This window comes from Acinonyx jubatus, chromosome C1, assembly GCF_027475565.1.
Source record: "Acinonyx jubatus isolate Ajub_Pintada_27869175 chromosome C1, VMU_Ajub_asm_v1.0, whole genome shotgun sequence".
NCBI classification, from domain to species: Eukaryota; Metazoa; Chordata; class Mammalia; order Carnivora; family Felidae; genus Acinonyx; species Acinonyx jubatus.
In genome coordinates this window covers 45,081,219-45,224,910 of record NC_069381.1, presented here as the reverse complement: position 1 = coordinate 45,224,910, position 143,692 = coordinate 45,081,219, and the positions used below count along the sequence as shown (strand labels likewise).

The 143,692-nt window shown below is 45.2% G+C and overlaps 1 protein-coding gene, 2 long non-coding RNA genes, 1 other non-coding gene and 1 pseudogene across 5 annotated transcripts in view; all 5 read left to right on the top strand.

The window, feature by feature from the left end:
- The window catches only part of LOC128313876 (uncharacterized), a 33,772-nt gene extending 13,288 nt beyond the window's left edge, over window positions 1-20,484 (top strand). Inside the window, exons 2-3 of the long non-coding RNA XR_008294912.1 lie at window positions 4,171-4,275; window positions 18,752-20,484. This is a non-coding gene — a long non-coding RNA (uncharacterized LOC128313876). The remainder of the gene's footprint in view (window positions 1-4,170; window positions 4,276-18,751) is intronic.
- Window positions 20,485-31,215: 10,731 nt separating this feature from the next.
- On the top strand, window positions 31,216-31,385 carry LOC113599704 (uncharacterized; annotated as a pseudogene).
- A 3,623-nt stretch (window positions 31,386-35,008) lies between these two features.
- Window positions 35,009-121,254, top strand: PLPP3 (phospholipid phosphatase 3). 2 transcript variants are annotated; one of them, XM_027059083.2, is made up of 6 exons: window positions 35,011-35,681; window positions 79,265-79,422; window positions 94,681-94,961; window positions 95,401-95,458; window positions 106,361-106,537; window positions 119,315-121,254. In XM_027059083.2, exons 1-6 carry the CDS (start codon window positions 35,543-35,545, stop codon window positions 119,438-119,440), a joined length of 939 nt encoding a protein of 312 aa, XP_026914884.1. In that variant the 5' UTR covers window positions 35,011-35,542; the 3' UTR covers window positions 119,441-121,254. The 2 variants fall into 2 exon arrangements, with proteins under 2 accessions (XP_026914886.1, XP_026914884.1); XM_027059085.2 differs by lacking the exon at window positions 106,361-106,537 and having other exon boundaries at window positions 35,009-35,681.
- LOC128313874 (uncharacterized) lies at window positions 43,060-48,727 on the top strand. Its single transcript, XR_008294907.1, has 2 exons — window positions 43,060-47,506; window positions 47,537-48,727. It is a non-coding gene; the product is annotated as an uncharacterized LOC128313874 (long non-coding RNA).
- On the top strand, window positions 112,937-113,009 carry TRNAK-CUU (transfer RNA lysine (anticodon CUU)). Its single transcript has one exon. It is a non-coding gene; the product is annotated as a tRNA-Lys (tRNA).
- Window positions 121,255-143,692: the final 22,438 nt, after the last annotated feature.

The following is a 143,692-nucleotide window of genomic DNA, read 5'->3' as shown; positions in this document are numbered from 1 at the left end:
AGCCTCAAGAATTTTCTAGTGCCTACCATGCTACATACAAAAGAAGTAACCCGTGAACAATGCCCTGAAGCTCACCTTCTCAAGAAGACTTGTACTAATGAGACAATTTGTTTTTTCCATGTTTATTTATTTATTTTGAGAGAGAGAGAGTGGGGGAGGGCAGAATGAGAGGGAGAAAGAGAATCACAAGCAGGCTTCGTGCTGTCAGTGCAGAGCCTATCTCGGGGCTCAATCCCACAAACTGTGAGATCATGACCTGAGCTGAAATCAAGAGGCAAATGCTTAACCAGCCGAGCCCCTCAGGTGCCCCACCATGAAACAATTTAAAAGTAAGTCATTATTTTTTGACTTATTCCTTTTTAACCCATGAATTAAAATGGCACCTCTTATTTTTTTCCGCCAAACTCTCTTTAGTTGCATAGGAAAGAAATCACTGGACTTTTGTTACTTTTCATTGCCTGTGACATAAATACTCTCAGAAACATGGGGTTGTAAAAAAACAGTCTGATTATACACTCTTCCTGCCCTTTTCTTTACTCCCTCACTCAAAAATCTAATGTATCTTTATGATGCCTAGAGAGAAAACGCTGAATCAAGTGGTGATAGCTTAAAATAACCTGGGGGGCACGTGGGTGGCTCAGTCAAAGGTCCAACTCTTGATTTTGGCTCACGTCATGATCTCACGGTTTGTGGGTTTGAGTCTGGTGTGGGTCTCTGTGCTGACAGCATGGAGCCTGCTTGGGATTCTCTGTCTCCCTCTCTCTCTCTGCCCCTCCCTTTCCTCTCACACAAAAATCAATAAATACACATTAAAAAAAAAATAACCTGAAGGCAAGGAAGATTTTTTTAGAGAGATAATGAATCAAAACTGTCTTTGATAAGTCCCATATTTCTAAGTACCAGCACTGACTATGTTTCTTGAATCCAAAACTTGGCCTCAGCCCTGAATTCGTGCTGCAAAGACTTTCCGCATTAGTTGTAAAGACACCTGTCTGTGGTTAACTCTCACCAGTTGTTCCATACTTTGCCTCTTTTGCCTCTGTAACCACTTTGTTGGTTAAGTCTGCTCTGCATTTTTTAATGTTTATTTATTTTTGAGAGAGACAGAGACAGGCTCCAGGCTCTGAGCTGTCAGCACAGAGCCTGACGCGGGGCTCGAACTCACGCGCTGTGAGATTATAGACCTGAGCGGAAGTCGGCTGCTCAACTGACTGAGCCACCCAGGCACCCCAAGTCTGCTCTGCATTTTTATATTTACCTGTTTTTCTACGACTGCTACATCCCAAGTCTGACAGTCTTAACAACATCCTGCTCCTCCCCCATCAGGGCAAAATTTATTCTACAAAATATGGATGCACCCTAGCAAACTCTAGGCTTTCCCCTTAAAAAAGGTTGCCTTGTTAACGAATAAACTGGGAACTCTGGCAAGTTTCTCATCACACCAAGTAACCCCCAGCTTTGTCACCCACCAGAGTTTAGCAACATTGAAAAGGAATTGTTTTTTCCTCCTCTTCAGGAAAGAGGGTGTCATAAACACTTATTCTTGAACTTCTTTTAAAGAGTCACAAGCCTCTTGAGAGGTACAGATGAGGAAATGTTTGGATTGGTAGTAGAAGGAATGAACAGCTTTTATAAATTGGAGAAATGAATTCTTAGTTTGGTTAAAAGTACATTCTACACCTTATTTCCTGTTCAATAAATGGAACATTTTCATGGAAATAAGCCAAAGGTTTTATGAATAGCTCCTTACTTTTTCTCATCTGTTAGGAACATTTTTCAAACGTACATTAAAAAATAAATCCCTACAAGAATTTTATGTTCTCACTCATTTGCTGCTGGGAGCTTTATGTCATAGCTTCGTGTCATTAAGTCTTAGCTGAATTTGTATCTGATAGAATCCTTAGCATAGAGTCAAGCATCAGATAAAAACAGCTTGATCTTATTATATTCCAAATATTTCTCAGCATTAAGCCAAGAATTTTCAGATTTCGGGTGTTAACTATTTTGAATCACTTTACTATTTCTGCCCTGATATGTGTGAGTTTCTAAATGAAAATCTTCTGAATATTCATTACAAATCTGAGATTTCATGAAGTTGTGATTTTTGGATAATTCATTTAGTCTTTTTTTTTTAAATTTTTTTTAACGTTTATTTATTTTTGAGACAGAGAGAGACAGAGCGTGAACAGGGGAGGAGCAGAGAGAGGGAGACACAGAATCCGAAGCAGGCTCCAGGCTCTGAGCTGTCAGCACAGAGCCCGACGTGGGGCTCGAACTCACGGACCGTGAGATCATGACCTGAGCCGAAGTCTGACGCTTAACTGACTGAGCCACCCAGGCGCCCCTCATTTAGTCTTTAAATTGTCATCACATGGGGTGCCTGGGTGGCTCAGGTGGTTAAGCGGCCAACTTTGGATCAGGTCATGATCTCACAGTCCGTGAGTTCGGGCCCCGCGTCGGGCTCTGTGCTGACAGCTCAGAGCCTGGAGCCTGTTTCAGATTCTGTGTCTCCCTCTCTCTGCTCCTCCCCCGTTCACGCTCTGTCTCTCTCTGTCTCGAAAAATAAATAAATTTAAAATAAAATAAAATAAAATAAAAAATTGTCATCACATTTTTACCTATAAGAAAAAAAGAAGCCAAGGTGACTTGTACTAAGAAATCACACCCATTCGCGTCCTCAAAAGTTTTGTCAGGAACAATTAAGTTTCCCGCAGGAAGAGGATATGCATACGTAAAAAAAAAAAAAAAAAAAAAAAAAAAAAAAAACACGAGCAAATTCTGTTTCCTTTTGTGTAGCAACATAAAAATAATACTGTCTACTCTTGTCACATACTTCATCTCTCTAATATCAGCTACAGAATTGGAAAGTCATGGTTTGGAGAAGCAGGGGGAATTGCAGAGATGGTATCTCTCCATTATTTGTGAATAACTCGCAAAGATGCAATTTCATATGAACTTCATTTAAAAATACTTCATGACTTCAGTGTGAGGTTTACATCAGGAAAATATACAACTGAGCCAAGTGAGTCTAACAATAATTTTATAGAAGTCAAAAGGTTTATTTTATGTGCTGAATGGTAATAGAAACCAGTTTGCATTCTACTGTTTCCATTTTCATATTTTTTTTCGAATTGTCATCACTTTCTCATTCCTGTATATTGTTGTCTGCTGTTTACTGTGAAGGGACTGCATTATACAACCTATTTGAAATCTTTTTAACTGTGTTGTTATGGTGATAGACCTCCTGACAGGCTCATAACTACATAATGTGACTCTCTGAAGGTTTTCCCAGTAAACAAATCATAAAAGAAAGAAATGTGGAAAGAAGTCGGTTCAAGAACCGATTTTTATCGATAGTATAGTAAATGAATAGTGAATACCCTAAAGATATTTGGTAAACGTATACAATCTGTTTGTACAGATTTCTCTCTCTCTCTCTCTCTCTCTCTCTCTCACACACACACACACACACACACACACACACACACGCACAGATGTTCATGTGCACACAGCTTATCTGCAGGAAAATACTTGAGGTATATTAAACGAAGCATGCTTAACTTATTTTATTTAAAATAAAATCACCTCACCGAGAGAAGGAAAAGTGAGAAGTCCCACATAGGAAACAGGGGAGAGAAAAATAACTACATTAATTCTCCCATGATTTTAGAATTGAAAAAGATTAAGAACAACATATTCTGGTTTCTGTGTGCATGGATTCATTTAGTCATTCAAAAGACATTTATTAAGTGCTTTTTTGATGCCAGGGCTTTGACTAGGCCTTGGGTATGCAAAGATAATACGTACTGCTTCTGTCTTCAGAAATGAATGATCAGAAGGCATAATAATATGTAAAATGATAGAGATAAGCACAGGTGCTACGGAAGCCCCAGAAAGAAATTGATATGTTTTGTTCTGTACTTTCTTAGATTTAATTAATGTATCAGATCGCTTTCTCTAAACTACTAGTCTGGCTTCCAAACAATCACGTCCTTTGTAAGTGGTTTTCCAACGAAATACTAAAATGTTACTTAAATCTGAAAGGATATTTTAGAATTTAACTCGTTTTTGTAACTCAGGGGTATGACTTGGCTCTTTAATCTGCAGTCAAGACAGATGATACTACTTTACGTTTAACCCCCAATTTTTCCTCCCCCACCTCCCGTGTAGGAGAGGCATATACTTCCCCACCACATTGATGAGGGGCTTGGCCATGTGACTTGCTTTGACCAATGGAATGTGAGCAGATGTGACATACACCCCATCCTTGAACAGGTACTAACATGCTTGCATGGTTTGCTCTGTCCTCTTAAGCTTCTGATCTCTGCCAAAAGAATACCCTTTCTCGGATAGTCCTGAGCCGAAAAAAAAAAAAAAACATATAGAGCCCATCAAAGCTGTAGGCGATGCTCAGAGGCCTGTGAGCATGAAATAAATCTATATTAATGTAAGCCACTGGAGTGTTAGGGTCGCCTGGTACTATAGCAAAAAAGAATTAACTTTTTGATCATAGCGTGCTTGTGAGAAAAACCATAAGCAATATAAACAAAAGGGGGGACTTTGAAGTGACTTTCAAAACAAAGAAGCAAATGTTACACATCGATTGTCAAATATGTGCCATGTGTCACTCTTAACACAATGTCTGCCTTTTTGTACCAAAATGCGTGCAAAGGATGCAAATACTTGCCATACGATAGCCTACAGGTATGCCTGCGTGCCTCTGTGTTTGTATTAATAATTAATAATAATGTATCTGTCATGATTCCCCTTTTATTATAAAATTGAAAAGAAATCATTTTCACAATAAAATCCATTGCCACCAATCTAATTCAGTAAAGAAAATGACATGATGAAGACGAGTTTTGTCCTAATGAAATAGGACTTTAGGCTTATGAAATGCTTCAGTTTTCACTCTCCACTAATGGCCACGGGAAGCAAAATAAAGGAAAGAAACTGCGTTGTAGGATTGTAACTGTGTTTTGTGTAACTATACACCCAGATGCATATGGTAATAGAAATAATAATACCAAACATTAGTATTTTCTCATTTATTGGAGGGTTCTAGTTTGACCACTGAGAAAGATTTCTTGTTCAATACTGTGCATTAGTAGTAGCTCTCAAAATTTTAAAGTCCTCTGTGACTAACACTCATCTTGTTTATATTTCTGCTCTGCAGTATTTGCATATTATAGTTATTTGACTATCTGAAAGCAACCTCCCTGTTCCAAAATTCATTCTAATGTTGAAGATTTGTATGTGTGAATGGAGAGAATGTACACGTATAAAACATAACGACACTATGCCATTTCCAGCGTGACTTTTTTTATAAACTCTAAAATCATGCAAAAAAGCATATTTTTATAAATTGAGAAATGTTTTATAAGCACCAGCGGGATATAAACTTTCTTCGCAAAAACACGTGTTGGCTCGTTCCAGAGCTATCTACTATTATTCATCGAAATGAAAGTTATTTTTACAGTTGATTTTTAGAGCAGTTTTTCATTGTACCCTGCAGATATATTAATGTGTTTTTATCATTTGACATATTATTATAAATAAATCATTTTATCTTAAACCTATGGTGTTTCTCCCATGCTTATATTAAGAGGAAGTGGGGGACTAGTGTGAATCAAAAGAAGTATCTGTAATAGTCCCTCCAGGAGTCCCTGTAGATTTTTGCCAGCTTGAGACTGATTTTTTTAGGGGGGGGGAAGAAATACAATAATCTAAAATATAAACAAAAATGTTTCCCCAAAGTTCTTTGAATCGAAAGAGAAAATATGTTGGGGATGCACCATATAAATTTACTAGAATCCCTTTGCCTATTCCATGTGAACCCACAGCCAAAAAAATGAAGCTTATGGTTGCACAGCTGGAGACTTATTACTTCTTCATTTAATAAAAATAAAACCACGGGTGATTGTGTACCAGTTGGTCTGAATTTGTGCATGTAGCAAATAGGTAATGAATTACTTCCTCCATTGTCTCTAGGTGCTGAATAGATGCATTTATCATGAACCTGTCATATACTGAATGTAGGAGACTGGATATTAAGGCTGAAAATAATATTTTGAAAGGGCGTTTTGCCTATTCATTCCTTGATTTGTTCCTTTGTCCTTCTCTTCATTTATTTATTCATTCACTTAACAGTAAATATTTATTGAGCGCTTCCTGTGAAGTAGGCGCTGTGCGAAGTTCTGGGAATACAGCGGTAAATAAATAAACACAGGAGGAGCTCAAAAGACAATTCCAGATCCTTCTCAGATTCACTCATCCTTTTATTCACGTTTATTTCCAACACATAGTAGAACGAATAGAGTCAAACAAACATGGATTTAATTTGCACTTAACAGCAGGGTGATCTCGGGCAAGTTGTTTAAATTCTCAGAGCCTCAGCTTTCATACCTGCTGTTTACCTTGAAGAATGACAGAGTGGATTACAAACATAACAGATAAAACTGCTTGACATTTTATTTTCTCCTACCCCACGCCAAAGCTCACCTGTTCCCCACATGTTAGGCCCTAGGGATACAAGATGGATAGGACGCATTTCCTAAGCACTGTGCTTAGTTGGAGCTAATACAGAGAACTATCAAATGTGGTCCTCGTCTCCTGGAAAATTAAATAACAATGAGCACCATTTAATATATACCAACCATTGTCCTAAGTACTATTAGATGGATAAACTCACTCTTCTTCATACCAACCTATGAGATAGGAATTATGCACATCCTGTCTTTTTTTTTTTTTAACTTTATTTCTTCTGGGAGAGAGAGACAGGAGGACAAGGACAGGGAGAAAGAGATAGAGAGAGAGAGAGAGAGAGAGAGAGAGAGAGAGAGAGAAGAATCCCAAGCAGGCTTTGTGCTGTCAGTGCAAAGCCCCACGAAGGGCTCGAACTCACCAACCGTGAGATCATGACCTGAGCCAAAACCAAGAGTCAGACACTTAACCTTAATCGACTGAGCCCAGGGCCCCTACATCCTGTTTTCTGTGAGGAAGCAAGGGAAAATTAGGCCACTTGGCCATAGTAACACAACTAGTGAGTAGCAAGGTGGAATTCAATCCCAAGCAGCCTGTCTCTGGAATCTGTGTTCTTAGCCACTGCCTCTTTTTTCCTTTTTAATTTATTTTTTTATTCTTTAGTTTACATCCAAGTTAGTTAGCATATAGTGCTATAATGATTTCAGGAGTAGATTCCAGTGATTCATCCCCTACATGTAACACCCAGTGCTATCCCAACAAGTGTCCTCCCTAATGCCCCTTAACCATTTAGCCCATGGCCCAACCCACAACCCCTCCAGCAACCCTCAGGTTGTTCTCTGTATTTAAGAGTCTCTTATGTTTTCTCCCCCTCCCTGTTTTTATATTATTTTTGGTTCCCTTCCCTTAAGTTCAGCTGTTTTGTATCTTAAAGTCCTCTTATGAGTGAAGTCATATGATAGTTGTCTTTCTCTGACCAATTTTGCTTAGCATAATACCTTCTAGTTCCAACCACTTAGTTGCAAATGGCAAGATTCCATTCTTTTTGATTGCTGAATAATACTCCATTGTATATATATACCACATCTTCTTTATCCATTCATCCGTCGATGGACATTTGGGCTCTTTCCAAAGGGTTGTAGGGTAGTTCTATTTTTTAATTTTTTGAGGAACCTCCATCCTGTTTTCCAGAGTCTTAGCCACTCCTTCTTGAAGGGAGGTTACTAATACAAAACAATATTTGGTAAACATCTTATGAGTGGTCTAAGCCGTAAGTGAATGAGGGGAGAGAAATCCGGGCAAAGGGTCAAGATCTTTAAAAATTGATAACACTTTAGTAGAGAGAACAGTGGATAATGATAAGAGATATTATTGGGGTTTCAAGAAGATTTTATTTTATCTCTCTAGAAAAATGATTCTTCCATACGTGTAACACAAATCTATTATGCTGGGTATGAGCCATTCTATGTAGTGGAAATGAAAACCATATTTAAAAAATAATTATAACTTTGCATTGCTTCTGATTTATAAAAGTAATATGTGCTAACATAGAAAACTAGCAAAATGGTAAAATATAAAGAAAAACACTTTAAAAATCACTCCTGGTTTCACCAACTGAAAAGATAATTGCTTTAATTTTAGGAACATTCCCTTGGATTCTCTTTTCTGTGCATATTGTATTAAATGTATTTTTACATAAAAATGGGCAATACACTTATATGCAGTTTCAGACCTGTTCTTTTCACTGAATATTTTATCCTGAGCAACAAATACTATTTTTTTATGGATGTCCCAACAGTGCCTACCCTCCTTGCCTGTTTTACCATCTCTGTAACACCTACCTCCCTTGACGCGCTGCAATGTCAAATGTTACTTCTTTATTTTGTTCACCTGTTGTTCCTCCCCTCCCCACCCCCTACACACATTCAAGAAAGTAATCTCCATGAGAGCAAAAATATGTTTATTCTGTTCTCTACTGTGTCACCAGTGCCTAAAGGAGGCTTGGCACACAGTGGGTATGCTATTTATTGAATAAATAATGTCCAAGAGGAAGGGATAATAGCGCCATCACAGGAGAGAATTCCTGGATTTAAAACTCAGTCAGATAATGTGACTATGAAAACACATATTCATGCAGTATACATAGTCAATTATTCTTACCTCTTATGTCATTTCTGGTTATTTGGGGTTACACACACAGGTACAATGAATTAGATGGTTCTGGCTTGCATGCAATTTTTTTTCACGTAAGGAGTTCTTCTCAGAATTCTTCTTTTTTTTCCAGAGTTTTCTCTTACATCATCTTTTTTATCCTGTCTTTGCATTGTGCCTCGTGCGTTCCTGATAATCCTAGTTCCCACCTCCTTCTAATTTGGGGTTTGTTTTCAGTGACCATCTGCAATATGTCACGGATATGTATTTTCTCTTTGAATTTGATTTCACTTTGATTGATGGTCTGTCTGTTGGTGCGTTCGGTTAGGCAGGTCTTGTAATGCATGCATAGACCTTCCATTAAAATTAGCCAGTTGCCTGAATTTCCTAGGCGTCTGATGGTCAGACACGGGCCTGCCTATATGAACTCCCATCTTCCTATCTAATTAAAACCGAATCATCATATATGTTTATATTCAGTATTTCTCTGATTTTTATATTTATATATTTTATATTTATATTTATATATATAATATATAAATAAATATATATAATATATAAATAAATATATATATATAATATATAAATAAATATATATTTATATATGTATATAAATATATATTTATATATATTTATATATTTATATATTATATTTATATTTCTCTGATTTTTATCAGTAATGTTTGTTTTCTCTCATTTTTATGCATGTACACAACAAGTACATATAACACTACCACCTTAAACTCAACTCAATGCTAGAAAAATTATTTAGATGAGATAATGTATATGAAAGTGCTTGGTAAGCTTTCAAGCTCTTTACAAACACTATCCCGATGCAAACACCATTCACTCACAGCATCTCTGACCTTATAGCATGTCACATATTCACACCATTCTCTGTGCAAAAATCTTTCCTATGCTCGAAGGCCACTAGCAAATCCTCATTCCAATTTCTAGGCTGAATCGCCCAGTTTATTTATAATTTCTTCCTATAATCTTTCCTCAAACGCTTCATGGTCTTTGTGCTTTGTGACTTCTCTATCGTTTCTTCTATCGACTTCTCTATCATTTACTCTATCTTTGTTAGCATGACCATCTGACAAGTGAACCTCACTGTGAAACGCAGCTCTGTGAAAATATTTAATAAATTGTGTCCTATCATACATACACTAACTTAAATAACTTGCTACTCACTTAAACACCCTCTGCAGAGGGAAGTTAGGAAAGCACTTACATTTATGGAGTACCAAATCCCCTGCTCATGTCTAGCGTGACCTTGCTATCCAGCTTCTCTAAGCCCTGGTTCCCTCATCTATAAGGTAGGGGCTCACCATCAACCCCTCCAGCACTGGTTTTCAAAGGTTGGGGTGCTGGAGCACATTTGAAAATGTGCAAGTGTTTTCAGTCCTCACAAGGGCTGGAGGGAGGCAGGTGGGGGACGGGGACATAAATATCCCCAAATGCCAGGGAGTAGTCCCCCATAACTAGAAATTGCCCTGCCACAAAACGTCTGTAGGGCTGCCCCTGAGGACCAGATAAAGCAACTCCTTACAAACGTCCCTCTGAGATGGACACTGGATGGCAGGACAGTGAAGCGTTCTGATTAAGGGTGGGGGAGGTCAGCATTCAAAATCCATGAGATTCTTCTGCCCTGTTGAAATAATTTTAACATCATTTCCTGTGTAAGTGTGCCCAAAGCAAATCTGAACTTCTCCTGCTATGTACAAAGCATCTTAAAATCTCAGATCAGCCTACCACCCAGGTTAGAGGACTTCTATTAATGACTTTAAAAACAGCTGGTTCAGGGGCGCCTGGGTGGCTCAGTCGGTTGAGTGTCCCTCTTCGGCTCAGGTCATGATCTCACAGCTCGTGAGTTCGAGCCCCGCGGCAGGCTCTGTGCTGACAGCTCAGAGCCTGGAGCCTGCTTCAGCTTCTGTGTCTCCCTCTCTCTCTGCCCCTAACCCACTAGCATTCGTCTCTGTCTCTCTCAAAAATAAATAAGCATTAAAAAAAAACAAAAACGAAAACAAAAATCAGCTAGTTCATTTCCATCGTTGTCTGGATTTCTAAAGCGTTACTTGACTTGAGTCAAATCAGTAAGCCATATTGTGAAGTGTAAGTAATATGAGATACTTCTTTGGACGTTTCTACCTCTTAGTCCAGCTCGTTAGGCATAGATGGGCAGGCCAGCTCTGTATGAGCTCTGACAAAGTTCACACAGGCCAAAGGTGAAAGCACGTCACCTCCAGCCCTGCCTCCCATCCCGGCACATCCCTACTAGGGGTCCACATGCACCCGGACAGATGCAACCTAGAAGCGCAGGGGGTGAAACTACGATCTCATAGATCACAGCCAATGGATAAAATCTTCCTCCTTTCTACCCCCTTCCCTGCCAAGTGGGAAGTCCTGACAAACAGCATGTCCGAATTCTTAAGAGCCTAGTCTTTGAATCCAGCAATCAATAGCACTTTGCAGCAACTGGTATATACCATCGGCACTTGGGCTTTCTCACCTTCCCTGCTTGGCTCTCTTAGCCCTTCACACTCCTTCCCTGGGATTGTACTCCTTAATAAAATAAGAGCACACACACCCTCTGCTTCAGGCTCTGCCTTGGGGAGATCCAGACTAAGACATAAGGGGAGAATTGAACCCATCATCTGGTTAATTCAGACCAAACTCTTGCAGAGATCAATTTGGATTAATTTACAAGTCAGGATGTTAAATACAGGAGAATGGTAATGCCAACTGACAAGTTAAAATGAGCTGTCCACATTGGGCAACCGTCATACCACATTCCTCTTAAAAGCTCGCTTTCAAATTCTCGGGTGTCTGCTTCGTAGACGCTCTAGCCTCAAACTTCTATCCCCATCACTATCGCCTTCATCTGACAACCTCCCTTCGCATTTAATTGGGAAAATAGACACCATCAGATGGGCACTCTTGGGTCATCTTATCACTAGGTCAATAAGCCCATCTGCACCTGCCCTCCTCTCCTTTCCTCCTATTCCATCTGGTGGAGTGTCTCTTCTCCTATGGCCAGCCAATTCCTCAGTATGGATCTGATTGCCCCTGGCCTTCTCAGGGCCTTGATTCCTCACTCCCCTCCTTCTTGTGGCCATAACCCCTCTTCCTCTATTCCCGTCTGCGTTCACTGTACTTTTCCCACCTTTAAAAGACCTCCCTTTACTGCATCCAGGCCTCCAGCTATTTCTACACTTCTGTACTTGCTTTCCCAGTCAAACTTCGCTGAAGCAAAACAAAGGCTGTCTCAATTTTCTTACCTTCTTTTTTTTTTTTTAACATTTGTTCATTTTTTTGAGAGAGAGAAAGAGAGAGAACAAGTAGGGGAGGGGCAGAGAGAGAGGGAGACAGAGGATGTGAAGCGGGCTCTGTGCTGACAGCAGTGAACCGGAGGCGGGTCTCGAACTCACAAACTTCGAGATCATGACCTGAGCTGAGGGGATGCTCAACTGACTGAGCCACCCAGGTGCCCTGCCACTCTCTTACCTTCTATTCTCTCCTCGACAAACTGTAGTGAGGCTTCCACTTGCACAGGCAGTGACCTTATAGAAGTTACTAAGGGCTCTGTTGCTCAGTCTAACGATCGTATTTTTTTGTGGCTTCATTAAACCCAACCTCAAGCAGCAATCAACACAACCAAGCATTCTCTTCTTTAACTATTCCTTCTCTGGCTTCCTTTTAATGCCCACAACGTGCTGCTGTTTCTTGATTATACATTTGTGTGCTGCTCTTCCTCTTTCTGGCAGTGAATGTCACCGGACCTTAAGACTTTATCTAGTCCTGTCCCCTCCTCATTACAATACTGGGACATTCTCATATAGACCTGTGATTCCAAATTATGTCATTAGCAGATGACTCAGAAACGTACGTCATCAACCAGTCCTTCCCACTGAATTTTATTTCCCACTTAGTGCTTACTATCTTATCTTAGAATTTCAAATGAACCTCTGGCAGCATTTACTGCCCACGGGTCCCATCCTGTTTAGCATAAAGTAGGGAATCCTTTTTTTTTTTAATAATAAAAAAATATTTTTAATCTAGTTTACATGGTCCCATCCTGTTTAGCATAAAGTAGGGAATCCTTTTTTTTTTTAAATAATAAAAAAATATTTTTAATCTAGTCTACATACCTTGCATGTTCTGGCTCCTATCTCTCCAGTTTATTTTCTTTTCCTCTTTGTACTTCTAATTTATTAGCTTTCTTTCAGTTCCTACTCTTAGGAAATGCTTTCCCTGCCACAGTACCTTAGGATATGCTTTTGCTCTGCCTAGAAAGCCCTTTCTCTAGTCAATGTCTGTTCAGTCTCCAGGTACATGTGCCTCAACATACCCATGATACGATGTGTAAGACAGCATGTCCAAGGAGGTCACAAGAGTTTGAATTAAAGCCATGGATTTTGGGATTAGAAGTCAGAACCTGGGGCGCCTGGGTGGCTCAGTCAGTCGAGCATCCCTCTCTTGGTTTTGACTCAGGTCATAAGCTCATAGTTCGTGGGTTCAAGCCCAACATTGGGATCTGTGCTGGCAGCGTGGAGCCTGCTTGGGATTCTTTCTCTCTCTCCCTCTCTCTCTGTCTCTCTCTGCCCTTCCCCTGCTCGCACTCTGTCTCTCTCTTTCAAAAATAAATAAACGTTAAAAAAATTACAAAAATAAAAATATCTAGCAAATACATATTATTTGCTCTTTGACTTAGCAGCCCCACTTCTCAGGCTCCCTCCTAAAGGTGAAGTGACAATGAAACACTGAAAACAAGTCACAAGTCTCAATGGGGGATTCGATGAACAAGCTATAACACCTTCATATAATAGAGTATGAAGCAGATGTACAAAAAGGAATAAAATTGTCTATATATTACAATAGAGTTATCTTTAGAATATATTAAGTGTAAACAGCGAGGAGGAGACAGCATACGTAGAACGTTATCATTTATCCAGGAAAGGGAGGAGAAGATTCAAATATATAAGCTAGTTTGCTTGTATTTAAAAAAAGTCAAACCACAGATCCTTTGACTTACCAGATCCTTTGAGTTACCAGTAAGGGGAGGACTGTAATGCAGACCTGCCGAAGTCAGAATCAGCCTGATGAGGAGCTCTGGAGCAAAGACTAAGAGTCCTGGTTGGGTCTTGGTGGCCATACACCGATTCCATCTGTTTGAGCTGCATTAATACACTGTCATAGACGAGGGGGCTTAAACAGACATTTATTTTCTCATAGTTCCAGAGGCTGAGGAGTCCAAGATCAAAGTTAGATGGGGTTCATTTCCTTGTAAGAACTCCTTCCTGGCTTGCAAATAGCTGCCTTCTCTCTGTGTCCTCATGTGGGCTTTCCTCCATGTTCATGAGGACAAAGAGAGAGGTCTCTCTCTTCCTCTTCTATAAGGCCACTAATCACATGACCAGGGCCCCATGGTCATGACCTGATCTAACCCTAATTAACGTCAAAGTCCCCATCTCCAAATACCGCCTGTCTTAGGCTGTTCTGGCTGCTATAACAAAATGCCACAGACATATCACAGCACCATCACCTTAGGGGTTAGGTCTTCAATATATAAATTAGTGAGAGGGGGACACAAACACTCAGTCCGTAACATATCTCCATTGTGCTTAGTCATTGGCTTGGGTTGCCTAAGAAGAGTAAGGTTTCAGTTAAACCAAAGTGTATCCTGAAGGCACTGAAATGGAAGCTGTCAAATGACTTCAATCTTTGCAACTGTAGCTGTTCTCTCTTGAAGGGAGAGCTAAGCGGTACATCTCTGTGGCCACTGCTGTCCACTTCCGCCCTGGGAGTATCTCCCGCAGGGTTCTTTGCGGCGGGGGTGGGGGTGGGGTTGAGATACTTGATTATGCAATGTACTTGTGCCCTTCGGTTCTGTTTACGTTTGACCCCCGGTGTAACACTTTCATCTTAGGATGGATTGTTACTGAGACTGTCCAACTTTATAACCCGGTGGGTCTATCAGGGCTCCGAGGTCATTATGGGCAGTTCTGAATGCCTGGTCACTTAGTACCCTATGGTCATCGTTCTAATCTATCAGGACCCAGCAGCATACCAGGAGCAGTATTCCAGAAAGCGTATAATTCTTCGCTGTGGATCAGGGTCTTTGCCCTAGAAGCCCGAGGGCCTGCATGGTGACCCCTTCACTAGAGCTTGTCACAGACTCTATGCTACAATGTCCCCACCGCTGACAGTTCCAGCACCATAGCATCTGCCAAATTACATGGCCCAAGTGGAATAGCTGTTTGTACCACTGCCTGGATCAGCTGCAGAGTCCGTCCCTATTCTAGACCCCGTGCAAAGCTGACAAATTTTCACGATGGACGCCGGTAGAAGGGCAGTATTTCTAGATGCGGCATTTATTGCCTTCAGAACCCAAAGAAGCCTACCAGACCTTGTGCTTTCCTGTTTATGGAAACATGCAAGATGCCTCAATTTGTCTTTTGCTTTGGAGGAGACCTTCTGGGATCCTCCTGACCACTGGGGTTTTAAGAACTTCACTGAAATGGCAGGTCCCTGAATTACCCGAGGATGTATGGTCCACCTGCTGGAGTACATGCACGTACTTTATCAAGGCTTCCAGCGTGCTAGCCAATTCTTGCTCACCCTGTCAAATCAGAGTGATGTCGTCACTGTAATGAATGAATGTGATGTTTTGTGGGACATCTGGAAAGTTCAGATCTCTTCGGACTGTGTTAATGTCAGATAGCAGAAGAGTTAACATAGCACAATGGCAAAACCGTGAACGTGTATAGTTCTCCACTTCATAGGGACCGATTCTGGTCCTTTTTCTTGATCAGGATAGAAAAGAATTCATCTTTCATATTAATGGCCAGATACCATGTACCTAAGGCCATAATTGATCTGCTGTAGTTAAGATACCATGGTTAGCATATTAGCTGCAATTGGGGATGTTACTTGGTTGGGCCTGCAGTGGCCTACTGTTGTTCTCCAGAATCTAGCATTTGGTTTCTGCAGAGGCAAGACTGGCTGGTCACATGGGGACAAGGTGGTGGCCACCATCACTGCATCCTTGAGATATGTAAGGCTGATACCAATCCATTCCATCCTCCCTGGGATACAATGCTGTTTCTACCTTGATTAGGGATGAGGATGGGGCAGTTTCAGAGGTTTTTACTTGACCTACTATCGTATTTCTTATCTCCACAAGCCAAGCGTTACTTCAAATGCCAAGTAATTCGGTCTCCATGATATATTCAAGAATTGGGGAAATAACCACAGGGTCAGTGCACAGACATAGTATATTGATTTTAAGCTATCATGTGGCCATGGATCCACTTAATTCCTGGTTCACTTTTGCATCCACTTGGCAGAAGGTTATAATGACACCTGGTTTCTAGGTATCTGTATTAGTCAAGGTTTTTCAGGGAAACAAAATCAAAAGTGTGTGTGTGTGTGTGTGTGTTGCGTAAAGAAAGAGATTTTAAGGAACTGGTTCATGTGATTATAGGGACAGGCATATCTGCAAGGAAGGCTGGCAGTGTGGAGACCCAGGGAAGAGTTGATATGATAGCTTAAGTCCAGAGGCAGTCTGGATGCAGAATTCCTTTTCCCTAAAGAGGACCTCGGTCTTCATTCTTTTTTTTTTTTTTTTTAACGTTTATTTATTTTTGAGACAGAGAGAGACAGAGCATGCACGGGGGAGGGTCAGAGAGAGAGGGAGACACAGAATCTGAAACAGGTTCCAGGCTCTGAGCGGTCAGCACAGAGCCGGACGCGGGGCTCGAACTCACGGACTGTGAGATCATGACCTGAGCCGAAGTCGGACGCTCAACCGACTGAGCCACCCAGGTGCCTCATTCTTAACCCCTTCGACCGATTGGATGATTCCCACTCGGAATGATGGCGAGTAATCTGCTTTACTCAAAGTCTATTAATTTTAAGTGTTAGCCACACCTGAAAAATACCTACACTGCAACATCTAGTCTGATATTATGACAAACATCTGGGCATCAGAGCCTAGCCAAGTTGACACATAAAATTAACCATCGTGCTATCAATATCAAATAGCAGAACCTGTTCCAATAATTTTCCAAAGGTATTGGTATTTCTCTCTCCCCAGTGTATAGTCATCCAAGCAAACAGCCGTTCATCCTTTGGGAAAGAACAAAGAGAATTTGAGTATTTTGCTGTGGTACTTCAGGGTCCTTCTTCCTGGAGACAAACGACTTCGTTATTCACTCGTGTCCTAATTATCAATTGATTACCTCTCAGCTCCAAATTTACACGTCAGTGCATACTCTATGATAATGGATGAAATGTTTTTAAGGATTTATCCTTTGCAGTGAGCAAAATGCTAAACTTTCTCGGTGGCGGGTGCTAGAAGAATACAAGAAGAAGGAAGGAGCTTTTTCCACTCATTCTGGCTGCTGTGCTGTCAGTCAGTGACACGGTCAGTGGTGCCGATCCAGCCTTGCTCCCAGAATACACAGCCCAGCCTAGCCTGATAATCTTCCCATGGCCCTCTCAATACAGATACCGTGCCCTCCAAGGCTCTTGCCTGCACCAGCACCTCCTTCTGCTGGCCTCTACCTCTCCCCCAGAGGGAGAGGACGCCAGGTTTGGTATCCCTGACAATGGTGTGACCTTCCTGACATAGACACTGTGCTCTCCAGGCATCCCATTTGTGCCGGCCACTGTGGCCAACCTTCCCCCACAGTGATTCTCTCCCTGCTTGCCCGGAAACTAACCAGCTCTGGCCTAGGAAAGCCAGCAGACTTCCCTGTCATTTAATGGGTTGCAACCATACCTTTGCCATCAAGATCTGAACCCCAGCCTTCAGAGAACTCCCTCCATAGAAGTCTGTCCTTCCTGGGTATTTTTCCCTCAGCCCTAGAGTACCCTTACATCTTATACTTACTCTTTGATCATAGCCTAATTATTCTTACTCTTGAACCTGCCCTTTTAAAATCATGGTGTGGTTGCTGTCTCTCGATTGGACCCAGACTGCTACACACTGGGAATGGCTCCAGAGAGTTAGGATTTGGGAATCAGATGGGTCATCCCCTGGTCTTGAGTGCAGCGCTGAACCCATTGCTAACGGGAAGCGGGATGCTAGTAACTCAGTGCATGTGATGGCATCGCGAGTAATCACACTGTCGTGGATTGTGATGGAGTGCCAGATGAAGCAAGTGCCTTAGAAACTTAAGTGGCTACGGCGTTTGGCCATTATGACAGTCCGTAAGGACTGTGGTAGAGTCCACAGATGGACCCTTTTGAAAGCACTTCAGAACTTACGGGAAAAAAAATTTAAAAAGACGCACTGAAGCCCAGTAACGTGTAGCTCCCTTATGGAAGTAGCTTTCTCCTGTACCCTGTGCATGTCCACTGGTTGTGGCTTGTCAGTGACCCCAAGGGCTGCTTCCTGCTTGCCCAATGACTGTGGACCATCTCTGATCTGGGATGTTGGAGAATTTTTCACCACCCAGTGGACTGCAACTCTACTGTCTCCAGTGAGGTCTAAAGTCCTGTACACGTTTGTCCTGCCTTGGTTACTCTCCCTCAGCCCCAAGATCTATTTGTATCTTACAGTGACTCTTTTATCATAGCTTGATCATTCTTTGCGCTGAACTTCCCTTGTTTAAATCACAGTGTAGCGGCGCCCGGGTGGCTCAATCAGGTAAGCATCTGACTTCAGCTCAGGTCATGATCTCACAGTGGGTGAGTCTGAGCCCTCCGTCGGGCTCTGTGCCGGCAGCTCCGAGCCTGGAGCCCGCTTGGGATTCTGTGTCTCCCTCTCTCTCTGCCCCTCCCCTGCTCGTGCTCTGTCTCTCCCTCTCTCTTGCAAAAATAAATAAACATTTAAAAAAATTTAATTTAAAACATCACAGTGTAGTTTCTGTCTTCTGACTGGGCCTGTACTGAAATGGACTCCAGGTTTGGTATCTGGCACAGGTCCAGAAACTGAGCGAGGGATGGTGAACTTTTATTAAGACAGCTTTCTGCAGCCGTCTGTTTATCCCATTCTTGCTTTCTTTTGGCTGGAGACATAAACCAGCACAGAGTTTCCCTCCCCCCCCCCCCGCCCCGCCCCTTCTATTTTGTCCTGAGGGACACTGTGTTCTACTAATAATCTCTACAGCCCTGCAGGTCACATTCTCTTGGATGCCACATCAACTTTGTCCATCATTACAATCATCGTGAACCATTGTGAAGCATTGGTCGTTAAGCACTACCACATGTCTTCGTCCCCTGCCATCGATGAGCCAAGTTCTCCTACCTCCCCTACTGTCAGACGGGAGCCACCGCTAAACTTCTTCGTGATGCCAATGCTTCTCTCACTGGCATAAACCTGATGGCCTTGGCAAATTGCATGACTTATGGAACCTCGTGGGACAAAACCCTCCGGTGGGTTCTTCAGCCTCCCGTGGTATATCTACTCAAGTGCGCCCATTGCCTGAGCTTTTTATTCTTCCTGTTCACCATACGCTACAGACTCCAGCATTTCAACTTAGCTCAGCATAAACCATTGCTTTCTTCGGCCTCCCTTGCATTGGGTTTGTACTGTCACCTGAGTTTCTTGGAAGGATGCTAAACCCAGTATCTCAAGAGAGTTACCCCAACTCAAGAAACTCTACCACGTTCAGTCTTATGTGCCAGGCCCTTTGAGAAAATTTCACAAGATCCAGTGCTCAGGTACCCTTGGTTCCGTGTGGAAAATGCCGACTAACTCTCGCGGCTCTTGTGGAGTACCCTGTCCTCCCTCATCAGGCTAAACATGGACCTGGCTGTCACTCCACATACCTATTAACTTTGCAGTTTGGGCCCAGTTGCACTGTTGAAGAGAGGTAGGTCATCTTTGCAGGCTCTGAGGATTTATATAAGTCTGTGGTGCATAAATCTTCAAGAAATACGCAGATGTCCTTATCCTGTGTGTCGAGATTCCTGGGCTTCCCAAGCAGGGCCCTGACATTGGCATAATAGACCTTCTTGGGTTATATATTCAATTGTCTTTGAAGCTAGGAACTCTATTTAATTCTGAGTTTGGTTTTTAGCTTCTTCTGCCTCTCACTACAAGAGAAAAGGGGCCTGTAGGATACCAAAGAGGCTCTCTGGGCATCGTAGTTCATTTTCTATTGTTAATTGCTCTCAGCTTTTCATTATCGTCTGTAAGACAGAGGATCTGTAAGATACAATTTCATAGCAAATAGCCAATTCCAGTGTCCTTGTATTTGTGGCCTCCCAATCCCAGGCTTCAGACCAGTTTTACATACATTACAGGGGGAAGTAGTTTAGACTCTATCACCCTTCCTCCTGTCTAAATGCCCTCAATTGATCTAGAGGTCTGATGACAAAGTCTCTGAAGAATTTAGACAGCCTTGCAGGCTTTTTAAGGCAAAGGTTTTTATTGGCTTCCATGAGTGCTCAGTCTTGTGTTTTTGCCTTTCACTCTTTCTCTTTCGGTGTACGTATTTGCCTGATATAGAATAATAAACTTCTTTTCCTCATTTGTCTACAAATTTTAGAAATTTGAGCATTTCAGTTAGTTACCAAACATGAAGCATTAATCTTCCATAACAGAATGTGGTTTATAAGGAGTAATCTTATTCTGTCACTGAATTATAAGAGTTGCCATGGATGGAGCAGTTTATTTAAGTGTACGTTCTGTTCCAGAACACTACAAAGCAGACCTAACTCTCTTATTTTACAGATCAGGAAACTCAAGGACAAGGAGCTGAGGTAACTGTCCATGATCACACACACTAGTAAGCAGTATAGCCTATCTGACTCCACACTCACAATATCAAATTTGCTCAACTGAGTCTTTTAGGCAGACATCCCAGATTAAAAATTCAGAGACATGCCCCTTAAGGGTTAAGAAAATTTCCACAGACATTAGCCCTACTATTTTCTCCTGTGTTTCTTTCCCTATTTTAAGAGAGGGTATCTATTCCAAATCCTGGAACCTGAATAACTACTAACTATTCTAGGAGAATGACCTAGAAAGAATGCTCAAGGGCATGCATAAACTTTTATGTGTGATTACCTTGGAGCGGTTATCTCCACTCCAACCCACAGTTTAGGGTATCAGACAAAATACTTTGCCCAGATTCAACTACAAAATAATGCCTTCTTTATTATTATCATACCAACTGCGTAAAAAAAAAATGGAAAAACTGACTTTAAATAATATCATAAAGAAAGGAAGCCTTTTTATTTTGCTAAGGATAAATAGGCTTATCATTCTTGTAAGAGATTGAGGGACAACAAAGTTCCTTTATGTAACCTTTTCTTCTTGTTACTATGGGACTATCAGCTTAAGCCCCAAATTGACTCATGTGTCTTAATTCTTTCCTACTTGAAGATGATTTTACTCCATGAAATTAGGGATGACCTTCCTTCCTTCCTTCCTTCCTTCCTTCCTTCCTTCCTTCCTTCCTTCCTCTTCTTCTCTCTCCCTTCAGTGACCTCATAGGTGGGTATAAAATCAAAAGAACTATCACAATATTACATAAGAGCTCAAAAGAGCAGAAAAATACCCACAGACATCAGAGCGGAAATTTTATTTTATTGTATATTAGAATTTTAAAAATTTATCATACATGGCCTGTTGGCTTGCTCATTAATTCAGTATACATTTGGGGGATGTCTGTTATTGACAAGGCCCTGAACTGAACACTATGGGAGCTGTAAAAATGAATGGGACACAATTACTGACCTCATGAAATGTATTATCTCTAAGCACACAAATAACTGTAATAACGGGCAAAATGTTACAAATGCCATAGCAGCCATGTGAGTGTAGGGTTATGAGAAATTAGCAGAGGCAGCATAATTTTCATTTTGTCTACATTAAATACATATTGCTCTTAGAATACCAATTTTAAAAGATTCATTTACTTTTTATTTATATATATATTTTAAGTTTATTTATTTATTGAGAGAGAGAATGTGCATGAGCAGGGGAGGGGCAGAGAAAGAGAGGGAGAGAGGGAATCCCAAGCAGGCTCCATGCTCAGTGTGGAGCCTGACAGGGGGCTCGATTTCATGACTGAGATCACAACCTGAGCCAAAATGAAAGGTCGGACACTCAACCAACTAAGCCACCCAGGCACCCCAAGATTCATTTAGTATTTTTTTTAAAATTTTTTTCTAACATTTATTTATTTTTGAGACAGAGAGAGACAGAGCATGAACGGGAGAGGGGCAGAGAGAGAGGGAGACACAGAATCAGAAGCAGGCTCCAGGCTCTGAGCCATCAGCCCAGAGCCCGACGCGGGGCTCGAACTCACGGACTGCGAGATCGTGACCTGAGCTGAAGTTGGACGCTTAACCGACTGAGCCACCCAGGCGCCCCTAGTTTTTAATGAAGAGAGATCATTAAGTTTATGGAAGAGAAGCACAAATATGGAAGTGGCCACGGAAAGTCACAGATACAGGTCTGCCACAATCTATGGTGGGGTTACACCTTGCTAACTCATTGTAAAATGAAAATATCGCAAGTCAAAAATGCACTTTCTACACTCAACCTATCAAACATCACAGCTTAGCCTGACCTGCCTTAAACATGCTCAGACACTTACAGTAGCCTACGGTTGAACAGAGTCACCCAACATAAAGTGTATTTTATAAAGTGTTTATAATAAACTGTTGAATATCATGTAATTTACTGAATACTGTACAGACAGAAAACACGGCATGGTTGTACGGGTACAGATCAGTTGTAAGCGTATTGGATATTCATCCTCATGATCATGGGGCTGATTAGGAGCTGTGACTCACTCTTCCTGCTTAGCAGCACAAGAGAACCTCATACCATGTACAGCTGGCCCGAGGGAAGATCAAAATTCAAAATCCGAAGCATGGTTTCCAACGAATGCGTATCACTTTCACACCACCGTGAAGTTGCAAAATCGTAAGTTGAACCATTGTGGGTCGGGACTGTCTGTGTATAGAACAACTTTTTCTTTGTCCAATGAATTACTGGGAAAAGGAAAAGTAGCTGTCTTCCCCGGTTAAGTTCCAAGGGAATGATATCACCTGAGGAAAAATCCACTTCAATTCAGATATGCAAACTGAAGAATTTTTAGGGCCAGGTGGGGGCATCTTGACTATCTTCTTGCATGACCCCCCCTTTTTAAAGTTGAAGAAACTGAGGCACAGATAAGTGAAGATAGTTGCCCAAGATCAGGTAACCAGTTGGAATAGAGACAGAACTAATATTCGTGTCTCCAGACTCCACACTGCTTTCACTGATAACTGGCAATATGTAGAATACTGTCTGAAACGTAAACAGAGTCAGATTATCTTCATTGGCTATCCGCAGTGGTGCCTTACACATAATAGGCATTCACTAATTATTTACTGAATAAATTAAAAAATTAAATCAGTGGGGCGCCTGGGTGGCTCAGTCGGTTAAGCGTCCGACTTCGGCTCAGGTCACGATCTCACGGTTCGTGGGTTCGAGCCCCGCGTCGAGCTTTGTGCTGACAGCTCAGAGCCTGGAGCCCACTTCGGATTCTGTGTCTCCCCCTCTCTCTGCCCCTCTCCTGCTCATGCTCTGTCTCTCTCTGTCTCTCAATAATAAATAAACATTAAAAAAAATTAAGTTAGTACTATACTATTTGATGTAATAAGGACAAATAAACTTATAATACGTGCTTATCTGTCTACTTAACATCCTGAATCACTAATCGATATTTCGAATTTTGCAAGTCCTGAACTGAGCTCCTGTTCTACACCCCCCACCCCAGGTAGGCTTTACTCAGTCTTCCTTCTCTCTATTGATGGCAACTTTATCCTTCTAGTTCCTCAGGCTAAAAACCTTGGAGTCGTTACTGATGTCTCTCTTTTTTTCCTGCCACATACCATTTTGTCAACAAATCCAACTGGTTCTACCTTCCAAACATCTCCAGAATCTGACGTCTCTTGCCACGTTCTCTACTGCTAGCACCTTAAACCAGTCCATAACCATCTCTCTCTTGGGTGACTGCAATGATCTTCTAACCAGACTCTGCTTCTCCCTTTGTCCACACCAGTCTATTCTAAAAAACAAACAAACAAACAAACAAAAAAAACCAGCCAGAATGATTCTTTCTGACCCTAGCTCTAAAACAGACTTTCATTTCACGTCTTCTAAGGGCTACAGTCCCTTCGATGACACAGATGTTTATAGCAGCATCGTTCCTAATAAACCAAGAAGTGGAAACGGCCCAAATGTCACCAAATGGATACATCAACAACAATGTGGTAGAGTCCAGAATGCAAAATCCTTGGTAAGAAAAAAAAAAAGTGATGTACGAACATATGCGACAGCTTAGATAAGCTTCAAAAATATTATCCTAAGTGAAAGAAATCAGCCACAAGGTTGCATATTGTATTGACTCCATTTATATGAAATGTCCAGAATAAGCACACCCATAGAGATGGAAAAATGGACTAGTGGCTATCCAGGACTGGAGGGGATGGAAGAGACAGGAAGTGACTGCTAGTGGGCACAGGTTTCTTTTGGGGATGACAAAAAAATGTTCTAAAATTGACTTGTGGTTATATTTGCGCATCTCTGTAAATATACCAAAACCACTGAATCGAACACTTTATTTTTTTAAGTTGATTTATTTATTTTGAGAGAGAGAGAAAGTGTGAGTAGGGGAGGGGCAGATACAGAGGGAGAGAGAGAATCCTAAGCAAATCCCAAGAGAATCCCAATCCTCCACTAATAGTGCAGAGCCCAACACAGGCCTCGAACTCACGAACTGTGAGATCATGACCTGAGCCGAAGTCAGACGCTGAACCAACTGAGCCACCCAGTCGTCTCTGAATTGTACACTATAAATGGGTATGTTTTATGATAGGTGAATTACATCTCTTTCTCTCTCTAAACAAACAAACAAACATAAACACAACAGAAGGTAATAGGAGGGAAGGACAGAACACAATAAAATGGGAGCAGAATATGTAAAGACTCCAGATTAGAAAGGAACTTAGCATCTAAAAGAAAGAGGGAAAGCCAAAATCCCCAGTGTATGAGCAAAATGGGAAATAAGCTGGAGAGTTAGATAAACACTATATCATGGAGAATTTTAAATTTTATCACAAGCCTGAAAGAAGTTTTAAAGAGCTTCAAGCAGGTAAGTGACATAATCAAATTTCCATTAAAAAAAAAAAGCAAACATTCTGGCTGGGAGAATTAGAACAGGACAAATGTAGAAATAGAGCAATTAAAAGGTTATTGCAGGAGATGCAGAAGAAAGGATTGTCGAAGCAGAGGCAGAGATGAGAGATGGATCTTAGGATCTACTTTGGAGGGATAAGTAGATAAAGTTGGTGACAGACTGACGTAGGGCATGAAGGCTAGGGGTAGAGGAGGATTCCATTCCATCAGATGGAGACCCCTACGAGAAGGGTGGTTTGGGGTCCGGGAGTTCTGGATATGCTACGTTTGAGAACCACCAGGTAGAGATGTACATAGGTAGCTTGATATACAGCTCAGATTGGGTTCCAATGTTGGCTCCGCCATTTGCAAGCTATGTGACACTGCGAAAAGTTATTTTTTTCCCTGATTCCTTCATCTGGTAGTGAAGATTACAATACCCTTTAATAGCCAAATTATAACCCACTGGATTATCACAGCTTTTTGGTTAAGAACACAGACGTTGAGCCTCACCTGCCTGACTTGGATCCATGACCACAGCAGTGTCACGTGGGACAAGTTACCTCTTCAAATCCCATTTTCTTCACCCCCAAATACAGATAATAAAGCACCTATCCCATAGGGTTATCAAATAATATATGCATTAGATACTACACACACAATGCTTTGGGCTTGGTGGACAAGAATGATGTAGGTGGTTGCTATTATTATTAACTCACGGGGTTAACATGAAGAGAGGAGATGATACAAATGAAGGGAACCAGTATGTAGTAGGTGTTCGAAGAGTGTTACTAAAGTTTCCTTCCTTGTTTTTCCACCTGAATTTTGCCTCAATAGAACTTCTTACCCTTATCCAGACTGGATTAACCTGAGGCACTCAATATAGGAAAGCCTACTTACCTGCCCAACAGTTTAGGATGGGAGATAAAGGCCAGTTAACAGTGACCAAAGAGGGGAAAATGGAGAAAGGAATCTCGAAAAGAGGAGGCACAATCCAGGTTGAGGAGACAGAATGCAATCAGCAAATATGGAATCCAGCTTAGCGAAGCAGATGCGATAATATGGAAAGGTCGAGTTGGCTTGAAACACTGGCTGCTAAGAGATGAAACCCCACATCATGTCTTTTTTCTAATGAATAACAGGGAAGCAGGCTTCTTCAAGTGATTTGTCAATACCTAAAATTATCATGAACTCTTCCTGCGGCCTTTGTGTCTGCCATCCCAGCTAGGTATTCATTCATTCACCTGCTCATTCATTCACTCATTTACTGATTTAGGCAACAGATATTTGCACTAAGGAAACCAAAGGGAAATCAAGACAAAAATTCTTATCCTGATGGAGTTTGAAGTCTGGTCAAGGACTACAGGGAAGAAACAAGTAAAATATGTAAATTCTATGGGGACAAAGCAAGCAGTGGCGTCAGGAGAGACGTGGATATGGCATATGGCGAATACAGTAAAGGCCTGAGGAGGGGAACTTCCCAACAGTGGGAGCGTTCAGTGCAAAGGCCCTGCATCATCCTGTCTGTGCCTGCCATGTTGTGTCCCATTTTTCCACTTCTAACATTGAAAGAGAAAAGTGAAAAGTTTCTATTGGACTGAAGAAGATAATGTACTCGATAACTCCATGTATGACTTTGTAAGGGCTACTTCAACAAATTACTACTAACCGGGGGGTTTAAAACAACAAAAATGTGTTCTCTCACAGCTCTGGAGACCAGAAAGCCAAAATCCAGCAGAACCGTGCTCTCTGTGGGGGCTTTTGGAGAAAACCCATTCCTTGCCTCTTCCAGCTCCCAGCGACCACCGCAGAGTTTTCTGGCTGCTTCGCTGTCCCCTCTTTCTCCACCGTCACGGGGTCTTCTCTTGTGTGTGCCCATGTCTTCTCTTCTGTGTCTTAAAAGGACACTTGTCTTTGGATTCTGGTCCCAACTTCGTAATGCAGGATGATCTCAAGAACCTTAATTACATCTACAAAGACGCTTTTTCCAAATAAGGTCACAATCACAGGTTCTGACAATTAGGACATAAACATATCTTTGGAGAGGTGACCATTCCAAGGTGTGAGTGGATTCACCCCCGCCAAAAGGGTGAATTACCCCTCCAAAGGGTGTGAGTCCACTATAGTCAGTGAAGTTGTTTTAGTGTTACTTTGCCCTCACTCTGGACTTCCTCACATTCCCCATCTTTTTTTCTTCAGGTTGAAAGGTTGCCTTGTAGACATGCTTTTTGGGAAGGCAGTGCCTATGCAGAACTAGGCGAGGTGGACGACCACGAATTATCTGAGAAAGAGATGTTCATATGGCCATGGCCGTTAATGTGGTCCAAGTGCAAGGTGGGGCTGGCATCTGTTTTGGAGTTGGGATGACTAGGTAGGTTAAATTTTCAGAAGAATTATTAACTCCCTGTTGGCCAAACATCAAGTAGATAAATGTAATCCAATGATAACAATCTGGCATATTGAAGAAATTGTTCCATTTCTCCCTTTTCCCATCCGTACCACACAGAACTGTTCCCTTCCTTATTCATATTTCACTTCTACTTTGGCTACCTTTTTATAGTTTAAGTCTCTTAAACTTGTGGTATAACATACAAGCAATGAAGCCTAAAACTTTATGCCCACGTATTGATTTCATACTATTAAATTTTACATATGTGTATATCTATGTAAGCACCATTCAAATCAAGCACCCAGGAAGCTTTCACATACCTGTGCCCAGTTACTAACCCCTCCTCCCAAAGCGACCGCTATTCTGAGTTCTCTCACCATTGACTAGTTAACTGTTTTCACACTTCTTATAAAGCAATGTAGTATGCGTTCTTGTGTCGCTTTCTTTGTTTAGACATTATGTATGAGGGATTCATCCATGCTCCTCCGTGGAGATGGAGTCCTTTCTTTTTCACCACTCCACAGCGTTCCATTGTGTATTATATAGTCACTCTGTTTTGATGGGTGCTTGTGTTGCTTCCATTTGTGAGCTATCATGAATAAAGCTGCTATGAATCATCTTGCACAGGTCTTTAGGTGGACATATGCCCTTACCTTCGGTGGGCACATCCCCAGGAGCAGAACTGCTGGGCCATAGGATGGGCATATGGTTAGTGTTAGTAGATATTGCCCAAGACTTTTCCAAAGTAGCTCTACCAATTTTCCCTCCAGTGGGCCCACATCCTCACCAACGCTTGATAGTGTCAGGATTTTTCATTGTAGTTATTCTGATAGGTATATAGTGGGATTTAATTGGGTCTTAATTCGCATCTCCCTAATGACTTATGATGTTGAGTACTTTGTCCCATGCTTACTGGCCACTTGTATATCCTCTTGCAAAGGGCTTGTTGAAGGTTTTTTCTGTCCCCCCCCAAAAAAAAATTGGGGTTGTCTGTATTTTTCCGACTGATTTGTAGTTCTTTATATAATCTGGATATGAGTCCTCTTTGTAAATAGATGTCTTTTCCTGATCTGCCCTAATTGCCTTTTCATTTTCTCACTTGCGTATTTTTGCCGTCAGCAAACTTTTTCTATAAAGGGCCAGATGGTAATTATTTTAGACTTTGTAAGCCATGTGATCTCTGTTGCTGCTACTCAACTCTGCCACTGTAGAAAAAAAAGCAGCTGTAGACAGCCATACATTAAATGAATAAGCATGGCTGTATTCCAATAAAACTTTATTTATGGACACTGATATTTTGAATTTCATGTGCATTTCACATATCATTACATTATTATTCTTCCCCTGACTTTTTTCAACCACGTGAAAATATAAAAACCATTTTGAGCTCACAGGCTGTACAAAGACATATAGCAGGATGAATTTAGTACATTGGCCATAGTTTGGTGGACCCGACATGTATTTTATACACATAAGTTCTTAATTTTCATGAGTTCCAATGTATGTCTCTTCTTTGGTCATTAATGCTTTTTATTCCTATATAAGAAATCTTTGCCTATCACAGTTCCTGAATATGTTCTCCTTTGTTTTATCCCCAAAAGCTGTATTTTATCACTCAACGTTTGTCAATGACCCGTCTAGCATTCAGTTTTGTGTATGGTGCAAAGCAGAGGTTTTACACTTTTGTTTCTATGTACTCAAATTATCATACACCTTTTCCAACTCTTCTATGCAGCTGTGACTTATCAGCCCTGAAACATTCCCTGATGGCCGAATGTGGAGCTTACAACTGTCAGCTCATCATTCATTCAACGACTACTTTTTAAAGGCTTTTTATGCACCATGCTAGACGCAAAGGTTTGGCTTTAGTCTCAAGGTGATTATAGCCTTTTGAAGATAACAACGAAGTCTCTACAATAAAATGTGATAAGTGCCATGATTATATTGCAGGTATTTGTTTATGTTTTTCTCCCACTAAAAATTAGTCGTTTGAAGAAAGGGGCAAAAGCTTTAATTCGATTATCTCTAGCACTTTGCATGAATTCTGGTAGAAAAGAGGTACTCGTGAAAATTTCGTGAGTAAATGAGTGGATAAATACCCATACATACACAGTGATTATATGCACATATATGTATACAGTGCATATGTACACAGATTATGTACATATAAGATTTCAGTGAATATGTACACACACACACACACACACACACACAGCCTTCTACCTCTTCCTCCCAGACACACAAGCTAAAGTACCTCTTGTGCAACTAATCTTTGTGTACCTTGGTCAGAGGACAAAGTTTATGTGGTATAGCCTCATGATCAAAGTCCTGGTGGCTCCTGTATCAGACCGCCTCCATTCAAATCCAGGCTCTAACACCTAGTGGCTGCGTAATCTTAGACCAGTTGCTAAATCTTTCTGTGCCCCAGTAACCTCATCCATAAAATGGGAAGACCTCTCTCATAGGGTTGTTTAGAATATTAAATGAGTGCATACTTATGAAACGACCAGAGACCTAAAAAGCTCGATGAGGACAGGAATTTTTGTCTGCTTTCTTCATTGCTGCACCCCTAGCTCCTAGGAGACCGGTACGCTGTAGACACTCGATAATCACATCTGTTGCGTGAATGAGAAATACGTGGATCAGGAAAATCCCGATGATTGTTGGCTGTGATTATTTCATACATGATAGAAAAGCGCTGAATTCCAGTTCCAGCCATTCCCCATCCCCCAGTCCCCAACGATGACAATTTCACTCTTTGGGAATCATAGCATTTTTCACCAGTGACACAAGGTGGCAGCATCAGTCTCCTTTTGAGCGACCAACCGCACTAGTTTCACTATTCTAGAGAGAAATCCCGCAGCGTCTTTATGCGCAAGTTCCTCCATCCATTCTAGATTCTGTTGCTTTGAATAACAACATTAACTATTTGAATTACTGTAAGGTGAGCTCTTAACTGCCCTAATTTCTAGCTAACGAAAAGATTACCGCTGGTAAAAAGATGAAGAAGTACTGACATAATCCAGGCCGCTTTACAGTAACTGTTTTGTTACTAAAGGTCCATTTCCGTAACAAATAACTGCTTGACAAATCATGAACCCAAGCCTTCCTTTCTGCTACACAAGGTGCAACAATGTTGTTCCTTTTCAAGTCTGTAAGAAAAAACAAAACAAAAGCAAATGTTCTCGGCTTTCTAAATAAAGACATGTGGCTGATTCTGCAGTCCTTCTAAATTAATTCTGTGAAACCACTGCGCAGAAGCAGAAATTTCCGAGTCCCTTTGAAGGTGAGACCTTGTGGTGTAAAGAAAAGAATCCTGGTTTAGAAATTAAGAGACCTGGGATTCTAGTGGTGCTTCAGGAATCTCCTTATCTCCAACTTTAAACAAAGTTCCTGGGGCGCCTGGGTGGCTCAGTCGGTTGGGCATCTGACTTCGGCTCAGGTCATGATCTTGCGGTCTGTGAGTTCGAGCCCCGTGTCGGGCTCTGGGCTGACAGCTCAGAGTCTGGAGCCTGTTTCAGATTCTGTGTCTCCTTCTCTCTCTGACCCTCCCCTGTTCATGCTCTGTCTCTCTCTGTCTCAAAAATAAATAAACATTAAACAAAGTTCCTATCTTTCCCAAATTCAGTACCTCTATTTCTAAAACAAAGATAATAATGTCTGCCTTATCTACTTGAAATGAGATCAGTGAATGTAAATACATTTATAAACTGTAAACGGGTCTATTTTATACTGCATGAGCTAATGTTAGAATCATTTCCATTTTACCTACGGGGAAAACCAGTTCTAGCCAGTTAAATGGGCTTGCCTCAGTTTTCTCATCTATAAAATGGGCTGATGAAAGCAACCCCCACCTACTTCAGTGACTTGTAAGGATAAAATGAGGTAATAGATGTGAAAGTGCATTTACAGGGCGAGTACTCTCACTTGTACAAGATTGTTAGTTTAAGCAAATGGCTTTTCTTGAGTTTCACAAACAATCCTGAAGAAAACAACATGTAACTAAATAGGCTTTTAAAAATAAGCATGTTTGATTTACTTCAGAAATCTCAGGAAATTGTGCATCACTTCTTGGCCTTTGAGCTAAGATCAAGTGTAGTATCTGTTCTTATCAGGTTAATATCTGATATGTCCTTTATCTGAAGACAATCTAGTAAATGGATTTTTGGAGCTTGCTCAGTCTACTCCACAGGGACCTGGGAATGCAGTACCTCTAGGAACTGTGCACCCCCTCAGGGCGGGGAGGAGGAGAAATCTCAGGAGATCGCACATTTAGAAAAAAAAAGACAGGAATAGAGAAGCCTAAGGTGTCATTGCATTTAGGGAAGGATAAATTCAAACTAAATGGTACATATTCAGAGTTAGTAGTTGATAAACACTTTTTGAATATGTGTGTTTAAATTAGGTGTATTGTAGAAATAAAGTGTTCGCTTAAAATACTAACATTCAACTAAACATTTATCAACTGCCTATTTTGTATTGACTATTCTCAAAATGTGTTCTTTCATTTTTAATGTTTTAGCCCTCAAAACCAGGGAAAAATTGAAATTAAATTGAAATTGAAATTGAAAGTTGAGAAAACTGAGATTCAGAGAAGTTGCTCAGTTTGCCTCAGGTCAAACAGCAGATCCAAGATGTTCAGACCTCAAATCCCCTGTTCCTTCCTGCATTTTCTTTTTAAGTTTATTTCCTTATTTTGAGAAGCAGAGACAGAGAAAATAGGCGGGGGGGGGGCAGAGAGAGAGAAGAGTGAGAATCCCAAGCAGGCTCCGCTGTCAGCACAGAGCCCATGCGGGGCTTGATCCCACATACCAGGGAGGTCATGACCCGAGTCCAAAGTCAAGAGTTGGCCCTTTAACTGCCTGAGCCACCTAGGTACCTCCTTCCTGCCTTTTCCTAGGCCCATTACTGTGGCGGCCTCTACTCACTCCTGTAGCAACACTCATGATTCCAAATCCAGCACTTACAAAAAAGCAATCTAGCAATTTTTGTTTAGTATAATCCAGAGGTGGAATGTACCAGTTTTAAAGAAACTGGATAAATGGGGTACTTCATAACCAAAACTTATCTGTCTCCTTAAGTGAATTTCAATGGCTTGCTTTGACCTTTGGACTACACACTCTCATTTAAAGGCACTCAGTTACCTTTCCTCTAAATATTTCCAGAACCAGTTCATGTCTTTTCAAAAAACAAAACAAAACAAAGCAAAAAAAGATTAATTATTAAATGTTAGGGGTTAAAGAGAAAGAGAAATAAAATAATGAGGTAACAGGAGATCTTAGAAATGAAAGCCATTTAAATCTCTTGGGAGGTATCAGTTATTTAAGAATATGATGTGCTGTGGTTGTCACACATAATAAGTTAATCTTAAAAAAGGCATTTATCCCTGCTGATGCTATAGTTCTTATACAGACTAGTTTAGTGAACTGGATGCCATTTTCAGGAGTGAGTTTTGGTAAGCTATGTTTACCAGGAATTTTAATGACTTAATTACTTTGAAATGACACCATTCTAAACTATGAAGTCTGTTCCACTGCATTTAACTTGCTAGTTAGATTGCTCAATTTTAGAGTTTAAAGCAAAGATGCCTTCACGTTCACGTATCTGGTTAGGTGGTTTGATTTCCTATTATGGAAAGAATGATATTGACACTGTACTTGTGATTTGTTCACGTCAATTTTAATGAGTATCTCTACCATTCTGTTCCCTGGAAGAGTAATTCAAATACGGTACTTGTTTGCATACAACTACAGGCTTCAATCAGCGCTATGATCTTTTTGTTATGAACAAAAGATAACCTGCAGAGCCCTGTGAATGGAAATATAAAACTTACTTCAACATCCATTCATTTTCCCTCTTATCTGCTCTTGGAACAACAGATTTTTTTGCCTTCTTAGCAAGCAGCTGAATTCAACCTGGAGAACTTGAATGTTAGGTTCTTAGTATTCAGTCTAGTGCCAGCTAAAGTTAACAATCTCACCCAATTACTTTAGGAACCGACAAGACTGAAGAGTTGTAATACCATTTAGCTACAGTAAAAGGCTGGCTTTTACAATGTTTATTCTTAAATATGTTTATTCTTAATAAAAGTCATTTCGCAGATAAGGAAAAGCATACAGGAAATGGAAAAGGAGGTAACTCTAAAATTCTAATGATAGAACAGAGTAGAATACAAGGAGCCATCTGAGTGGCACAGGTGCCCAAGGAGGGGGGAAGATAGGAGGGGTCTGAGGTTCCAACAAGACTTGGACTTACTTGCAGATCGAAATTCCAAAGACAGGGGTTGGTGACTTAGAACTTCAAGGGTGATTATCATTACAAAGAGGGTTGAGTGGGCAAGGGAAAGACTCCAGAATCCCCGAATTCCTTTCAGAACGTCAATAATCACATTGTGTTGTTTCTGCCATTTTAACATTTCAAGAGGTGGGTCTCACTGAAAAGCTAGGAAGGAATCTGTTCTCTTAGCTATCCTGGCTTTTACTTGTTGCTATTTGAATTGAGAGTGCTGTGTGTGTGACACATCTGGATGCCCCAGCTCCGAAGCTGTCTTGGAGATTCCAGAAGACAGAGATTTTACCTTTCTTTGCCAGCCCGACTTGTCGTCCAGGCTGGACTTCACCTTAATTCAGCAGATACCAAACCCCGTGCTGGGGACGGTACAGATGCTGTGCAACTGATTTTTCCTAACTATAACGCCACACCAGACGGTGATAGTTTTCAACAAAGGTTGAAAGTGAAGTTAATTCTGCCCAAGGGTCAAGAAAGGGCTCAGAGAGGTGACATTTCAGAGGACTCTAGAGCAACAGAAGCCTTTTGCTAGCTAGAGAAAGGATAGATGTGCGTCATAAGCAGAGGGAGTAGGAGGGCAAGAGAATGGTGTCAAAGGACTGTTCTGGAAAGGACAAGTGGTTGACGGTGGCTGGATACAGGTGTCACTGAACCCCACAACAAGTCAGTGTAAATGTATCAGCAAGCCACAACTTTTTCTTGATACACAAAAAAGACAGCTGGAAAAAGTGTCCATTTGTCGTCCACTGTGTGCCCAGTTCTCTGCCAAGCGCTATAGAAGATATAGGGGAAGACTCTTGACCCGTAAATGTTGATATAGTATTCTACCTGGAAGAAGGATGAACTCATATAAAATAATGTGAAATAATATTACAGATATTGCAGAGTGGCTTGATGGCTTGGGACGCCTTCATCCCCAGAAACTGGAATAAAGGTCATGGCTAACTCTTACGTAGCATTTCTTTGTACCGGGCACCGTTCTAGATGCTTACATGGATTAACTAATTCAATCTTTACAGTTACTGTATTCGGGAGAAACAGTTAACGTATGCATTTACATATGGGGAAACTGAGGCACAGAGCCACAGCCGCGATTCAAATCTACAGGCTCTGGCTCCAAAGTCGTGTCTCAAGTTCCTATCTTCAGAATCTAGCTCAGAATCCAGTGCCGGGCGTTTTTCCCTGAGCATTTTCACGATTAATACGATTCAAACCGAAATAAATCCTTGAAAGCCCCGAATCTGTAAGGGAGGAGAAACGAATGCATACAGCCTCAACTTTTGGCCGACCCAAGGGCCAGCAAGACAATGTTTTTTATTTATATCGTTTTCCTTTTGTGACAACTTGGTGTTTCTGAACGCTAGGGGCTCCCGGATTCTCTGGTTTGAGAGTTAACTTTTCCTTTTAGGATTTTTTTTTTTTTTTGAAGGGGGTGGGGGAAAATGTGGCCTTAATTATCCTACGTCTTAGGCAGTTTAAGGAAGGGGCTGTGCTTTCGGGATCTCTTCGGAGCCAAGTAAGGACCCCCCCCCCCCCCCCCGCCTTCTCTTTTTAAAAGGACCTCGTGCAATAAAGTGCAGAAACAAACACAGGCGACCACAACAGCAGCCGCTACGGCAGCAGGAGGAGGCGGAGGAAGAGGAGGGAGGAGAAGTTGGGAGTCGGGGCAGGCGCTCCGGCCGGGCTCGGAGCAGCTCCCATTCATTAAGGAAGCAGCAGCCGAGGAAGGTGGCCGAGCGCCCGCGCTGCCCACTCGCCCGCTCGCGCAGCCGGACACGCGCCAGCCCCGCGCGCCCCGGGCAGCACAGCTCTGTGCAGAAGTTTCTGCTCGGCATCTGGCTCTCGTCCCCCCGGACTCTCGCACGGCTGGGGACTGAGAGAGGAGCGCGGAGGAGCAGCGGGGAGCCGAACACAGCCCGGGCTGCAGCGGGAAGCGCGCGGCGGGCTGCACCGTCGCCGCCGCGCCGCCAGCGGGGGCCGACCCTCCGCGTCCCCGAGCAGCCGCGGCCGGGAGGCGGGCCGGGCGCGCGGGTGTGTGGCCGCCGCCGCCGCCGCCGCCGGGCGTCTTCGCGGGGCCGGAGGCTCGCGCCGCAGCCAGCGCCATGCAAAACTACAAGTACGACAAGGCGATCGCCCCGGAGAGCAAGAACGGCGGCAGCCCGGCGCTCAACAACAACCCGAGAAAGGGCGGCAGCAAGCGGGCGCTGCTCATCTGCCTCGACCTCTTCTGCCTCTTCATGGGTGAGCTCGGCCCCGCGTCGTCAGCCCCGGCCCCCCACCCCCACCCCACCCCACCCCAGCCCTGTCCCGGAGCCCTCGCGCCGCCCGAGCCCCGGCGCCCGCCCTTCCCCGGGCCGCCGGCTTCCCGGCCTGTAAGCGGGCGTGGGGGCGCGCTCAGGCTCCCCGGGCCACCGGAGCCCGCGGCCCCTTACAAGCCGCCTCCGGCTGGGGGCGCAGGCAGGGTCCCGCGGAAGGTGCGGGGTTGGCCTCCTTACGCAGGGCCGTGGGCGGAACCGTGACCCGGAGCCCGCGCCGAGCCCGTGGCCCCGCGTCCGAGTAAAATGGATCTCCGGGGGCGCCGGGCCCCTGCCTGCAGCCGCGCTGCCTCCTCGCTGAATGTGTGTAAACACCCAACCCTTCCGCTCGCGCCGCCGCGGCCCGGCGGCTCTCGGGCTGGCCTTTCCCCGCGCGCCCCCCGGGGGGGCAGGAAGGTGCGCCCCGGGGCCTTGATGCGGGCGCCCGTTCCGCTGCAACTTGTTGGGCGCCTGCTGTGTGCCGGGGGTGGGCGGTGTCGCGGCCCTGGCTTCAACCAGCCCTCGCCCTGACTCGGTGCGGGATGGGTGAGGAACCCCGTTTCACCGATTAGGAAGACCGAGGCACGGGGCAGGCAAGCCAGGATCGAGTTCATGTTGTGGCACCACGGTTAACGGCAGTCCCAGAAAGTTGAGGCGGTGGTCCTTTGCTGTTTTCCCCACTAGTTGGATGCCCCCGCCGGAAGAGCGGTGGGCGTTAAAGAATGGAGCGGGGAGCGAGGAGGATTTATGAACTTGGTAGGAGGCAGGAGAAAGCTATTGACATGAATCTACAGGAGTTCCAAGGTTGAAGTCAGAGTAGAATTTTTTTTTTTTTTTTTAAAGCGCTTCATGGCGTAATGGAAAGCGCGCAGGACTTGTCATCAGAACACTGCCACTTGCTGGGTGTGCCACCCCACTGCCTCATTGGCCTCAGTTTCCTCGTCAGTGGAGTGAGTGGGTTGAATTAGATGCTCTCCTAAGGCCCCTTCCTGCATTAAGAACTCGGATTTGGTCCAGGAGCTGTTCTGCCAACTCTGCTAACTGAAGAAACATCTGTGTTCCCAGTTCAGTTCCCTTAAAATAGAACTCCTGCACGGAGACTTAAGTCCCCTTTGAAATGGATTTGTCCGTGCACATTGTGCAAACCAGAGACTTAGTGGGCTGGAGGTACACTTCTCTTTGTGTTTGCTGACTCTTTCTGCAGCGAGGTCCTTACTGACGTCCGTCTGTCCTTGGCTTGACTGTCCGTAGTAAGTTTGGGAGTCAAAGAAAGATGGGACCCTTAGGGTTATGAAAACATAAGAATGGTCCCCTTTGGGCCCAGAGAGACAGCTGTCCATAAAACTGTGCTCTGTGGAAGGGAAGAGAGGCACAAATCCCCTTGGCACGTCTTGCTAGAAACTGAACGTTAAGATGCTATGTAAAGGAATTGTCACTGGGGGGCCTACCTTCCTGAGGGCCGCGGGCTTATTATCCTGCACAGTGGGAAGATTAGTATTTCAAGTCTGCTGCCAAGCTATTGAATTTTTAAAAGGCCCTCCCTGGTCCTGGGGGAGTACAAGGAAAACACTAAACACATTGAAGCTGTTTGCTGTAAACTTGTCTGGGGCTTCCCAGTGTTTACTGGTGCGTGTTGTTGGCGGTAAGGTAAACTCTTCCCAGACGGTCTGTGCCTCGTACCCTCCTGCCTCCCACTTTGTGATTAGGAAAACAAAGGTAGAACATGCCTGACAGCCTTTGAACAGTTTCATTGTTCTCCTCCCCCCTTCCACTCTGCTGATTTCAGAAGGCCGTCCCCAAGAGACGATGCATTCTCAGTAAAGGGAAAAGAAGTGTGAAGGAATTTGCAAGAAGACCCAACTATCAGCTGTGGTTTAGCCAGGGACACTCTTGTGCGTGGAAGGTGCGAGTGATGTGTATGATTGTGCATTTTAGGTCATCTGCCCCAACTCTCCCTGTGTCCCCCCCCCCCCCCCCCCCGGAAGCTAATATTCTCTACTTTGCTATTATGTTGACTCACTGCAGGTCTGGTTGAATAAATGATTTTGTGTACCTCAAAAAGGTGATAGCCGGACCCTGCATTTTATTATGAGGCATGTAGCTATCTATTTTAAGGGTATATGCCGTGCCATTAAAACTATGTCAACAAAGTCCTTTTCAAAGTGACTTATTATCAGTGTCTCCCCTATGCATAGACCAAAATACATCATCACCAACTTAATGCCTAACACCTTTCATTAATAGGAAAAGCCATAAGGTAAGCACTTGAGAAACCTATGCAGGAGAACTCTTTGACTTCCAAAAGAAAGTTAATAACCAGCATGTGATTTTAATATCCCCTACACAACGGTCCTAAAACATTGTTTCTACTTGGTTCACTTTTTGCCTCAGACTGTCAGTATGATTTAATTTTTATATAGTTTATTGATCATATGGTCTGGATTACAGGGCACTAATATATTAAAAAGAGAAGCATAGTTTTCTGTTTATTCTCTCACAGGAATACATAGCAAGCTTCATCTCCTTGTATCTGGAAAAAATAAAAGCTGATGTGCTACATAAGTGTTACGTGAGTGGAAATATGCTAGTGGTTGAACTCGTTTCTCATACCTTCTTGGAACGCTAAATTCTTAGTGAAAAAAAAAACAAAACAAAAGTCCACTCTTGGCTTGAGGGCCAGAAGAATCTGGTGTCTGAGGACACCAAAGGGAGTTTACCTCCCATTGAACAGCTGTCTTTGCCAACTAATTGCTTTTGTAAACACAGTTAAGAATCTTTGTGTGGTAGTCTTTCCGAAATTGGTTTTGTTTTCCTTTCAATTATGTAACATGTACCGCCTCCTGTGTTTTGTGCATGGGTTCTGGTGTAGCAGGGGACATGAGAGTGGCAGAGGACCTTCCCAGGCAAGAAGGGAGGAGCATCCACTGTCCTTCTAAGCCCTGTTCACCTCTTCTTAATATAAATGTATCTCCTCTTTGCTGTAACCTTTGTGGAGAGATCACCTCCATTTCTTAGGTGAGAAAACCAGCGTGTCAGAGAAGGGAAGGACTGTGGTTCACACTGAAGTCAATATGGGTTGAGGACTAATTCTCAGTGAGCAGGACTGGAGTCAGTCTCCTTTTCAAGCTCAGGTTTTTATTTTTTTAATTTTTTTTTAACGTTTATTTTTATTTTTGAGACAGAGAGAGACAGAGCATGCACGGGGGAGGGTCAGAGAGAGAGGGAGACACAGAATCTGAAGCAGGCTTCAGGCTCTGAGCTGTCAGCACAGAGCCCGACGTGGGGCTCGAGCCCACGGACCGTGAGATCATGACCTGAGCTGAAGTCGGACGCTTAACCGACTGAGCCACCCAGGCGCCCCTCAAACTCAGGTTTTTTTTAAAAAAATGTTTATTTATTTACTTAGAGAGTGTGTGTGAGCGAGGGAGAGACAGAGAGGAGAGAGAGAGAGAGAGAGAGAGAGAGAGAATCCCAAGGAGACTCCACACTTAGTGCAGAGCCCTGCGTGGGGCTCGATCTCAGTGGACTTTGAGATCCATCATGACCTGAGCTGAAATGAAGAGTCAGATGCTTAACTGACTGAGCCATCCAGGTGCCCCTCAAACTGAGATTCTTACCAGAAAATTCCGAAACCGTTTGCACAAAGTCCTCCCTCTCTACATTTCCCAGTTACCCATTTGCACCAAAGCAAATGGATAAACATGATTGAATTCTTCTAATTAGTGATACGGTTTTGTGGCCCCATAGCATTGTTTTGATTTGGGGCTGGTTGTGAGTCTAAGTAGTTCACAGATTTTTGAGGGCACCTTTTTACTCTGTGCGACTGCAGTTCCAAAGAAGGAACACCAGCAGTCCGTGGCTGTAGCAAAAGGCAGAGATTTGGTAAATCCATGAGGAGCTTCTATGCCCCTGCTTTCCCTCTTTCCTGTCCCTCATCCCAGGTATTTACTGAGTGCCTCCTTCCAACACATGCACTTTGAGGTCTAGGCAGTTTGAGACAGGTCCAGCTTTTTATGCGTGGGCTTTGTTCAAGGCCCTTCATCCTTCGAGCGCAGTTAGCTAATCTGCAAAACAGTGGTCAGCCTGGCCACTTCGTTACGTTGCTGCAAGGATCAGAAGAAATACTGGATGTGAAAGTTTTTTGTCCTCTCTTAAGACTTGGGCAAATGCAAGGTATAAATGGAATTTATACCTGAGCCCTGGATGAAGGTTTTGTGGTTGTCTTCATACATTGTGTCTCAGAATAATAAGTAGATGAGACCATGAAATACTCAGTAAGAATAGTATGGTGAAGACCAGAAAGCTTCATTTCAAATAGGAGAATGTCACGTTTGCCCAGTAAGTTGAAGACAGATGATTCCCATTCATCGGGACGCTAAACTGTAGCTGAGAAAGTGGACCCTAAAACTGAGCAGAATTCTTGAGCCAACTGCTCAACAACAGCGTACCCTGAGCTCTCTTTAGAGAAAGTTGTTTGTTCAAAAAAAAAAAACAAAAAAAAAAAACAACCAAACAAAAAGCCCAACTGTCCTCATTTGGCTTTTGATACCCGAAGGTAGGTAAGTTGAACTTAGGGTAGGGGGTGGGAGGTGTTTGAAGAAGCAGGTGCTTGGTCAGATTTAGCCTGGAAGGCTGGACTCCTGTGCCCTTCCCCGCCAGGAAATGCAGTCGATGGGTGTAGTATCACGAAGCAAAGAGAAAGAAGCTCAAACGGGTAAAAATCTAGAATCTGGACACTCAGCAACTATGCTGGGTAATTTAGTGATTCCAGAATGTTCTTGGATGTTTCTTGATTTTCACTTCAACAGTGGAGGTAAAATCCTAGAACTGGTTCCATATATGGGCTACAAAGCACTATCTTGTGTTATTATTAAACTACCCACTTTTAACTGTGGAAGAGAGGCAGTGTGGTGTAGTGAAGAGAGCAGGAGACTTGGAGCCAGAAAGCTTCCAGTTCCAGGGTGGCCAAAGCTACCATCCAGTTGTGTGGTTGTGGACAAGTTGGTTTTCTGTGGATCTCAGGGTTTTTTTTTTTTTTTCCCCACTAGTAAAATGACTGGTTGGGCGGGATTATCTCTAATGTGTAAAGCTGCCTTGCAACATTCTGTGACGGATTTCTAGTAGAGAGGAGTGACACATTTGTGGAATATCTACCCTCATGGGTGCACTCTGCTTAACTCTTCATTGTCCATTATCTCAGTGAGTCACAACAGTGATGAGCCTAGAAATAGGGGTTCTGGCCTCAGACTGCCACTAGGTCACTATGTAACTGTGGAGAAAGTCACTTGACTTCCCTGGGCCTGGGTTTCTTCATTATCACAACAAAAGGAAGGGACTAGATCATCTTCTCAGATCTCTTGCAGCACTAACAGTTTTATGATTCTGTGCTGGTAGATACTGCGATGTAGAAACCTTCTGTTGGACCATTTACCATCAACTGAAGTGTCATCTTTTTTTTACCAAAGAATGAATGCTGACCATAAGGTAATCTTGGTATTCTTTCTGGAAGGAAAAGTAAGCACCATTACTAAAGTTAACCCAATATGCTGAGAAACTAGCTAGATTTTTCCTTGGCCAGATGTGTCCCTTAACCTGCCTCCTGAAATGTATAATACAGCTGACCCTTGAGCAATGCGTATGACTTTTGACTTCCCCAAAACTTTAAGGGCCTTCTGTTGACCGGATGCCTTACTGGTAAACATGAACATCAATTACCACGTATTTTGTACGTTATAGATATTATATACTGGGTTCTTACGATGAAGTGAGCTAGAGAAAAGGAAATGTTATTAGGAAAATCTTAAGAAAGAAAAGATAGATTTGTAGTACTGTACTGTATTAAAAAAAATCTCTGGGGGCGCCTGGGTGGCTCAGTCGGTTGAGCGTCCGACTTCGGCTCAGGTCACGATCTCACTGTCTGTGAGTTCGAGCCCCGCGTCAGGCTCTGTGCTGACTGCTCAGAGCCTGGAGCCTGTTTCGGATTCTGTGTCTTCCTCTCCCTTTGACCCTCCCCCGTTCATGCTCTGTCTCTCTCTGTCTCAAAAATACAATAAAACGTTAAAAAAAAAAAAAAATCTCTAAGTGGACCCATGCAGTTCAAATCTGTGTTGTTCAAGAGTTGGCTGTAGTCACAAGCATACCATCACAACAGGTGACTTTTCCCTTTTTTTATTGCTCTTTTATTGTAGTCACTATGTGTTTTTAATAACTCAATACGTTTTGATAGCTTAATCTATCTACCATGTGAACCACAGAATGTAGAAACCGGTTTTCATTAATCCACTGGTGAACTGTCCAGCCAGGCATCCTGCGTGGGTTGAAATAAAGAAGGGAACCTCCAGGGGCGCCTGGTTGGCTCAGTCGGTGAAGCGTCCGGCTTCAGCTCAGGTCACGATCTCGCGTTCCGTGAGTTCGAGCCCCGCGTCGGGGCTCTGGGCTGATGGCTCAGAGCCTGGAGCCTGCTTCCGATTCTCTGTCTCCCCCTCTCTCTGCCCCTCCCCCATTCACGCTCCGTCTCTCTCTGTCTCAAAGATAAATAAACGTTAAAAGAAAAAAAAAAAGAAGGGAACCTCCATTTCATAGGTAAGCCATGGATGACTTTTCCAGAATGGTTGAAAACCTCGGTTTCCCTAATTGTCCGAACCGCCAGGGTCTTTTTGTGCTGTTTTCGTTTTCCCTTAGCTCTTTCTTCCCAAGACACCAGGGGGGTTTAGCTGTCTTTGTGGGAGGCTGTTAAAGCCAGAGTTGGTGGCCTTTTCCACTTTTAGCCCTTTTGATTTCCTGTCAATTTTGGATTTTTTCTTTCCCCTTCCTGTGCAGTTGTTTGGGCTGGCAAGCCCAGTTGGTCACAGCATGATGCTAATGAGATTGTAGTCGAGGACCTCTTCCCTGTGTGGGCAGTTATATTTATGGAGACACCCTACCCAGTGTGTCAATTCAACCAGCGCACATTATATGAGGGGTAATGCCTTATTTGGGGGATACCTACTATATCAATATGTCACAAACTCACCTAGTAAGGAAACCCATCTGATGTGAAATGGAGATTCTCAGCCTCCTTCTCAGGAGATTCAGATTCGGCAGGCTTTGGGCCAGGACCTGGGGTCCTGTTTTTTATAAAAGCTTCTGGTGATTCTCATCAAGCCAGTCGGATATTAACTATGTTGTTCAACGGCTGTGTCTTCAGGGCAATTGGTTATGTGCTGGGCCTTTTGTCCCCGGACCGATTGTTCTGCCAGTTTTCACGTTGTTAGGTCGTCTGTAGTTTTTTCGTTGGTGGCCAGCACACCTGTCTTTCAGCAAAGATCATGAAGCTTGTTAGAATTCTTTCAAAAGGAAAAACTACCTCTGCGTGCGGGCCTGAAGGTCTGTGATTTTTAGTGCAGGGACTAGGTGTGATGTCTTCTGATTGCCGAGAGGCCGGGATTGTTTATTTATTTTCCGGGTTCTAAACTGAGTTCTGCTCAGTGGAAGTTGCCAGCCCAGTGACCACTTTGGAAACATGAGGTGTTAACTTTGTAAATATTTTCTTTTGAGATCTTGAAGTTTGTGTATGAGTGACAAGCGAAATGAAGAAATGAGATTCTTGAATAGAGCCTTCAGAGGATCAAAGTTAGCCTGGCAAAGTATTGTAGAAACAATACCAGCTTTGGATTCACTCAGATCTGCGTGTGACTTGGGCAAAAATTGTTTAACCTTTCCAGGCTTCACTTTCCTCATCTGGAAAATAAGCAAGAAACCTAGTGACCCCCTTGTCCGGTGAAACTCGGATGAGGTCATGAATCTGAAAGCACTTTGGGAAGTTAAAAGGCACTCTATCACTACCAGGTATTGTGTTGCTATTATTACTCCTGGTAATAGTAGTATTTCCCTTTCTTTCCTAGTGTTCTTACTCCCCAGTGGTGCTATGAAATCCTTGCATTTTTTGGCAGCAGAATTGCCTGAAAAATATGCTAGGGGGAAAAAGTGGGAAGAGAATCCTAAGAAAAAACCAGGCAGAGGGAACACAAATGTTTCCCATTAGCGGAAGAAAAGCGGGGGCAGGTTTTCTGATCCCCTGTGGGAAAGTCACAATACGGGAACCTCAGTAATGTCTGATGGCTGCTTTCTTCCCCTTTGCAAGGGACACGGCCGCATCATCTGGAGAGAAAGACAAACACACCTTAGGAAAGGTGGGAGGGAGTTTGGACAAATGGTGTGTCTCAGGGTCACCTCTTCTCCGTGTCTTCTGCCAGCCCAGGGAAAAATCTGACTCAAAAGAACAGCCATGATTGACAGTTTTCAAAATGCCTGTCGTCCAGGGCACTCTGTATTTCTTGAGGACGTGGGGGACCAGCCGTGCTAATTATCAGATTGACTATGCAGGCCGACCGTGTGGGGTCGGTACCAGATTCCTTTCCTAGATGAGGAAACTGCAGCTCAGATGAGGAAACACGGGTGCCTAGCGGTCCTTAGTCATGTAGTTTTCCAGAGCTCTTGTCCTCTCCCATCTGTCTGTCTCGCTGCCCACTTTTCAATGCAATTAATGCAGCGAAGACTTGCTTTTTTCTAGTTCATTCTATTTCGTTTCAGTTTTACTGAGTCCGGATATGTACTGTATGTTCTACGGGGACCCAATATAGGGCATACGTAGGAGTCTTTTTTTTTTTTTTAATTTTTATGTTTGTTTATTTTTGAGAGAGAGAGAGAGAGAGAGAAAGTGGGGGAGGAACAGAGAGAGAGAGAGGGAGACATACAGTCCAAAGCAGGCTCCAGGCTCTGAGCTGTCAGCAGAGCCCGACGCGGGGCTTGAACTCACGAACTGCGAGATCATGACCTGAGCTGAAGTTGGACGCTTAACCGACGGAGCCACCCAGGTGCCTCGGACATAAATAGAAACCTGAAGGATCACGTTGGGCAGTGAAGAGCTAGCTGTATATAATTAATGGCAAAACAGCTCAGAGTGTGTTGAATGAGCCTTTCTGTAGGAACAGTTCTCTACTGCCTTAGATTCATGGAATCTTTAGAATTTGGAAGGGGCTTGGAGGCATGATGATCAACAATATCAAGGTCTTTTTTTTTTTTTTTTTAATTTCAGCCAGAAACACAGGGCTCTTGGTCGGGAGGTCGGAGAGGGAGGCACAGACTTTAGAGTCGGACAGATGAGAGCTTGCCTGCTAGTACTGGCTTTGTACTCTCAGGAAAGTCACTGAGGGGCGCCTGGGTGGCTCAGTAGGTTGAATGTCCGACTTCGGCTCAGGTCATGATCTCACAGTCCGTGGATTCGAGCCCCGCGTCGCGCTCTGTGCTGACAGCTCAGAGCCTGGAGCCTGTCTCAGATTCTGCCTTTCCCTCTCTCTGCCCCTTGCCGGCTCATGCTCTGTCTCTCTCTGTCTCTCAAAAATGAATAAACGTTAAAAAAAAAAATTATAAAAAAAAAGGAAAGTCACTGCCTGTGTGCGAGGCCTCCGTTTTCTCCTTTGTCGGTGGGATGGTACGTGTGTTGTAGGGTTGTGAGACTCTGCCAGGCATAGTGCCTGGTGCGGGACGCTCAGCAGGTGGTGGCGGCTGCTGTCATCCTTGTCACTGTGTCCTCATCTGGGCCCTTGATCTGATAAGAGGAGCCTGAGGCCTGAACTGGGTGGTGATCGCCTGGCCATCATGGAGGAGCAGAGCCTCCAACCAGTGTCTTGCCTTTTATGCCATTTTACCTGTGTTGTGTGGCTGTGAGTTTGAAATCAGCATCGTTCGTGAGGTCCAGTTCTCCATAACTTCTTTTTTCCCTTGCTGGTGTCAAAGGAAGAACAAGGCAAATGGGTTAACTTGTAATCTAAATCGGCAGGTAGTAGTTGAGTGAGGCCAGAGACACATGAGGCAAATTTGAAGGACAAGGCAGCTTTTCGATACCATTTTTCTTCAAACCAGCACTTGTTCTGGAAAGCGCTCATTACCAAAGATCACTGCTGACTGATTGGAGTTTGAACAGGCGCCCACTTTTTCAAACGCTGTATCAGGAGGGAAGAAAAAGAAAACCAAGTTTGCGAAGTTTTTGCTTTTTAAAAGCTTCTTGAGGTAGAAAATATTCTCATGTGACTGAGGAGGAAACAGAGGCTCTCAGATTAAATAATTTCCTCAGGGTCATGCACTACTAATTACTGGTGCCAACATTCAAAAGAAAGCTGGGTCAGGTTCTCCAACATCCTTGTGGAACTCTCCTTCCTTTAGATCCAGATTTATAAATTAGAATGTGCATTAAAGTCCCCCCCAATTTAAAAGCAAACCAAACAACACACATGAGATCCAGTTGGAAACTTTTGAAAGGACCTTGTTGATCTCTGTGTTCCTTGAAAGTATATGTTGCAATCAGAATATTGGTGGTAAGTGTGTTTTTGAGGTTTGTCACCAATTAACAAAATTATATGCCTCGAGAGTTTTGCAGAGAAATGCAAATCAGTATAAGCGCCTTGTCATAATAAGCAGTATGCTTTGGTTCCTGTTTATGTACCCCCAAAGCACATAATGCACATAATTATATTGACACGAAGGAAGCCGTTCTCATTGATGGTTTCTTTATATCTGGCCCCCAAATTAGTTTGTGGTATCAGTCGGTATAATTTCTAGAGAGCCTGTTTAATTAAGTCTAGGTTGGTACCTGTCTTTCGAGTAGGGGTCTTGTCTTCCACGGATGTTCCTTGAACACCTACTATATGCTGGGTCCCTCAGAGTGTCTTGACCTTTAAGAATTCCTCAGGCTGGGGAGTGAGAAACAGACTTGCATACTTGTGCACACTAAGTGTCGCTGATGTGGAGTGATAGAGGAGGGGCTCTAGCAGAAAAGTGAAGAGTGGGGAAGTTTGCCTGAGCGACTGGAGCTGGGTCATGCAAGAGAAATCCTGGCTTCCATGCCCAGAAAGAGGAGACGGCGATCCAGCAAAGGGACCAGCAGGTGCTGAGCCGTATGTTCCTGGAAGGGTACATACATCCGGGAAGGGTGCGTATGCGAGGCTGGGGTGTAAGCACAGCATTGTGTGTTTGTATTGTGTGTGGGAGGGAGAATGTTGTGGATGAGGCTAGAGAGATAGCTTGGAGCCAGATTATTAAGGGGGGGCTGTGAAAGGCAGGCAGCCGAGGAACTTGAACTTTATTTTGGAGGACCAGCCGAGCAAATGAAATTTTATTTTTGTTTTCGTTTTCCTTTTTATTATGGAAAATGTCATATAGAAACCAAACACCATATATACCTAGGCGTGGAATTGCTGGGTCATATGGTAACTCCATGTTTAACTTTTTGGGGAACTGCCAAATTGTTTTTCCATGGCGGCTGCAGCATGTTTTAGAAATAGCATAACATTAGTTGAAATATGTCAGGAAAAAAATTAAAGGTTTTATAGACAACGTTTGGAATTAACATATTCATGAACCATTTTTAAGAGAGGATTCATCTACTCTGATTTGTGTTGGAGATCACTGGGTCTGAGGAGAGGGAAATTGGAGAGTGAGGACCAGTTATTAGGGAGGCAGAGAAGAGAAGGTAAGAAAGATGACAGAGAGGGGCGCCTGGGTGGCTCAGTTGGTTAAGCATCTGACTTTTCATCTCGGCTCAGGTCACGCTCTCACAGTTTGTGAGATCGAGCCCGCTGATGGGCTGTGTGCTCTGGGCTCTGTGAGGATAGCGCAGAGCTTGCTTGGGATTCTCTCTCTCTGCCCCTCCCCCAGTGGCACACACTCTCAAAATAAATAAATAGAAAGAAAGGGAGGGAGGGAGAAAAATTAGGTAGATAGATAGATAGGTAGGTAGATAGAAAGAAAGAAAGAAAGAAAAAGAAAGAAAGAAAGAAAGAAAGAAAGCTAGATAGACAGACAGACAGCTAGTTCCTGATCTCCTTGGTGGGAACCTCCGAACAGTGGTGCTGTTATTCCCTCCCTCCACACTTTCAAGGCAGTGCTTATATAAGACTCAATGAAACCCATCTTGTAGGACTACTAAAATGCTTCATGTTCATAACCTTACTAGACAAGTGAACTTGTGAGTTCTCTCTGCACCCCTGCCTCCCGGAACTTTTAGTTTCTCAAATGCCCCTGAAAATAAACGGGCCATTGGATATCCTCCTGGTTTAGAGAAACAATTTTTCTTGGATTGTAATGCTGTCTTTAAAACGGCGTTGTTGAGGTGTAATTCAGGTACTGTATAATTCACCCATTTAAAATGTACAGTTCACTGGCTTTCTGTATATCCTACGGACTTGGGCAACTGTCACCACATTCAATTTTTAGAACATTTTCATCCTGTAAAAAGAAACCCGTACCTGTCAGCGGTCACTCTCCATTGACCCTCCTGGTCCTGCCATCCCACGGCAAGCACTTATCAACTCTTCGTGTCTAACGCATTCACCTCTTCTGGACGTTTCATGTAAGTGGAATCGTCTATGTGGTCTTTGTGAATGGCCTCTTTCACCCAAGATAATATTTTTAGGGTTCATCCATATTGTATCACATATGAACAGCGTGTTTGTTCAGCATGTATCAGTACTTCATTTACTTTTGTTGCCAAATAATATTCCATTGTATGGCCATAGCACATTTATCAGTCAGTAAGACCTCTGGGTTATTTGCACTTCCTGGCTATTACGAATAATGCTGCTCTGAACATTCGTTGTACAAACTTTGTGTGTGGCTATGTTTTCAATTCTCTTGGGCATGTATACTTAGGAGAGGAATTGCTGGACCCCATGGTAACTCCGTGTTTAACTTCTTGAGGAAACTGCCCAACTCTTTTCCACAGCGGCTGTACCATTTTAGAAATATCTTAAGATCGGGGCCGCCTGGGTGGCTCAGTGGGTTAAGCATCCGACTTCAGCTCAGGTCGTGATCTCGCACTTTACGGGTTCAAGCCCCACGTCGGGCTCTGTGCTGACCGCTCAGAGCCTGGAGCCCGTTTCCGATTCTGTGTCTCCGTCTCTCTCTGCCCCTACCCCTCTCACATTCTGTTTCTCTCTCTCTCTCTCTCTCTCTCTCTCTCTCCCTCAAAAATAAGTTAAAAAAAATTAAAAAAATTAAGGGAAATTTCTTCAGATTAATTAAAATATGTAAGGAGAAAACACAAAAGTTTTACCAAAGACCTTTGGAATTAACATATTCATGAAACCACTATAGTGTCCCTTTGTTCTCAGGGCCATTTTCCACAAAGAAGCAAAGTTTCTAATCAGTTTACTACTGTCCCTGGGTTTAAGATGAGTGGGCAGAGAACAATAAAGCGGACCGAGGAAAAAGATGCCGGGTGGTCAGCTAGGCCGCTCACCCGCTGAGTAACCTATTTCCACAAACTGGGATGTTACAGGCAGATTCCTGCCTCGGCAACATGAAAACAAGACTTGGATCTTCAGAGCCTCTTGAAAACAGTTAAAAGTGCAAATGTTAATGTTAAGACCTGAGTATTCCTGAGATCTGTCTTACAGTCTTTTTAAGGCTATGGAATAGAGCTGTCGTGTCTGCTAAGGTTGTTCCTTCACTCTCCCCCCTGCCCCCAGTTGTGTGGCTGTGTACATAATGATCATGTCAGAAATGAGAATTACCACCTGTCTTTTGGACTTGTGCTGGGTGCCGGAGATGGTAAAGAGCCTAAGACCCGAGCACAAATCTTTAGGAATTAGTTTAAGTATCATGCTGTAAGTTGTACTACAAATGAAACGGTAAGGGCGTGAAAAACCACAGATATTACAAAAGGGTGAGGAAGAGACTCACCTTTGTTTATTTTTTAAAGTTTATTTACCTTTGAGAGAGAGAGAGGGAGAGAGAATCCCAAGCAGGTTCCACGCTGTCAGTATGGAACCTGATGTGGGGCTCCAGCGCCCAAACCATGAGATCATGACCTGAGCCGAAACCAAAAGTCGCATACTTAAGACTGAGCCACCCAGGTGCCCCAACACTCACCTTTATTAATAGGAACATTAGTTGCTGTCTCGCTTGATCTCTACAATAACAGAATAAGGTAGGTGTCAATGACTTGGTTTTACAACGTGGAGAGGGGAAATGATTTGGCCAAGTTCACACAGCTCATGTGTGTTGGGGCTGGCCTGGGACTCAGGCCTGCTAAAATAATGTTAATTGCTGACATTTATCAAGTACTAGTTCTGTCCCTCTCACTGGGTTAAACAGTGTGCCCTCATTCTCTTATTTAATCCTCCCAATGAACCTGTGGAGTCCTTATTACCCATATCTCCATTTTATAGGACTGAGGTCCAGAGAGGTTAAAAAATGACTTCTTAAAGATTATGGGGCAAGTGAGTGTCCGTGTTGGGGTCAGAGCTAAGCAGTCTGTCCCATAAGACCAGGCTTTACTGCTTTTGTTCTCCGGGTGCTTCTGAAGCCCCCTTTGTCCGTACTAGTCCGTGCTGGCTTTCACATTGGTGACACATGATGAATTGTCCAACATGAGTTATATTTGTGATTCTCACCCTGGGTTCTCTGGGCCTGTAAAGCTCCACTGGGGCAATTATGGGGCATCTTATGCTATTTTCTGTACTTCAAAAATAGCTAACATGTACTGCACATTCATTTACCCACAGTCAATTAGGCTGGACTAACTCAGACCATCAGCCTCTGCCTAGACGAGTCAAAGCATTGGTGTTCTGTGCTGTGACTTGAATGTGTAAGGACACTTGTCCACTCACTCTGGTCCTGCTGGTTATCTCTTCTCATTCGGAGATGGGATTGGCACGGTCTATGCTTTGTTTTACAAAAGCGGAGAAATGATGTAAAATACAGTTTACTTGGTAAATAAGGACATCTTCCAGAGGTCACAGAGGGTCAAGAAGGAAGTGGCAGGTATCTTTGGTGGTGAAAAGGTTGAGCATTCCTGGATGGAGAAGCCGCTCTGTGAATCTAGAGCAGAGGAAACCACCAGGTCATGGGAAGGCGGCCCAAATGGAAGAGGGGCTGGAACCAAGCCTTTGTCACCGGCATCAGGCAACAGTAATGGGTTGTTGTGTTAGTGACCTTTTCGTTCCATGGGCTTGATGTGCTGTGCTTGTGGTGTGATGTAACCTTTGGGTCCCATGGAGAAATTGGCGCTTTTCCGGTTAGTGGCTGTGGGTGCAGTACCTTCATTAGATGCGGTGAATGGAACTTCTCCCAATAGCCTCTTCCCCACAGATGACCCACATTTTTGTGGAGTTGGTGACTACCAACAGGAAGTTGCAGACATGCTTGTCAGCTGCACGGTGGATTTCATTAGACACTTGCCCACAGTAGCTGATTTGGTCAATTTGGCCTCCATTGGTTTCTAGGGACGAATGACCTGATGTATTAGTTCTCATCATTGCATTGGTCTTGGCTGTCATCTTGGCCTTGATGGACATTTTGATGAAATATATAGTGTTGTCTTTTGAACAGCTGTACCTACTTTCAGCAGGCTAGGATTTTTAAAATATTGCCAAGGGTGTTACCAACTTAGCCGAGTCTTTTGTTTGATGGGCTTCTCACTTAAATCTCTTTGGAGAGAGTGACTCCAATAAGTAGGCAGGAGGGATGGTCTCCACTCATTACCTGGTAAACGATTGCTTTGGAAGATCTGTACCATAGGCATTGGGTGAATGCATGATTTCCAGGGGCTGGCTGGGAAATTAAAATATGCTTCTTGGGTCAAAACATTCAAACTACTGGCCTTTCAATCCCATGGGAAAATAAGCCATCTTGATTTTTTTTTTTTTCCCTAGGGCCACTGATGATTGAAAAACCTTTAATCAACATTTTGCCTTAAATTTGGTGTCTGCAGTCCCGCTCATCTTGGTGGTGAAATCCAGTTATTATTAATTAATAATCTCTTTCACTGAACAGTTCCATCAAATGCATCTGAGAATTTGAACGTAAATATTTTGTTTTGCCCCAATTAATTTCTCTCATTCTAGATAGATCTCTGGCTACCTAAACCCTGAAAGCTAACAAAACAAAACACAAATACCCCCACATTCAGAATATTTTTCTCCAAATGTCAATTGGAAAAAGACTAGGAAACGAACATTTTTTGAGCCCTTCTGGTATGGTCACGCATGATGTGTATCTCATCAAATTGTGTAATGCCGAAGGGGAGGATACTGCCATAACTGATTGGGGAGAGGTTGCGTGGCTTGCTGGGGATCCTGCGATAGGAAAATGGTTGAGTGCCTGGGGATAAGAAGCAATCAACACCTTCGCTCTTTCCTCCAAGAGTGAAGACTAGCATTGGAAATTGCACTGGCTTCTATTTTCAATAATAAGCTTATGAAGAAAGCAAGCAAGCCAGAAAGTTTTAGAATGAAATGATCAGGCCTTCTAAAGTGTTCAAGTGTGATTTGGGATTTAGAGCCTTTTAGTTTTGCCTGTTGCTTTGCAGATTCCTGGAGGGTCGAGATTAGACTCAAAACCTTCAGGCTGGAAGGGGGAAGGGCATGCATTTTGCTGGAGACTTATCTGGCAGGCTGTAATGCAAGGGGCTTTACAGGCATTATTAACTGACTTGAATTTCACAATAACTCTGTGAAGGAGCAGGTTGGAGTTCATTTTAGTTTTCTCTGAACTTAGTTAGCAATGCCTGTCTCAACTCTTTCTGGTGAGTAGTGACACAACGTATTAATAATTCAACTAGTTAATCACTAGCAAAGATCGTTTACTAAGATTCCAGGGGAAGTGCTTTTCTGGGATCTGTTTTGAGCTGGTCACTCATGCCACGCATCCGTTTTTATTGAAAATACGCAGGAGATTCTTAGCTCCAGCTCCATAGAGCATTAAAGAAGGGCAGGGGCCTGGCAGGAGAATAGTTTGCCAATTTCATACAGAAATGGATGGACTTTTCTGTGTAGAGATCGGGGACTTCAGATTCTGTCATTGCTACTTATCAGTCTTGCCCAAAAGAGTTAAAAAGACCCCGGGGAAATGCAACATTTTGAGGGAAGTAGCCTACACTTTGGTTACAGGCTCTGTGTATTTCCCAGGCTATTGTAGGTTTCCTATTCATCTGGTTTTGAATGGTGGTATGATTAGCATGAGAGCAAGTGTATAAAGTAGGTCTTTTTCTCCTTTTCCTAAAAGAAGTTTTGTGGCGTTTCTTTTTCTGACAGAGTTGGCATGAAGCTTTGACAAACACAGACCATGGAAAAGTTAAATAGGACTTAGAGCAGACCCATTTTGTACAGATCCTTCACACTTAGCATGCAGAGCAGCAAAGCAGCTGGCAAGAGGCACTTGGGATCATAGGAGTCATAGCAAGGGCTGTTCCTCCCCTGTGGACCAGTGATGAATGGGAAATACCCACAAAAAAAAAAAACCAGTGAGAAAGTGCATTCTTGGCTATTGACCATTCTCTGTTGTCGGAAAACTACAGATGAGAACATTCCTGGGACTCCCGATCTATCTTATCTATCCTTCAGTGTTTATTGAGATACATACAAAGGCTGAGAGAGACACAAAGAATCTGGAGAGGTGGATCCTGCCCTTAAGGGGCAGGTGAGAAGATGAGAAGATAGGTACACAATCAGTTGACCTAGAAAACACAGCCAGGTGTCTTGGGTGGATAATTAAATGAAAAACTGAAAATGTGGAGTCTAGGAAGCAGCTCCTTGCTGATCCTGGGCTGTCTTCCCTGCTTTGCTGTATTGGTTGGGGGTCCCCTGGCAAATCAGTACTACTTTAGAAATGATACGGTGCGGGTGACAATTCATTTTCTGCTGACCTGTTAGAGCTATTGAGACCACAGGGTATGGTGTCACAAATATACAGGAAATGCCTTAGGCTGTAAAATGATGTACGTATTATGCAATGGATATATATGTGTGTGTGTGTATTCATATATATACGTATATGTATATATTTGTGTATGTATATATACATATATACGTATGTATATATATTATCTTCTGAGTTTGCTCTCTTCTCCATTCTCCCTGTTTCTATCTCATTTTAGATGCATGCTATCACATACTTGTGGCTGAAAACATTTCTTCAGAGGTTTTATTTCTAAGGTGATAGTGTCGCCCCTCCATATGCATTAAGAATAAAGGAGTATTTCTTGGTGCGCCTGGGTGGCTCAGTCGGTTGAGCTTCCGACTTTGGCTCAGGTCATGATGTCACAGTTCGTGAGTTCGAACCTCTTGTTGGGCTCTGTGCAGACAGCTCAGAGCCTGGAGCCTGCTTCGGATTCTGTGTCTCCCTCTCTCTGCCCCTCCCCTGCTCGTGCTCTGTCTCTCTCTGTCTCAAAAATAAATAAAAAAAAAACATTACAAAAGAAAAAAAGAATAAAGGAGTGTGTCCTAAAACAGCAATTCAGATTGCATAGGCCTTTCTCTTCAGACCAGGACTTTTACGACCTCTTATTGACAGCAAAGTAACCTTTTATTTTATTTTTTTTAGGTTTTCAAAACTTGTTTTGAGAGAGAGACAGTATGAGTAGGGGAGGGGCAGAGAGAGGGAGAGAGTGAGAATCCCAACTCTCCCAACACCAGCGCGGAGCCCGATGCAGGGCCCAAACCCATGAAGCCGTGAGATTGTGATCTGAGCCAAAATCAAGAGTTGGACGCTTAACCGACTGAGCCACCCAGGTGCCCCTACAAAATAAACTTTTAAACGTATTTGAGACCCTTCGGAGTGAGGCCCCAGCCAACTGTTTGTGTTCCTCATTCCCTTGCTTCCCATTCCCCCTCTCCTCCCCTTCTCCATGCCCTTGGCCCCGGGCATCTCCCTTCTATGACTGCTCACTGGCTTCCCCACTGTCATGCTTTCTCTTTGTTCAGTGTATGCTACGTACCTCCCCGTATTTAGTTCAGGTGCAATATCTGTGAAGCCTTACTCTATTTCCTCTGGGCAGAATTAGACCTTCTTCCGGCCCTCATAGCACTTTGTGTTGATCTTTCTCAGGTAGAGCGTTTGGTTTATTTTCACTTTTGTATAGTTCCATCTTAGTAGATTATGACTTCCTGGCATATAATAGGTGCTCAAGAAATTGTATTAAAGAAAATGTCCGCAAAAAGTTATGTTAGAAAGTAGAGACAAGAAGCAAAAAAGAAAAGTAACATTTTGCACAATCCTAAGGTAGCCGCTTGGACACTATCTCTTCTTTCTATAAATAGCTACATTATTATTAAGTATAATTATAATGCTAAACACTGTATGCTTACTACATACTTCCTGCCAGTCAGTGTGATGAAATGGGAAAAAAAAACCAAAAAAAACCCCCTTTGCTTCCTAGACTTGTAACAGCCCATCATAAAGTACTAATGAACTTGAGAAAATTGAGAGTATGTAACAAAATGAAATGCCGCTAGATATTTTGAGTTCAGTTTCACATTCATACAGTGTTTTGTGGTCAACAGACTGAATTTGTACTAACCACGACAGCTTCTGTTTTAAAAAAAAGTGTTTAACTTACCTTAAAAGCTAGGGCTATTTTTAAACTATTTCTTTACTTTTTTAAAAAATATTTTTTATTTTTTAGAGAGCATGAGCAAGTAAGCAGGGGAGGGGCAGAGAGAGAGAAAGAGAGAGAGAGAGAGAGAGAGAGAGAGAGAGAGAGAGAATCCCAAGCAGGCTCCACGCTGTCATCACAGAGCCCAATGCAGGGCTCGATCTCACAACCCTGAGATCATTACCTGAGCCAAAATCAAAAGTCGGACGCTTAACCAGCCGAGCCACCCAAGTGCCCCAAAAGCCAGGGCTATTTTTAGAATGAGAGATTTTTCTCACTTGGTCCTGTGTGAAGGTAGGATTCTACATGGAGAGAGAGAGGAGGCCTTCTGTGGAGGAAAGACATCCAAACTGGGAAAAAGAAATCTAAATCTGGGCTTCTGTTCTAACCTTCTAATTTTACTGGATCACCTTGGCCAGGTAACTTTCCTTCTCTATGACTGTTGCCTCAAAGACTATGTTAATATGCAATCTGTCTTGCTATAATTTTAATCCAGCATGAACTATGTTTAGTACTGTGTCGTTAATTATTAGCATTATTAATATTAATCAGCTTTATCATTAAAAGCCCTAGAATAAATGGTCATGATGTGTCATTTCAACAGATATTCCTTGAGCATCTTTTTTTTTTTTTTAACGTTTATTTATTTTTGAGACAGAGAGAGACAGAGCATGAACGGGGGAGGGGTAGAGAGAGGGAGACCCAGAATCTGAAACAGGCTCCAGGCTCTGAGCTGTCAGCACAGAGCCCGATGAGGGGCTTGAACTCACGGACCGTGAGATCATGACCTGAACCGAAGTCGGACGCCTAACCGACCAAGCCACCCAGGCGCCCCTCCTTGAGCATCTTTAATGTACCAGGTAAAGTGCTAGGTGTTGGGATCTAATGATGAATTGGATGTGGTCCCTGCCCATGAGTCTTCTGGAGCGGACACTGGGCAGATAACGAATCTAGAAGTTCAACACGGACATTGTACGGGGGTAGCAGAATTGGTCTGGGGAGACCGAGGGTAGTAATATCACAGTTGTTTGGACGGCAAATTGGGAGAAGGCTGTTAGGCACCGTTGTCAAATAAGGCATTACACCAGCAGAGTGGTTCTTCTTTCTCAGCCCTGACCTGTACTGATGACCATCCTTTAGAAAAGTCTTAGAATGCAGAAGGCATTGGGCACAAGCACCAAGGGTTTCCCCTGCCCACCCCTATTTTATGGGTGGGAAAACTAGGCTCAGAAAAGTTAACCGTCTTGGAAAATGGGTAAAACCCAGTGTAAATAAAACGCTTACCTTGTGCAGGTTCAAGTTTAAATCCAGTAAGTACTTTATTTTAAAGCATCCCTGCACGCTATGGATTTGGTCGTTTTGCAGATCAGATACTGACCCCATGTGTCAGTAATCTACAAAGCCTTTTAAACCTTAACACAGCATACCAGAGCACAGCGAAATACTCTTACAGTAAAAAAAAAAAAAAAAATTCCAAAAGTATGATAATGTTAAAAGGGAATAAATAACCCCCTTACCCATCATCCCTCAAAATTCTAATCCCCAGAGGCATCTCCTGTTAACAGTTTCTAGTTCCTACCAGGCTTATTTTGAATACACAGGTATTCTCCTTGACATCCACCTTCAGCCATATTGCTCTCATTGTTTCCTAGACACGCCCCACAGATGGCTGCCTTCTGGCCTTTGATCACGTCTTCCCTCTTCAAAGCACCCTCCCCTTCCTCTCTGCATGTGGGAAAGCGTATCCATTCTGATGGCTGGTTTCTGCTCATCCCACTCCCTCACTACGTCCACCTCATCTGAAGTCATCCCAGCTGTGGCATTAGTTAACAGCCTTAAACAGAGCCCTGAACTCTGTTGGTCTAATATTCCTCACTTAAATAATGGGGCAGTTGAATTAGATGGCCTTTTTTTTTTTCCCTTCAAGTTTATTTATTTATATATTTCGAGAGAGGCAGAGAGAGTGAGAGCAGGGGAGGGGTAGAGTAAGAGAAAGAATCTCAAGCAGGCTCCACACTGACAGCGCTGAACCCCACTGATTGACAGGGCTTAAGCTCACAAAACTGATATCGTGACCTGAGCTGAAATCAACAGTCGGGCACTTAACCGACTGAGCCACCCAGGCACCCCTAGATGGTGTTTAAGATCTGCTGAGGTCATAAAATATTAAAGACTGCACCTAACACAATGCTTAGTTACTTTGGAGTCTTGATCGTATTGGATGGCTGAGTCCTGTCCCAGGATTTCAACATAAGAAGAGAGATGAAGAGATTGACCTAACAAGTTCCCCCAGTACAGCACTTGCCCAAAGTGTTAACACTTTATAAAAAAAACAGTGTGGCACAATGGAAAAAGGATGTGTCTTGGGACAGTTCTGGGCTCAAATCGTGGTTCCACCATTTGCTAGCTTACAACCCAAGGAAAGGATTGTAACCTCTCTGAAACTCAGTTTCCTCATCTGTAAAATGGGGGCAGTCATCCCTATCTCAGAGGTTGTCCCAGGATTGGAAGATGCCCTGGCAGACAGCAGCCTATTCCACACTGACCTCTACCTCTGCCCTGCCCCCCTAGAAACTTTTTGTTTGGAAACCGTTATCTGTCGGAGATAATTGGCAAACTTCAGAACCAGTAAGTGTGTCAAAGAGTGCTACCTGGATTTATAGCATGTGTAGTATACAAAGTGTGGATTAGACGTAGTTTATCTGATCTTTGAAAAGTAGCTTTGGAGCCCTTCCAGAGAATCCTATAGCAGCTGCACAGATAGCTACCTTGCCAGCTGCTCTTGCTAAAGGAAGGTGTTTTCCAGTTGGGAGAGAGTGTGCACGCTGGGGTTTTGTCTTTAATGCATTCCAGTGTTCTGAGGCAAAACTTGCCCAAGAGATTAAGCTGAGCATATTAACCAATATCATTTAAAGTTGATTAAAACTATCATCTTAATTAAATACAAGGGAACAAGAAGTTCTCAGTCTTCTGGTAGCAATTAAAGACTAAAGAGTCAATTTGAAGTTGTTTTTGCAACTCTTAAAATAATACTCCGTCTCCCCCCCCTCCCATGAAACAGAGTTTCTTAGCTATAGACATGCCCTCACATTGAGGTTTTTGAAAGCTGTTAGGACTACAGACCTGCTTGGCCAACGCTTCTGCTGCCAAGGCATCGGAGTTCTCAAAAGCAAGAGGGTTCAAGCTCAGGATACGCTGATTTGGAAAGAGAGCCCAAACAAAGGGCCTTTTGAGGCAGGAAACGGGGCTTTGGCTTCAGCACAGAGCAGTGTGGGATTGGAACAGTGCCCCGGGACTTGCCGAGGAGGAGAGGGACTATGGGATCGATGGAGGAAGTATAAACTTTCCCCATACAGTGAGAGTTTATTCCAAAACCCTCGAAAGTCGGTTTCAGAAGCTGTTATCTTTCCTCTGTCCGCTTAATCTGCACAGCCTGTCTAGTGTGGACTTAACACTAGTATGTCTTTTAGCAGAAGACGGAAATGATCCGTGAAGGTACACACAGACATGACCACTCTAGCAAGGATGTCTGACCTGAGACCAAAGGTTTTCCTTTCGCCACCCAAAGTGACTGCGTTCATGAATTCATTGATTCACCCGCTTATCTGTGCAACATTTTCTGATCACCTGCCATCCGCCAGGTTGATGGAGCTGAGTTAAAGGAGTACGATTCCAGTACAAAGGAGCTTAAACTTGAGTTGACCAGAGCGCGAAGATTGGAAGTCTAGGAGACTGCCTTTCTTCATAAGCACCCACCATCGCGTTCACATACGTGTGGCCCTCTCCCAACCAACAGGCTTTTAAATTTGACCTTCCCTGAAGTGAGACTTCAGTGGTCGCCTCACAGATTTTCTAAACAGCAGCAACCCCACCAACAGATGGAGCCCTGCAGGGACGGTTCGGTTAGAGAAGGGCTATAAACATGGAGAAGACTCAGCGATATAACTCCCGGAAGAGCAAATAAATTCTGGCAGAGCCCATTCATTTTTTTTGTTTTCCTTTTCTTCATTTTTATGTATCTAAACAGTACCTACTAAGCAAAAACATCCATGAGCAGTGAAGACCCATTTCCTGTCAACTGCTTCGTAAGGTTGGAGCAGGGGGCGTGGGGGTCGACATAGAACAATGGGAACAACGAAAGGAAATGAGTGGGTTTGGCAGAACCTTTGACAACAGACAGGATTCTGGGAGGGCCTGGGTCCACCGGGACTGTCACCTAGACGAGGCGCAGCGACTCTGGGTCACCCATTTGGAAAACTAAGATTTCAGGGCAACAGGACTCAGAGATGTGAGCAAGGAGGGACAGTGTTTCGTAGATTAGTGATCTTAACTATTTGTGCTCTGTGCCCCAAATGGGTGTCAGTAATGTAGTCCATGCTAAGAGGCTTCTGAGAGTCAAGATCTAAGCCTCTGCCTTGTAGCATTATTTATGTGGTGGCAGTTAACGAGTATTGTTCCTCCCCTAGTAGTTTTACGGACGCGCTTGACCAACAAAGTCAAGCACACTTGAATTCAGAGGTGCCAGGGCTTTGAATCTGCATCCAGGCTAGGTTATTCTCACCCTAGTTAGGTGTTGTCATGAGATGTAGGGACAGCATGTCTCTCTCTTTTGATTCAGGTGGACTTAATTCACTTTGACAACTGGACTCAGAGACATTATAACAGCTGATTGGTTTATTGAACAATGACATTTAGAAGAAAAGTGTCCCATGTGTTTGTAGATATCTGGACCACGCACACAACTTTTCTTTCCCTCTTTGAATGAGAGCATTTTGTATGGTGGATTAAGATTTGGAGAAAATACCATATTCCTATACATATTGGGAGAGACACAGAGAATAGCTATAGGTCTATGTAGAACCCTGAGAGTGAAATCTGAGGCAGGGACTTTCTCTTTTTACTTCTGTATTCCTGTTGCCTAACTCAGGGCTTGGTATACATAAATTGTTCAGTAAAAATTGAAAAAAAAAAAAACAAACAGATAAACCGAAGTGATTTTTACACTAGCATAAATGTTATAGCCTTTCTTTCTTTTTTTTAAATAATGTCTTTTTTTTTAAGTTTTTTTAAAAAAAATTTTTATGTTTTATTTATTTTTGAGAGAGAGAGACAGCATGAGCAGGGGAGGGACAGAGAGAGAGGGAGACACAGAATCTGAAGACAGGCTCCAGGCTCTGAGCTAGCTCTGAGCACAGAGCCTGACGCGGGGCTCGAACTCATGAACCGCGAGATAATGTCCTGAGCCGAAGTCGGACGCTTAACTGACTGAGCCACCGAGGTGCCCCTGTAGCCTTTCTTTCTAAACCTATCAGTTTGTTTTTCACCACTGATGTTTTAAACTCGCCCAAATTTGGGAAAAAGGGAGAAAATCACTCATATCCACCACCTGACACAAATTCAACCACCATTTGGGCATATATCCCATTAGCCATTTTTATTTGAGTTTCTTTTAATTTTTTAGGTATATATATGTACATATATTTGTATGATTTTCTGTGTTGCAAAGAATTGCCATAATCAAAGTTATTCATCTCTACCCTTATTCAGAATTAAGGATTACCCTGTAACCCTGTACCTTTCCTCCCCGCTTCTCCCCCAGATTGATTCTCTCTCTGGGGTAGTACTGTTGGCCCTGTTTGCTAGGGCTTCTATTAACAAAGTACCACACGCTGAGTGGCTTAAACAGCAGAAATCTGTTGTCTTACAACTCTGGCGGCTAGAAGTCCAAGATCAAAGTGATGCACGGTGGTTCCTTCTGAGGGCTGTGAGGGAAGAGGTGTTCCATGTCTCTCTCCTTGGCCGAAAATGGTGATCTTCCTGGGCCCTTGGCGTTCTCTCTCCATGTGCCTCTCTACGTCCAGATATCCCATTTTATTAGGTCACTTGTCATGTTGGGTTGGGATCCACCCTAATGACCTCACTGTGAATTACCTCTGTAAGGACCCCGTCTCCAAATAAGGTCTCACACTCTGAGGTCCACACATGTTGGGGATGGGAGGAGGAGACACTTCAAGCCATAACACTCTTCCATTTATACGCGAGGAAAACGAGTCCCAAGTCAAGTAACTGGAGCTTTGAACCTAGGCTTCTGTGACTCTGAAATGTGCATTATCCTCACATCCTGTTTTCTACTCATGAATTGAGAATGCCATGAACGGTGGGGAAAAAAAATGTCTTCCTTGATGTGATTTTGATTAGTGTGAGACAATGTTTGATGATGGTTAGTAACTGCTAAATTTAACTGCTTGACCCTTGGAACCTGGGTAATCGTGTTATCTAAAAATGAAGAGAAGTACAGTACACTATGCTTTGTGAAACCTTTCTATTGTTCTGCGGTGTTTGCTAAACCTGTTGCACAGATTGTTCCGTTCCTCTTGGCTCCGTGGCATCCCAATGATTCCCTGGCAGTCGGATCACATTTCAGAGTGAAAAACCTATCAATACTACATAGTGGTCATCCGTTTTTATCTTGTTTCTCTTTTTTGTAGATCCCTTTTAGTTTTTCGTTCTTCGGCGTGACTATGGCCAACTAGGAGTACACATGTGCCTACGTGCTACACCCCCACATACATACTATTGGTAAGGAAAGTAACATGTATTCAGTAATGTGTAATACGTGGGCCATCCTCAAAATGGCAGAATGGGCCCAATATGTCTTTTACAGGTGTTTTGGATCCAGGATCTAATCAAATTTCACTCCGCGTATTTGATGACTGCCTCTTCAGTCTCAAAGGAGACCAACGATCTGTAGCAGATTCTTTTCTCTTCTTTCTTTTTTTTATAACCTTGAATTTATTGAGGGGTTCTGGCTAGTTGTGTGAAAGACTGCCCCACACTTTGGGCTTTTCTGTTTCCTTATGACTCGATTCATCCAAGTTTGGCGTGAACATCACATACACCCCAGTAGGCCCCAGGGAAGGCCAGACCCAGCGTAACAGTGCCCAGCTGACGTCATCAGCCAGGCCGTGGTCCTGAGGATGCCATGCTCACAAGAAATCCAAGGCCCCTGTTGAAGCTATTGAGTAGAGGAGGTTGCACGGGGCCTGCTCAGCCTTCTCCATGAGGCAGGAGTGGAAATGGCCCTTAGATTCAGGCCTGGCTGACCCTGAAGCCTATAAGTAGTGACCTTTGGGGTCGTGCTGTACATAAATACCTGAGTCCCTTTTTCACTGGGTGCGCTTGGGCAGGTCACTCTTCTTTTTCTTAACTTCCTCACATGAGCTTTAAAAAAGGGTTTGACCCGGGATTACCCCCAGCTGCCCTCACATCTGTACTTTGTTCATTGTGGGTGCATAATAATATTGATTGGAAAAAAGTGAATGAAGAGAAGGTGAACCAGTAGTTTCTGTCTGTATGGAGACTATCAATATGAAGTGAAGGCCCCAGGCAGTCCCAAGGGACATTCCATTCAAACCAGCCTGCCGTGCTGAGAAAATCCCCAGTTATTTTCCGTTAGCGGGAAATAATCCAACATCCAAAAGGCAACTGGTGTTTTCGAAAACTCTGCATATGTTGTTGCCCTTGACTGCTTGAAAGGAAATGAAGAGCTCCCACTCGGGGACAAAGGACTCCCCTAATCCTCTTTCTTGGTTCTGATGGGTTTTGTAGGAAAGACCATCAGCGATCACGATCACCTCTATGAACGGAGTGCACTTTATATATCATGCTGTATGTTTCAACCCCACACTCGCCCCTCAGGAGTGGCTCAGCTAGCCCCACCTAACAGATGGCCTTACAGACTTCAGCAGCTTGCCCAACGTCACAGGACTAAGAAGAAACCGATCCAAGCTTCAAATGCAGATTGAATCGACCCCAAACCCTGTGTGCTTTTTCTGATCATCTATATTGTCACTCACTCACTCACTCACTCACTCACTCAGTCACTCACTTCTCCTCAAAAAGCCAAAGGCTTGGTAACCATCGTGGTACATATTCGGCAACTGTACATAAAGTAAACCGTGGCCCTCTTCGTGGGCCAGGATAACACCTGTCTCTCTCCTTGTTACAGAAGGTGCGTCATCCCATAGTCCCGATAGCAGCGGTTATTGGGCGTTTCTGTGTGCCAGGCATTGAATTAAGCATCTTTGCACCCAATGTCTTATTTGTCTCACGTCACCGTGAGGTATGCTGACTTGGTTAAGGTGGAGATGAGCCCCAGGTGTGTCTGACTCCCCAAATCCACCTGCTTACAGCACCACCGAAGCCATCGTAGTTCAGTTGCCCATAGATGGATTGCCCCTTCGGCAGTCTACACCTAGGCGTGCTCCTGAATAGTGCTCTGTGTTAAGATAACCCGAGAGTCTGAACAGAGAGGCCGCGGCAGTCCGTTTCAGAGAGGTGTTTAAAAGCAAAGAGGGAAAGAGCCCCAGACTCTCCCGGAGAGCAGGCCGTGTTTATTTGAGTTGTGCTGGCCAGGACCTAGCATGGCGTCAGGGCTGTGGGAGGCCTTAATACATCTTATTCAGAATTGATGGGGATGTGTCTAAAAAATGCAGAAGGCTTTTCCTCGGGAAGGTGGTTGGTCACACCTCAGTTAGCAGGGAGCATTAGTTCTAAGGGCCCTGTGCTCCAGTCTGTCCTCCACGTGGATGCCAGAGTCATCTTTGTAAAGCAGCCTGGCCATGCCACTGCCTAGCCTAGACCTCTTCCTTCATTTTGAGTCTCTGCTGTGTACCCAGCACTGCAGAGAGTAAAGAAAAAGCCCTGTCTCTGCCGGCTAAGAAACGAGTCTTGTGTGAAAGCCGGCTACATGAAACCTAATTTTAGAGCCGGTCAGAGATCCTTTAGTCGAGCTTTTCTTAGAGAGCGTTCTGGAGAGCTACGATTCTTCCAGTCTTGAAGACTCAGCAGAGAACTTTGATGAAGGCTCCAGGGAAAAGGTTTATGCTACATATGCTCTCGGGTGTGACCACAAGGTCCAGTCTCCCCTCTTTAACAGATAAGGAGGCACAATGAGGAACGGAGGCCGTAAGTTGAGAAACACTCCGACCTTGGGCTCTTTCAAAACCCAGCCCAGGGCTCTGTCTGCTGTATAGGGAACCACTCTATTTCTCTGTGTTCAGACTAGGCAGGCTTAAGGCACATATTTTCTCCTGGATCTTGAAACCATATGTTTCTCAGGCTTTTCCTCCCCTTCTAAGATAGGCCTCTGATGTTTGGTGCCTGAAATCATCCTGTTTCGTTTTTGGTGCCATCTTGGCGAAGAGACTGGAAAGCAAAGTTGACCATGAGGCAAAAGAGAAAGCGAGGAAGAGCCGCGGGTTTGTAGTCTCACAGGATCCCTGGGTAAGAAAGGCTGGCTTTCCTGTTGGGATGTCACTGCATCGCTAGACAGCGAGCTCTTCTGAGGGCAGGAACCCTGTTTTTTTCCCCTCGGTTGTCCCCTTCTCTCACACAGTAGGTGCTCAGCAAACATTTGATGTTCATTGTGGTTCAAAATTGTAATCATTTGGTGTATGCATATATAAATTGCATTTTATGTATATTATTCATCAATTTTTTTTAATTTTTTTATTAAAAAAAAATTTTTTTTTAACGTTTACTTATTTTTGAGACAGAGAGAGACAGAGCATGAACAGGGGAGGGGCAGAGAGAGAGGGAGACACAGAATCCGAAATGGGCTCCAGGCTCTGAGCTGCCAGCACAGAGCCCGACGCGGGGCTCGAACTCACGGACCGCGAGATCGTGACCTGAGCCGAAGTCGGACACTTAACCGACCAAGCCACCCAGGCGCCCCTGTCAATTTTTTTTTAAAGCCCTTGAGTTCGACAGTGAAATTGCTTTTACTTTTTAAAGCAGATTCCCAAATCACCTGGGAATAGAATCATTTCAAAGGCCCATTAAAAATGAGAATTCTCAGGCCCTTGTCTTGGGAATTCTGCTTGAGTTATTAAGTAGGTCTGGGTAGGGCCTGGAATGTATTTTTTCATGAGTGCCCCTGATGATTTTGTTGATTGGCCAGATCTGAAAGTCGCTGTCCAGAGGATAACTTGGTTCAATCCCCAGCTTTACACTTAAAGACAGCCGTGAAAATAAGCACTAACCTTCAGGCCTGGAGCCTTGAAACAAAGCGTGCTGAGAAATGCAGAAAGGTTATTCGCAGAACAATTGGCCAGTATACCTGGTGTCAGACTGAGAGGGGGTGATGGAGAGAAATGATTTGGAATCCTAATTAGACCTGCTCCCTAGTTCTCAAACCTGCGGCTCTAAGCCCCCTGCTAATTGGCAGTCCCTTAATAGATTAGGACTTGGCATCGGGCTTGCATGTTATTATAAACCACACGCAGAAAAACCCAGTGGCTGAGGAACTCCTGCCAAACCCAGGCCTGGGTTTTTGTGAAGCTTTTGAAGTGCGCTGGTCTTTCAGTATTTTGTATAGTCAGTGTACTGAAAGGCATCAGACCGTTCCTTTGGATGGGATTTGTGAAGGGCCAGTTTGTTGAATACTTAATTCCCCGAGACCCATTCTGTCATCTTGATGGACAAGCAGGGGCCCACAGACATGGTTTTGCTCCCAGCGGTACAAGGAGTGTGATAGGAGAGATTATTTCTCACGGTTCCTGTCCTGTGCTCAGCAATCTGTCCCCCTCCCTGCTGTGCTTTCGGGGGAAGGAAGAAACAGGGCATCTACTCTTGTGTCATGCCCAGCTGTTTAACACCCTGTCTTAGGAAATCCTTAGAGCAGCCCTTCCAGGCTGCATGACCTCTTTTGAGGATCCGGAGGTTCTGAGAATTCACTAATCTAGGGTCACAGTGCCACAACAGAGAAGGGAGGGACTCCTATCTAGGTCCGCTAATTCCAAACTGTCACCAAACTGGACCAAACCCGGAAAACCATTTTTCGTTTTGCTTGGTGGTCAGTTGATGAAGATGGCGGTGGGGCGTCTGGGTCGCTCTACCGTCGGACTCTTGATTTTGTCTCAGGTCATGATCTTGCGGATCGTGAGTTCAAGACCCGCATTGGGCCCCGTACTGGCAGCATGGAGCCTGGTTGGGATTCTCTCCCATTCTCTCTCTGCTCCTCCCCTGCTAATGTTTGCTCTCTCTCTCTCTCTTTCTCAAAATAAATAAATAAAACAAACAAAAGATGGGCTATGAAACAGTTTTCTGTTGTCGACCTCCTGAGCCAGGGATACCTGTGGGTAATATATGCACTTACAGTGCTCCCCTTTCCCCTGAAGTTCTGTAGTAGGGTCCCTACTCTGGGGTGAGGCCGCCCCTTACAGAGAGCCACATTGTGCAGGCGGATGAGTGTCTGGAGAAGGCGGGCTCTCGAGTGTGCAGAGCCCTGTTCCAGGCTTCCGAAGGCAGTCAGGTATTCCTCAGGCCTCCGAGCAGTCCCAGGGGCCTTGCTCTCTGCTCTCGTCTGCCCAATTAGGTTCCAGTTAGAGGCCCTTCCATTTCTTTCCAAGTCCATTTCCACAAAGGGAGAGCTGTAGTGGAGGCCGAGATTTCCATGAAAACCTTCCAATTTTCAGGCACACATACCAGGCAGCTCTCATGGCAATACCATGGTGAAGGGGAATAATGTTATTTGGCATTTCGCCCTTAAAAAAAAAAATGTATGTGTGGGGGGCGGGGGGCGGGTAGGGAGGCTGTGGGAGGATGGGCAGAGAGAACAGTGGGGGCTTTGTAATTTACTGCTACAGAGAGGTCAGGTGGGCAGGGCCATGAGGGGAGGTGGGGTGCAGAGGAGGCCTGAACGCTCCCCTCCCCACCTTGGGATTCACTACCTGCTTCTCCCCTTTTGCCTGATTCACACATTTTGAGAGGTTGTAAGGAGGAAGTTGAGGAGTTTTTATGTTTCTATTTGGAAGAAGGACTCTAGACATTCTGTCCCGCTGAGGGAAGCTGGCTCCTTGCTGCTTTGCAAGGATTAAGGGCCTGGTTTCCAGTACCATTGAAGAAACATCCCAGGAACTACCCTTTTCTCTCAACAGCTGAAAAATGTATCACAGAGCAGTGGCTTCCTGGAGAGTTTTGGCAAAAGAGCTTCCCTCTGGAACAATAGGGTTCCTATAGCAAACCACCTAGGGTTTTGGTTTTTTTTTTTTTTTTTACTGCTGCCAGTTCTCCTGTATCTGAATGCCCACATTTTGTTATCCCCATCCTGGTGGGGGGAGGGGCGCTGCCAGAGCAACTGAGGGTGGCCCCAGAGACATTTCTGGGATTTCTTACTAGAGAAGGCCAGCCAGTTCACCAGAGGCACCCCCTTCTCAGTCTGGGCAAAAGCACCTAAAGATAGGAAGTGCGGTGACTGCACAGAACTGTGCAAAGCCAGTCTGACCCGGTGGCATTTCTGCTTTGCTGTTGTGTGACCGTGTTTCTGATCTTCAGTTTGGGCCTTTGCAAACCCTAGGTGGTGCCGCTTACGTGGAAGGGGTTCCTGGGAGGAAGAAAAGAGGCTCAGCTCTAAATCACCTAGGAGAGTATCCAGTTGGCTGCAGAAGCTGATGCGAATTCCCACCTGCTTCCAACCCACACTGCATTTTTGCTGATAACCTGCTTCTTTGACAGAGCCAAGAGCTGCCAATCATTAACTCACTTTGGATGGGAAGGCCTGCAGATTTGGGGATGTTTTCTGAAGCTCTTGTTTATAAATGAGCACCTTTGAATTCTGGAGGGTTCTGCTTGGCCAGTCTCTCTTCCCCGACTGAAAGTAGCACCGCTCCTCAGTTACCCCAGGGGCATAGCGGGCAGGTGGCGAATCCGCCCTGTAAGGACGCCATGGGACTGAAGCCTGCAGTTTGTTTATAGAATGCCTATAGGCTAAAGGCAAAAACTCTCCTGAATTAGAAATGTCCCTAAGCCACCTGATGAAACCACCCCTTTCATTTTGCACATGAAGAAACATAGAGCCTGAGAGAGCAGAAGTGAGTCTCTGTATAGTTAGCCAGCCGCGGAATGAACGCTGATGAATACGGGTCATTATTATTGTCAATTATTGTTAGTTGGTATTAGTTTTTGAGGTCGCCTTGCCAACAGAAACTTCCCTCGTACTCCCAACTCACTTGTGGTAGCAGGTATCTCTTCACCGAGACAGGGACTAGTGTGGAGACCATTTTCTTCTCTAGGACCCTGGCTGAGCTGACCCAGCTCCGACTACTTGAGACTTCATTAGTCAGTAGGTGAAAGGTTGCCTAATTCACTAGGATAGTCACACAGTGTAGAATGACCCTGATCCTTCTATTTGGATTTGACTTACTTCCATTTAGAGTAATCCTGGTGATTACTATAGATCCTTTCTTAAACTAGAAACCTAGTTTAAGGGTTGGGGAAACCTTCCCCTTTTGGGGGGAAACCCCAAATAAGACATTTCTTCTGGAGTGAACAACATTTTTAACTGCCAGTTCTCCCTTTGTAGCATCTTTTCAGCATCTGTGAAATTAGATGGGCTCCCTCAGACTCCTTTTCTCATTTTTCCTCAGGGTTAAAACTTGGGTAGGAAATGAGGGTAGGTTGCAACAGCAGTATTGTTAACTGGCTCGTCGGGGTGGTGGTGGGGGGGGTGGTTTCCAGTTCTGAATTTTTATTTTTTTATTTTTATTATTTTTTTTATTCAAATTTTTTTTGTGTGTGGCCTTACCTACATTGTTGGCGTTCAGATGACAGCAAGGAATCTTTGAAATGTGTTTACTGGATTAGTCAATAAACTGGTACTGCTGGCTTTCGCGTCACGTGCTAACACGTGTCCTGGACGTTCCTGTCACGCTGCATCATGAGTACACCTCCCCAGATGCGTGTGCTGTCCCCCGAGCGTGCACTCTTAGAGGGCAGGGGCCACCTCTTATTAATTTCTGTAGCCCGTAATTCTCTCAGTACGGACTCTCCTTCAAAAGCAGCCTTTTTCTCCTTCACTTTCTTCGCCACCCAGTGCAGTTCGGAAAACTCGGGGCCTACACCAAGCCTCAGATGTCGGGGCAAGAAGTTTGCCTTGTACTTTAATCAGGTGTTTTGTAATGCCATCCGCTCCCTGGATACTTCTAAAACGAAAATGTGGCCCCACAAGTACAACACATAGGGAGGAAATACACTACAAATTAAAAAGTGATTAGCGCGCATTTAGGCAGAAGGTCAAAGGGATTATTTTGGACTTCAAACTTTTCAGCTTTTAGGGGCCTTGTATTCGGTTTCAGAATTGCATCCCTGAATTATTTGTGCAGGTGGCAGCTGTCAGATTTGAAGGAGGCTTCTGGGTTTTACAAAAGGAACGTTTGACAGGCTGGGGAATGGGGAGTGTGCTCCTGGCGTGAGGCTGGTCTTATCCCTGAAGCTGGAGTCGCTCCAGCTTTACTGAACTCCAGTGCCGGTCCTTGTCTTGAGCTGACACAGCCCCGACCAGGGTAGTCTGGCCACCTTCTTGGGGAAACCAGTCAAGCCGGCTGATACAGCTGGATAGTAGATTTGCAGGCTTGGAGGGCAGGGAACTCACCTTTGTTAAATACCTACCATGTGATCTGTCATCCTCCCAGCTCTTCCAAGTGGGTATTGACCTCCTCTTTTGAAAATTGGGGCTCTGAGAAATTAAGCAGCTTGCTGAAGGTTGCATAGATTTCAAGTGGCAAAACGGGTTTCCAAACCCGGATCCAAGTTGCCTTCTTGAGATTTGTGCCCTTCCTCTGATTGGGAGCTCTCTCCTGGGCAGCGACTCCCAAGAGGATCACAGGAAGTGGGTCAGAGGTGTGCTGAAATGGATCCCTTAGCCCTCCGGGTGGCCGGGCAGGGTGGGGTGGGGCAGGGCGGCTGAATCACTCACTGAGTGGCGGCCTCTGAGGCTTACCTGGGGCTGCCCCACAAAGTGTTTTCTGATAGTTTCACTACCTGAAAAAGATGAGGAAACTGAAAATTCAGGGTCATCGCGGTCATCCAGCCCAACAGCCAGAGGCTTGAAGCTGGTTAGGTTCCCCGTAAATAACTCCCCATGGATTTGTCTGCTCTTCATGAGGTTGTGTGGTCGTGTGTTGTTTCAGGGGATTGTGTTAGAAAAACAGGATTGGAGATGTGAGAGAGATCAGATTAAAACTCCGAAGGGTGGGGGAAAAAAGGATTTACAAGCCATACACTGTATCTGGGGCAGAGCCAGGTCATCTGGATTTTAGTTTATTTCCTTTATGCATTTCTTCAATATACGTTTGTGGAGCACTCACTAGGCACCAGGAATTAGCCTTTTTGTGCGGGGTATGCAGAGATGAACAAAATATGAACCCTTTTCTGAAGAGACTATCAGCTGATGTAGGGGGCTTACAGAAAAAGGAATAATTAACGGTGCTAGGATGTGATGGATAAATTCTTGGATTTATAGTTGAACACATAGATAGGGTTAAGATGAAAACATATACATGGCGGGGGGGGGGGGGTGGGCCTGGGTGGCTTGGCTGGTTAAGTGTCCGAGTCTTGATGACTCCGGTCATGATCTCACGGTTTGTGAGTTCAGACCCCACGTCGTGCTCTGTGCTGACAGTGCAAAGCCTGCTTTGGATTCTCTCTCTCTCTCATTCTCTCTCTCTCCCTCTCTCTCTGCCCCTCCCCTGCTCGCTCTCTCTCTCTCTCTCTTGAATAAATACACGTTTAAAAAAATTTAAGCAATGGGTGTCCAAACTGAGCATCTCTGCCAGCCAGATTTGGCCATGGGCTGCCAGTTTGTGACCTTTGACCTAGGTTGGACCATGCAGCTGGGCCCAGGTGGCCTTGGATTGCCTACCAGCGTGATTTTGTTCTCACAGCATCTCCAGTAACACTCCAACTCTTCATTTTTGGCACCGCGTCTGGCTCCAGTCTTGCCTTTTGACTATCTCGAACTTTGGCCCTCCCAGGTGTCTGATGTCCTGCCAGTCCACATGTTGTTTATTTTACCGCCACGTGAACCTGGTATTTTGTGTACACCTGGGCAGCGTGGCTGGGGTGGGAGCACGCCTGCTGACGCACGTGTGCGTAACTGTTGGGAAAATAACATTTTTTTTCACCCTCGTGGACTTCCCTCCCATTCAGCCTTGTGCGACCCTTTGATGACACGTGGCAGGGTTCCTGCCGTGATATTTCTTCTCTGCATCAGGGTGCCAGGTCCTGCTAACCACTGCTCAAGCCCCTTCTGTTTATACAATCCCAAGAAGTCCCTGGAATTGCAGGATTTTATGAGCATGCTTTTCCCATGGGATCAGATTGCAGTTGGGAAGGAGCTGGCAAACCCACAGCTGCTTGAGTGAGCTTTTGACTGAACTCTGATCACATCTTATACCTGCTTAAAAGCTTTCAGTGGCTTCCTGTCACTTACAGGAGCAGGAGCTAACATGGAGCCAGGCAATTGGATATTTTATAAATTGCGTCTTCGTGCATTGGGAACTATTGTACAAGGTCCTGTTGTATGATGATGAGGCTCAGAGAGGTAAACTGACTTGCCCAAGGTCATACCATAAACATGGCAGGTGGTAGAAGTAAGACGTGAAATCCTGTCTGCCTGATTCTGAAACCTGACTTGCCCAAGGTCATGCCGTAAGCGTGGCGGGTGATAGAGGTAAGAGGTGAAATCCTGTCTGCCTGACTCTGAAGTTCACAGATAAATTGAAAAAAAGTAACTCTGCCAGAGTAGCTTACACGGCTCAGTGAATCCTTTGTAGAAGAGATATCTAAGTCTTACAGGATGAATAGGAGTTTGCCAGTGGTACTTTAATCCAGATGTTAAGACATCATTTCCTGGAGTTGTTAGGAAGATTAAATGTGGTTATTTATGTAAGAGCTAATAAAACCCCATGCACACATGGGATTCTAGCTGTGTCCTAGCTCTGGGGAGCCATACTGGAAATAAACACATTGGGTCATAACAGAGACTGAGGCAGGAGAGTAGGTGGATCTGAGAGATCCAGAGAGATCAAGAGGGTAGGTGGTAAGTCCATCTCACATATAAGGGGGAGCCCTGCTTTTTATCCTCGTTCAAGGTCAGCCTACACTTTTCAGAGCTTTGTAGCTTTGCTAATATCTACATAGACATATTTCCTATGTACTTAGCAAGAAAGGCTAACTGGCCCCATCTCTGAATGAACTCTAAGGGTCTTGGTATTCTATGATATATCCTGGTTACACTGGTTATCAGCAGTGGCAAATTATAATCTCTCTGACTCTCAATTCTTTGACTGTATATTAATAATTATTGTAGAGGATTGTTTTGAGCGTTACATCAGTTGACTTATACAGAGCTCCTGGCACATAGTATGGGTACCCAAAGAATGCATATTACTCTCGTCCTTATTGAAAAGAGGGGTCAAAAGAGGAAGGAGGTAACCCAGTTTGACCTGGGGAAGAGCAATTATAAGTCCTTTTAACTTTGGTAGTTGTGTATTACTAGAAATATCATGTCGAGGGGTGCCTGGCTGGCTTAGTCGGTAGAACATGTGGCTCTTGATCTCAGGGTCATGAATTCGAACCACACATTGGGTGTGGAGCTCACTCAAAAATTAGACATATCATGTCGACAAAAGAGGGCTGGGGCTCTCTTCTTGAAAGGTCTGAATCATGCTGTTGGCTAGTTTGTTTTTTAGGGGTGGATCTGGCACCCCTTTTAAAATCCAAATGAAAAGGCCAAAATAGCACTAAGAGTTTTAAGGTGGCTGATATTATTTTGGAGAATAAAGTGGGTTTTTTCCCTTTAAGCACTTCCAAATAAGAAAGGCCATCCAAAGTTCTTTTTCACATCCATGATTAGACTAAAGACAGATGTCCCTTTGTCACGGAACCGGAGACTTTCCAACGTTGAGAAACTCAGAAACAGTGTGGTTTCTCGATACTGTGTGTCCCCAGCACCTAACAGTGCCCAGTACTCAGGAACTGTCAGTACGTGTTTGTGGAATTGCATTGAAGGCCTTGGATTTGGGCTCAGGAAACCCAGCACCGGGACCAGATCTGCCACTAATGTCTTTGTTTCTCCCATGGAGTTGCTTTCGGTTATGACAGTCTTCTTTTTGTAAAGAAAGGTCTGGACCTTCCAGCTTTGAAGAATGACCATTTGTCAAGGCAAACCCCTAGACCCAGAATATTGCATGTTCACACCAGCCCACAGCAAGTGTTTTTCATGGCAGCCCTTTTCAAAGGTAGGAAACGCCTTCATAGTAAACTCAGTTTTGTCTCATCTGGATTGTGTCCAGTACAAAAATCTGGACAAATAATCGTAAACCAAAGAAAGTTTGCACACTTCTAAGACCAGTAGCAATTAATTACTTTAAATAGAAACCCTGTCACTTACAAGCAACATAAATATTTGTATTTTGAACCTCTAAGTAGTAGTTGGGTTGACCATTCTGGCCTTAAGTGATTAAAAAAAAAAAATCGGTCATATTTTAACAAGGCATACATTTATAAAGAAAGGGAGGGTCAGGTCATGGAGTAAGAAAACATGAACCAAAAGACAGACAGACCTGGGTTCAAATCCCAGTGACCAACTGACTCAGTGTGGGAACCTTGAACATGTTACAAAACTTCTGGCCTCAGCTTTCTGTTGGGTACAGATGAAAATAATAATGCACATTTTCACAGCTGTTGTGAAAATTCAGATACATTAATTCCTAATTGGATTCCAAGTTTGAACTCAGAAGCCCAATGTCTTCCATCTATATTTTTCTTTTTTTCTTTCTTTCTCTTTCTTTCTTTCTTTCTTTCTTTCTTTCTTTCTTTCTTTCTGTTCTTTTTTTTTTTTTGAGAGAGAGAGAGAATCCCACGAGGGGCAGAGAGAGAGAAGTGGGGCTCACACGGGGCTTGAGCTCACCCGATATGGAACTCGAACTCACTAACTGTGAGATCATAACCTGAGCCAAAGTCAGATGCTCCATGACTGAGCCACCCAGGCGCCCTTCTGTCACTATTTCAAACATCTGGTCCACATTGGTGCCATTTGCCGGCTTTGCATTTTAGATGAGCTGCAGTCTTCAGTCTCTGAGCTTCAGTCTTTCATTTGTAAAATGAGCACAAGAGTGAAGTCTGCGCTGTAGGTAAGATGTAGAAAACTCTGTTGTAGAGTTCTCCCAGCTGCCTGATTGGAGCAGTGAGCCTGCGCTTGATATTCACATACGTGGTCTGCACCCAGTATTCTTCTGTGGGTAGAAGTGTAGGCTTTCTGCAGATATTAGTTTAATTATTACTCTCACAGATCCTGGACTTTGTTTATTCTAAGGTAACCACAGATTGGATGAAATGGCAAGTTGGACAGCTCTGGGAAAGGCACTCGAAGGACTTGGTATATAGGAGCCACGGGCAGCCCCTTCCTGATGCTCTGAGTCAGGTCCTGCCGTGGGTCCCGCCCAAGTGCAAAGATTTCTTATTCACTCTCCCACCCCCACTCCTTCCCTTTCTAAAAAAGCACTTTGAGAGCAGGAGGCTGTGTTTAATTTTGTGCCAACGTGAAGCTGTGGCTGAAGGGAGCAGGGCTCTGGGGCTAGGTCACTTTGGTAACACTTCCCACATGACTTTATCAATGGGTGGGCCACAAAAACTTATCCTGTGTTTTTTTACACCCCACCCCCAAACCACCCAACCTGCTCAAGTGTTAGTTTTTCAAAGCCCAAGAAGTTTCAAAGGCCCGAACCCAACACAGGGGCCTTTCTTCACGCTTTGATTTTCTGCCCGTTAAGTGTTTGTCAGTGAGTTCGTATTTCGCCTCCTCTGCAGCCTACATATCCCAAGAGGTCCCTGGAGGTATAGGAAGTTAATTGATCCTTGATTAAAAGAAGAAGTGCTTTGAATTGGGGTCTAGAATCACCAGATGGTATGTATACACACACACACACACACACACACACACACACACTTCTTGTTTCTACTTTGCAAAAAGCTTGTAATGTACCTTTCATTATAGATAAATCTAAATTCCAGGATATTGGCTTCAGAGTGTTGGTTAAATTAGATACTGAGCACAGATGTGTATGTGGTGAATATTCAGTGAGTAATCGCCCATGCTGTTGCCTTGACTGTTCCATATAAAGCATCTTTTTCTTCAAAGGCCATGAAATTTGCTGAGCTTTAACTAATTTATCAATATACCTCGGGGCTTCCTTCCCTGTTTCAAGTGACTCGCTTACTTTAGAAAGCACTCGAAAGTCCGAGTGTCTCTGGTAAGTCACTTTAATCCCTTTGAACCTTCGGGTGACTGAATGTGTTCATTTTTATGACTGTTTCTCCCATTAGCCTTTGAGCCACTTGAAGGTTGGGACTTAAATTCCCTCAGCACAGTGACCCAGTCAGTGCCGAGAACAATAATGGGTATCCAGATTGTCCAGATGGCAGTCCTTTATGTGGGGTTCCTCAGCACAGTTCGGGCACAAAACAGTTATTTAGTAAATGTTAGCTACTCTTGCTGTTGTCTGTGTTGACTCTCTCTTTCTTCCTTTCGTTGTCCACCTGTGTGTCTCTTCCAGCTCTGGAGCCAAATCTAAAATCGTGTTCTCGTAATGGCCATCGGTTGTGATGACTGCCTTATTGAAGTCCCTAAACTCCTTTGAGTTTCTCGAGCGTACTTAGTCCCTGGACCCCAGAAACCTCCTACTCACATAAGGGTTCCCTCAAGCCTCCCGTCCTCTGTGGGCCATCTTTAGTGTCCCTGGTGGAGAAGCCTTATGGGCCCTCCCTGTAATCTATACATACGTCAGTCTGCCCATTTAGAAATATTTTAGTGCGCTTGTTTTTGCAACTTTCTTAAAATACCATAAGTCTCTTGAGGGCGGGTACTATGATGTATTCACCTCTAGGTTCCTAGTCATTAGCACTGGGAATTTTTTGGAAATGAAGTGATCAAGAACTATAGTAGTTGGTTATAAAGACGGTGCCAGTGTTGGAAATGGAGATCCTGCTTTGGAAAAGAACAGCCTCCTCTCTGGGTCCTGGAGAGGCAAGGAAGGCATGGTGCTGTGTCTCTTGAGGACCAGCTACCCCATTGGAGAAAATGCCTATGCTTTTCCCATCAACTGAAGGGAATCCGAGGTTACTCTCTCCTGGAGTGAAGTCAAGACTTGACTGGCATCACCCCCGATCATACCACACATTTTTAGAGGAAACAGAAAAAGCCATTGGGTCTTCTAAATGCTCTCTCCATGCCTTTCAAGAAAATAAACAGAACACATTCAGATCCAACTTCTTGATTGTTTGTGGGCACCATCCACATGATCAGAACCGGAAGCTCCCCGAGCTTTAGGCAAGGGAGGCAGAGAAAGGATTTGGATCGCTCCAAGGTTAAGAGAGGGCAAAGGAACGGAATAAACAGATTTTCTTTACTAACTTTCTCTGTGGGATTGTTCCCCCCCACCCCTCTTCGTCCTTTTAACATTTATTGAGTGTCTGTGGTGCGTGCCAGACCCCGAGCTGACATGACCCAGTGCTGTTGCCTGGTTTCCTCTAACTAAAACCCCTTCCTGCACTGATTTTATTCCATGACGTCTTGCCCTACTAGATTGCAAGCTCCCTGAGGGCAGGGCTCGTGCCATCTTTGTACCTCGTGTACATAGTGAAGATTGAATCAATATTTGTCGACTAAATGAATGTATTAGTGTAGTAGTAGATGACATCATCCCAGCAATCCCAAAGCTAGACTGCACTCTTCCCATTGCAGAGATGAGAAGAGCATTTTGGAGATGTGAAATAACTTGCTCAAGTAGCTGGGAGCAGAGTTGAGGTCATTAACCCAGTTCTGTCTAACTCCACAGCTCTTTTATATGTGTTTTATTGTCCTTAGAAACATATGTTTTACAGGCCTATCATGTGAACACCATTAAAAATAGAAGCTGGGGCCTAAGAGCCCAGCCCAAATGTAAGGCACTCGAGGTCTGTTCCCTTCCTGAGTTTATTAGCAACGCTTTGGCTCCCAGGCACCACAGAGGCTGCGGCCGGGCTCAGACGTGGAGCTCAAGGTTTTTATCACGATGTGTGGAGCTTTAAAAGCGGACTATTAATATCATAGTGCTGGCTTCTTGGCTACTTTTCGTAGCCAACTTGGCCCCATTTCAAAATGTTTAGGCAGTGGAATGAAGATGGTTTGGGCCCGTAGGATATTTTTTTCTCTCCCAGCGCCCCACCCCCCAAGGATCAGCTGACTGTTCTTGCCCCTTCCTGGCCACAGCATTCCCTCCCTGCCTCACCTCTCCCGCTTCACTCTTTTGCAGAGACACGGTCTCAAGAGCTAATGGTTATTGCCTTCCAGGGTCCCTCTGTGTTTACTTTGAGAAGGTCAGGCACAATGCTGTGGTATGTTGCTGTTTCTTTCTTTTCAAAGCACTAGTATGAATTTGATAAAGTAAATTGTTGTTCTAGCAGGAAGCAGTTAGGGGTCACAAAATAAATAGCCGTAGAATTCAAATAAATCCAAAGAATAAAACCAAATAAATCCATGTGTGTATGCACAGTGATACATAAATACACTTTTTAGAAAGTGAGCGTTTTTATCGCTGCTGGTCTGGACCAAAGTAATTGAAAAATTGTGGAGTTCGTGGTACATTTTTTTTTTAAGAGGCGGTCTGGGGCTTCGAGCAACGTGACGTGAATTCAATTCTTTTTGAAAAACACGAAAGTGGAATTTTATCTTTTCAACCACCGCTTATCTTGGGATTTTTCGGCTCATGAAATTCACAGTTGGACGAAACCAATTTGCAAAGTTAAATCAGGGATTCAGTTATTTGGGGGTAGACTAAGAGACCCTGAAGGAGCTAAATATTCTCTCGTAGTCACTGTTCTCTTCACTTGAAGATGAACGGCACATGCTTAACCGATGGTGTAAAATGACCTCTTCAGGTTGTTGGGAGATCCAATACAGAAATGAATGAATGCCTTACACATTGTGGATGGCTCTTACATCGGTGGTGGCTGTTAACAGGATGTTTTTCTTGGTCTTCCCTAGTCCTAACATTTACTGGCTCACCTTTTACTTAGGGGAGTGGTATTGCAGCTTGGTATTGAACTTGGGTGGTAGGGGAAGAGGTCTTCCAGTCTGAGAGAAGAGTAGGAACTGAGGCAAGAGTCGCCGTGTCCTGTTTTCTTGGAGGCTGTGTCAAGGGGGCCACAGACCGTGAGTCAGGAGACGGGAGGTCCAGGTCGCGGGGCACCCCAGAGGTCACACTTTATCTCGTGCGGTGCAACGGCGAGCCGCGGAAGAAACTTAAGCAAGGCAGTGACGTGCTCGTGGTCAGGAAGTGAACCGGTAGATATGTGTGAGAGGCGGTGAAGGTCAGGAGACCGATGCGGAGGCTGCTGCAGTGACCAGGCCAGAGATCTTGTAGGCCTTCGCTTTTTGCTTCAGGGTTGTGAGGAACTTTTCCTGGCAGGTGATGGAATCCATTCGCCATGACCTTTAAGAGAATGGCATCTGAGCCGAGCCACTGATAAACCAGCAGCAGCTGCGGGAGCAGCTTGGTGCTCCCAGATGCCCTTGGGCTCCGCTCCAGAGCTCCAGGCCGCAGGGCCCTCTGCTCAGCTCTACTTCGTCTTGGTAGGGACTCTTCAGTGGAAGAAAATGGGTGAAAAGGGCACCACTGAACAGCTACCGTGTGCCAGGCGCTACGCTGGAAGTCGCGTGTGGCTGGTTCTCCTTTTGTCGTCCCTGCAACTCATGTGTGGGGAGACTGAGGCTCAGAAAGATGGAATGACAACCAGGGGTCACATTGGACCTGAGATCCAAATTCAGCTTATCTGACCCCGAGGCCTTCACGGCTCCAAGCAGCAGAGCCTTACGATGAGCCTCTCGAAGGGGGAATGGTGACGTCCGATGCACTTGGCGAACGACACATCATTAGACTCGGGGCCCTGTTGGCGATTGTCACTCGTTGGGCTTTAATGTCCGCAGGGTGTGGTCGCGCGGTGGGAAAGCTCCTCCCCGGCTCTTCCACTGCCTCCCACTGTGCCCTTGGACAAGACCAGAGAATAATGCGTTGCTCCTCCCGGGGTGACCAGGAAGGAGAGGGACTGCAGGTGCTGAACACTCTCTGTGGGCTGTACGTAGCTGCAAATGCACGAAATTCCTGTCCCTGGCAATGGTGTTACCTGGGCTGGTCTTTGCTGCAAGTCCTTCTCCGGCCTCCTTTTATTGATGTTTTCCCTTTCTCTCTCCTCTCCCTTTTTTAATTTTCCGGTGCCTGTGATGGTCGCATCTGGACCAGCGGGCCTGCCCTTCCTCATCATTGAGACAAGCACCATCAAGCCTTACCACCGAGGGTTTTACTGCAATGACGAGAGCATCAAGTATCCTCTGAAAACCGGCGAGACCATAAATGATGCTGTGCTCTGCGCCGTGGGGATTGTCATCGCCATCCTCGCGGTAAGCGCCCGGGCTGCCATGCTCCACCTGTCCGACTTCCCCTGTGTCGTGTTTCAGGATATCTGAGCCAATGGAGGTTGGCCGCTCAAGCAGAATTTCGTTCGGTTAATAATAGTGTGTATTTCATGCGGTTAATGCTGTTACCAAAAGCATATACTAAAAGTATCATCTGTATACACACATATATACTGAACGTCTTCTAAAAGTATGCTAAGCACCCCTCTTCTCTACTTTGCGTGCATTATCCTCACAGCCACCCAGTGAAGTCCAGATACCGTCCTTGTTTTTCTTCTACAATTAGGAGACTGAGGTCTGCAGAGTGAAAATAATTTGCCCACGCTCACTTGGAGCGGTAGAGTTGGAATTTGAACCCACTGGTCCCTTACCTCAGAGTCTGACCTCTGAGCCATGAAGGTGAGCCCCCGAGGAGGGGTATCACAGGCATGTTCTGCTGTCTTCACACTATGGCTGTGCCTCTGTAACAGTGATGCCACTGGTGTTCTCTGGCATATTGTTTACTTCTCTCATCCAGGGGCTGTGGTGGCAAAGCGAAAATAAAATTGGGACTTGGCATCAAGAGACTGAAGTTCTAGACCTGGCACCCCGCTGACAAGCTGTACGTGCTTAAAACCAGGGATGACCCCCTTGCTGCATAGTGTTGTATTGAGAGCATGAGCACTGAAATACTTTGCAAACTCCTGAATTGCTGAGCGGGTTACTCAGGTGCAAGTGTAAAGTCTAGACTTACATACAGCTCATCCCTTAAAGGATGAAGGCCTCGTTGGGAATGCACACATGTGCCACGGTCTTTGACAGAGTCCAGAATTACTTTGGAGCAATGTTAGCCTCGTGGAAATTGGGGCATGGCCTACTTGGGCTTTACTTGGGAGGTCACCACCTTTCGTTTTTAGATATGCCCATTTGGGGTGTTTGGGAGAGTAATTGATGATAATCCACTCTCCTAATTTGTGAGTCACACATTTTCACAGATGTCCGTTCCGCATCTCCAGTATTTTCTGTTCTTTGCCCTTGAACCCCAGCCATGTAGACATAAGGGATAGGCATCATGTTCACCAAGATCATAAATTCTCCCTCTCAGATCCTTGAGTCATGTTTATATTAGCCAGAGCCTGGAAGCTTATCTTTGGCCTATATGAGAAGCCGAGAAGGAAGGAAGCTAGAGTTAAACACACTACATGTGAATTGAGTGCTAGTATTCCCATTATACGAATGGAAAATCAGAAGCTCGAAGGGGTTAAGTGATAGGTTCAAAGTCTGCAGCAAGTAAAAATTGGGGCTCAAGCCTATCCCTGGCTTATTTCAAAGCCCTGCTTCCATTTTGCAGGCGTGATTTCAAATGCAGAGTGGCTGTTCTATTCAAATTAATTGCTTAAGGGATCGGCATTTGTCTACTCATACCTACTCTGGATCAGATGGAAGCTGCTGATGGTCCTGAGCCGCATTTCATGAAGTTTTTCTTTTGACTGCCCCACTCTGGGGGTTGGTTGTAAACTTTGAGACCCCTCTTTGTTTTTTAATAACATCGTAAACCAGGCACACAATCAACAGTTTGAAATTGGGGAGGGGGGGGAGGGGGGCTGGTAGAATTCTTTCCAACCTTTAAAATAAAAACAGTCCATTGGGCAATGCTCGTAGTTTCTTAAAGGTGCACTGAGGATCTTTGTGTTCAGAAACTGAGAGATATAAAATCTAATTTTACTGTTTGTTCCAAATGGACAGTGTGGGGTTGAGTTCTGTAGGAAGAATGGCTTTTCCTGGAAGAGAAGTTTGTCGTAGAAGGCACATAATTGTGCAGTATCGTCTACTAAGGTTTGAACAGGTGTTTTTGACACTCGGGAGGATCAGTTAATTGAGTGCTTTTAGGAAGCTGACTATAACCCAGGAGTGGTTAAGATAAGAATAGCACAGGGACAAAGTGTCACATGCCCTTTGCTCTTTCTACATGCAATTGTTCTTGGCTTCGGCTTGCCTAGTGGGACTGCTCCCAGACCCAGCACGGGAGCGAGGCACTCTTCAGAGGCCGTGGCACCCCAGCTACGTGAATCAGGTAAATCCTGACTCTGTCCAGCCCTCGTTTTCCTTACCTGTGTTCAGATTCACTCATGGGCCTTGCTATAAGGCTCAGATGCCATCATTCGTGGGAACGGACTTTGTAGCAGATGGACATGGGGTGCCAAAGTGGCTTTTCTGAGGGCTGTGCTTCTCGTCTGTTCTTCCTTCCTCAAGCAAAACTCCTGGTCAGCAGCTCTTTCGCTGCTGTCGGCCAAGACCAGCCCCTTCCTCTTGAAATGCTAGCATTTCTGAAAAAAAAAATCTGCTTTTAGGAGTTTAGTTTGGCTTGCTCTTCTCCTCATGTCATGTTGGTGTTTTAATTAAAAGCCTCCCTGACCTCCCAGGTTTCCTTGAAACGGTCAGTTGTGCGCTGTGACCTTGGTTATAGGATGAGCAACGGCATTGCTTCCACATCCCATACAGTGTCAGCAAAATAGGTTTGGATAGTGCTTTCCTCTAGTTCTCCGTGCTCCTCCCACCCCCCCCCCCCCGAAACCCAAAACAAAACAGGCAAAACAGATAATAATTAGTGTCCTTCGTTAGGTGCCACTGTGTGCCATAGAAACCAACAAACTGTGTTCAAGCATTTCACCCGTGCGGAAACCCTGACAGCTAGGTAACCTGCCTCCATATAGTCTGGAGTTAAAGGCATGTGCTCCGGTGCCTCTCTGAACTCCCGCTGTGCAGTGTGTATGCAACAAGTGAATTAACTGAGCCTCAGTAGGCCCATCTGTTGAATGGAGATAATACATCTCCTTATTAAGGTTTTCAGAATTAAATGAGATGATGCATGTAAGGTAACTCCGTGCTTGGTGCCTGGGGCATCCTTGATAAATGTTAACTGTTTTCATTATAAATGACTAAACAGTCAAAAAGTGGTGGAGTGACTTTGCAAAGACCTCATGTCTAATAAAAATAGAATCAGGAAAGGAATGCCAGCCTTGGGACCCATCCTGCCACTGCCGCTCTTTTCTTATAGTTAATTCACTAAAACCCAGATCTCTTGACTCTTCCTCCCGTGCTCTTTGCAAAAGGACCTTTACCTCTGGATCCAGCTGGGGGCATGTGTGCGATGTGGGCTCATAATGAGGTCTGCTTACCCACTTCCCTGCCATTAAGTACTAGAGTACTCATGGAAATAAGCAGAGGCAAGACCTCAGAGGAGAAATGAGTAATTCACTTTAGTGCACCCGATTCTGGAAAAGCTATATACAGCTTAAATTAAACAACAACAACACGTTTCCCACTTCCCCATCATGACTGGTCACAGAGCCTGGCTGCCTCCGTCCAGGATCTGCTTCTGATCAGAGGGCGTGAGTGACAGTCAGGGAGGGTGGGGGTGGGGAACCCGGTCTGGAAATCTAATCATCTTGATATTTGCTGCCTGGGCCTTCTCCTGCCGACCTCAGGTTTGTTTAAAACAACAAGAGAATCCTTGGCTGACTTGCACGCCTCTGCTCCAGTCTGAGTGTCCCCACAGCAAAGAAGTGGGCTGGCGGTGCCGTTTCAAATGTGACCGGGAGGTGCAAATCATCAGAAGTTATAGAGAAAGCAGACACCTTTCGATGGCAGGAGATATGGAAAAATCTAGTCGCTTTGACTTCTTTTTCAGATGTATCTCAGATTCTGGAATTATAGCATAATGGGAATTCCTTCCAAATCCGCAAAGCAGTGGTTCCTATCTCTGCCTTGTAAAGGTTTAATGACTCTAGCAGCAGAGAGATTAGGAGCAAAAACAGTGAAGTATCACCCCCTACCTAGCCTCCTCTCAATTTGCCTTGTACCGCACTATGAAGAGTATCAGGGGCGAAGATTTTAATATGGAAAAATGCTCAGTATTCTTTTTAAATCAGCGTGGGCTCAGGGCTTGCTTTGGTCAGGCCCTGAAAGTGGTTTATATAGATTCTTAGCCTCTAGGACTTGATGTGTGAATGAGTCACGGGTGAATCCCCTTCTCCCTCTGGCCATATAAATTTGACTTTTCCTCTCAGATCCCATTGAATGGGATTTCTGTAATAATACTCCTAACTAGAGAAAGAGCTCAGACTTTGGCATCATCTGGTTTAGGTTTATGTCCTAACTTTTGTGCTGATTATTGGTTGTCAGACCCCTTTGGAAAAGAACTATACCTTCCTTTCCTGTAAGATGGTGACAGTAGCTCCCCAACCCCCTAGGCTTTTCTGGAGGTCCAATCAAGTGACATTATGTGTGTCATTGGCAAGAATCCTCCTTGTCATTGCTGTAGTGTCATGCAGTTAACAGAGTGCCCATTATGTGCACATTCTCTTATTTGCACCTGGTGGTGATTCTGGGAGGTTGACTGTTACAGTTAAGGCCACTGGGGATCAAGGATATTAAGTGACTTTCCCATAACTACTTAGTGGCAGGGCCAGACCAGGGGTCCTCTGATTCACAGGTAAGGCTTTTAAAATAATAATAATGATGATGATGATAATAATAATAATAATAATAATAATAATAATATAAGGCACCATTGCTGCCTTATAAAGCCTGCCTGCCTGCCTGCCTTCCACATTCACTTGTCTAGCACCCCCGAAGTAGCAGGTGCTGGGGACCCGATGGTGAACCTGCTGCATCTCAAGCAGGCAAACAGCACCTTCAGTATTTCTGCCTGGTAATGTGATTTGTGTCTGGGTATTGTCTCCCCAGCTAGATGATAGGTCCCTGGAAGGCTGAGACCAGTCTTTTCTTCTTGCCCATGGTATGTATTAAATAAACCCCAGGCAGACATCTCCCTCTCCAGGAAACATTCCTTGGCTGCCTCCTTCCCCACCTTCCAAAGGTCCCAGAGATCCCTGGGCTGGCCTCTGTCTTTGCCGTTACTGTGTGCAACTGTCCTATCTTTTTCTCGGTGACCCCGTTAGCTGCAGCAGAGACCGGGAGCGGCCTGATCTGATTTTAAATTGCTAGTCTCTAGTGCAAGGCACAGACTGTGGTGCTCAATACGCGTTTGTAAAAATCACAAGCCATACGTTTTGGGCAGCAAATCAAAAGCATTAGGCCAGGAGATGTCAGAGGACCTAGGCAGCCGGGCAAAGTATTCCATGTGCTTCCCTAAAATCTTAAATACGGTCCCCGACGCACGCGGGAACGGGCTGTGTAGCACACGGCAGATGTCTTGCTGCAGAGACAAGAAGAAGAGCTTAATACCTCCAAGACTTGTTTATTCAGGATCGGGCTTCAGTGTGCCCACATCTGGACTTCATTACTTCCTCCCCACCCCTCCAACCCCTTTATCTGAGAGCACACTGCCAAGAAAACAAGGTTCCCCAAGATTGCCTCATTAAGGGTTAGTCGAGTTTTCAACTCTGCAAAAAGTGAAGTCGGGCTGGCCCAGCGGTGCCCCGGTAGGAGACCCGGTCCCCCAGTTTACAATCCACTAGGCCTGTGCAATTACCAGGACCACCCACAGAGAGTGGCCGCATGAATCCTTCCACTGTGTCGGTCTCTGATCAAATGGCACAGAGTTCTTCTGAGACCTTCTTATCCCTGAGGGGATGGTGGCAGGGGGCATCTATTTGCAATTTAACAAACACGGGCATCGGGATTAGGATTTAGTTTGTCCCCTTCCACACACACACACACACACACACACACACACAGTCCATGCTCTGGCACCAGTTTTTCCTCAGGCACATGTAGCTCTGAGGGGGTTAATGACCACTTGGAAAATGTCTCCAGTGTGCAAGTGGCTTTTCATTTGTCCATTTAAAAAAATTTTTTTTGATGTTTATTAATTTTTGAGAGAGACACAGACAGGATGCGAATGGGTTGGGGCAGAGAGAGAGGGAGGCACAGAATCTGAAGCAGGCTGCAAGGCTCCAAGCTATCAGCACAGAGCCCGACGCGGGGCTCAAAGTTGGAAACCGCGAGATCATGACCTGAGTCAAAGTCGGATGCTCAACCGACTGAGCCACCCAGGCGCCCCTCATTTGTCCATTTTAAATGATAATGCTCTGGAGGCCGAGAAGTCCATTCTGTGAATCATTTTCTGTTCGGGATTGGGGCAGAGAATCAGGTAACATTTACAAGCTATCTGATGGACGGGAAACTAATGCCTTATCTTAAATCCTCTTCTTTAGTTAGATGAGGTAGGTATTATTATTTTTATTTTTATTTTTTTACGTTTATTTATTTTTGAGAGAGAGAGCATGCCCGGGGTAGGAGCAGAGAGAGGTGGGGACAGAGGATCTAAAGCGGGCTCTGCGCTGACAGGAGAGAGCCCTACGTGGGGCTCAAACTCGCAAACTGTGAGACCGTCAACCTGAGCCAAAGTCGGGCGCTTAATCGGTTGAGCCACCTAGGTGCCCAGAGGTAGGTGTTATTTACCCTGTTTTACAAATGAAGGAGGGCACGGAGGCTCCCAAGGGAGAAGTGGCTAGTTTAAGGTTACTCTGTTTAGTGAATGAGGGAGCAGAAATGAGAACCCAGGTCTCTGTGGCTTCAGAGCCCAGTGCCTGAACTGACATTTATTCAAGGCCTGCTCTGCCAGGAGCTATGCCGAGTGCTCTTTATTTCAGTGAGCTGTAAAACCTTTTCGTTTCTGGGCTTGGGGAGCTCAGCGTATGGCGGAAGGCAAAACGTTGAGACCGCTAGGCAGACGGCCGCCTAAGATCCTCCCGTGGACGGTGTGCGATAGTGTTTTGGGCAAAGTGGCTTTTGCAGAAGGTGATAACCTGCTGGGAGGGTGGATGTTGGGTGAGCCCCCCCCCCCCCTTAGAACAAGCAAGCTTTGTGGTAGACACCTCGCCCTAGGACCCAGATGCTACCCTAGGGGTTTAGGGTCTAAAGGGGAAGCAGGGCAACTACAAGACTGACAATATTGTTCCCCGCGGGGAGACTGAGGAGTTGGTCAGAGAACAGGACGGGGGCCAGAGTGCCCCCGGTGGTGCTGGTGGTGCCCCCCGGAACTGAGAGCTTCAAGGGTAAAACAGGCCAAAGGCTGTAGATGGTGTGAGGTATAAATCAAGTGCTGCTGTGAAAATTCAGAAGAAGATCACTGAAGGTTACTTTCATGGGTCAAGACTGGGATCATCATTGTCCCCCTCATCATTCATTGGGCACTGGTCCCACTTAATCATCACCACAGCCCTTGAGCTCTTGGTATTGGCATCGTCCCTTTTTCACACATGAGGAAACTGAGGGCTACAGCGCTCTGTTGTCCAGGACCCATTAAGTGAAGAGAGCCGGAACTCTCCCCCGATGCACTCGTTGATTGATGGAGCTCCGCCTTGAAGGGTGGGTGGGACTTCCATCAGAGATCCTGACCTTCTAGGCAGAAGGGCTTGCTTGGAGAACGAGAGGCTGGAACAATGGAGTGTTTTCAGGAAACGTAGAGCAACCCTGTTTGGCTGGAGAAATAAGAGTATCGGGGAGTAGATGGAGATAAGGTAGAAAAGGATCACAGTGAGATTGTGAAATTCCTTGAATGTCAAGGAGTTTTTACCCCAGTTAATCGGCTGGAGATTGTGATGAAAGCCTTTCAAGCTAGCTTCGTCAATTTTGCAGCCAAGGTGAGGAGGAGGCCTGAACCACGATGGGGCTGATGCAAGGGGCGGGGGGGGGGGGAGAGAGAGAGAGAGAGAGAGAGAGAGAGAGAGACAGATACGAGACCCCTTGTAGAAGTAAGATGAGTGGAATTGGAAGACCATGCGACAGCCTACAGGGTCATGTCTTTGCAGTTATATGATGGTAACTTGAGCAGGAATAAGGGGAAGAGGAGTGAGGTTTGGGGAAAAAGTGGGAATGGGTGTGACAGACTGGGTTAGGTTGACGTGCTGATACCATTGGTTTGATAACTGGTTGGGAGATTTGGCAGAAGATTGGAAGAAGGCTGACCCCTGGGGTAAGGGGTAAGCTGAAAGTAGAGCTGGGGTGAGGGGGGGAAGAGAGAGAGGGAAGTGCCCTTTTGATGGACGTCTTCACAGAGGTAATAACTGGAACTATTGAAGCAGCAGAGATCAGGGCAGAAAGGCAAGGCTTCAACCCCAGGAAGACCCACGTTTATCTGGGAGAACCCTGAAGGGGAGCCTCTGGAAGGAGAAACGCATTTGAGAAATAGGAAGAAAAGCATGGTGGTGCGATATTCAGGAAGTTCAGGGGATTCGGTGTCAAAAAAGAGCATGAGATGGGCAGCAGGCAGTGCTACAGAAAAAACATTCAGGAGACCCTTACGCGGACAGGCAGAGCTAGCCATCTAGGACACCCGTGGCTTTGAGTCCCTGACTTTTGGGAAAATGACGATGCTTCGCACTTCAAGTTTTTGTTTTTGTTTTTTTTTACATTTATTTATTTTTGAGAGACAGAGACGGCGTGAGCAGGGGAGGGGCAGAGAGAGAGGGAGACACAGAATCCGAAGCAGGCTCCAAGCTCTGAGCTGTCAGCACAGAGCCCGACATGGGGCTCGAACTCATCAACTGTGAGATCATAACCTGAGCTGAAGTTGGATGCTTAACCGACTGAGCCACCCAGGCGCCCCTACGATGCTTTGCACTTCAGACTGCCTTCTTCCTAAAGCTTCTGGGCTTAGGGCAGCCACAGCTGATTTCCGCCATAGCTAGCTTCTGTGACCTCTCTCTGGCCTCTTTGCTGTCTGTATTCTAGATATTGGAGTGTTGGCTTAGCCACGGAGTCCAGAAACTCCACTGGTGGCCTTGGACAGAACTATGTCCTCAGTGCTTTTCCCAGTCTGCGAGGCACTACTCTTCCACCCAAGCAGGAGAAGCAGTGAAGATTAAATTTCTCATCATTTATTTCTAGTCATTAAAGATACTGCATTTTGTTGTCCTGGATGGAGCATCCAGCTTCAGAGAAAATCCAGCCACACTTCTGTCTCCGTCCCGCGAAGCGGGATCCAAATAACATTACCTTTTTCCTTTCGCTGGGGACTGAAAAAAATGACTCTCCCTTCTTTATTGTCCATCATCCAGTGTTTGTTGAATGAATCTATTCTTCTGGATGGAAAGAAGTTCACTAGTCTGCATAACTGAGATGTGAAAGAACAGGTTGGCCCTCTGTGGCTAGCAGGGACTGAGGTGGGCAAGCGTTTGACAAGATTACCTGACCTTCCCGGGTGTTCTAGGAGCACCTGTCTCACTGGAAACACAGACCCTGCCGCCTGCTGGGACATCTAAGAGAAAGCCAGCTTGACGCTATCGGACAGGACCCAGGAGCTAGAATGAGGAGTCCAGGCTGCAGTGACAGTTCTGCCATTGCCTGATTTCTAAGGGTGATTCCCTGGCCTCCCCGGCCTTCCCCATACTCACTTATAAGGTGTTAATAATAATTCAGTAATAGGATGTTGGGAGAAGCAGATAATGCAGTAGTTGTGAAAATGCTTTGTAAGCTATAAAGTGCTAGGCGAATATTATTATCCAAGCAGGTCAAAAAATAAGGAAGTTTGTCCTTCAAACTCGGCAGGGGAAGAAGATGAGTTCTCAGTCTCTAAAAGAGGTGTTTGTTGGGATGCTGTGCAAAAGTCTGACTTTTCTTGGGATAACTTACAGAGTGGCATGTGACAGATGACACGAACAATGCACTAGGCTTTCCCTTGCTGCCCTAGGTTGAGACTTCTGCTTTGTCCCCCTGAAAAAGACATCCTGTGGATAAAGTGGTCAAAGCCAACATATCCATACACATGTTTTCTGGTTCTACTCTGGAGGGGTAGTACTTCCACACTCTTCACTTTGGAATGTGCTTTTCCAAGGAGCTTTTGAAAGTATCTTAGAGAAGATATTTTCAGGTCGCCTGGGTGGCTCCGTCGGTTGAGCGTCCAACTTCATCTCAGGTCATGATCTCACGGTTTCGTGAGTTCGAGCCCCGTGTCAGGCTCTGCCCTGGCATCACAGAGCCTCTGCTTCTCTCTCTCTGTCCCTCCCCCACTCATGCTGTCTCTGTCTCTCTCAAAATAAATAAATAAACTTAAAAAAAAGAAAGAAAAGATTTTCTACAAGTATTTGTTAATGTTTTGTTTCCTCTTCCCTAAGGGGAAGAGAAAAAAATTATAAGAGAGCTCTAGGCTTTTGACATACCACCTTCTTGCGTCCCTTGGTAATCCTACCGGTAGATGTTATTGACGTTATTTTCATAGAGGAGGAGCCCTAAGCCCAGAGAGGCGAAGTCACTTGCCTAACGTAAGATGTGCGATTCAGGCTGAGGTTTTTCTGGCTCCAAAGTCAGTGCTGCTTTGACCACCCTGTGCTCTCTCTTTTTCAAAAAGTCAGTGCTCTGCAGATTTCCTCTCTGGAACACTTCCGATATTGGTGAATATGTGGACAGTTGAGGTCTTTTACACCAGAAAGAAGAGGCGGAGAGGAGCTGTCTTGGAGTTGGGGACAAACCGTCACCGTGGTCGGGGGGCAAGCGCTGGTCGTTTTCTGTCTCCTTGTAGCTTTAATTGCGATGCTTCCCCGCTTTATTAGTTTCCAGATTCTGTGCCAAGTGCTTTAAAAGAAAGGTAGGGGAGAATTCTCCTCTGCTGCCTGGCAGCTTGCCATTACCCCCGGAATCTGTTGCTTGCTGTTTCAGAAAGGGATCAACATTGAAGGCATTTTTCTCAGTAGTGAAATTTACATATCACAGCCTTGCTGACTGAAGCAGAAATGAGGGCTCCAGGGGCTGGAGTCTGGCGGTGGGGACAGAGCCTTTGTAGGGGGAGGGAAGAGCTTATTTTATTACCCGGGAATAAAAACATTGTGAGTAATGAATAAAGTCCGAAAGCAGTAAATCTGGAACTCCGGCGTTAGGTGTGTAACGTGTCGGAGAACAATTTAAGCCTTCGCCTCTTCGGCAGAGGTGAGGTATTCGGGCCGCCTTTCACAGCCCGAATTTCATTAAATGGCCTTTTAAGGGTTAGGATTACAAGAAGCCAAGTCCGGCTGGTTCATAATGATGATTTATGGCTGTGTTGTCGACTCCCCGACCCTTCTGTACAAGGGGATAGAGAAAATACATAATTTGTTGCTCATTAACTGTAAGATCTGTCAGGGCTGCCCCAGAAGCCATGTGGTCCTGGAGTCATGTGTCTGCTAAATGGCTTCAGCCTGGCCCTGTCCTTGAAAATACGCAGTTGCTGTTGGGCCGTGGAGATCGTTTTTAGTAACAATAGAAATACGGCTGATCCCCAACTTAGGAGGGTTTGACTTACGATTTTTCGACTTTATGGGGGTGCACAAGCAATACCCATTCAGTAGAAACCACACTTTGATTTTGAATTTTGATTTTTTTTTTTTTCCTGGGTTAGTGATCCACGGTGCTGGGCACCGGCAGTGAGCCACGGCTCCCAGTCGGCCTTGCCAGCACGAGGGTAAACAGCCTGTACTCTTCACATCATTCTGTGCCCGTGCAACTGTTCTGGTTTTCACTGTCAGTGCAATATTTAATAAATTATGTGAGCTGTTCTACACTTTATTGTAAAATAGACTCTTTGGTAGTGATTGTGCCCAAATGTAAGCCAACGAAAGTGTTCTGAGCACATTTAAGGTAGGCCAGGCGAAGCTATGATGTTTAGTAGGTTAGGCGTGTTCAATGCATTTCTGACTTACGATATTTTCCACTTAGGATGCGTTTATCGGGACGTAATGCCATCATAGGTTGAGGAAGATCTGTAATAAAAAATTCTCTCAATACAGTGTGTTGTGAGTCTTTGAACTTAAATATCTGGGCTCTCCTTTTAGCTCTGTCACTTAGAAGCCTCAGAACCTTCAGGTTAGTGACTCTCCCTCAGTGCCTTACCATTCCCAGCTGTAGAATGGGTATAACTTCACAGAGCCACAGATCAAATGAAACCAAAAAGTACGAAAGAAATGTAAAAGATTGCTGCCGTTATTAGCATCGTTTTGAGGAATCTGAGGTGCCACGAAATGCCTTCTTTACCTCTTTCTCCTCCAGTGAGAGGAGGAAGCATTTTAACTGTGTGAGACACTGTGGCACCGAACCCAAAGTTTTCAAATGAAGGGATGTTAGCACTGAAATGAGTCCTTGAGTTGTAACCAAACCTTTTCTCCCTAAAGTGACTCAAGCACAGCGGTGAATCCCCTGAGATTAATCCGTAGATTTGTGTAAGAGATGCTGATTTGCAGTGAAAAGCTACGTGTTCTTTTTCAGCATCAAATAGGAAATCGGGCTCAAACCAGGCCAGCTTAGAGTTTCTTCATTTGTGGCCGCGGTATGGTTCAAGGAACTCAGGAGCCGTCCAAGGGCGGGGATTGTGCACGGGGCCTTGGTTCTGCTCTGTGCCCGTGGCATCATCTCGGAGGGAGTACCTTACCTCTGCTACTGCTGATTACCTTTGCTTGGTTAGGAGGGTCGTGGTGAAGGTAGTATGGGAGAGTTGAAAATAAATGTCATTGTATGGGCGCCTGGGTGTCTCAGTCGTTAAGCATCTGATTTTGGTTCGGGTCATGATCTCACGGTTTGTGAGTTCGAGTCCCACCTCAGGTGAGTTCAAGCCCCGCTTCTGGTAAGCTCGTGCCCTGCTTCAGGTGAGCCCCGCTTCTCGCTCTCTCACTCCCTCTCTCTCTGCCCGTCGCTCACTTGCACCCCTCCCCCCCTTTCAAAAACAAGAAAATGTCATTGCAATGAGGAAGTGATAAATTACGGAGTCTAGTCTCCTCAATGGAGAAACTGGCTTATCTCAGGTTCACTCAGTGAGTAGAGACTCGCTCAGTGAGTAGAGAACGCTGGCTACCGACTCCTACTGTAGTTTTCTTCTCCCTGCATCCAAAGTCATGTGAGCATCATTTATAAATGAAGAAGAAAGAGCATGACGGTGGTAGTGAACATCTGGAACTTGTTAGCCTGTAAGGTTACACAGGGTAAAAGTATAAACAGGTTCAAAGGGGAGTTAGACCAGGAATCGTAGGAAAGAACGCTGGGCGGGGAGCTAGAACACCTGGGTCCAATCTTCAGTTGCGAGTTAATTTGGACCTCGGTTTCTTCCGTCTATAGGGGACCCTTTCATTTCTGACTTGCTGTGCTTCTCAGATTTTAATCTCTGCAACATGTTCTCAAAGGGCTTTTGGTAATATTTAGAGGATATTTCCAATTTTGCAATAAAACAACTGCGAAAACTGTGGTCCTGTTTCCATCCGTCCATTCATTCAATCAGTAGTCTGAGCACCTCTGCCAGAGCAGGTACTCGTCCTGCCCCTCAGGGAATGCCTAAGCCAGGACTTTGCATTGGACTGGCCTTTGACCGTCTCTCTTTATTGTAGAATCACACTCAGTGTGATGTGGGAACCAAGGTGTAGCACTTAGAAGTAATCAGGTATTTATAAACACAGAATCGTTGTGTAAACGTTAGCAGTGCTGGTGGCTGTTCTCGCTGCCACACCGGCTGGCCCCTGGGCCCGGCTGGCATCTCCCTGCCACCTGGCCATCCTCCTGCTAGACGTGGGAGCCCTTGAGAACTTGGATCAGATCCCCTGCGTTGACCCCTTCCCCAGCGGTAAAAAAAAAAAAAATAATGGGAGACGTTGAAAAGGAGTGCCCGGATATGTCAGTCTATTGCTTCCCTTGCGGTTGTGAACACGCTGTCTGTTCCCTGAAGCAGCAAGTATGGCTCGTCACCCTGCCCTAGGAGGAATTGTGAAAGGAGCTTTGTGGTGTGTGATGAGTTGAACATCACTCTCCCTGGACTGTGGTTGCAATCAGGAAGCGGCCGGGGCTGTGCTATGGAGTTAAGACAAGAGCAGCAGGCTGTGTGGTGGGGCATCACCAAAGTGGGATTGGTCCTCTGCTGTGTAGGCATCAAGGGCATTTGCCTTACAGAGAGCAGGCTGGCCCCCCACTCCTAATATAAAACCAGGCAGTGTGACTTGATTTTGAGCTCCCACCGTACCTAACTCATGATTATTGTAGGCAGTTCATGAAATGAAGTGTATGAAAGCAATACCTAGTATGCAGTAGGTAATAAATAATTTTTCCTGGAGTGACAAACCTCCCCTAAGTATTAGGAGTAAACAAGGTGGGATGGAGAAAGGGTATGAACATCCAGACTCATTGGCTGCCCTTTACGATTGAGGAGATGGGAGACAATGTGCTGAGACTTGGAAATTTGCAAACACTGAAGGGCATTGTGTTAAAAGTTCCTTGGTTTGGGGGCGCCTGGGTGGCTCAGTCTGTTAAGTCAGACTCTTGATTTCAGCTCAGGTCATGGTCTCAGGGTTCCTAGGATCCAGCCCTGTGTTGGGCTCTGTGCTGTCAGTGGATTCTCTCTTTCTCCCTCTCTCTCAGCCTTTCCTTCATTCTCTCTCTCTCTCTCTCTCTCAAAAATAAATATAAAAAAGTAAATAAATAAAGACAGCTAAAGAAACATGCCAACTAAAGACAATGCTTAATAGTTAACTGGATTCTATTTAAAAAAAAAAAAAAAAGCTCCTTGGTTTGTAGAGCAGTATTCTTTTCATCACAGCATTCCTCTACAAAGGAAAATGAAAGAATCCCTTTCTACAACCCAGGTCGTTTCCCATCCGTGTTACCAGATTGAAGCCAACAACTCTGCAAAGGCCTGCAGCCTCCTCTCAAGGAGAAGGAGACTGAAGCTCGGAGAGGTTAAGTCATTGCTGAAGGACACTGGGCAGGTGGCAGAGCTGGGACTCACACCCAGGACATGGTCTTAGGCATCCACCCTCCTATAGAAGCCCCCACCACGGCTCAGTGTTGACACAAGGCTGGGATCCCTTACTCAAAAGCTCAGAATCCTGACATTTGCTCAGATCCTCTGACATCCTGGCCACCCTTGACCATGTCCTTGATTCTTCATCTATTTTTTTTTTTTTCGTATCTGGGTCCTTGTCTCTTTCTTTGTTTAAAAAAATATGTATATAATTTATATTATATATAATATTTATATTTTTTACATATTATCCATAATATTTATATTGTTACATATCATATGTGTTTATATATAAATATATTTAGTTGTATATTTCTGGTGGGACTTTTTTTAAAAAGGAGAAAATGACCACGTTATTAGCACTTTGCTCTTTCTTCTCCTGCGTATTTCTGTCTGTATATTTCTTAAATAGAAAACTGGGATTTTTCTAGATTATAGCCTGCGATTACGTACTGAACGTTCTCTCGAGCCATGAAATAACCTTTACAGTGTCCACTTTGATGACGGGTCTTGAGACCACCTAATTCCCCCCGTTGGCTTCCTTTCAGATCATCACTGGGGAGTTCTACCGTATCTACTACCTGAAGGAGAAGTCCCGGCCAGCGATTCAGAATCCCTATGTGGCAGCCCTCTACAAGCAGGTGGGCTGCTTCCTCTTCGGCTGTGCCATCAGCCAGTCCTTCACCGACATTGCCAAAGTCTCCATTGGGCGCCTGCGTCCTCACTTCTTGAACGTCTGCAACCCCGATTTCAGCCAGATCAACTGCTCTGAGGGCTACATCCAAAACTACAAATGCAGAGGGGACGACAGCAAAGTCCAAGAGGCCAGGTGAGTCACCACCTGCCGTGGCCACAGCGTGCCTACTTTGACACGGGCAGCTCAGGGAGCACTTGCGAAGGCGCCTGCGACATGAGGTGCCAGGCTCAGTGCTGGGCTTTGGTTTCAGTGGGTGAATGAGGCATAGTCCCCATCCTTAAGGAACTCGGGGTCAGTTGATTTAGATGCATAGGTAAATAAGCAATTATGGTAGAATACTGGTAAGTCCACTCATTCATTCATTCATTCATTCATTCATTCATTCTTTTGCTTATTCATTCATGGGTGCCTGCTAGGTTCTAGAAAACATGTCCCATGGACTGCCAAGGTGGCAAAACCAAACAAGACAGTGCTGGTCTCAAGGTCATGGTCTAGGGAGAGAAGACGGACAGGCAGACATGTGTCAGGGATGTGCATATGGCCCTCTCATGGCCCTCTCTTGCTCTTGCAGGAAGTCCTTCTTCTCTGGCCACGCCTCCTTCTCCATGTACACTATGCTGTATTTGGTGGTAAGTACCTTCCTTCTGATTCCAGTGGAGTGTACTATTGAGCCCCAGCTTAAATCTCTTCTGTGCAGAGAGCCCTCAGAATGGTTAGGGATAGACCCCATTGTGAAATCCTTGAAAAAGAAGTTAGCTAGAAAAGTTAAGTTCCATTTTGAGCTCTGCCACAGCGTTAGAAGTTGTTTTCCTTTCTAGGCTTTTCCCATTTGTCAAATAAAAATAATATTGATCATGGCTGCTTGATAAGGCTTGTGTGCCCTTTTTGAAATTATAAAGTGATAAAGACACTTGTGTAATATTTTATGGTAATGAGTACTGTCTTCTGACCGTCTGTTTACTCAGTTGACCCTTCCAGGTACCCTGGTACTACTGTCTCCGTTGTGGGAAAGGATTACTAAATAAGGCTCCGAGAATTCAAGTCAACTGTCAGAATTGACAGGCACTAGAACTGTTGCTCAAATGCAAACCCTGTCATCAAATTCCTAGTATTCACCATGCCAGGCTTCTTCCATACCCCGCTGATGGAAAGGCTTTAAAAATCATCAATATCCGACTACACAGAATGATTTCAAATTTTTCAGAATACTTCTGCTCCATGAGCACATGTCACCTCATGACAGCATGGCGAAGTATGAAATGTGTATCCCCACTGCTTGGAGCCAGAAACTAAGACCCAGGGAGGCTAAGCGGCATGTTGGGGGGTCCCTCAGCTAGTGGTAGGGCCATGATCTGAACCCCTGTGGCCCTTTCTGCCCCGACTTCCTAGAGGTGCTGGGAAGGGACAGGTGAGTGCCCGGTTCTTCCCCAGCTGCTGCACAGACAGCAGCTGGTCTGTTTCTCTTTGCGAGTTAAAAAACGGTCCCCTGCCTCTCCTCTCCCCTTGAATGAGGCCCCTGTGCCAAGGCACTTCCTGCTTTCGGCCCCTTTGATGCAGAGCGAGAAGGCGCTGAGAGGTCAGACATAGCTCAGGGGAGCAAAAGCTGTTTGCAAAAGAACGTTTTGATTTTGACTTATTTAAAAAACATAATTAGGATTTGGAAAACCTAGCAGAAGGTTTTTTTTGTTTTGTTTCCCCCCTCCTCCCAAAACAATCCTTTCCAAGCCTGGAGGCCTCCCGGCTTCCCGTTACCTGGGATGCGGAGCTGAAAGGTGGGCCCCAACCTATGAAAACCTCAAACATGGATTTTGTTTATACACGAATCACACTCCCTCCATTCTTCATTTGTTGTTGTTTTGCTTTCGCTTGGCTTTTAGAAAGCTAATGTCGCGAAGATCATTCGTTTCCTATTTCGTTTTTTTTTTTTTTTTTTTTTGTATTCTACCCAGGTCTGGAAGCAATTTTACAAATGTAATTTCAGTGTTTTGCAAAGGTGCTTGGAGGAGTGGGTCTCTGTTCATTTTTCTCATTTTCTTCCAAGAGAAAAATACTGGGTAATTTTGAAACCAACTGTGTGCACTGTGTGCTCTATGGCCGCCCAAAAGATAAAGGTGCTGACCCGTTTCTGGTGCCTTGTGTGTGCCGGGCCAAGCTCTCTCTCCCACACTGGTTCAATAACTCAATGAGATGCGTTTTGATTACCCCGTTTTAAGCTGAAAACAAACCAACCAACCTGACGCTAAGAAGTTTAGTAATAAAAGTTCTACCTCCAGGGGCACCTGGGTGGCCCAGTCGGTTAAGCTTCTGACTTTGGCTCAGGCCATGATCTCACGTTTCGTGAGTTTGAGCCCCGCATTGGGCTCTGTGCTGACGGCTCAGAACCCGGAGCCTGCTTCGGATTCCGCGTCTCCCTCTCTCCCTGCCCCTCCCCCACTCGCACTCTGTCTCTGTCTCAAAATAAGTAAGCATTAAAAACCATAAAAGTTCTACCTCCTGTAAGAGGCAGAAAAGAGATTTGAAGGCTGGTCTCGATGCCACCAGGATCGCTGCCTGTTCCTTTCATGATACTGCACTCCAAACCCAAAACCAACCTCGTCGGGATAAAGTTAAAGAATATAAGCTCCCGACCCTAATTTCAATTTCACCTGAAGGCGACCCGCCTTTCTTCAGAGCTGCCTTAATGGATGAGATGCCCCCCTCGCCCCCACCCTCCACCACCAGGATGATTACAGCTGGAGATCTCTGCAGGGGTGAGGAGTAAGGGGTAGTTCAGACTGGGTGTTTATTTGCATCTCTGAGGGAGGAAAAAAATTACAGTGCCTTTATGTTCTCCTGGAAAGAAGGAAGGGAAGGAGGGAGGGAGGAAGAGAAGAGCGTCCTTAGTCCTTCACGTCCCTCGCATCCTGCTACACATGCACACACAGCCATGCGCACATCACACGTTGAAGGACCCTTGCAAACAGACACAACTCGCAGACACCCACATACACAACATGGAAACACATAGCTCCATTTTTAGCTCTGAGGTTATCTTGTCCTAAGGCAACCTCTGAGGCTAAATTCCAAGGAGGACAGTGCTCATTCCCAGGGCTCTTCCTCTATGTGATGTCATACCGAAGTCTCAACCCTCTCTATGTTCAATTTGCAGAGGTTTCTAAAGCAAGTTAGAACACCACGGCTGCCCGTCAGGGTCAGTGGGAAATGCTGTAGTCGGCCAGAGCAGCCCTCAGACCCATCCCCCAGGGATGTGGAGCTTCCCAAAGTACTGGAGCTGGGCAAATGAGACCACAGGAGACCCTGGCCTCCCCCCCCCCCCAGGGCAGCTTCCTTGGGGCCTTGGGGGAAAATCGCCTTTGAACCAGCTGGGTGTCGGCAGCATTGATGGCGTTTGCCCTCAAGGTCAGACAGACCTGGAAGATTCTGCCCTGGCGGTTACTAGCTCTGGAACCAGGCATTGCTCACTGAGCTTTGAAGCCTCGGTGTATTCCTCTGTAAAGTAGAGACAATAGTGTATTTCGCCGGGTTTTCGCCACTTCACTTCTTCAGGTCCCACGTTCTCCAGCTGTCCTATGAAAGAGTGGAATTAGATGGCATCTACTTACTTCTCAATCTCTGTGGCTCTCTTTGAAAGATGTTTGAACTACCCTAAACTCTGCAAGGGAAGATGGGAAGCCCTCGGGGGCAAACTTATGCCCTCATGGCCCTGGCATTCAAAGAGAGGGGCGGACAGGAAGCACTCTAGGCCTGTTGACGGCAGCTGCCCTCTAGAGCCTCCCATGGCTTTGAAGGACACTCCATATTAGGTTTTGATTTGTAAAATGGTTAGCTTGGAAAAACCATGCCCCAAACACCAAATTATCTCTGGGCATAGAAGCTTACAGATGAGGTTAAGGCATGTTAGTGATTAATGCAGATTCTAATAAGAAAAACCCACAGCATGTATAGCGCATGTGAAGCTTTCCTAGCCCGGAGTCCTGGCCCCAACCCCAGGGAACCACATCTGGACTGGCCCTGTACCCTCCACAGTCGGGGACTGAGGATAACTTGGCTTTCTGGATAAAACGCCTATACCAGCACAGGCACTAAACCATGTAGCAACCAGACAACCTGGTGTTTCTTGTGTTGTGCCAGCACCCTGCTACCTCCCGGGGCCCCTGACGTGCATCGGACGTGGGCCCTGCCCTCCAGGGACTCAACATGGTTTCGGCATTTGGCGTTCAGCGCGTATTCAGTGGGTGGCTGTTATACACCAAACAGCGTGCTAGGGGGTGGAATTATAGACATGGGGAAGTCGTGGTCACAGCCCTGGGGAGTTCAGTCTAGGGGAGCAAGGAGACAGTGACAGCGGTTGGGTACACTGTGTGATGGGGTGGGGGTGGGGGGCGGATGTGGGATCTTATGGAAGCTCGGGGTCATGGCACCCCAAGCCAGCCCAGAGTGGAGGAGGGCAGAGCTGGGGAAGGGTTCCCATAGGGTAAAGATGGGCAGATTGGAAGGACCACCCGTGTGCAGGGGAAAAGGGGGACGATGGTTTGGGGGCTGCAGGTTTTCATTTCGGTCTAGCTGGGGTGGCTGGTAGGGGAGGAAGCAGGGGCGGGAGGGCGCAGTGAAAGCTGAGAGGACCTTTGGGACCAGCCACCCCAGCTCCTCCTTCTCTAGTCCAGAACAGGCAGCAAGTTGGTGGTGAGGCCTTTCCCTTATTGCTGCGCTCCCCTCCCCAAACGTGAACCTTGGCCGCTTGCCTTTTTCAGGGTCAGAGAAGCCTTTCCTGCCCCCTTTCTGCAATACTCCCTGGCTCCCCTGTGCAGCCTAATCCCTGCCCCCCTCCCCTGACCAGTTTCTCACCATCTGACATACTATATATTCTTCGCTTCTTTGTTTATCTCTGCCGGATAAATTGTAAGCTTCATGAGGGAGACGTTTTTGTCTCTTGACTCACTTTTGTATCCCACTGCCCCAAACAGCGTCTGACACTTAGTTGCAATGAATATTTGACGAGTGAGTGAATGAATCAATTTTGTATCCCACTGCCCCAAACAGCGTCTGACACTTAGTTGCAATGAATATTTGACGAGTGAGTGAATGAATCAATCTCAGGTCTTCAACATTCCCAGGCCATGCTTCTTTCTGTTCCATGCAGATTTTGTTCCTCTCCTCGTCACTGAATTGATAGATCGTGAAGGACCTATGTGGTGTAAGGAAGGCCTCTGCTGCCTCTCTGCTGAACTGTTTATGCACTGGCTCTTTGCTGCAGTGCCCATGAGAAATGTTGATGTGTCAAAGGGTTTGTCGGATACCAAGGAAACAGGGAAGCGGCCGTCCTCTGACCGCCATGTTCCCTGGCCTGTGCTTGTTAGTCATTGAGGTTTTGTTCAGTGTGTTTAGAATCCTGGAGTGGTGGGGTCTGGTATGCCCACGAGACATGCCCACGGATCCTGGGAGTTTCTGGTGAAACCCCTTGTAGGGACAAGATGGCTGTTTGTAAGGGGAATAAACCACTGTACCAAATGTTTTCCAAACTCTTCCCCACCCCCATCTACATCCATCCATCCATCCAACCACCCTTCTGTCCATCTGCCCATCCATCAATCTGTCCATCCATTCAGCCAGCCAGCAGTTTCTGAGCCAGACCTTGTGTGAGCACCTGAGGACACGAAGAGACCTCATATTTGGTGTGGAAATCCTGAAAGGTAGAGTCTCAGAACAGTTGGATGAGGTCCCCAATTCGGGTGGACTGAGGCACGGAGCCCCAAGGGAAGGGCTGTGAACTCCACTCTGAGGCTCACTGACTCAGTTCACAGGGTCTCCTTAGCTTATGATCAGGTCAGAGATTCTAATACCCTGACTCTTCCAAAAGCTGTGTACTTGTGCTTTGACATGGGCCTTGTAAAAGTATGTGACTGGTGAATTCAAGGAGCAGGAGTGTTCAGATGTTCCCCGTAGGTTGTCCTTAAGTCCACGACAAGCGGGTAGTCCCCTCAAATTGCTTTTCTCCTAAGACAAATCCAGTATAAAAGACCGTTACTTTGTGTGGAGAGCACTAATTTCCTCAAAGGAAGCCAGGCTCTGTGGTTAGATCTCAGTCTTAGAAAAAGACACATCTTACTCAGTGTAAATCGTGGCTCTTTGTTACCTTGAGCAAGTGACAGGGCCTTTTGGCCTTGATCTCTTCATCTGAAAAATGGGCACAATGGTGGTATCTACCCAACAGGATGATTGTGATAGTTGCAGGTGAGGCCGTTTAAAGCCGCGGCACTGTGTCTGAAACCGTGCTTGACAAATGGGGAGTGTATGTTTCTCCCCCTGATAGTGACAGAAAACAAGAGCTGATTCCCTTCTCAAGGAGGAGAAAAGTCGACTAAAAATTCTTCTTTTCTCCTGAAAGTAGTTGAATAGCTTCCCAGAGAGAAATGCCCGTTCTGCACCACGTAGACGAATCACCAGGCACAGGCACCAGAGCCAGGCGTGAGCCGTGGAGGAACTGAGAGGAGGGAGAAAGTTTCTCCCTGTGGGTGTCAGTGATCTGGACTGACTTCCAGGAAGAGAGCATATGCTGGGACATAAGGAGGGACAAAAGCCTCCTTTTCACTCTGAGCAGAGCAGTCCCAAGAGCAATGGAAATGAAGTAAGAGGACAGTACCGACCTGTTTCACCAGTATGCAAATCATGTAATGAAACACAAATGACTTCGCAAGAAGGAGTGTGACTCACCCCACATGTGACTCGGCTGGTTCAGACCAGAGGAGCCAGCTTGAGTTCAGCCAGACCTCTCTAAAGAGTTTTTGTTGAATTCCACAGGACCCCAGTTTGGGAGCTAGGACCAGGAAGGAGAAGAGAACTCCATTTAGGGAGTGAGTTGGGTGTGCCAGGGACTTCCACATACATCATTTTGGGGATGGGGGTTCACGAGCAGACATAGTCCTTTCTGTTGTAAGCTACCTGTCTACAATCAGCACTGTTATTTTAGCAATTGGGGAGAAAAATCTTAGTCAAAGAATGAGATTTAATTAAAAAAAATTTTTTTTACATTTAATTCCTTTTTGAGAGAGAGAGAGAGAGAGAGAGACAGAGCATCAGCGGGAGAGAGGCAGAGAGAGCGGAAGACACAGAATCCGAAGCAGGCTCCAGGCTCTGAGCAGTCAGCACAGAGCCTGATGCAGGGCTCGAACCCACGAACCGGGAGATCATGACCTGAGCCGAAGTCGGACACCCAACTGACTGAGCCACCTGGGCGCCCCGAGATTTAATTTTTAATGTGAACATATTCTTTTTGCATGGAGGAACTTATTTTTTATTCATGTTTCTGTCTTTCACAATTTTGAACAGATGTACACGATATGTGTTGGAGGTTTTTTTTTTAATGAACAAATCCCCTTACTCTGTAAGAGAAAGCAGAAATTTCAGAGAAGCAGAGTGACTGGTTCAGGGTCCCCCAGCTGGCCTGGAGCAGAGAAAAGATTCAAGTTTGGTTTTGCTCTGATTGCAAATCAGACACTTTTCTGCAGTGTCACACTGATGGTTAGAAGTGGATTCTCCCAGCCCAGAGGTCTTCACACAGAAGGGGAAGTAAAGACAGATCGGTCAGGACCTCAGGGCTGCTGACCACGAGGAGAGATCAAGGTGATTCAGCCTTTCTGGTTTTGTCCAACTCTGCTTATGTCTTTGCTAATTACTCGTTCAGGGTGCCTGGGACTTTGCTCAAGCCCCTGCAGAAATTCTGATTCTGGGCAAGTCTCCTTGCTGTTTGGTCTAGGACAGGGGCCATGGGAGTGTTGTGGTCAGAAGTGCGACTTCCTCCCGTGGAATGGCAGTGAACTCAGCCTCTTGCCCCACGGACTGTTCCCAGGCTCAGGTTTCCAAGAGCAGGAGAACTGGGCTATGAACCGGCAGAAGCTAATCCATTTAGCAGCAGGGTTGCTGGGGCATGGAGGGACTTACCAGGTCCTTCGGTCAGCCTCCAAGCCTGTTGTAACAGCTTCTCAAATCAGAATTAGCCACAAGGTGGAAGGTTATTGTGCAACCTTTTGCTTTGGTAATCTACTTGTTTTGGCAAAATCCCTCATCGTCAGCGAGTAAATGGCATTCACCGACGTAAAGGGTTGACACAGGTTTCTGAAGAGTGCCTTGAGTTCCCATGTCACGCCAGGCAGGGTCCTGTGTGTCCCATTCGATCCCGGCAACCCTGAGAGGGAGATAGTGTTGTACCTGTTCCACAGATGAGAAGTTGGGGGCCCACCCACTTAGGAGGTGACAGAGTCAGGAATGGAGTTGGGGCCGCTTCACCCCAAAATTCCCGGTGCCGCCCCCGCTGTGCTTTCCCCCTGCAGCCCCAGCTGCAGACCCCAGGATCAGCCCTGAGGCCTTGAGCCATTCGTGGGTAAAATGTGTTGGTTACTGATGGGAGCGGAGGAGCAAGCTTCAGCGTGCTGCCGGCCAGTCCACGTCTGACTGCTTCCCAAAGGGATTCTTTTCCTGTGGCCCCTACTCCTTTTTCATTCATAAGCACTCCCTTCCTGAATCTCTCCTGATGACTGGTCTCTTCCTCTCTCTTCAAGTTCCTCTGGTGTATTTATTTTTTTCTTTTCGTGAGCTCCAGTATCTGAGTCAGTAGAAGGGGAGATGTGGGCCATGTCCGGTTGGGAAACCCACCCTTCCTCTGCCCCACCCTCATTTCCAAGGCCCATGACCTAAACTCTGCACAGGGAGGGAGAAGCCCTGGAGGATTCTAAAGAAGCATTTTCTGAGGATCTGCAGACTTTTCAGTTGAGGGAAATGAGAATATCTCAGGGCCGGGTTAAGAAATGTGGTTAGAGGGGTGCCTGGGTGGCTCAGTCGGTTAAGCATCCAACTTCGGCTCAGGTCATGATCTCGCGGTCCGTGAGTTCGAGCCCCGCATCGGGCTCTGGGCTGACGGCTCAGAGCCTGGAGCCTGCTTCCGGTTCTGTGTCTCCCTCTCTCTCTGCCCGTCCCCCGTTCATGCTCTGTCTCTCTCTCTGTCTCAAAAATAAATAAAAACGTTAAAAAAAATTTAAAAAAAAATTTTTTTAAATAAAAAAAAAAAAAGAAATGTGGTTAGAGAATAAAATCTGTGTCTTGAGCAGAACTTGGTGCCAGGCACCTCTACCGTAGCAGCCACCTGTACTACAGCCTGAGAGATAGTGGCTGTTACACTTATTTTCTTTGTGAGAAAACTCAAGGCTCAGTGAGATTTTCCTTTTTTTTTTTTTTTTTTTTTATGTTTTATTTATTTGGAGAGAGAGAGCATGAGTGTGAGCAGGGGAGGGGCAGAGAGAGAGGGAGACACAGAATCCGAAGCAGGCTCCACACTGTCAGCACAGAGCCCAGCGCAGGGCTCGAACCCACCACCTGTGAGATCATGACCTGAGCCCAAATCAAGAGTCCCGACGCTTAACGGACTAAGGCACCCAGGCGCCCCATTACCTCTTCTTGTAGATTTTCAACTGTTTATTTTTTATATACGAGAAACTGTTGATCTTTATGACTTGTTCAACCGTGCCCATCAGTGCATTCTTTATTATTTCTCATTTGTTATTCGTAGATTGCCCAATAACGCATTCATAGCATTTCATAATGATTATAGAGTTGCCTGCTGTTTTCTTGGCCTGGGTTTTAAAATTGTCTTTCCGGTTAGTTGTGGATTCAGTGCTGGCCAACTTTCCCGCCCTGTCAGGGCTGGCTCTGGAATCTTCCACCCTTCTTTCTCCTCAGGACCAGCCAGTGGCTTGCTCCTTCCTGACCACCAGGAGGAAGGTGTCCCTTTGTCTCCGGCAGGGCAGAGTCCCATCCCTGCCGTCCAGGTCCATCTTTGGGCCATCGGCTCCTCCCCTGCGCTCTCTTCCCCTTTCTCCTGGTCTCCCCCTGCGCTTGCCTTTGATTTGCCTTCGGAAGTTCCCCTTGTCCACTTGCCTTTTCCCCTTCATTTCCCAAGTTCCCACAGGAACCTGGGAAGTAGGTTGTGCCCAGAGGTTAGAACGGAAACCGCAGCCAGATAACTCCAAGGGACAATGCTCAGTTGACGTCATTTCTTTGCCTCGGCCAGAGGTGGTTTTTTTCTTTCTTCCATTTTTCTTCAGGTTACTCTTCTACTCCACCCAGCCCAGTGTCTGTCAACCTCTGTGTGAAAGCTCCCTGGCATTGTCTGGTTGGTTTATGTGTTTCCTTTATATTCGAGCTCAGAAGTCCATAGTTAGACACTTGGTCTTTGGTAGGGTTGCTTTGTTTTGAAGCAGAAGCATCCCCTTGTGACTATCGATAACGTCTCCTATCGATCCTGCATTTATTTCCAACACGATCCTAAGAGGCGAGTCATGTAGGGACTGTACAGCCGTGTCTCCAGGAATACACACAAATGCGTGAAATGGGTTGTCACGCGTTGCAGCAAAGAAAGCTTTCCTACCCTGGTTAGTATTCTTTAGTGAGTTTCAATCAAACTTCAAATCTTCAAAAGAAGATGATGAAAAGAAACTAGTGAACTTAGGAAGTGTCCAGTTTGGTCCAGGCTGTGGATTCTTTTTTTTTTTTTTTTTTCTTCCTTTTTAAGTTTATTTATTTATTTTGAGAGAGAAAGAGCATGTGTGCACATAAGTGGGGCAGGGGCGGAAAGAGGGGGGGAGAGAGAAAATCCCAAGCAGTCTCTGCACCGCCAGCATCGAGCCCGATGCGGGGCTGGAACCCACAAACCGTGAGATCATGACCTGAAGTGAAGACACTTAACCAATTGAGCCAGCCAGGCGCCCCCAGGCTGTGTATTCTAAGGCATTCCTTGCTGTCTCCATTTTAATTCTTTCTTTCTTTCTTTCTTTCTTTCTTTCTTTCTTTCTTTCTTTCTTTCTTTCTCCCTCTTTCTTTCTTTCTCCCTCTCTCTTTCTTTCTCTTTCTTTCTTTCTCTTTTTTTCTTTCCCTTCCTTCCTTCCTTCCTTCCTTCCCTCCTTCCTTCCTTCCTTCCTTTCTTTCCTTCTCTTTTTCTTTCTTTCTTTCTTTGTTTCTTTCTTTCTCCCTCTTTCTTTCTTTCTCCCTCTCTCTTTCTTTCTTTCTCTTCCTTCCTTCCTTCCCTCCTTCCTTCCTTCCTTCCTTTCCTTCTCTTTCTCTCTTTCTTTCTTTCTTTCTTTCTTTCTTTCTTTCTTTCTTTCTTTCTTTCCCTTCCTTCCTCCCTCCCTCCCTCCCCCTCCCTCCCTCCCTCTTTCTTTCTTTCTTTCTTTCTTTCTTTCTTTCTTTCTTTCTTTCCCTTCCTTCCTCCCTCCCTCCCCCTCCCTCCCTCCCTCTTTCTTTCTTTCTTTCTTTCTTTCTTTCTTTCTTTCTTTCTTTCTTTCCTTCTTTCTTTCTTTCTTTCCTCCATATGGGAGCTGAGGCTCAAGGCTTAGATAACTGGCTTGAGGTCATATCCAAGCTGAATGCTTTTTGTAAAACATGCCACCTGAGGTCCAGATGGGTCCATTTAACGGAAGTGTAGTGTGTGTCCTCGTGGTGTTCTAATGCACTGAGCTTCTGTTCATTTTCTCTCCTCTGTCCAGCTCTACCTTCAGGCCCGCTTCACTTGGCGAGGGGCCCGCCTGCTCCGGCCCCTCCTGCAGTTCACCCTGATCATGATGGCCTTTTACACAGGACTGTCGCGTGTGTCCGACCACAAGCACCATCCCAGCGATGTGCTTGCAGGATTTGCTCAAGGAGCCCTGGTGGCCTGCTGCATAGTGAGTAGCATCGTATTCTTACTACACACGCAGAGCCCCACACCGCCTGCTTGTTAAATGTTTCCAGCTCAGTGACCAAAGCTAGGGAGCTCTCAATCCTTTTTTCTGCTTGGTGTATAAAGAGTCACCCCGCCCCAGGACCCCTTCAGTAAAAGGAAAGTCATTTCTGTTTCCTTCCAGCCTGTGAGATTTCATTCAGCAGAGTCTGTGAGTCCTCAGGTTTGGGCTCATAGAGCATTGCAGCCAGAGATCTTTGATAGTGGCCACCTTGCTCACTTTATTGATGAGGACATTTAGGGTTTGAGAGGGGAAGAAACTTGCCCCAGGTCACATGTCAGGTGACCAGCAGAGTCTGGGTCCCTGACTCAGTGCTCACGTGCTGCTTTGGTGGACACTTAAAATTGAGTTGAATTCAGAATCTTGGGAAACTTCCACCCTTCCCAGTGTGACCTTTAGGGTGACTTGATCAGACCCTAAACATGGTGTTGGCTAGACAAGAGGGGGCTTGGTCAAGGCTGAGCCTTACCTTGGCTAGCTAAAGGGCCTTGTATATCAAGAGAAGGCCTTGTACCTAGAGAATGGCCTCGGGATGGGCCAGGTTCTCATTTGCCCCAGGTGACTGGGTTACCCTTTTCCCATATTTCATCCCTGACTCTGTGAATGTGCATAAGGCATCCCAGCTCTCTGAGCTTCTGTCCCCTCAAGAATCTCTGCTTTTCTTGCCTGCTAAAAGTTTTGAGGGGTTTATTCAGCACACATGGTGGAGCTCCTGCTCTGATACCGTGCCTTCCTGGGCCCCACTCTGGGGAGCTCACACCAGGCCAGTGAGAATCTCAGAGCACAGTCATGGCTGGATGTTTAGGCACCACACATGCGGGTCGTGTGGTTCGTATAATCCTTGCCCACTCGCAGTAAGACTCATGAACAATAGAGATCTGGACGAGCCCTTGGCCTTTCTTCATTTCTAAACCTGGCTGCTGCCCCGAGTCTCCCTTTGATCACCTCTCCCACTCACTCCTGGGATGGCGTTTGTCACCCTGTGCTGACATTGCAGATGTGTGTATCCCTTTAGACTGTAAATTTCCCCGGGGACAGGGACCATAGATGACACACTGTTGTTCTCCCCGTCTCCCCAGTGCCTCTCAGGGAGTCTGCTCAGAGTAGATAAATCTTTAATCCACAGAAAGCTTGAGTCAATGGGTGGCTCTCCTCTTCCTTGAGAACACTACAAGAGACATTGTGTTGGAGGCAGAGGGATGAATAAGGCACGGGCCTTGCTTCCAAGGAAATCCCAGTCTACTCGCTCCCACCGCCTGGCCAGCACAGGGGTTAGAACACAGCACGGGGCTGTCATGGAGATACGGACAGGGTGCTTTGGCTACAGGCGAGGGCCGGGTGCAGGGGGAAGGAAGTGGGCAGGGAGTAATGGTGATCGAGTGGGCACCAGGTAGAAAGTCATGTCTGAGCTGCTTGTCAGTTTTGGCAGGAGAATCCTGGCCTAAGGACTTGCCTCTTTTGATGGCTTTGTTCATCACTTTCTTTCTTCCTTTTTTTTTTTTTTTTTTCAGTCAAGGTCAGAAGGGAGAGAAATTGGGGGAGCAAACCGTTAAATGAGAGCATCGGTCACTGGCCAGCTCAGTCTCTGATGCTTTAATGTGAAGTGACAGCAGGGGACGGGTGTTTGCTCGAGGGGGTAACCCTTTGTCGACTGTGGCCTTCTGAGCCGTGCTCTTGGCAGGCGCCCGGCCCACCGGCCTGCTGCTGTGTTTTCTTCCGCGTGCTGCTGTCCTAGTTAGGGTCTCCTGCACCCCCAGTTTAAAAAGGTGCAGAGATGCTTTGTAGCCTGCCTCTTTCATATCCTATAGCACTCTCCATGCACAATGAGACAGTATCTGGGAGGACCGGGGTTTATTTTCAACAAGGGAAATGAGAGGTCTGACTTTTGTCCTGTTTGACTCTGGCTGACTGTACCTGAGGAGAGGAAGTTGGTACGAGCATTTACTAAGCCCCTACTCTGTGCTGGCACCATTCCAGATCCTTTACCCATGGTCAGTGGCTGCTCCCAGGTGCTCCCTGACTTGAAAGCTTTGCCCTCTGCACTTGGCAAGGAAGGATGGTCACTGGGGCTGAAGGCCAACCAGAGTTAACCCGAGGCGGAACAGCACAGACCACACAGATTTATTTTCTGGCAGTTCTCGAGTTTGGAATTACAAAATAGGTCTCACTGGGCTAAGATCAAGGTGTTGGCGGGCTGCGTTCCTTCTGGAAGCTGCCTGCGTTCTTTAGCCCATGGCCCCTTCCTCCCCCTCCAGGTCTTTCTTTCCTTCTATCTGGCCTCTGCTTCTGTCACTGCATCTCCCCCTGTGATTCTGACTCTCTTGCCTCCCTCTTAGGAGGGCTCGGGAGATTCCATGGAGTCTGCCCGGTGATCCAGGGAAATCTCCCCATCTCCAGGTCTTCAACTTCATCCCACCTGCAAAGTCTGTTTGGCCATGGAGGGTAACATATTAGCAGGTTGTAGGGATTAGGACACAGACATCTTTGGGGCACCGTTGTTTAGTCTATCACACGTTTCCCGCCATCTTCCTCGAAGACAGAATTGTCTAACTTTCTCCTCCTGTTCCCGTGGCCCTTTTCATGGTTTTCCTGCTGTGGCCTTCAGCCTGGCTTTGTTGAAGTTGCCTGCTCAAATGTCTGTCTCCCGAACCAGGCTGCCAGTGCCTTAGCAGAATCCTGTGGCTTCACCTTCCAGCTCTTTGTCATCCTCAGGCCTTATACGGTGGCTGGCACAAGGGGTGCTTGATTAGCCTTGGTTAAAGAGGGCGTGTGACAAGTGAACTTGTAACCTCAGGCGAGACACTTCCCCTCGGAGCCTAGTTTTCTCATCCTGTGAATGGACCTTGGAGGCGTGATAGCTCTGGGACCTTCTCCCACAGAGATTGAGAGGCACGGCCGACTTTGTAGCGAGTAAACTACCTGCCTTCTCGGATGGAACCGTCTTCCTGCAGTGCCCACGAAGATGGCCTCTTTTGGGGGGCTGGGACTTGTTTTGAAGTCCCAGTGGGTGCCTTGCATCACCCTAGAACGTTGGCTGAGTCACTGCAGAGCCTTGGGCAACAGGCTGTGACAGCTTAGCACTTTTACTCAGGTCTTCTGAGAGTAAGTCCTGCACAGCAAGCACATGTGTCTAGACAGAAACCACGTGTCAAGCAAGAGCAGATCCGATTTCCTACCCCACTGCTCGCTAGTTGAACCTTTCCAGAGAGGGAAGCCGATGGCACTCACCACAAACAGAAAACCTATGTGGCATCACGGACTGAACACGAAGACATGGGCACACGGGGTCAGATAGGCCTGCGCACTGATGTAGGTCTTTACACATGTGGCTGGAGGTAGAGAGACCCAGAGGCGCCTGGACAGACCCAGCAGTTCCCAGACACATAGACATCCATCCTTTTTCCGATCAGAACCACAGAAACACACAGTCAGGCAAGCCAATGCAAACACAGCCACATACTGACCTTCGCAGTGCCCCTCCTGCCTACACACACACACACACACACACACACACACACACACACAGTCAGCCCTACCAAGATATGAGCCCTACAGCTGGACGCACCCCTAGAGTAACCCAGGGACTCCAACGAGGCGACAAACATCAGTTCATTTCCTGTCTGGTGACAACTTGCCTATCTGGTCACCTCTTCCCTGACCCTCCAGCAGATGGCAAACGATGGGGCCCTGGGAGGGGTCAGGGCAGGGCCAGGCCGCCATTGCTGTGGGTGCAGCAGAGGAAGCAGCTGTTTTCGAATGTCATAAACACACGGCAGAGTCTTTCCTGGTTTTCCTCTTCCCCGGGGGTGTAGCTCAGCTAGCAGTCGCTCTTTTGTGTGCTGCTGTCTTCCTCCAGGATGTAGGGAAGGGAGAGGGCGTTCTTTGTCTCTGCCCCAGTGCGGTGACCTTGGGAGAAGAGACCAGCAAGAACACAAGTGTTAAGAACTTGGTGATGACACCCCCTTGAGGAAATGGATGCAGAGAGGGTGTGGCACACCCAAGGACACACAGTGGCAGAGTTGGGACCAGATCCTGGCTCACAATTCTCTCTCATAGGACTAAAACCGTGAACTCCAAACATGCTTGGTCTATGCCATGAATTTGTGAGATCTCTTCCTTCTCTAATGGAAGATTCCCATCTATTCCCATTGGATTGATCGCACTGTTGTCTGGGCACAGGAATATGGATGAAATGACCTTGCAAGTCTTTTCTGGCCATGCAGAAGTTTAGCTCTTTGCCCAGTAGGCCCTGGGGCTGACCTTGCCTCCTCAGGGCCCCCACTCTGAGGAGGGTAGGGGTGTCAGGACCGTGATGTGGGAAAGAGAAGGGAGCAAGGTCTGGAGACAAACTGTGGCCCCAACAGATGATGACTGGATCCTCCACCATCTTCAGTGTCCTTCAAAAATCTCGTTTCTCATTCCACTGCTGAGATGAATGAGTGATGAGTCAGAGACTCCAAAGGGAATCCCACTAGCCACCTGCTAATTAGGCATATGGGCATGTCACTTCTTCTCGGCCACCTTTCCCCATAGTGGGGTGTGGGGATGATAATAACATCCCACTCTCTTTGGATTGTGGAATCGATGAATAAAATATGCTTGTGCTTGCCACATGCAACACATCAATTGAATGTGTATCATGGAGGAAGTACTATACTTTGTTTTAAAGATTTGGAGCTAAAAAGAGTTGGCCTTTGAAGAGTTTTAATGCAGGAGCTTCCCCAGACTTGACCACGATCCGTAATAATAAATACATTTTCCAGGGTGCCTGCATGGCTTGCTTGGTTAGGCTTCTGACCCTGGATTTCGGCTCAGGTCATGATCTCATGGTTCGTGAGATAGAGCCCTCATTGGACTCTGTGCAAGCAGCACTGAGTCTGCTTGGAATATTCTTTCTCATTCTCTCTCTCTCTCTCTCAATAAATAAATAAACTGTAAAAGAAGTATGTTTTCCATTATAACCCAATAGAAGCACTCACACATAACTGGAAAATTTCCCAAAATAAGACTTACCCTTACTGTGTGTGATACAGTCTAATATTTTTCATTCAACCTTTAAAAATGCTGATAGTGTATCCAAAAAAAAAAAAAAAAAAACCCAAATGCTGGTAGTGACCACCCAGTAAATGGATTTTGTAACTTTCTCAGGACTTGTGACATGAGGTTTGAAAAACACTGATGTAGTGGGGACAATGGGGGGCACAAGAGAGGGGATAGTTAGTTCATTCTGAGGGTGTTGGAAGGCTAGAAAGAATTCCTAGAGGAGATGGAACCTTGATGAGTGGACATTTTTTTATGAGTTATGAAAGAGAAGGAAAGGCATTTCATGAAGAAGGAATGTTGCAGAGACATGGGGATGGGTGAAAACAATGGGAACACAGTGTGTCTTCTGATCCTAGAAGGCTTCAAAATGTAGGACTTCTGGAAGCAGAGCCCCTGCTTTTCCCAGACTCTGTCATCCTTGAGCATCATGTTCCGGAAGCCCAGATCTTGCTAGATGTAGCTCCCCACTAGCTGAGCTGTCGGTGCTGTGCCCGCCCCCCGCCTTCCCAGAAACCCTCCTTTGCCATAGCCTAGAAGCGCCCTCCTGGAAGGGTCCTAGGCAGGCACAGATCCCTGTTCTCCTCCAGAATTGCCCCCAACTCTCCTCTGCTGTTCCAAACACACCTTGTTTTTGTGGTACTAACTTCATCCATGACCCTCAGTAGCAGTGATGGTCATGAATGATGATAACTGAGGTAGGATTTGAGTAGCCCTACATCAGTAGGAGGTGTTTTCATGTGAATTCTCCCACTGAAGCCTGACAACTATGGGAAGGTGAATTTTTAAATAATGCTTGCACACACATACAGAGACGATCTATCATCTGAAGTTATAAACCTCTTCATTTGGTATAAATTCAAGTCCCAACAAGAGTGTGACTTAGTCTGAGGTCACACACAGCAGGAGCAATTTTGGTACCAGATCCTGCTGCCTGATGCCTAGTGTGACCGTTTCCACCCCATCAAGTTCTCTCAGATATACCAGGAAACCATTCAAATGAGATGCTGGCAAGTCCCCAGTGCCAAAAGCCACTGGAAGTCCTTTTCTGAGGTCAAAAAGTGATGATTGCAACTGGGTAGCTCTCATTTAGTCAAAAGACAGGGCTGCCAAAGATGGCTTTTCTTTAGACAGCACTTATTATACTTGGGGCACGAGGGTGAGCCAGGTCCCAAGGCTTTCTCCTGCAAAGAAAATGATTCCTTAATCCATGAGATTGTTTATTATGGTAGAGCAGGATGCCAAAAGGAAATCCTGAGGCCAAGGCATGGGGATGTCTACAAGAAGGAACAGCGCAGGGGTGCCTGGCTGGCTCAGTCGGTGGAGTGTGAGACTCTTGATCTCGGGGTTGTAGGTTCGAGCCCTGTGCTGGGCGTGGAGATTACTTGAAAATAAAATGTTAAAAAGAAAAAGATCAGCTCATGGACTGTATCCTCCCGTGGGGGTGGAGTAGAATTTGTTGAGGGCCACAGCTGGGCTCTGAGTCGTTCATGCATTTGAGTAGCTCACAGTCTAAAGTGGAAACGTTAAAGCCTGTGCCCAGTGCTAAGACGGAAGGTCATTAAAAGTTGAGTGTGGGTAGGGGTGCCTGGGTGGCTGAGGTGGTTGAGTGTCCAACTCTTGGTTTTGGCTCAGGTCATGATCTCAACGTTCATGAGATCGAGCCCCGCGTCAGGCTCTCCGCTGACAGCATGAAGCCTCCTTGGGAGCCCCCCTCTCGGCCTCTCCCCCGCTCATACTGTCTCTCTCAAGATAAATAGATAAATAAACTTAAAAAAACGTTGAGTGTGGATAGCAAAGAGCAAACACAGGCAGCTCCGGCAGGTATCCCGAAACCCAGTGTATAGATACGGGAGCTGCTTTCAAAGCAATTACAAGATGTGTAAGACCTTCAGCCATTAAATATGGCAGATCTAGCATTTGAGCCCATCTGTGTTATCTCCATCGGGTGCCCATTGGTGGTTCTCCTAACTTTAGTCTGCATAACAGACTAAAACAGGGTTTGTTAAAACCCTACACTTCCCATAGGCCTAGGGTGGGCCTAGGAATCTGCTTTTTCAAGAGGCAGCCAGCTGATTCTGAAACAGATAATCTGAGGATTACATTTGGAGAAATACCAGAATAGACAACCCTCCGTGTTCTTCTGGTTGTTAAGGTGCTAACATTCTTCTTTAATATTTAGCTGCTCTGGGCTGGCATCTAAGCTCAACAGGGGCTTATAAAAATCCTTAATGTATGAGGAGGTGATTCCTATTTTCAGGGAGCTAACTTCCACATTCTCAGGAGTCGAAACACTCAAGGACTCCAGAAACGTTTAAAGAACCCTTTTTTGTTGTCATAACCGAGGGTGGATTAACGAACTGACCCTCAGAAGTTGCCGACGTGGCCATTCGCAGGCAAGTGGGAGTGGAAACCTTGCTACCGACCGGCCTTCTTGTTTCTGGCCGGCTTGGTCCTTGCTGAGCTCCAGCCAGGCTGTACCCCAGAAGGGCCTCTCTGCTCCGGGGGGCTGGCATCTCTGGGGCCAGTGAGTGCTGACAGCAAGACATCAGAGGCATCTTCCTGCTTGATTGTGCTGACTCATCCCCCAAAATAGCCTCGGAAATTATAGGACTTGGAGATCAGATTCTATCTGTCCTGTGGAAAACTCCTACCTGCGTATGATCTTCCTGTCTGGCTCGACTTTTACCTTTTGGCTTATTTTTATTCTTCATCATCCGTCTTCCCCGCCCCCCCCCCCCCTTTTCCTTTCTTCTAGTTCCTTCTCTTGTTTCTTGTCTTCCCACACAAGGAGCGGGGAAGGAGAAGGGACATTGTGTAGGTGGGCACTGGACGCCTGAGCCAGTGGCCATGGCTCCCATTTATTAACCTTTATTTATTTATTTATGGTTTATTAACCACGCTGTCAACACTTGTGCCTTCTGTTACGTCACATCCTTAGAGTGACCCTCCGAGGTGGGCACTGTGTCCCTCATTTGGGTATTTTACCGAAAACGGCAGAGGCTGGATTTGAAGACAAGTCTGTCTTGCCCTTGTGGGCAAGGCTCGTTGCCAGTGCTGCATGTGCTGGACGGGGAGTGGGGGGGTGATGACACAGTGGTGTGCTGGGGATGGTGGCTCCCTGTATGCTTCTTACCCCCTCTTTGTAACGAATGGGATTCCTCAGCCTGGACTTGCCCCATTTGTGTGGAGTCTTGCTCTTGGTCGAAGGGCTCCAGTCTCCTGAGGGCTTGGGTACGTCAGGGCATCTTGCACACTCGGGTCCCAGAATGGCCTGGCCATTCTAACTCAGAAGAAGGCCACACCTGCTTCCCCAAGGTGCTGTCAGAGGGACCCCAAATGTTAGAAGGCAGATGAAAACGGAGCTAGAATTTTTTTCCCCTGGCGTGGTTACCCCCGCCGCAAGAGTTCGGTGGGGGGGGGGGGGGGGGGTGGGGAACAAGAGCAAAGATTTCTAGAGTGAGACGCGCAACTAGGAAGGAAAGCATCGCCTTTTTCCTGCACGCGTATCCACCTCCACACGTCCACACCAACCCCCGTCAATTCTTATCAACTGCCGTCTGCTCTCCACATTCCAGAAGCCCATCTCTTCTGCGTCTTCACGGCTTGGTTGTAGCGCGGGACCCGTCTTCTGGACTCTGCGGGTCCTGACTTGGTGCCCTTGCCTTCAGGTTCTCCATTCCCTTTCTGACTCCTTCTGCATCTTTAGGTAACAGCCTTCTCAACAGGCTGCTTCTCTGCTACAGCCTTGACAGTGGCTCCTGAAGCCAAGAGGATGAGGTCCGAGTTCCTTAACGTGTCCTAGGAGCCTTCTCAGGATCTGGCTGTCTCCTCTGCAGCCTTACTGACCGCGTGGCCGTAGCCATGCTGAGTTTCCTGCAGCTCCTGAACGTGCTGTTCTCTCTCACTCCCGTGCCTTTGCACGCACTGCTCCTCTGCCTAGAACAACATTCCTGGCGTTCGCCACCTGGCTAACTCCTACTGAGCTAAGCTCAAATATACCTCCTTTGGGGGAAGCCTTCTTTATAAAGCCCCCCACCCTCCCCTTCAGTGTGGGTTCCATGATTCTTCAACCCCCCTGGCTTCCCTCTATCATGATCTTTAAAACACTGTATCGTAACTATCTGTTTGCTTGGATCTCTTCCCCCCACCATTGCCCTGTGAGCTTGGGAGGGCAAAGGGCTCTTAGGTATATTTATCTTTATAATCTCAGGGCTTGGCACAGAGCAGATGTTCAATACGCGTTACTGGTTGCATTTTTCAAAAAAAGCACTTTAGAAAATTCAGAGAATCGGAGAGATGGAATTGAAAGCAAATGCTCAGGGCAGTTTAAACAAGAGCTTTTCTTGGTGCTTAGGGTATAGATTTCCGGCTCGCTGACACTGTGTTTATTATCTAATGTTGCTCTCTTCTCACAGCAGAGATCTGTGGAAGTAGGGCTGTGGGCTGGGAGTGGTTCCCTGGACAGAAGATAGCTACCTAATTTGTATAGACCCTTCCCTGTCTGGGCCTCTGGGTTTTCTTTTTGGGTGGAGAGCACCTTCTGCAGGAAATGGAACTGCTCGGGGCAAGGTTTTCACTTCTGCTAGTCCTTTTTGTGCTCTGCTGTTCAAGCGTTGGGAAGACTGAGCCCTGTTTGAGTCTTGACAGGATCGAGTTTCGTGATCCCAAAAAAGTGTTTGTGTAAGCTCAAGCCACGCGGAAAGCGACATGCAGCTTTTAAAGGGCGGTTCTGCTGGACCCGACTCAACTTTTCATCTTGCCGCCCGGCCGCGTACATGCAGCGTGCGAGCGTGTGGTTTCCCAGAAGGCTGGGGGATTCGCATGTGCCGATAAGACCCAAGGCCAGCATGCTTGCTTCCAGTAGAGAGGAGTTTAGAAATTCAACTGGGTGTTGTATGGAAACCAGTTTGACAATAAATTTCATCTTAAAAAAAAAAAAAATTCAACAAGAATTTTTTTTAGGTTTATTTATTTTCAGAGAGAGAGAGAGAGAGTGAGCAGGGGAGGAGCAGAGAGAGAGAGAGAGAGAGAGAGAGAAGCAGGATCCCAAGCAGGCTCTGTGCCATTAGCACAGAGCCCTACGTGGGGTCTCAAGCTCACGAGCCACGAGATCATGACCTGAGCCGAAGTCGGACGCTTAACCGACTGAGCCACCCAGGCGGCCCCTACATTCTTGCCTTTAACGCCCGTATTATCCCTGTCTCGCAGCTGGGAAACGGAAACCCTAATATGCGGTAGATAATGAGCTCAGAAAATTAAACTGGGAAATAAGCCAGTAGATTAAGGTGGTGTCAGATTCTCGGAGGGAAGGTGTTTATTGGGGGCTAGGGGTTCATCCCCTTGCTATGTTTGCCTTCCGCAGGTGGGCTGAAGCTGGGAGAAAGATCTCTAAGAGATGGGAGCTGTGAGAGCCCTCATTTGGTGCCACCGGCAGCTGGGCAGGAAGAAGTGCAGTTGAGAGTCCGCCTCGGAGGGCTAGATTGAAGCCTTCCTCCGAAACCAAGTAAAGGAGGAAGGAGAGGGTAGTTTCCAGGTGGAGATGGGGATACTAGCTCTGCACCTGTCAGAGAAGAGTTGAAAAGTGTAATTATTTCCACATTTAACTTCAGTCACAGTCGTTAGTGCTTCCTTATACAGGAAGCACTTGCAAGCTCCTTCTGTGACCACATGTAAAGGATTCCCAGCCAGGGGGCCTCGAACCTCCTGGCAGCGTTGGGTACACATCTTTCCTTTCCTGGTTCTCGGGTTTGGCCCGGACTAGGAGCCAGGAGTTCTCACTGTTCACACCTCCTTGGAAAAGAAAGGGACAGAAGGTTTAATTTTTTTTTTTTCTTTGCAAAATGGTACATTCTATAGCACTGGGGCTGTAAATGTATTAAAATGTTAACATTTCTTGGCAACATTTCACTTTCTGATAGTAGCACAGAAACATCCCAGCCATATTTTCTTATTTATTACTTTTTTACAAACAAATAATAATTAAACCTTTGAGTAGGCGATGTATAGAATGGGTACAAAATTCAAAAGATGTCAGGGTTGGGGCGCCTGAGTGGCTCAGTCGGTTAAGCGTCCGACTTCAGCTCAGGTCATGATCTCACGGTTCGTTGAGTTCGAGCCCCGCGTTGGGCTCTGTGCTGACAGCTCAGCCTGGAGCCCGCTTCAGATTCTGTGTCTCCCTCTGTCTGCCCGTCCACTGCTTGCACTCTGTCTCTCACATTGTCTCAAAAGTAAATAAACATTAAAAAAAAAAAATTCTTTTTTTTTTAAAAAGTTGTCAGGGTTTTGTAGCGGCTGATAAGTCTCTATTTCCTGTTCCTCTTCTGGTCCCTTGATCTCCTGAGTAACCAGCACCACCAGTTTCTGGCTGTGCTTTCTGTGGCACTTGGTTGATGCTCTGTCTGACTATAGAAAGGACATCATGGAAGTTGGTTCGATAGGTGATCCAAGGGGTGATCCATGGACCCTTGATGCATGATCCAAGGATCAGGGTATCGAGCCCCACATCTGGCTCCGCACTGAGCATGCTTGCTTGGGATTCTCTCTCTCTCCCTCTGCCCCTCTCCCCAGCTCATACTCTCTCTCTCAAAAAAATTTGAAAAGTAACTTTTTAGCCTCTACTGTGTCCAGAACGAAGTCACAGTGCCATCATTGTTAGTGAGCGCTTGACCCATGGCAGGACAAGTACTTTCCAATCCAGAAAGTTGGCTAGGCATAGGGAATTTGGAGGTGCTCTAGTCTCCATTTCAAAAATCTGCCCTGTGTTTCCTATTAAATGACATGACTGATAGCCGCCTCTTATGGTTACGCAATACAAACTCCTATTGCTGAATGGCTCAAGTGGATGTCTGTGTATTTATTTTGCCTTGTAATACCAAGCATAAATTTTTCTTACTCCACTAACTCATCAGGCTCTTGAATCTGTCCTCGTAAGCTAATTGGGACGGGAGCTATGCCTCAGCCGTCCCCGTACCTTTGCAAGTTGGGTGTCTGTAAATGTTCCTCAGGGATTAAGACCGGGTGGGGTCTTGTGCTCACAAATGGGAAGGACTTTGGGAAGGAGCGACAGGAGATTGCATTGACCTCTCCTCCGGGTTAGCTGCTGACTCCCTCAGCCACAAAACCCTGGCTTCTGCACCCCCATCAAATTGTTGAGATCCGGACTTTCAGGAAAACGTGGTCACAACGGCTTCCTTCTCCACTCCTGCTGATAGGAATTCATGTTGGCTGATCTCTTGTGGTTACACCCTAGATTTCTTTGTGAGGAAAGGGAAAGTATCGTAGATTAATGAGCATGACTAATTATGACTTGCTTCCTTATGTAGGAATTTATTTTTCACTGCTGTTCATTTTCCTTGAGAAATAGGGAAGTAGCATTTTTGGTAGGAAGCACTGGACTGAGAGTCCAGAGAACAGAATTCTACTCCCACCATGGCTGTGCATCCTGGGACATGTCACTGTGCTTCTCTGGGCTTCAGTTTCCCTACCTGTATAACACAAGTTGGTATGTGTATATATATATATATATATATATAATCTCCGTAGGATCCTTCCCTAGTCAAAGATCTATGGTCTGGGGGCCCTTTTTCCCAAAGTCTGTGCTTCTATGACCTTCCCTTTGCCTGTCCCCAGGCCCCAGATGTCAGTTATTAATTTCGATGTCTGATTTTGTGCTTCTAGGTTTTCTTTGTGTCCGACCTCTTCAAGACCAAGACGACACTCTCCCTGCCTCCCCCTGCTCTCCGGAAGGAAATCCTTTCGCCTGTGGACATTATTGACAGGAACAATCACCACAACATGGTGTAGGTGCTGCCCACCTCCTGAGCTGTTTTATAAAATGACTGCTGACAGCAAGCTCTTGCTGCTCTCCAATCTCATCAGACAGTAGAATGTAGGGAAAAACTTTTTGCCCAACTGATTTTAAAAAGGAAAAAAAAAAAAAAAAGTCTTATTTTGTGGCCTTCCAAAATAGGTAGCATTCACCTATGTGGAAACAACAGCAAACTAACACCAAGTGCCGAAATCCTGGATGTGCAATTGGTCTAAGTGTTCATGTTCTAGTGAACACGGGCTTGTTCTGGAACAGACACTAAAATGATTTGAGTAGGGTCTGCCAGTCACGCTTGTGACCCGAGGAACCCCAGGCCTGTGAGAAAAGATCAAATTCACATTGTAGCACACAATGCCAGAAGTAGCACTGAATCAAGAAAACAGCCATTGGGCGGGCTCCTGTCTCGTGTCTCTCTGTCCACACCACTCTGATCTGTGCTGTGACTTTGGTTCGGGAAGGTTGGTTTTGTTTTGTTCAATATAAGGGCAGAGCAGGTGTGCTAAGTCAGGCCACGCGATCCCGAATCTGGATTCCCAGTCCTGAGGCCTTTCTCCCTCCCTCCCCCGGCCCCCAGGCCAGCAGCCACAGCCCCTCACTTTAGCGATTAGGAGACTCTTTGTGGATGAGTGAGTTTCACAAATAGCACAATTTCAAAAGCGATCGAGGGTGCTGGCCCTCCTTTGTCTTCTCTGGCCGCATCATTGGGTGATGCGGGACGTCAGCAGCGGGATGCCCCTGTTGTGTTCACCAGTCACTTCGGCACCTTCACACTCTTGGTAACAGTTAGCTTCGGTCACTGCTTTCTCCCCGGAAGTCCTTGCTGTGTGCCCCCCGGGATCTCCCGGGAGGGTCCCGACACCAGCAAAGGCATGCTCTGCCGTCGGCTGACGGGAAGCAGCCTTACGTACAAGAGACGTGGGAGCGAATGGGCAAGAATGAAAAACTCACCAACCTTTTGGCTACTCAGAGTCCGAATGAGCCAGAGCAGCAGATGGTCTCGTGCCTGAGAGGCGGCCCTTCCAGATCTCGGAGCGGACGAGCGTCTCTGCGGGGGCTGCTCTTGCGAAGCTGTGTAAAGCACTATTGTCTTGGGGTTGATCTCTAGGGCAGTTCTCGGTAGGTTCTGCTGGGCAGAACACATGGGTTAAATCTCCGTAGAGTTTTTCCTCATCCTCTCTCCGTAAGTGTCCTTCCAAGCAAGGTCCCACGCGGGGCAGTAGACAGGGATCCTTTCTACTGAACCTTCGAGGAAAGGAGGAAGGAAGAAATGCTTTCAGATCGCGGGTGCAAACCTTGCAAAGGGCTAAATGTAACCACATGGATCAAGCACATGTACATCCTTACTCCAGAAGCCGTCCTTTTCATTTCCACTTCTAGCAAGCTATGATTTTTATATATAAATATTATATAAATAATGTATAAAACATTAAAAGTTAACTATGTAAGATATTATTTCTGAAACAATTTTAGCTACATCCACTATGATTATAAACTGTCTCGACCTGTGTTATTTACATTAGCTGCTTAAAAAAGCATGGAGTTAATTTTTTTTTTAATATCAACTAAAATATCGTAGTTCTGTGGTAGACATTGTTTTACAATGAAAGAAATAACTGCAACTAGAGAAAACTGTATAAAAACATTAAAGTGTCAGTATTTTTGTAAGGTTCCATTTTGTAAAGAGGATAATATTCAAAGACTTTTGTAGAATACAAAGTGAAAACTTGTATCTGCGAAACTACACTTGTATTAAATGTGCTTTTTAAATAAAAGCTCATAACCCAACTAATGAAGGGGCTGGAATCCTGAAATGTGTGAGGGGTGTTTGTCTCGGGTGTGTGGCAGGAGGGAGGGGGCTCGCAGGCCATCTGAGCTCTTTCAATGGGCTGGCTTCACCTCGGGGCACCACTTCCTGATCCTTCCAGTGGGAAATATGGTGGCCGTAGCTGCCTCAGCTGCTCTTTCATCTCTGAAAGCCTGTTTGCCCAGCCAGACTCTGGCTCTGCTCTGTCTCAGGCTCTAAAGAGCTTCTGTATTCTAAAGGGGTTTGTCAAGGAGGGAGGAGCTAGTGGGTCCCCCAAAGGCAGATAAGAAGCAGGGCTCCTGATAAGGTGTGCTTCGGGAGCTCCCAAGGGAGCTCTTTACGTATCAAAAGAAGGAGGGTGGAGGGCGCTCCCCAGAGAATGGCACTTGGCCCTTGCTTTCTCTCCCGGTGTCTCCCCAGCCTGGAAGAAGAGGGGGAGCTGGTACATGTCACACCCGTTGAGCACCTGTGTGCCAGGCACGTCTGCCTGTTTGTCACTGCTGATCCTTCTGGCAGTTACTTTGAGAACTGAGGAATGCGAAGGAGCCCAAAGATGGAACGACCTGAGATCCTGGAAGAGTAAATTGCCGGCCAAGACTTGTGTCCGTTGCCTATTGCTGCTGTAAACAAGTTACCAGGAACACAGTAGCTTAAAGCGGCACAGATTTGCTGACAGTTTTGGAGGCTCTGGGGAAGAAGCTGTTTCCTGGTCTTGCCCAGCTTCTAGAGGCCATCTGCACCCCTTGGTTTGTGGCCCTCTTTCTCCATCTGCAAAGCCAGCAGTACTGGACCAGGTCCTTTCCATTCTGCGGTCTCTGGGTCTCTACTTCTGCCACGTCTTCCACATTTAGGGCCCTGCTGATTAGATGGACCCACCTCTCTTACCCAGGATGCTCTACCTGTGTTAAGGTCAGCTGATTAGCAACCTTCATTCCATCTGCTACCTTAATTCCCCTTTGCCATGTCACAGAGCATATGCATAGAACCCAGGGATTAGCACACGGACGTCTTGCAGGGTGGTCAGGCTGCCCACCACAGTTCACCCTCTAGGCCTCAAAGATTCACATCCAGCCCATATGCAAAATAGATTCACCAGATCCCAACCTCCCCCAAAGTCTCAACCCATTACAGCATCAACTCAAATCCGAAGTCTTATCTAAATCTTGACTCCAGAGTCTCAAATCTCATCATCTAAACTAAATCATCGAAGTCAGGTAAGGATGGGGTTCTGGGTTTAGTCCATCCTGAGGCATAATTGCTCTCCAACTGTGAATGCATAACACAAGTCAGCTGCTCCCCCAAATTCAGCGATGGGACAGGCGTAGAATAACAGTTACAGACATTCCTGTTCAAAAGAGAAAATGGGAGGAAAAAAGCCGTGGATTCCAAGCACTTTGAAAATCCAAGGAGGCAAAACTTCATTTGGTTTCAGGGCATGGGGGAATAAAGCCCCCCCCCCCCCCCCAAATCAGTCTGCTCTTCACTTCTAGATAAGCCTGCTCAGGCCCTGACACTAGCTCAGCACTTTCTCAGCATTTTCCTGCAGGCAGAAATGTACCTTTGGGCCCCAGTATGCAGCTAGGGAGACCCTCAAGGTCAGAGTCCGGATTTTCCCTTCAAATCCAGAGGAACAAAGGTCCAGACAGACAAAATAACTTGGGGGGGGGGGGGGGGAGAAGGCAAATTAGAGGAGGGGGGACCAGGAGACCAAACCCCTGTACTGCTAATCCTCTAGTCTTTCCATCACACCTTTCCAGTAGCACTTGACAGACTCAACTGGTCTCAAGAAGAAATAACCCCATTTCCTGGAGACTTAAGGGAAGATGGAGCCATGCCATAGTATGGGGCACCTCTGGGATTCAGATCCAACCCACTTCAATTATTTGTTGACTAGTATTAATTCCCTACAGTGTACTGAGCACTAGTAAACACGTAAGGTGGGATAGTGGATAAAAGGGACAGGATCTCTGTTTTAAGGAGTTTATAGGCTAGAGGAGAATGTAAAATATCAAATAATCACACAAATATGTAATCACGAATTAAGCTGTTATGAAGAAAGTAGAGGAAGCCATGAGGCGTAGGCAGAAGGAGATGTCCTATCTGAGGCTGGTTTCCCTAAGACCTACCTTGGGCCAAAGCCTGTTTGTATCCCTCCCCGACCCCAACAGAACGAATGAAGAGTCTGCCAAATGCAGGTCTAGGACAAGAGACAAATGAGTAGGTAAATAATTATGGCAGTAGGATGGGGGAGGAGGGCCCTGTATAAAGTGTCCTGGGAACTTAAATGGAATGAATCAGAAAGACTGACACCCTCCATGTGGACCCTCTTCTCACCTCATGTAAGCGTCCTTTCTAGAACATCCAATCCCGAAAAAGATGCTAGCTTCTGCAAGAATCCTTCCAATGATGATAATCATGCCTTTAACAGCCTTTTGCAGTTTCAAAGACCCTTGAGTGCACACAGTCCCATTTGGATTCTCCACATCTCTTTCTAAATGACGTGGAAGGAATGGCCCCAGCCAGATATCAGAGAAAATGTTAGGGACAGGGAGGCTTTGGTAGTTTTCTTTTGACACCAAAACAGGTTGTAGATAATAATGAATAAGAAAAAGAGACTAAAGGTCCCTAGTTCGATCCTGGGTTTGGGCAAAGAGTAGACTTCTTAGAGTGCCTGGGTTGCTCAGTTGGTTATGCGTCCTACTTCAGCTCAGGTCACGATCTCATCGTACGTGTGTTTGAGCCCTGTGTCAGGCTCTGTGCTGACAGCTCACAGCCTGGAGCCTGCTTCAGATTCTGTGTCTCCCTCTCTCTCTGCCCCTCCTCAGCTTGCATATTGTCTCTCTCTCTCTCAAAAATAAACATTCAAAACAAAACAAAACTGGAACTCATGCATGGCAAATGGGAGGTAAATTGGTACAACCATTTTGGAGAACGTTGGCAGTATCTACTAAAGCCAGTTATACACATACCCTATCCCCCAGAAATTCTCCTCCTAAATATACACCAAATATATATATATATATATATATATATATATATATATATATATATATCTCCACATACTTATCAAAAGACAGGTACAAGAATGTTCATGGATGCACTACCTAAGACTGGAGACAACTCAAATTCTCATCAATTGAGTGGATAATTAAATAGCCACATGAGGAATACTATTAAACAATGAAAATTAACAAACCCCCACTATGCATAATATGAGTGAATTTCACAGAAGACTATAGAGTGAGTGAAACCAAGCCCAGCAGAATACATACTGTGTGAGTTGATTTGTACGAAGTTCAGAACTGGCAAAGCCCACAGCAAAAGAAATGATCAACAAAATGAAAAGACAACCATGGAATGGGAAAAAAATACTTGCCAATCATATATCTGATTAGAGGTTAATATTCAAAATATATAAATACTCATGCAACTCAATAGTAAAAGACCAAATAACCCAATTTAAAAATGGCCAAAAGAGGGGCACCTGGGTGGCTCAGTTAAGTGTCTGACTCTTGATTTCAGCTCAGGTCATATCTCACAGTTTGTGTGATAGAGCCCCGCGTTGGGCTCGGCCATGAGGGTGAGGAGCCTTCTTGGGATTCTCTCTCTCTCTCTCTCTCTCTCTCTCTGCCCCTCCCCTGCTTTCTCTCTCTCTCTCTCTCTCTCTCTCCCTCAACATAAATAAATAATTTTAATTTTAAAAAATGGCCAAAGGACTCGAATAGACACTTTTCCAAAGAAGATATATGAATGGCCAACAGGTACATGCAAAGATGCTCAGCATCACTCATCATCAGGGAAATGCAAACCAAAGCCACTTCACCTATATATCACCTCACCTATTAGAACGGCATAAAAAAGACAAGAGGTAACAAATACTGATGAGGATGTGGAAGAGAGGGAACCCTTATGCTTGTTGGTGGGATTGCAAACTGGTGCAGCCACCGTGGAAAACAGTATGGAGGTTCCTCAAAAAATTAGAGATAGAAATACCATATGATCTGGCAATTCCACTTCTGGGACGATATCTGAAGGAAGCAAAAACACTTTGTCAAAGAGATATCTGCACCCTCATGTCACTGCAGCAATATTTACAATAGCCAAGACATGGAAACCACCTAAATGTCTACCAGTGGAGGAAGAAGTTGTGGAATATATATACAATAGAACACTATTCACCTATGCAAAGGAGGAAATTCGGCCATTTGCAACAACATGGATGCACCTTGAGGGCTTAAGGCTAAGTGAAATAAACCAGAGAAAAATAAATACAGTATGATCTTGCTTATATGTGAAATGTAAAAAATAAACCAAAAAACCCAAAGCCGTAGAAGGAGATCAGATTTGTGGTACCAGAGGCTGGAGGTGGGAGGGGAAGGAATCGGATGAAGGTGGCAAAAGGTACAAACTCCACTTATAAGATAAATAAGTAGTGGGGACGTAATGTACAACATGATAGCTATAGTTAACGCTGCTGTGTGGCATATTTGAAAGTTGTTAAAGAATAAATCCTTTTTTTAAAAAAACGTTTATTTATTTTGAGGAGGTGGGCAGAGAGAGGGAGAGAGAGAGAATCCCTAGCAGGCTCCACAACCAGTGAAGAGCCCGATGAGGGCCTCAATCCCTGACTGTGAGATCATGACCTGAGCCAAAATCAAGGGTCGGGTGCTTGATGAACTGAGCCACCCAGGCACCCGTGTTAAAGAATAAATCTTAAATCAGCACAAGGAAAAAACATTTTTTTCTTTTTCTTTTTCTTTCTTTTTTTTTTTTTTTTTTTGCTATCTTTACGAGATGATAAATCTTAACTAAGCTTACTGTGGTAACTATTTCACAATATATGTAAGTCAAATCGTCATGCTATATACCTTAAACTGACACAGTGCTGTATGCGTATTATAACTCAAAAGTGGGAAACAACAACAAAAAATAAAACCAAACTAACAAAAATAGTTCAAGGAGCTCAATAAGAACAGAAAATTCCAGGGTAATGATTATACGTCAGACAGAAAAAGACTCTTGAACCAAAATAAATATTTGTACTACTTGATTCCTAGCACTGAAATGGCCTGGTTGGAAACCAAGGAAATTATTTAACTATCATAAGGCGCCTGGCCCAAGAAGGTTGTTCTTAACCTATCCTCTGTCATGGAGTCTAAAGAAGACGGTCACTGGCTTTCTGAGCCTCCTTGCAGCTGCTAATATTCTATGTATTTGAGAAAACAGGAAAGCATTTGAGGAGGTGTCTCATTAGCTTGGTTATGGCTGCTTCCTTCCTTCGGCATTGTCCTGTGAGGGTATGATGTTTGGGGTTATGGCAGCCACCTTGCCAGCCATAAGGAAAGGGCCAGAACCTCACAGGGCCGTTGACCCGATGCCCTGGATGGATCAGCTCTGGAACCATCTGGATGTAGACTCTCATAATACGTGGTCACTAAATGCCTTCGTTATTTTAATAAATTCAACTCAATATTAAAAAAAAAAAAAGACAGAATAAACTCATCTTCGGTGACAGAAGTCAGATTTGTGATTACATTTGGGAGTATACTGGCTGGGAGAGGATTTGACCTAGGTGGTGGTCAGTTTGTGAAAACTTATTAAGCAGTATCCTTATGATTTATTCATTAGTCTTTGCCATGACATACTTCAGTTGAAACGGGAAAAAAGGAGTTTGTAAAAAAAAAAAAAAAAAAAAGACCAAAGGACAAAGGAAAAGGCTGATAGTATATAGGCAATTTTACTTTCTAAATTACTTTCAAACTCATCCCTTCGTTTCACTCCCTGGCCATGAACTTAGGCCAGGCCTCATTACGTCTTTCTTAGTCTACTGCAAGAGCCCTGCCTCCATCTACATTATCATAACAATCCCTCCACACAAGGGCCAGAGGGAGCTTTCCAAAGCACAAAACTAACCGTGTCATTCTCCGCTCAGGGAATAAAATCTTTGCATGGCATTTATTCTTATTTGAAAATTTCAATTTATTTTAAAAATGTAATACAATACAGAGAGTAACGTGAGAACCATATGCCAACCCCTCAGGTATAACAAATTTGCATTTTGCCCCATTTGTTCCAGATCAAATAGGGTTATAATTTAAAAAATGAACCATTAAGATACAATTTAAGCTCAGCCCCTCTCTTCCATACAGTCTGTCCCAGAGGTAACCATTATCCTGAGTTCTAGTCCTTTCAAATCAGATCTTCGTAGTTGAACAATAATACATGGATGCTTTCATGAATAATGTGTAGAACTATTTTACGAGCTTTAAATATACATATATGTAAAAATTATCAAAATAGTATGTATTTTTATAATCTGCTCTAACTAGCCAGCACTGCGTTTTTGCAATTTATACATGATGCAACACAGATCTAGAATGTTCATCTTAGCCACTCTGCAGCAGCACTGTATGAGTAAACCATTCCTCATGAATCCATTATAGTGTTGAAAGACATTCAAGTTGTTTGCAGTTTTTGACTATTATACACAGTGCAGCAATGGACACCCTTATGTCTCTCTCCTTGTCCGTGTGAGTTTTAGTCACGAGATCCACAGACATGGAATCACTGGATAGAATATATATATATATATCCCTTCTTTAACAGACATTGTCAAAATACTCTCAGAAGTAGTTGTATCACACTCAAGCTATTATTAGCAGCACAGATTTCCAATTGATTTCCATCTTCAACAATTGTCGGACTTTAACATTTTAATGATCTAATAGGTATGAATAAGTAAAATCCCTTTGCATTTTAGTTTTCATTTTGGATACTAAATAGGTTGAGCTTGTGTGGTTTATAATGTTTTCATTCTGAGCTTATCTGTGGCAGGGCTTATGTTTAATGTAGGAGTACCATGTGCCCTGGTCTTTAAAAAGTAGTTCCGTGTTTGCTCCTGCCAGGAGGGAGTCCCAGGGATTTCACAGGCCTTGGGCAATGCAAATCTAATATGCTATTCTCTTTTTAAACTTTATTGTTTTTTAATGTTTTTATTTATTTTTGAGAGAGAGAGAGAGAGAGAGCAAGCAGGGGAGGGGCAGAGAGGGAGGGAGACACAGAACCGGAATCAGGCTCCAGGCTGTGAGCTGTCAGCACAGAGCCTGACGTGGGGCTCGAACCCACGAACCATGAAGTCATGATCTGAGCTTCAGTCGGATGCTTAACCGACTGAGCCACCCAGGTGCCCCATCTTTTCAAACTTTGTAAAGAGGGATTTCAGGAAAGAGTTGAGACTCTTCAGAGGTATAGGACTGCTGATTTGATGGCCGCCTCTCCAACATCAACTTTAGCCTCAAGGTCTTACCTTGCTCTTGTACTTCTCTTTCATTTCAGATATAGGGAACTTCTACTCATCTGGTCCATGGATTAATGGGGGCATGGAATTGTTATACTTTATTCAGTGGAGGGAGGCAGTATATTGTGTTCAGTATTTCTATGTGTTTTTCTGGGAGAGGAAGTTCTACATTAGTGAAGTCTGCCATGTTGGTAGATTTGGAATTTCAGCGTGGAATATAACTTTCATGATCTGGGACTTGCCTATCCCTCTACCCCTATATTTTCCCAACGTACTCACTTTTCCCCCTTGCCCCCTAAAATCCAGCCATGCTGAACTGCTTGCAATGCTTCTAAACTCATACTGCTTTGCTTTTGTATCTGTAGCCAGTCGTCCTTGAGGATCGGATCTGCCTCCACCCTCTCTGGAAAAACTCTGGGTCCAGAGGTTGGGTTGGATGGCTTTGCTGGCCTTCCAACTGCCCTTTTGTTCTGCGGTTGACCATATGTCTCCCTATCTCACTTACTGACTGAGAACTTTTTGAGGGCAATGATAATGTCTCATCCTTCATTTTTTCCTTAAGATGGAGCTCAGGGGTTAGCACAGAGTAGGAACTCCATAAATAGTTTTTGATGGAATAGATGACTAGAGAGTCCCTCTTTCAGTTTATATGTGAAAGTTGCATGTGTGGGGGAGGGGGGTGGGATTGTATGTGCAAGTATGTATATGTATTTGCAGATGCGTGATTTGTATCTCTGGATATGCATGCAAATGTGAGTGTGTGCATCCAAATATATGCATGTCCATGTTCACTCTGCTTCTGAGTGGGAGACACAAACCGTTAGGTGGCATTTGTGGAGATGCTGTGATGTTTGCGGTGACAGTGGAGAGGGGAAATAAAGGATAATTGCCACTTTGGTGACCAAACTGTGGCATATGCGGTCCAAGCAACCCTCAGCTAGAAACTCTCCCTATGGAAGGTGCCTCTAATGGGGGGTGCAATCCATTCTACCTAAGCAAATACTACACTGCTCTTACACTTAGGGTGTTGGGAGGAGGGGGAAGAATGAGTTTTGACATCAATGGGACAGCCTCGGTGGACAATGGTTCCTACGGACCCAATCTCTTTAATGCCAATTGAAGCTTATGTGCCAAGTTTTCATTTTTCATTTTCTTTTTAATCCTTTGAGGCTAGTTCCTGCTGCACACTGGGGCCTCTTTCCATCCCATTAAGCCTCTGCCTTCTATTTCTGTGTTTCTTTTCCTCTCATTACTCTGGCATGTGTGGGCAAACAGAAACTTTCTACCAGCACTGCCATTCGACATCTTTCTCTTTCTGCTTGATTCATGGGACGCTGTCTAGGGGTCCACCTTTATTGGCAGAGGAGTTCCATGACCATGATGTCACCTCTGCTCAGTTGGAGGACCCCAGCATGAATCAAGACATCAGAGGAAATGAGTGGTGATCCCCCAAGGAGATAAGCTCATAAAGTCATCATCAGTGACAGCAAAGGAAATTAAGGAAAACCGAGGTCAGATTTATAAGAGTAATACCAGTATTTGTTTATTCATTCTCCATTCATTCAATGAAGAGCTCCTATACTGTGACTTAGACATAGCTCCTGCCCTCAAGGAATTTACAGTCTAGGGAGGGAGATTGATTTATGGACAGAGAGACAGAGGTAAGCCCAGGATACTATGGAAACACAGAGAAGATGAATCTAAATGGCAAGAAGCCCAGAGAGTCAGGAAATCACACACAGTGATAAAGATTGTGGGCTTGGAAGCAGTTTAAGCCTCCATTCTGCCACTTAACAGTAGAAACCACTTACTAATGGAGACTCCATTTCTTCAGTTGGATACTGAAAATAACGTACTTGTGTGAAATGGTCTGATGAGCAAATGACATGAGTTTTTAGCAGAAGGTCTGACTCACTGCAAGCATTTAAGTGGAAGATATTTTATTTTCTTATTTTGTTTTTAGTAATTTCTATACCCAGCGTAGGGCTTGAACTCACCACCCTGAGATCAAGAGTGGCACACTCGGGGCGCCTGGGTGGCTCAGTCGGTTAAGCATCTGACTTTGGTTCAGGTCATGATCTCGCGGTTTGTGGGTTCGAGCCCCGCTTCGGGTTCTGTGCTAACAGCTCAGAGCCTGGAGCCTGTTTCAGATTCTGTGTCTCCTCCTCTCTCTGCCCCTCCCCTGCTCATGCTCTCTCTCTGTCTCTCAATAATAAATAAACGTTAAAAATTAAAAGAGTGGCACACTCTTCCAACTGAGTCAGCCAGGCGCCACAAGTGGAAGATATTTTATTATATCACATATAGATGATGCTTAAAGCTAAACTTTGAAGCAACATGCAAGATTGGCTAGAATAAAAGTGTTCTAGTGGTATTCTAGACGAGGAACACAGCCTTGTCCAGAGGTGTGACACATGTAATGAACTGTTATATAGTTTGATATGGTTGAAACGAAGTGTTCACTCACAGAACAAGTGGAAGCTGAAGTCAGAGAGACAGAGGTCAAATCATGCAGTCCTGTATACCTACCTAAAAAGTCTGAACCATTTTCTGCACTCCATGTTTAGAGATTTAAAAAAAAGAATAATGTGGGGCACCTGGCTGGCTCAGTTGGTGCAGCATGGGACTCTTGATCTCAGGTTGTGAGTTCACGCCCCCACACTGGGTGTAGAGATTACTTAAAATCTTTTAAAAACACTTAAGAAAAGAAGGTGATTAGATTTGCATTATTTATTCATTAAAAAAACTTTTTAAGTTTATTTATTTATTTTGAGAAAGAGAGAGAGAGCATGAGTTGGGTAGGGGCAGAGAGAGAGGGAGAGAGAATTCTACGCAGGCTCCTTGCTGTCAGTGCAGAGAGCCTGATGTGGGGCTCAAGCTCATGAACCATGAGATCATGACCTGAGCCAAAATAAAGAGTCAAATGCGTAGCCAACTGATTTGCATTTTAAAAAATTTACTCTAAGGCAAAAAAAAAAAAAGAAAGAAAGAAAAAAAAATTATGCTGAGGCAACTTGATAAAAGTGTCAAGTGCCTTAAGCACTTTCATATAATTTGATCTAATAATTTTACTTCTAGGAATTTATAATAAGGAAATAATCAGAGATAAAGACAAAAATTTATGTGCGAGAATGCATATCAAAGACTGTTTTATAATAATGAAATTATAAATAATCTAAATGTTAAATAATTGGAAAATGAGTAAATGCATTATGATACATCCAAATGATAGAATATTTTAAATCAAATACATTCGACAACATTTAAAGGTATAGCAGGCATTCATAATAAAATGTCAATGCAAAAAGAAGAATTCAAAGTTTAAACACAATCGTTCTGGGTTTGGTTTATTTATTGATTTATTTTTAAAGTTTATTTATTTTGAGAGAGAGAGAGAGAGAGAGAGAAAGAGCACAAACAGGGGAGGGACAGAAACAGCGAGAGAATCCACAGCGCCTGATGTAGGGCTCAATCCCACCAATCTCAAGATCATGACCTTAGCTGAAGTCAAGAGTCCGATGATTAACTGACTGAGCCACTCAGGTGCCCCTGGTCTTGTTTTAAAAGAAAGAGAGAAAGAAAGAGAGGAAGAAAGGGAAGACCTACACCCGAATAAATAAATAACTGTACTTATCTCTGTGTGGAGGGACTATTGGTGATTTCTTTTCTGCTTTTCAAGTTTTTTCTGTGCTTTCCAAATCTTTAGAATGGATATATAGCTTTTACAATTTAAAAATATTTTTTGAATTATCACTCTTATAGGCATGTACAGAATAGAGGCTTATGTAGGGCAGTAAGAAAAAAATGAGACAACTGATTGACTATTATACTAATCCAGGAGAGAAGGATAAGATTTTTAGCCAAGGCATAAGCAGAAGGGATATAGAGAAGCAGGGACAGATTATAGAAATATCAAGAGTCAGCACTGAGAAGATCTCATTTTCTGTTAGATATGGGTGAAATCATCAAGAAGAAATCTGGTCTCTTACTTGGGCAATCAGGTGGAGTGTGTACTGATCTCAGAGAGAGACACAAGACAGGGAAAGGGCAATTTGGGGGACAGAGTAGTAGAGACGAGGAGGTCTGCTTTGCATGTGCTGAACTTCAGGTGTTTGTGGGAGGTCGAGGTGAACACCTCCAGTGAATAACAGAAAAATAGGTTTGCGGTCCAGTTATCCATTCATTCAACAAATGTTTATTGAGTATCTACTACATGCCACACAGTGTTTTAGCTCTTGGCATGTAGGAATGTACAAAACAAAATAGTGCTTGCATTCCAGTTGGGGGTTAGTAGGCTTTTTGGAGTCAACAATTGGCGGAGGTGGAGAAAGCCAGTAGAGGTGGATGAGACAAATGGTCCAGTGGGAGAGTGTAGAATGTGAAGCGTACTTATTGGGGATCACAGTCAGTCAGGCTACTTCTTTTTCATAGTGTAGGGAATTGAACCGCTTTGGTAAGCGTCTGCAAACCCCCTAAATATGACTACTTTCTGGCTGTAGTCAACTCCCAACCTAGCTGCCACTTCTGTGAGAGGTGGGCAAATCACTCTCTCTTAGATTTAGTTGTCGTATCTCTAGAATAGAAGTAATAGGACTTTAACCTGCATCAGTGTAACTTTCCTGCTTCAGGACCTCTGTACTCTCCGTTCCTTCTGCCTGGAATGCCCTTCTTTTTGTTCTTCCCCTGCTTGGCTCCTTCTCGGCATGTAGGTCTCTCTTTAATACTTTTGCAGAGACGACTTCCATGATCCCCCCCAGTATAAGTCAGTATAAACCCAGGCCCTTGCTACTCCAATACCCTCTTCTAATCAGGGCCTGGAGTTTTACTGATTGTTGGTTCTCCCACGCTCCTACTAGAATGTGCCATGAGAGTATGGATCAAGTCTGTCTTGTTCTTTGTGATAGTCCATCTCCTAGAACAGAGCCTGGCTCAGAGAAGGCAAGCAGTAATTTTTGAATTATTTTGCATTCAAATTTTGAACTATTTGAATAATTTGGAACAAGCAAATAAGGGATTTTCCAACTTGAGGAGTAAACATTAAAAAACAATTATTGAACATTTCCATGTGCCAAATACCTTGTTAAAGTGCTGGGGATGCAGAATCAAATATTTGCTTCTTATTTGCAAACAGGTATACAATCTCATGAGAGACACAGACCTCTACAGAGCTATCATAAGTGAGTGAATAAAGGTGAGCAGAGGTTTGAGTTGGTGTGAGGACCGATCTGGAGATGTGTTGTATGCTTGGAGAATGGAACTAGGTAGTCTCAGGGCTCCAAACTGGAACACTGGGATTGTGGTGTTAACTTGATATTCTGACCCACAGCTTTGATTGATGGAATAATAAATAGGACAGGAGAATGGGTCAACTTTGAAGTCTACAGTAGACCGTGAACCTTACATCTGTCTGGTAGGTCGTATACAAATGTGTATGCAGAAACATAGCATCTTTTCAATTAAAAAAAAAAATCCCATCTCAGTGTGAAATAAAATTCAGAGTTGGTATATACCTACAGTGGGATGTTATTCAGTCTTAACAAGGAAGGAAATTCTGACATATGCTACAAATGGATGAACCTTGAGGAAATTGTGCTAAATGAAATAAACCAATCACAAGGACATATAAGAGATGATCACCCTTATCGGAGTATATAGAATAGTGAAAGTAATAGAAACAGAAAGTAGAATGGCAGTTGCCGGAGACTGGGGGAGGAAAGAATAGAAAATTGTTTAATGGATATAGACTTTCAATTTTGTAAGATGAAAAACTTCTAGCAATTAGTTGTACAACAATGTGAATACACTTAACACTATTAAACTGTACCCTTAAAAATGGTTAAGATGATAAACTTTATACTATGCCTATCTTACTATATTTAAAAGTTAAAAAAATAAAATAAAAACTCGTGTGGCTGGTGATGCAGCCGTATCTGGATCTGTGTTATTCTGGTCTCCTGAGAAGTTAAAGAACTCAGAAAAGTCTGTGTTCCCAGTGAGAGCTCCTCCTGCTCCAGATTTTGTGGACCCCATGAAAGGGGAAAGGGGAAGCTAAGGCTCAGAGAGGTTGTGTAACTTGGGCAAGCTCACACTGTCAGCAGAGACTAGGTCCCATGAGTAGAACCCAAGTTTTTTTATTTTATTATTTTTTCTTATATTTATTTTGAGAGAGAGAGAGAGAGCGTGAGCGAGCATAAATGGGGGAGGGGCAGTGAGAGAGGGGGACAGAGGATCCCAAGCAGGCTCCACACTGACAGCAAAGAGCCCAGTGCCAGGCTCGAACTCACAAACTGTGAGATCACAACCTGAGCTGAAGTTGCTCAACCAACTGAGCCACCGGGGCACCCCAGGATCCAAGTTTTTGACTCCAGTTCAGTGCTCTTCCCATTCCACTGGCTGTCAGGGTCAGGGTCAGGGTCGGCCTCTGCAGTCACTTCACATCCTGATGCTGCCTGGAGAACACAGTTTTCTCCATAGCAGAGAATGCATTCCCTTGACGTCTCTACCCAAATATCTAATAGACACCTCACAATACCCTAAACTGAGCCCCTGATTTATTGTTATCCAATGATACAGTTTTGAAAACAATTTTTGATGGTAGTTCGCGATGTGGTTTTGGAACGTGCCTTAGAAGGAATTCAAAGAATTGAGTCACATTCTTACAACAAACTCTTTCCCCACATACTTATTTTTGAGAATAAGGTTTCTCAGTGCTGACATCTGTAAATATGAAAAATAGGAACAGATTTGATGCTTAACCTTGTGCCATTCTAGCAATAAATATATGCCAATGGATACATGAACTGAGAAAATCCTCATAGATCTCATTATGAGATTCATTTCCAATAAAATTTTACTTTATACGTTTCAGAATTATTTTTAAAAATCCATAGTATATTTGTTGTTTTGGTCAATTGTGTACTACTGATAATTATTATAATTCAGATGGAATTTTCTTTTTAAATGTTTTAATGTTTATTTATTTTTGAGAGAGAGAGAGAGAGAGAGCGAGCCCGTGACCAGGGAAGGGGCAGAGAGAGAGGGAGACAGAACCTGAAGCAGGCTCCAGGCTCTGAGCTGTCAGCACAGGGCCCAATGATCCTGACCTGAGCCCAAGTCAGTCGCTTGACGGACTGAGTCCCCCAGGCACCCCCAGATGGAATTTTCTGATACTTTGAACCACATGGACACGGGAAGCGGAACATTTTATATTTCCATTTATATCCATGTTTTGTTAGATATATGGTATGATGATGAATAAAAGATTTTGAATCGAATAATCTGCAGTAGGCTAAGATTCTGGAAGGGAGGTAAATAGGATAAAAATAAGAGTTCAAGGAATAAAAGGAACTATGCAAAATTTCTGATTCTTTAAATCTTTCATTCTTGCAAGCAACAGAGTGCTATATTTAAATTCACTTGGATACACTTAAAATAGTAAGTGCCTTTATAATTCCAATATTTACAAATTGCCGTAAATTATCATGTTTGCAACTATTTAAACTTAATATGAACAATTTTAGACGTTAACTTAAAAATCGGCTTTGGAGTACATGATTCGTCTATGTTCTTTCGGGCGCAGGTGAACCTAACAAGTTTGACGACCACTGGCATGAAGGGTTCTTGATGAGTCGCTCTGTAAAGGGGGCAAACGGGTAGGTAGCCGGAGGAAATTAGGGTACCAAGAGAGATTTTTGGGTTTTGGCTCGGCTTTGGTTTGCTTTTGTTTTTGAAGATAGGAGAAAACTCGAGAGCCGAGGGCAATGATTTGGAAGCAAGGGGCAAATGATGGTGGGGGTGGGGTGGGAGAAGGGAAGGGCATGCGCACAGAGTACCGGCGAAAGCAAGGCCTAGAAAAAGGGCCGGGGCGACCCCGCAGACCCCCAGGCGCGGGGGCGGGCAGAAGTCTGGCTGCCTTAGACGAGGGGGTGGGGAACTAGCTGAAAAGTGTCCTTTCTGGCCCGATTGCACCTACCTCCGCAGTAATATCCCGGCCAAACGAGCCGCTGTGAGGAGAGCGAAGGTGCTGGGCTGGTAAGAGAGTAGATGTGCAATGTCCTTTAGAGGAGCGGGGAAGAATCCACTCGGGAAATCCTGAAGTTCCTCGCAGGAATTTATCGACACCAGGCAGCAAGGCAGCTTGCTCCCGTGCTGCGTTCCCGGGGCGGGACGCAGGTGAGGGCGGCCGGGGGTGGGCTTTAACCAGCTTGGGGGTTGCCAGGTGCGGCCCGGGACGGGTGTGGGGGATGGGGCACAGGAGTTGAGGCCGAGTAAAGGTGATGGAGGCTAGCCTTGGAGCTGCGGAGGGAGGACATAGGTATGGGTGATGGGAGCGATGGATTGTTAAAGCCGTGGGGGTGAGGTATGGATTTTTCTTTTCAAAATATTCATATATATATATATATATATGCCTTTGTGACTGTCCAATTCTTTTTTTTTTTTTTTTTCCTTTTTGCAATAGCCTCTGCGGTCATTTTCCCGTGAGGACTACTCTCCGCCTTTCGGGAGAAGGTGAGTTGCGCTTTTCTTAGCGCCTTTTCCGCCGGCCGCGAGGCCCGCGCCGGGTGGTGGGTCTCCGCCCGCTTTCCCGCGCGCCCGCCGCCCCCGGCAATGCACTCGGGCGGCTGGAGGCGGAAGGAGGCGCTGATTGGAGGCCTGAGTGCGGGGGCGGGGCCTGCCCCGGCTGCCGGGCGCCGAGACCCCGCGGTGAGCTCGTCGCGCGCCTTTCTGGGCGTCGTGGGCGTCGGAGCCCTGCCTCCGGCCCGGGTGTCCCGGGGTGGGAGTGAGGCCGGCTGGGACCCAGTTCCCTGCTTTTCATTCCCCAGGCCCACAGTTTAGACTGAGGGTGCGGAATTCTGCGGCAGCGGCGCGCTTTCCTGGGAGTGTCTTTGGGGTGACCCCGATCACAGCAGCAGGGTTTTGTTTGGCGTGCTTTTCCCCAGCCCCCGCCTCGGGTGGGACGCTGGAGGGCGGGGCAGGCACGGGCACAATGGGAGCAGCTCAGGGCTTCCAGCCAGGTCTGGTTTTGAAGAGAATGGGGTCAGTAGGGTGGTTGGTTGAACGTTAACTCTTTGTGGCGGTCGTTTATCCTTAGGGGAGGCGGCAGGACGATTTGGGTCTCCAAGCTGCACAAAGCACAGCGTGCGGTCCTCCAGCCCTGTGTTTCGTGCTTTCTGCCACAGCCTGGGACGTTTCTGGAGAAAAAGGCGACTTCCAGCCCTTTCTAGTGACTTGTGCTCCAGCTCCTGGCTGTCCCTGCGTGGAATCCTCACACCCCTATGATGTAGATACTAGTCTGCCTTTTTTAAGATAAGGCAGTCGAGGCGTAGAGGGTTGAAGTGACGTACCCAGTGTCATCTAGAATTCGGCTTCGCCCAGATCTGCCTTAATAGCCTGGGCACTTTGTAATACTCCACCTGGGACATGCCCTCCAGGGGTAAGGGCTTTGCAAGGGTGGGGAGAGGAGGGAAACTGATGATTAGGGAAACAGTATGTATCTGGTGAATGCTCAAGGCAAGGGAAGGTTCCAGTGGTCATTTTTGTGTGTTGGCTTGTTTCTGTGTGATACAGGGAAGCATTCCCAGACGAAGTTAAATGTAACCTGGCCACTGAAGACGAGTAGGGAGTTCCATGGCTGAGACAGGTTCCAAGGGGCATGTATCGGTACCCACAGGATGGACTGACTAGAAGACTCTTAGGGAGCCCTCACCCTTTTATTTTACTGAGGAAATAAATAGAGGCCCAGAGAAGATGAGATCACAGAACAGGAAAGACAAAATGGCCTGAACACAGGTTCTCTACCCTTTAAGGTGTTCTCTGGATTTCTTAATAACTGAGGGTCCAACTTCTGTAAGAGTAGTTCACTTGTTTAGCACATACTAAATAAGTTACTTTATACACTTGCGTTTCTTTTAGTCCTCGTAACAACTCCATGAGGTATTGGACAAAATATAGTATTTTTACAAGTATTTTACAGAGGAGAAAATTGAGACAGAAGGAACTTACCCAAGATCACAGTGCAAATCTTAGCCCAGAGCCCAGGCTCTTGACTACTCTGTTATCTGTCATGATAAGGAAAGTAGATAAAGAAAGAAAGGCATGATGAAACAAAAACCAAAAAAACTTTCACAGTAGAAATGTGTCTCACCCCCACATTCAGATGAAGACCTGAGGCTCAGAGATGTCCGGTGCCCGAGGTCGCAGAGTGAAAAAGTGGTGGAACCGGCCCTGGAGACCAGTCCTGGGTTCTCTCTGCTCCGTCTAGCGTAACCCCGCCTTATAGGGAATTGATCACAGCCCTCCTTCTCCTGACTCCCATCTTTCTGACACTGCCCTTGGGGATTTTGGCCTCAGCAGGTAAAATAGCTCCACTTCTGGCTCCAGAAGGGGTCAAATACCACTTTTCCCATAATGAATTTCCTGCTCAAACAAGACAAGGACCCGGATCTCCTGGCTGCCAACGTGGTGATTTTCTGTGTTCCTCCTTGCTTTCTCCTGTGCAGCATGCCATCGGGGGATCTGGATCACATCATCCCAGAAAACCAAAGTGTGAGATGCTTTTGGCTCTGCGACCCCTTAGAGAAGCCATTTGGTAAAGCAACTTTGGTTTAGGTTTGCAGGATGAGAATCAGAGGGGCAAAGCCTGGTCAGGATAGCCGGCACCGTAGGCATGGGGCCTGCTGGAACTTAGAATCTCTTAAATCTGGGTGGAGAGTGACCGATAGATAGAGTTATGAATTGGGGGTGCAACACTGAAGTCCCTCCCCCCCCAAATATTTTTGTTCATGAGTGACCTCACTGACCTAGTGGATGAGGTGCGTGCAGTTCTTAAAATTAATTTAGCCACTCTGGCTTGTCTTCACTGCTAACTAAAGTGTCTCTGAAGGCTTGGCTTCAAGAAGGGATATTTAGAAGGAGGGCTTCTACTGTGGAAGGCAGCTCTGCCCTCGATTACAGGAGGTCTGGGGGGGGCTCGAGCCCGCTCTGCCGCTGACTGGCTTTGTGACCGTGGAAAAGGCAATTCCCTTGTCATTCACTAACATTTCTTGTACTGCTGTGGGCTTGGCACAGTCCTGGTGGATGAGACACCTAACAAGACAGCCCCTATAGTGAACACACTCACAACCTCGAGGGGGAAACCGACAAGGCCAGACATTGTGAGTGGATCCTAAACTACCCTGGGGTATGGGAACAGAGCCCCTGGAGGAGCTGATGGCAGTAGGACCACAACAACCCTAGTAGTGGAACCTTCATGAAAATTTGAAAAAGGTGCCAACCTCCGCTCCCCCCCCACTTTATTTTCTGGGCATCCCTGTATCAGAATGCACCGCTTGGCAGGCGGAGGCCTTTTGTGCCTCCAGTCACCGCCCCCCTGGCTGGTCACTCCTGCTTTGTGAACAGCTTGCAGATCTGAACACTGCAGCCCTGAATGTCAAGACCGAGGTGTAGAGGTCCAGCAGAAGACAGAGGTGGAAGAGTCCATTTCAGGCCAAGGAATAAGCATGTGTAAAACCTGCAGGCTTGGGAAAGAGCTTCCTTCATTTGGGGACCTGCAGGTGGTTCACTGTGACCAGAAGGGAGAGTGCGTGGTGTCCTGGGGGCCTTGAAGAGACGAGGTTGGAAGATTGGCAGAGCCGTTTCTTCGCTTATGAAGTAAATAATCAGTGGGCGTCACTCCAAGTTCAGTATTGTAGACATGAGGGAAATAGTAGTGAATAAAGTTTTCACAGTCCCCTGCCCTGGAGGAATTTGTGTTCTAGTGAGATCCTGTTGGGCCTCTGGTGTCTGTTACAGTATCATAAGGGTCCTTCCCTCTAGGATTGTATGTAATGAGATAATGTGTGTAAAAGCCCTTTGAGAACCGGGAACTTCTGGATCATTCCTATGAGTAAACACTCTTTTTTTTTAATTTTTTTTTATTTTTTACATTTATTTATTTTTGAGAAACAGAGTGAGACAAACGTGAGTGGGGGAGGGACAGAGAGAGAAGGAGACACAGAATCTGAAGCGGGCTCCTGGCTCTGAGCCAGCGGTCAGCACAGAGCCTGATGCAGGGGTCGAACCCACGAACCGTGAGATCATGACCTGAGCCGAAGTCAGACACTCAACCGACTGGGCCACCCAGGCACCCCTAGACACTCTTTTTAAAAAACATTTATTTACTTATTTATTTTGAGAGAGGGAGAGAGCATGTGCAAGTGGGAGAGGGGCGGGGTGGGGGGAGAGAGTCCCAAGTAGGCTCTGTGCTATCAGTGCAGAGCCCCATGTGGGGCTCAAACTCACGAACTGTGAGATCATGACCTGAGCTGAAATCTAGAGTTGGACACTTAACTGACTGAGCCACCCAGGTGCCCCAACACACTTTTAATCTTAATCTTTATGGCCAACACCAGTGCCCAGGCATTTGGGGGTCTGTTCCTGACACTAGTCACCTACCTGATCCTACTTTCTGGGTAGAAGTGACCTTTGGTCATGATCACAATGCGACACCTTCCCTTATCTATTGTCATGGCCCATCCTGCCCAGGAGAGAAACCATCTCTTTGTGGGTCAGCTGAGCAGGCTGGCTAACCTGTGACTTTCTGGGGCCTGTATGGGAATTCACCAGCTCATCCTTAGGCTGGGAGCACCTGCTGTGGTCAAAGCTGCTTTCTCTTCTGGCTGTGGAGATGGAGAGTCACTTAAAACTTATGAACAAAAGGGAAGCTCCATCTCTGGGGTAAGAGTGGGCTGAGGGACTCCAGGAGGCCTTGTTGGGATGTCCCCAGCTTAGAAGCTGCATGGTCTGCTCAGTAGGTCAGATTCAGGTGAAAGGCTGCTTTTTAGGCCTGGGAACTGGGCTTCTTCCTCATTGTGTGGTTGTGGGCAAATCACTTCCTCTTTCTGGATATTAGGTCCCTCCTCTTTTAACAAGAAGGTTTCACTTAGTGACATGTGATCAGCAGAGCTCTTTGAACTCTTCTGTGGAACCCCAATATATAACCCAGATGAAAGCCATGGGGTTGTGGCCTGAGGTTCTGCTGATTTCAGCTTTAGATTTCAACTTGTCCTACTCATCCTCTCAGGACTTTTGAGTCCTAGACATTGCCCTGGAGGTATAGTGGAATTTAGTTTGAAACAACCGAATCGAACATTTTCCCTCTAAACTGGCTTCTCGGGTCCCTGGGCTCAAGGTAGGGGTGAGGGCAATTAAAAAGTCCTGTGATAATTTTATAATTTTGTGTATACATTAAATGATTATCCAACGCTCTAGCCATTACATATAAACATAATCCAGATTATCTTGATGGCCCTCCCTCACCCCTTTTTCTCATGGATAGACATGAAATTTCAGTCACTCCCTTGGCATTTATATGTATGACTGTGGCAGCAGCCTGAAAACATCTAAAGTTTCTCCCATTTCACTTTCTGTGCAGTGTGTTTCCCAAACTGGGGAATCTGTGAATTTTTTTTTTCTTTAAATGGGATGTATTTGTTAGAAGACCTAAACAAGATAGGAATTTATTTCTTTCTCAAATATAAAGTCCAGATAGGCATCCCAAGGGTAACGATGGCTTCTCAAGCATCAGGACCTCAGCTTTTTCCATGATATTGCCCTGTAGTTCTCCACACATGCCTTCCATCTTGTGATCCAAGATGGCAGCCCCAGTTCCTGCCATTGAGTCTGTATTCCATCCAACAGGAAGGAGGAAAGGAGGAAAGGCAAGAGCCTACTGTTTCCTTTAAAGGGCAGAAGTTGCACACATCACTTCTTTTTATAGTTCCCTGCCCATAGTTTGGTCAATTGGTCACCCCTACCTTCAAGGGATGCCAAGAAATCTCTTTAGCTGGGCATTCTTGTGACCAACTAAAAACTCATTCATGAACGGATAAAGAGGCCAAATGGAGATAGCTGCCATAGGATTTAGCCATTCCTCAAGCTTGAGAAATGCTAATTTCTACAGTTCTTTCTAGGTATGAAATTCTGTGATGTGAGTAGACCGTAAGGGATCTCAAGAGTTTAGCTAATCTGGGGCCCAATGGAGAGGCCAAATGGAGATAGCTGCCATAGGATTTAGCCATTCCTCAAGCTTGAGAAACAGTAATTTCTACAGTTCTTCCTAGGTATGAAATTCTGTGATGTGAGTAGACTGTAAGGGATCTCAAGAGTTTAACTAATCTGGGGGTGCCTGTGTGGCTCAGTCAGTTGAGTTAACCAACTCTTGATTTCAGCTCAGGTCATGATGAGGGTCATGAGCTTGAGCCCTGAATCAGGCTTCTGCTCTGAGTGTAGAGTCTTCTTGGGATTAACTCTCTCTTTCTGTCTTTCTGCCCCTCCCCAACTCATGTGCTCTTTCAAAATAAATAAACATTAAAAAAAAGAATTTAGCTAATCCATTCTCCTTTATCAGATGATGAAGATATTAGGGATCCATTTTACATGTAAGACAACCCAGGATGCACTGAGGTTAGGCAATTTGCCCAGGGTTAACTCAATAGCAAAGGGAGAAGTCAGTCACAGGGGTGGTGGGATTCCTTTGGCACGTGGAAGGGCTCATGTCTCTGTTCTTCATATTACCCCTTTCCATTTACGCCATCATTTGGGAAGAATATGGCAGAGTCTGTCCCAGGGATCAGGATACCCTGAAAGGAACATGAGCTTTGGAGTCAGGTGTAGCTGACTTTCTTTTTTATTTTATTTTTTATTTTTAAATGTTTATTCACTTTTGAGAGAGAGAGAGAGAGAGAGAGAGAGAGAACACACGAGCAGGGGAGGGGCAGAGAGAGGGAAACACAGAATCGAAGCAGGCTCCAGGCTCTGAGCTGTCAGCACAGAGCCTAATGTGGGGCTCGAACCCATAAACCGTGAGGTCATGACCTGAGCTTAATCACCTGAGCCACTCAGGCGCCCCAGGCATAGCTGACTTTCAATCCCTGTGCCTTAGGCAAGGCGTTTCATCTCCTGGCTTTACTTTCCTCATAGTTACAGAGAGATATTATCCATCTCAAGGATTTCTTCCTCCCCCACCCCCTTCTTTCTTTCCAGTCAGGGAGTGGAATAAGTGCAGGGACCTGGTAGGGGACTTAGTACACACAAGTGAAACCAAAGGTAGTTTCCTTCCTTTCTTCCTTCCTCTTTTCTGCTCTTCTT

Excerpts from the sequence above, each read along its gene's own strand:
- PLPP3 (XM_027059083.2), top strand. The coding sequence starts at position 35,543 with ATGCAAAACTACAAGTACGACAAGGCGATCGCCCCGGAGAGCAAGAAC. Across the intron at positions 79,423-94,680 it reads TTGTCATCGCCATCCTCGCG|ATCATCACTGGGGAGTTCTA; the intron begins GTAAGCGCCCGG and ends GCTTCCTTTCAG. Across the intron at positions 94,962-95,400 it reads AGCAAAGTCCAAGAGGCCAG|GAAGTCCTTCTTCTCTGGCC; the intron begins GTGAGTCACCAC and ends TTGCTCTTGCAG.